Source organism: Cavia porcellus, unplaced genomic scaffold (assembly GCF_034190915.1).
Source record: "Cavia porcellus strain 051 isolate PalLab524CR breed Dunkin Hartley unplaced genomic scaffold, mCavPor4.1 scaffold_4, whole genome shotgun sequence".
NCBI classification, from domain to species: Eukaryota; Metazoa; Chordata; class Mammalia; order Rodentia; family Caviidae; genus Cavia; species Cavia porcellus.
Window position 1 is genome coordinate 26,997,744 of NW_026947487.1, and position 144,179 is coordinate 27,141,922.

The 144,179-nt window shown below is 34.5% G+C and overlaps 1 protein-coding gene across 13 annotated transcripts; it reads right to left on the reverse strand.

Annotated features, from left to right (window-relative positions):
* Positions 1–32,503: 32,503 nt before the first annotated feature.
* On the reverse strand, positions 32,504–108,488 carry Rbm26 (RNA binding motif protein 26). Of its 13 annotated transcripts, none has more exons than XM_063246911.1 (24): positions 107,938–108,487; positions 88,729–88,847; positions 87,791–87,927; positions 86,065–86,153; positions 85,116–85,333; positions 83,288–83,548; positions 81,780–82,019; positions 81,193–81,333; positions 80,685–80,840; positions 75,913–76,024; positions 74,645–74,804; positions 72,073–72,237; positions 71,180–71,311; positions 70,063–70,134; positions 62,055–62,180; positions 61,674–61,748; positions 60,048–60,215; positions 57,893–57,997; positions 56,075–56,275; positions 53,378–53,464; positions 42,802–42,915; positions 40,047–41,228; positions 39,372–39,430; positions 32,504–35,690 (listed from the first exon to the last, which is right to left on the reverse strand). In XM_063246911.1, the coding sequence occupies exons 1-22, from the start codon at positions 108,006–108,008 to the stop codon at positions 41,139–41,141; spliced, it is 3,039 nt and encodes a 1,012-aa protein (XP_063102981.1). In that variant the 5' UTR covers positions 108,009–108,487; the 3' UTR covers positions 32,504–35,690; positions 39,372–39,430; positions 40,047–41,138. The 13 variants fall into 13 exon arrangements, with proteins under 13 accessions (XP_063102981.1, XP_063102979.1, XP_063102977.1 ...); XM_063246909.1 differs by having other exon boundaries at positions 80,685–80,825; positions 81,193–81,363; XM_063246907.1 differs by having other exon boundaries at positions 32,504–35,687; positions 39,372–39,427; positions 81,193–81,363.
* Between the last annotated feature and the right edge of the window lie 35,691 nt (positions 108,489–144,179).

The window sequence follows — 144,179 nt, forward strand, 5'->3', positions numbered from 1 at the left end:
TAAATGGAAAATCCGCATCATTTACAGTAGGTAGAAATAACTATAAAAACTAACTTTCAACATAAAGTGTTTATTTACATACCCCATTCAAATCTTTCATCTAAAAGAAAGGTATGGGTCCAAATGTCCAATAAAATTTACTTTGAGTCCTAGTGCCATGCCCTACTATATGTCTCCAGATAAATTACTTGAGCTCTCAGAATCTCAGATATTTTATCTCTTTAAATGCAGCAAAAAAACTATTATATACAATTAATTTGAAGATTAAATGAGAAATGACTGTGACATCTGTGGTACACTTTTTAAGTGCATGATTCAGTGGTTTGCAGACTACTGGCACATTTTTGATACTCAGAAATTTTAGATGTTGTTATTATAGACATTATAATATCACTAGATTGTGAGATCCCTGAGGTATTATGTATAATCATGTTTGGGTCCTCATAACTCCCACTGCTGCTTTGTGTACACTTGCTAAACAATGATTGTTTAAATGGTCGGCAATCAAAGATTTCTCATGTTGTCTGTGGAGTTTGTTTCCATTCCCACAGGTACAGAGTCAACCAACCAGTCCACTGACTGTCAAGGTTCCACTATAATCCAATGTGCCAAGGCTTTGTCTGCTCCCCATTTGAAGGTTAATCAAGATTTCTCATCTGCTGTTTTATATGAGGTACAATTGGGAGTTATGGGGCCAGGGCTGCTCTCCTCCCTGATCCAGGCAAAGCTCTAGGCCCAAGCCTCCCCACCTTATAAAGCTTATTACACAGTGGCAGAGAAAAGGAAAGCAGACCCCCAAGCCTTCCCCAGAAAATTTCAAAATTCAAGATATATGTACACATCAGACCTACCTGTGTGACCTGCAGTAACCTCTCTTCACCTGGCACTCATTGAAGGATCATGCAGACAGATTGCATCTCATCCATACAGTTATCACTGGATGAATTATGGGAAAGACCAAGTGTGAGAGACACAGCTGAATGACTCAACACCCCATCAGTCATGTTGTCAGTCATCCCCCGGGGGAAGATTCCAGTGGGAAGTACCCCACCTTAGGCCTTCAGCTTTCGCATCATTTTATTTTCACAGGTGTGAGCCTGTTCACTCTGAGCACTTCACCTTAATAAACTTTGCTACTTTTTTTCTTACTGTGGCTTGTCTTTTCCCATTCCTTGTTAGTCATGCCTAAGAACCTAGCCCCCTGTCTTGGACCTCCACACCCACACTAGCATTATCAGTCTTCAAAAAAAAGTCTGTATCTCATCTTTTTTTTTTTTTTTTTTTGGCTTTTTCCTTTTTATGGGTATCGAGGATTGAACTCACGACCGCCTGCTTGCAAGGCAGGTGCTTATGCCGCTGAGCTAAATCCCCAGCCCCTGTATCTCATCTTTTAGTTTGAAAATTAATTTATTATTAATCAGTAGCACAAAGTATCTAAAGTTTGGAGGATTTATGAATGTAGTTATAGCAGAAAAAAAAGCCATGTATTTTTCTCAGAAATACCACGACCCATGCTATACGTAATGCCAAGTACCTCTTACCTTTCATAGATGTGTTGGGAAGACACTGAAGAATCTACAGTAACAACAGTATGGGTTTGAATCTTGAATTCACTGTAGACAAGTTACTTTCTCTTCCTTAGTTTCCCAGTCTGTAACATAACATGAAATCCATCGTGGACAAGCTACTACACCTCTTTTGTCCTCAGTTTCCCTGGCCCTATCATGGCCTTATTAACAGCAATGTCTTCTTAGGATAATCATAGGAATAACTGAATGAGCAGAGATTGGATGATTTTAAAACAGGACCTGGCACACAGCAAGAGCTTCACAAATATCAGCTATTATCACTATTCTGTTTAAACCTGCTAATTATGATTATAAAAATATATATTATAAAGGATTGATACTTTCACATTTCAACTAAAGAGAGGGCCTTGACAATCCTATAATTGCCTTTTGAAAAATTTTATTGTCTCAATTCAGTCATTTTGTTAACCAGAATAGTCTATATCATGTTGTACTTAAAAAAAAAAAAAAAAAAAAAAAAAAGACAGGTCCAACAAAGGTTTGTCTTTCCGCTCCCAGGTCTACTGTGGACCCTGATGACAAGTCACTCTGGGGCAGCTGATCTCCAGGTTCTGACTTCTCTTTTTCCGATCCTCCACTCTTAGGGCACCTACACAGCATGTGTGCCAACAATCAACCCCTGGGGAAGGAAGAACAGGCTGGCACAGATTCAAAACTAACACACAACACTTCCGCTCACGCACTGTGCCCAAAGCATGCTGTACAGCATACCTATGCATAGGGTCAACAGGTCAGAGAAGCAGCCCATTCATCTGCCTGAACGGGAAGGAATCAGACACCAAGGAGAAGCAGCAGTGCCCGGCAGGATTGGAAATGAGCATTAAAATCATTTGTCTGGTGAATGGGTCTTGGCTGTTATAATTTATCAAAACTCTTAATAACAAGTTATTTTTTTCAATGTCGATCAAGTCCCCTTACAAAATATTTCTTTTGTATATTCTTCTTTTCAATTTTCATCACCATTAAGCTTTGCATAATGTTTAGCACCTCACACTGCACCACTGAACTCATTTTTTAACTGGTTTCCCTTTCTTCAGACTTTTCTGTCTCCGTTTCAGCATGCCACCTGCACTATCATCCTAAAACATTACCTTTATTGTGTTAGTATTTTTTAGCTTGCCCTGATTGCATTGACCAGCTCCTTTTCACCATTGGAGCTTTTGTCTTAAATATGAATTTCCTGCTAAATAAAATCAAATCTCTCACTGATTTTCACTTTCTCAATTTTTCCCATCCATTTTTCTACCTAGCGTGCCGTCTTCTCTCATCAGCTAGACAAAGCCCCTTGTCACAGCACGTTTGCCGGACACTGCTCTGTAAATATAATTTGTGCCCAAGCATTCACAAAGAAGCGTCCCACAAAAGTGCTATTCAAATGCAGTTAACGTGATGATAGTGGTTTTGCTATTTTTTAAGCTAAATGTTAATACTTTTAGGGAGCACTAGTGGTCCTCTTCCCTTAGCACTTGAATTTGAAAAAGTTGCGTCTATGACATGTCTTGCTGGTAACATTCTTTATCTCATAATTTAGTACATATGGTTTTTTTTTTACAAATGCATTGTTTATTTTTCCAAATAATTTATAAGTTTCCTAAGGTCAGGGAAATGTTTTGTATAATTAAAAATTTAAGTGGGGAAAAAGGAGTGGAAAGTACTTTGTTAACATAATTAGCCAAGGAGTTGTTGGAAGCTATGTTTCTCTTTTCTCAAGTCTTGCTAACACTGAGTCAGAAAGATATCTTAGAGCCTTTCTGATACAGATTTTATTTGGCATAAAAATTAGTTCATAAGCATTCTTTCCCTCCTTTCTTTTCTCTCTACCAAACTGAAACTCTTATTTTCATATTAAATGATTTCTTCAGCTTTCTTACCAAATTTCAGTATAGTGCTCAAAAAAAGTCTACATGTGAAAATATTCATTTCAAAAACTTTCCGATTCATATAAAAGAAGCAATTGTCGATGCAAGTAGGTCCATTGTGGAAGTGAGGGAAGATGACTTCAAAGAAAAAAATCAAATTCAACAGAGGCAGTGAATAAATAAATACATAAGAATCTCAGTTGCTTTACAATGGTTTGGAAATGAGAAAAATATTTGCAAGAAATATTTTGAGAAAAGAATAGGAGTAGGAATATAGTGGTGATGGAATAAATAAACTATTACTTATTGAATGCCTAATGCCAATGTGTTTTCAACACCTCCATCATAGTAACCATGAAGTTATTATAGTTGTTCTGATCCAGAAGACAAGGAACTGAAGTTCCGTAGAATCTACTTGAGTTATGCAATTCAACTTGGTAAATAATACATCAGGACTTAAATTTCTATCTCTCTGAGTGGAAAGCTTGCATTTTTGGAACTAGGTGGCAGAGTATTTTAATAGTATAAAATAGAAACAGTAAGGTTGGTAGATAATAAATGGTATAATGCTTTATTTTAATGAATTAAAAATTTGTAACACTATCCAACAAGAAATAAAAGCCACAGAAGAATAATTCTGACAATGACCTGAGATAAACAACGAGGCAGTATAGTTGTTCTAAAGTGCAGTGAATCAGTAGAGGGATGTCAGGCAGGCATGAAGTTACAACCTCATGGAACAAATTTAGACTCCTTGGACTGGGCCTGTGACTTGAAATGATGAAGATTCAAAGTCAAGGAATGCTCAAAAATCAACACTGGTGAGGGCAGAGACTGCAAGTGACGTTGTAGAGTGATTTGGTCTTTTTGGATGGTGGTTGCGCAATATACTGTAAAATTCATAAAGTATTTGTATCACATTACTCTGAAAACTCACCTTTAGACACTTAACCTAGAAGAATACAAAAAGTAGGCTAAGAGAGAAGGGAGTCTGAATGAACAAAGACAAAAGAAATGCACTTATAAAATAAAAAGAAAGGACTGAGGGGAATATGTCTTAATCATAGTGTGTTTGACTGCCATGAAAGAGGCCCTGGGTTCCATTCACAACAACTACAACAACAACAACAAAACACACACACACACGCATGCACAAAGACAAAATAATCCTGGGAAAGATAAAAGAAAACTTGTAATAACGTGAATATGTGGGAAAATATTATGCAAACTATGGAATATTATTAGTAACACTTATCCCCATCTTGTCCCTTCTCTCTCAGGGTCCTGGCTACCCTGCCATGAGATGCTTTCGTCTGTCATTATCTTTCAACATGAAACTAAAGGTTTGCCCTGAGTCTCAAAGAGGACTTTGTTTGGACTTGGGCTTTTCAGCAATGCTGGAACGGTTAAGACTGGTTACCTTTAGAGATGGACTAAATTCATTTTACATAACAGAAAAATAGACATGAGTCCTATGTAAGTGAAGGGCAGAATGTTAGAATTTAGTTCTAAAATGTCCCTAAATATTCTCTTGGGTTTTAAGAGGGAGCTGAATGGAAGAGGAAGGTCACTAGAAGCATGACCTGGAAGAATGTGTGATTATCCCCAGCTCTTCCCTTCTCCCTGCTTCCTGACCACCATGGAATGAGTACCTTTCCCATACCGTGTCCTTTCACCATGCTGCTTCTGCCTCCAAGCCTGCTTACCATAGACTAAATGCACTGCAAGATAAAATAAACCTCTCCTCCTTTAAGTTGTAGATGTCAGGTACTTCAATCCAGCAACAGCAATATGAAAAATGTGATTGTTTGGAAGACTTTAAAAATTAGTCAAAGACAAAAATAATGCATTTGATAAATGTTCATAGAGATACATGCTTATGAGATGATCTGAACATTTCATAATACAAATATGTATCAAAACAACACTTAGTACCCCAAAGAAATATGTGTAATTTTTGTCTCAATTAAAAATGAAAAATTAACAAAAACAAAAAATTTTAAACTAATACACTAACTTTAAAACACTATAATAATAGTTACTACTTTTGAGCAAAATCTGATCTAAAGTATCATATATATTAACTCATTTAGAACTAATAACTAGTGTAAGAGAAAGGTTATTATCTCCATTATGTAGAAGATAAATCTAAGGGACATCACAGAATGTATGCCAAAGGTCATTACAGATACTGTAAGAATGAAACAGAATTTGAAACCCTATGAGCTGATTACAAAACCCAAACTAAAAGCCATAGTGTTAATGCTAACACCATATTATAAAGCTCATAATTAAACTCATATAAAAATTAAACGCACATAAATAAGGAATAATTTTATTGAAGAGAAATTGGCATGACTTGGAAATAGAATAAAAATAGAATAATATATGACTGTATTTTGCTCCTACTCTATATAAGGGTTTGTACTTAAGTGTTTAAAGAGTGGTTTTTTTTGTTTGATTGTTTGTTTTTCATTTTTATCGGTACCAGGGATCGAACTCACGACTGCCTGCTTGCAAGTCAGGCGCTTATGCTGCTGAGCTAAACCTCCAGCCCCAAGAGTGGTTTTTCTAGTAAGGTAGTATTCAATCATTCTTGGAGTGTTAAATGAATTTTTATGGGCTTCTCCACCCACATTTTTGGTTTAGAGACACAAAAATATAAGAAATATTTACCACTATCGTTCAAATGTAACCAGTTGATACTTACCTATAGTCTCACAGAGACTATCATTCATAAAATAAATTTTCATGATATAAACATAATGAAGTATGAACAAAACATAGTAGGAGAAAAATGATCCCTTAGCTCCATCAAAAAAGAAAAAAACAGTTCTTAAATCTATCATATATGCTTTAAAATACTAAGCATTTTATTACCTTATCTAACTTCTTTGAACTAAAATGAGATGGACCTTTTTTGTTATTGTTGTTAGAATCAAACTCATTACCATGCACTTACCAAGGAGATAGAACTTTTAAGAGATTTATGTGTACTCCAATTTGCAGTTAGATATAATTCCCCAGCATCTTAAGGAGTTGTGACAAAGGTAAAGATGTATGATTTTATTTAGGATATGACTGTATAAAATAAAATCACTGCATATGTGTATATACTACATATACATGTGTATCTACATTCAAATACTTTGCATTAGTCCACTTCATATGACTCACTGAAAAGTAAATCTCAAAGAAATATTGCAATAAATGATGCCACAAACAACTTTGGTAAACCACAAACTGTAACTGTAATGTCACATTTCATTTCAACCCAATGTCAAGATGATCATCCTCCAATTCTCATAGGTGACTTAAGACATATTTGATCTTAAGAGGTTTCAAATTTAGTTACTGCTATTTCATTGTTGCTTGAACATCACGTACTTAAAATACTAAGAGCAAATTAGTGCAGCAAAGCAATCCAAGTTATTAAACAAAAGAGATATTTTCTTGTGTGACTTGAATAAGTTTGAACTACAGATGCACTATATGTATTGTTTTAATAGGCTTCAAGAAATTACCAACCTAAAAGCTGCTAAAAGAATATAGTTAAGGTGTCTTTATAACAAATACTGAACTGAGTTGAGCATATTATACATTCACGGTTTCAAAAACACCAACATTACATACCAGTTAAACACAGCTCCTGTGACTGAGTGTTGTACGCAAAGGAATTTTATCCATTGTTTCTAATACTACTTCAAATGGAATCATTTGAAACCTTGATTAAAAATGTATACCAATGTGTCAGGTCAGTTATTAAGGAATAGGAATACGCTTTTCAAGATCCATTATACAATTTTTGTTATTTAAGGAGCAAAAAATAAGGAACAAAGTAGCATAGAGGTTTTTAAACAGCAGACAGCTTGCTACAACACCCATACTTAAATATCCCCTACCGAAAGGTTATATATAACAATAAAAATATGAGATGGAAGCGCACATGTAGGCATACAAGAGCATTATGAAAATCAAGTTAACAAGTGCAAATGCAGTTGTCTTTCCTGGGTTTTTAATTATGTGTTTGTTTGCCATGGTGGCCTAATTTAGTCCAGAAGATGAGCCCGCATTAAAAGCTGGTAGGAAATGTAAGTAATCCCCAGGGTGGACTCCTTGTGCTCAAGAGTTTAAAAGCTACATCGACAGAGGCAGCAGCCAAGGCGCACTGGAGAAGGGGTCCACATGACAAACAGTGAAAGGTGGGCAAATCAAATTTTTCACAATTAGTTGAACAACAACTGTGACAGGTTTAGCGCTTAGCATTTTCATTTGTGTGCTCAAATTTGGTTATCTGTCCTCTTTTATGCAAATGCAATGTGACAGGAGAAGCTGGGAGCACTGGAGCAGGCCAATCACTCACAACAGGGGCTAGGGCTGCTCGACTGAAAGGCCCGGAGTAAATGGACTGAATGCTGATGGATAAATGACAGGAGCCATGCTGAAAGCCTCATGAACTGATTTAAAACTTCTAAGGGAGGATGTTAAGAATATAATTATGCTTTATGTCACAGCCTAAACTGTCAAAAATAAAGGGATAAAAGAATAATATAAATCGTACCAAATGAATATTATCAGCATTCATAATTTAACTAAGCCCAACATGTTTATCCTACATTGGAAAATAGGTAAGATTGCAGAACTGTGACCTTATGCCATAGGCCTTCAGACTTAAGAGAAGTTTGAAAATATACAAAGAAAGCATGGTGGAAAAGCATTCGAGCTATTTCAGCTTTCATCTCAAAGAAGTCTTATCTCCAACAGGACAAAGTTTCCTCTATGAAGTTGCCACAGCCAGTTCAGCTTTTGGAATGCATTTACTCTGTTGTACCTAGGTGTCTTAGGGTCCTAGAACATAATCACCCACTCAAACCTATGAGACTGGAAGGACCATTTCCACAGATTCCTCTGTGCCCTCTGTCACTACCTCCAACCTCCTGTGATACTATCGAGTGAAAAAGCTGAAACATGCTAGGGGCTTGTCTGGCCTAGGCCTTAAAGTATTAGCCCTACAAGTTCTTAAAAGAATGTTTTGCAACACTAGATTTCTTATAAAATTTTCTGTCTACGGAGCTGAGGATTTAGCTCAGTGGCATAAGCGCCTGCCTTATAAGCGGGCAGTCGTGAGTTTGATCCCCAGTACCGATAAAAAGGAAAAAGACAAAAAAAAATTTCTGTGTACAGAGATCGGCCAACTATTGTCTTCTGTTCTTTCAACAAGACTTTGTTATCACTCTATACAGATATGCACATGAGTTGCTGGGGAAACATGATGAAATTAGACAATAGAACTGAAAAAGCTCCCATTCATGTATTTTAAGGACAAATTCATACAGGTAAAGAGAGAATGCCACCTTAAATTACTTTTAGAAAGAGAAAGAGCTAAATAATACAATATAATAGGAAGACAGGTAGAAAATAAAGATGGTGGTGAAAAAAGTAATGCTTAAATAAATGTGTAATGTTCACATTCAATAAAGCCCAACACAAATGTTAAAATATGCTTTCTCAGTGATTAATATTATTAGCTAATGGAAATTGTTCCAATCTATCAAAATCTTTTATGTAATCTGCTACCATAATCTGCCTCTTAAAATTTATCTTTGTTTACCACAGGATTAACCACTCTAAAGAATTTCAGACAATCCTAACTGGTACACATAAGTAGATAGAGAAAAATAAAAAGACAAATTCCTATACAAGAGACTTGACCTTAATGTACTAATATAGAAGAAGTAATTAAATTCACTCTTTCAAGATTCTTAAAATTTTTTGTTTGTTTGTTTTCTGAAACAGAGACTCACTATGTACTCACTAGAGCCCAGGCTTGCCTCGAACTTGCAGTAATCTTTATGCTTCAGCCTCTCAAGTGCTAGGATTACAGAATGCACCACCACACCTGGCCTTTTAAAGTTTTTGTAGAATTTATAAAAGTTTAAATACATAAAAGAGCACAAAGCATAAATTTGAATGCTTTGGTAAAAGTTTATAAAGTAAACATGCCTGTGTAACCTCCATCCAAATTAAGAAGTTCTCTGTCACCAGCATCACAGAAGCCTCCAACGGCTCCCTCTCAAGCACCAAGCCCTGCAAAGATAAGCACTTTTTTGAGTTCTATCAGCACAATGTCAATTTGCCTAATATTGAAATTCATGCAAATTAAATCATACAAAACCTATACTTTGTGCTCTGTTTCTTGTGTATGTGTGTGTGGGGAGGGGTATCTGACTTCTTTATTCAGTATTCTGTTTGTGGTATTTATCAATGTCATTGTATAAGCCTATTCTTTTCCATTACATAATAGTTCTCTGTATGTACAGAATATTCTGTCATTGATGAACATTTGGTTTGATTTCAGTCTGGGGATTTTGCCAGTATCACTATGAATATTCTTGTTTCATTTCTTTTGGGGGACATATATTTCCATTTCTATGAAGGATGTTTATACCTGGAATAAGAGTCTTGGCATGTATATTTTAATATTAATTCATATATTTTAATATGAACATATAGCTTCAGTAGATACTCCCTAACAGTTATGTAAAGTGAAACAAAGCACCTTTTACATTGTAAAGGAATTTTGCTGTGCCCTGTAGAATTTTCATGTAGATTACATAAAAGAAGAAAATTACCACACATGAAACTCTGTCAGAAATTAATATGCTTAAATTGAAAGCTAAATGTTGATTTCTCCCAGCTCTGCTCAATTGTGTACACCTCACTGTTAAAGAAACAGGAATCTTGGCTATCAATTCTGATGCAATCCACTTATAAAATTCATTAATAGTAATGAAACATGGTTGCTTCATTGAGTGGCTTCCCAAAAACCATGCTGTCAGACTAAAACTAGATTCATCTGCCCACAGATCCTAATGTTTTATGGCAGACACTGTACCCATGTGTGGGGAGTGGCTGAGCGGCTGAGCCAGAATCAACCACACACCGGGGCTAGAGCAAGGTCAACCCTGAAAACACAGATGCCAGAGGTGAGCCATGTGAACAAGTTGGTGGGATGAGAGCAAAGCCATTCCAGCAGGTGTCCAGCCTTGTTTTTCCTGCCTGTTGACTACAGCCCAGATCTAAGAATGTTGCGCTTTTAGTGTTCTCAGCAAAACACTGAGACCTCGCACTTTTTGCCCTATTGCACACTTTCTCCCTTTATACTGTGTATAAATACAGATGTAAACCATGTGGGCTTTGCTGCCTCCCCATTACAGAGGTCTGATCTAACCCAGGCCCAGCTTTTTTCTATGTGCCTTGTTTTTTTTTAAATCTCCCATCATCCCATGTCTTCAGTCACTGATCACATGGATTGTGACAACCATGTTGTGTCATTCAGAATAGGAACCAAGTTTTTATTTCTCTAACATATCTAGTTTTATCCACTTAGAACAAAAGGCTGGTTATACTTTTAGTTCATAACTGTGGTTTCTTTCTTTCCTCATCTTCTCCTTTCTTCTCTCTTGCCTTCCCTCAATTGCTTCCTTCCTTATCTTTTTGTGGAAGTCTTTCAAGTTTGGTTAGTCTTAATTTGAGAAAGGCAAAAATAAAAACCATTAATGAAAACAAAATCTATCACATTTCAAAAAGTACTGAGAGTGAGTGAGCCACAGGTGCACCAGGGAGAGAACAAGTCAGCATCTCCCGAGAACCAGCCATGCTGGAACTTGGGGGACTAACCAAGGTGGCAACAAGCCATCCTTCTGGTAAGCAGTGTGAGCCAGCCACAGGCATGCCAGAGAAAGAACAAGTCAGTGTCTCTCAACCAAGAAAGTACTGAGCTATCCTTTCCGATAAGTGCTGCAAGCTGTGAGCGTGACAGGGAGAGAATAAGTCAGTCTCCCATGAACCTACCAGGGCTGAGAATCAAACATTCTGTGCCTCCACCTCATTAGCAACTAGATGGTTCTGAGGTCAGTCGGAGTTGATAGCAACTAAAGTACATAAAGCAACTAAATGCTTGTATTGTTTGGTTGATTATGCTGACCTGGGGTCAGAGGTCTGAGCATTTCTTGGGAGGGTGACCTTATGCAATATAGCAAATATGGGGGATTTCCTTTTATCTTGTCTTTGAAGGCCAATATTGTTTTCACTGTTTTGCTTTATTCTGATTGTTTTGCTCTATTCAATATTCTATTTTGATTGGTTGTATACTGTTCTATTCTTGGTTTGATTTTGCTGTACCGGAATGTAAAACTATTGTGAAGACAAGAAGATATACTACGGTAACAATATGCTATTATTGTTATTCTGGTATTCTGTTCTGAAGTTCTATACCAATTTCATTGCATTGTCTTGATTGGCTTTGTCCTGTACTGTTTTGTTATATTTTACTATCTTTAACATTTTAAAAAATACCCCACAAAGCACTGAGAGTTAATAGATCATTTGTGTGACTAAGGAAAATATCTAATCTAGGAAGATGATAATTAGGTATTCATAGACAAACAACCTAAATTTGAATTTTACATCTTATACACATTATTTATATAATAGTCTGGAGAAGAGAATTTAATATAGCTTTATTGTATATGTATTTATTGAGTCATCTGTGAAAATATAAATGTACAGATAAGAAATGACTATCAAATTTGAGGTTATTTTGAAGTACAATTAATATGTCAAAGTATGCATTAGTTATAATATTACTTTCTCGCTAAGATATGGTGACTTTTTGATAAGCAAATAACAATTATACCCATTAGAATTTGTAATATTCACATTGGTAAATATACTTATCTTAACTATATTTGTAATTAAGCCATTATATTAGCTAGACTTTTTCTTTTCTTTTTAGCTGTATGAGTCCATTTATATGAAATTCTAAAACAGACAAAATACATGATAATAAAATCATAGCAGTGATTGCTTCTCATTGCCAACAGGTTTCAGTAGCTCACAGGGACAAGTTTTATCTGGATTTTTTTCCCTCCAAGAAGGCACCAAGTCTGACAATTTTCCTACTTCTCAGAAATCAATCCAGTGGTAAGGACTGTTTTCCTTTTCTTTCTCTTTATTTTTTCACACATGGTGTGGAAACGGTGCTTTGCCAGGTAACACATGGTAAGCTTGTCCCCCAGTGACTTTCACATAGCATTTCTTCCACTGAAGGGCTCCTCCTGTTTGCCTCACTCTCCCTGCTCTCTCATATAACTTCACAGGTTACTGTCATTCCCCAGCCTCAGGTGCCAGTTCCATGTATCTGTCCCAGAAGTTAGGAGCTCTCTGGGAAGCTCTTTTTTTCTAGGCTTTCTAAATTCTCACATGAATTCCTTGATAAGTCCCTTGATGCCCTCTTCCTAGCCCGTGCACCCTCACTTCTCCCTGTGAGCCTCCGGGTTGGGTCAGTATAGATCTGTCATCTCTCCTCTAAATTCTCCCCTGAGGGCATCATCCAGGGACCCAAGAGCTTCCATCTGAAATGTCTCAGCCTTCCTTTCCCAGCTAGTCAATTCATTCTCAGGCACATCATCTGGCCCCAATTTCTTAAATAAATATTGACAGTTGATACTTCAATTTTCTAGATTGTAACTTAACCAAAATTACCTTCCAAAATACAAATGATTCATAGGGAAAAATTCTAGTTTCTGTAGTGTAGTATCAAAATGCTTAAACTATCCTCTCAAGGACATATTTTTATTCATTCTGAATCCATGGCTCAGATGTCACCTCCTATGAGGAATCTGCGGCAAACTCCCTGAGACAACTTAGTCATTTTATTTTCTGGGCTTCATGAATCACTATAACGTTTAGCACAATGTAGTATAATTACCTGCCAGGACGCTTGCCTTCCCCACTGGGCCCTGAACTCCACAAGAGCAAGGACTGTGTCATACTCACCTTTCAATCCCCCATTTCAATTCAGTTCAACAAATATTCAACACCCACTACTGTGTCAATTTCAGAGTTAACACTTAATAAATATTTCATGAGAGAGTGAAAGAAAGTGTGAAGTAAGATAAATTTATATTGTCTTAAAATATTTCTAAAAAAGTTTTGGCAGAAAATCTTTTTTTTTTTTCCTTCCTGCTTTCCAGCAAAGTGTGTTTTTCCAAAACCCACACTCAGGGAACTTCGAGATTTGTTTTTAAAGTTCTGTCTTTATAAATTCAAATTTAATTACTAAATATCTTGAATTATATGGCATAGTACAAGAGACTCTGGAGACAATCTATTTTGGAGAGTCAACAAATATATGGCACAGGTTTAAGACAGGCCAGGTCTCCACCTCCTGCACTTACAATGGACAACATTAATTGATCCTGATGTTCTTTTTCATAAAGCCCTGACTTAGTCTTAGAATTTTAACTCATCAGTGAGATGCTTGCAGCAGTTGGTAATCAACATGATTCTTGTTTGCCATCTTTGATCTAATTTATCTCTTTTTGCAGAGAGATAAATTGCAAAGTGAATTTCTTAAGGTTAAATGATTTTACTTAGATCACAGAGTTAATTAGTATTATAGCCTCAGCTAAGAACCTGAAAATAACATTTTTATGAAATATTTGTTCCTGTTTACCAACTATAGGATAAATATCTCTGTGTATATGCATATGTGTTATATATTTTAATTTTAACTTTGTCAAATTAAGTGAAGTACCTCTTAAAGCATACCATAAAAATAGTAAATATAAAAGAAAGTAGTGAAAACCAAGTGCTGATTAGTATAACCACTTGGTATTGTTTTTATAGTTTTTAGCACATATCTGAAAAAAATAGTTGTGGAAAGACTATTACTTTTGACAATTAGCTATCAAGTTGTTCGTTTTTTCTGTGTAAATCCAAGTTATCCTCCTCCACTGAGATGGTACTACCAGCTATACAAAAGAATCAGGGAAGATTCTAGGACTCTTAAATGGCATTTTCTAGATTTTTCAAATGCCATAGATGTCTATCACATACATTCTTTGTGTGTAAAAAACTGCATGTAAAAGAAAACAAGAGATACATTAAAAAGTAAGTGTACACTACTGCTCTCTTTTTCAGAGCATGAGCTTAAAATTCTCCAAAGATATAGGCTTGTTTCTTCCAACTGGGCCAGCAGCAGTATGAGAAAGAAACAGAGAAAGTTGAAATAAAATCGCAGATTCTTTAGTCCATTTTTCTTTGAGGAGAGAAACTGAAAGATACTCTCAAAGAATCAACACCCAGGATACCTCATTATCAGAAATAGAGAGGCAAATGAGAAAAAGAGTAAAGAAAAAGCAACCCCAGAGCCTGAAAATAGATAAAAGAAGACAAGTAAAGGTCTTGGACATGGAATCACTCAAAGGTTAGCCATTTGAGGATGAGAAATGAAATAAACTATTAGCAAGTAACAATGACAGGCTTTGGGGGGAAATGTCTGATTTTTGTGGACCAAGAAAAAGTAGTTGTTACTGCCCTCTAGTTGATATTTCTCAGTTTGCATCTTTGCATGATGTACAGTTGTAGTAGGTTTAAGACAGTGACCCTATCAGCTTGCCCTTTAGAGACCATTAGCAGTTCCAATTTGCCAATAATCCCTGGGAGAAATGATGATAGTAGCTATGACAGTTACATATCTCATATCAACTCACTCTTTTTTCCTTTGGTTTTATGATGGCTGTCTACAAATTACATTTCCCACACTAATTTGACAATTGGCTTCCAGTTAAGTTCTACCAATGGAAAGTGCAATCAGGACACTGTAAGTGTTTTATTTTCACTTTGAATAATTTTTGGAATTCCCAGCTGTTATGGCTTGTGTCTAGATGTCCCCCACAGAAAAAGAAATAATATGCTGCTACTTTCTGTGCCTGTTTGCAGCCCACCTTTAAAGCTAGCTGTGTGTGGTCCTCTCAGAAGTAAAAAACCAGCTGTGAGTTGCTTTCATGACAGCTATATTCCAATTTTAGCTTTTCAGATAGCAGCAGTTCCCCTCCATCACTTCTAAGCTCTTATAACTAGCAATTATCCATTTTGTTAAAAAATGTTGTATGAATTTATATTGGGGTACAAAAAGTAACATTCTACAAGTTTTTCTGTATGTATATAGATTACATAAAAGATGGACAGTAACCAATCATTAGAAATGTGATTGTTCAGAGATCCTGAGATCATCGCTTTTTTGCACAGTAGTTGCTTTACCAAAAAACTAGCAGAGAAGTGTGTACTTTATATAGTTGTGTTGTATACTTTATATGAGCTGACATAATGTGGTAACTAGTTTTTTAATTATGTTGGGGAACTTCACATTTTTTCATTGTTAGTACATTTTTAGTACATGTTTGCAGTAAATAATTATTACATTTATCATGGGGAGTTGGTATATATACATAACACAACATAATTCTTTTTTTCATCCTCTACCCTTCCATTCCCTCTGCTCCTTTTGACTCTTGGAACTTTTGCCATTTGGAAAAGCTCTAGATCCACTTTTCTTTCAATTATTTTCTCCATTCCTTGAGATGCTATAGAAAAAGGGGTACAGAGTGTTTTATTTTCACTTTGAATAATTTTTGGAATTCCCAGCTGTTTTGGCTTGTGTCTAGATGTCCCCCACAATGCTTTATATTGTCATAGATGGAGTTTTGGAGTGGTGGCTGAATCTAAGGTATTGAGTTGTTGTTTCTGGGGCAAAATACCCAACACCCAAAATGAAGAAAAGAAAGGTTTATTTAGCTCACTGTTTGTGGAGGTTTCATAATCAGCTAGATCCAAGACAGGGTGGCACCGCACAGGGGCAACATTTCAAGGTAGCAGCCAGCAAAAGCAGCCAGAATAAAAGAGGAGGAAAAAAAAAGCCTTTTCTTCTGCCTTATAAGCAGGTTACCTCCTCCCCAAGGCAGGTGTAGCACTCACCTGACCTCTGTTCCCTCCTCTTGCTCAGGCTGAGGCTATCTACAAAGTAAAGATCCTGGTCCCCTGCTGAATCACTTAGTTAAATTTCTGACCCTCTCAAATTGACATGATGAACAACATCCTAGAGTGGTAATGGCTTTACCCCTAAATGCCAAGGTGTAAAGCTGCTGAGTCACTTACTTAAGCTTTTAGACTTCTCAAGTGGACACAATGTATCAACCATAACAGGTGTACAATTCTGGGATCAAGGACATGATGTTGCACTAGGATTAAGGCTGTGAGTGCTGCCTGTCCTAGCCTGGATGATAAAATGTAAGAAACAGAAAGAGAGCTATAGTTGTTATCACTTGCTACTTGCTACTTGACGCCTTCTGCCTGCCATAAACTTTCTTTTCTGTGATGCCCCTCTGCCACGCTATGCTCCTTGGAACCAGTGATTATGGATTGAAACCTCTACAAATAGAGGCAAAATTTTGAAGTTCTGTAATGCTTTCATTCTTTTTGACTGGTTTTATACTATTTTGTTACATTTGATATTGTTATGTGTGAAGGCATGGACAACCATTTCAGAGAAAACAAGAGACATTATGGTAGCCACTGTTGATTTCCTGTTGTCATTTTGAAGTCCTGTCCTGACTGCATTGTTCTGTTCTGATTTGCTTTGTTATTTTGTTTTGCTGTTTTGTTCTCTTTAAAATAAGGCAAAATAAACCTTTCCTCCTTTAAGTGTCCAGTATTTTGTCTCAGCAATGAGAAAAGCAATTTAAGACATCAGTCATATATACTCTCTTGAGTCTGTTTTCATTGATGCAGCTTAAATGCTTTGCAGCACAGCACTCAACAGTCACTTATCCCATGGCCTTCATGACTTCTAATGGTAAGTCTCCTGAAGACAGAATAGAGAAGCAAGTGGTGAGACTCTCCACAGGAGTGCTTGCAAGACCACACCAGTTCTGAGAGGCCCACAGGATCTTCCTGAATGAAGCACTGGGAGTGGTGGTAGGACTGCCCCAACGGCCACTTTCACTTGAACTGTCCAGGCCTCTCCTTCTCCCCAAAACATGGAGCTCTTTTAAAGTGCTTTCCAGTCCGTGATCTATTCTATTCAATCTCATCTGATTTTCTCAACAGCTCAGTGAGAATGGTGCTTGTTTTTAGCTTCATTTTATAAATGAGATTGAAATTTATACTCTTAAGTTATTTGGTGAAGTCACAAATACTCTACTCAGCCACCTTACGCTATTTGCTTGTTGGAAGCAGAGGCAGAAACCGACTCTTGCCTTGGGAAAATTTTCATTCACCCAGGCAGTAAGAAAAAGTCCTTAATGAAAATGAAAAGCTCAGAGTTAGAAAAATGTCGTGTGTGTGTGTGTGTGTGTGTGTGTGTGTGTGTGTGTGTCCTTTACTCATAGCAAACATGGATAAAACACATTTTCTTTTCTTCCTCACCACAGGTGTTTTCCTTTTTGTACTAGGCTTCTCTCCCCAGTACTTCTACCAACCCCTTATTTCTCTTCTTCCAATCCTCATAAAAACCCAAAGCATATTAATCTGTTTATTTTTAAATATTGTGTTTATTATGAGCAAAGCACTTATACTTGGAGGAGATAATTACAACATTTCAGTTGTGTTACAATTTTGGATATCAGTTATAAATGGCATTTAGCACAACTCAGTATCTAACACATAGCCCAGGTCCAATAAAAAGAACTTCCTGGAAAACTGATTTAAACCACTGAATACTGTTGATTCCAATCTGAATCTCTTCCCTCACACTGTCTCTTCTCTTTTATTCTGTAAAATATGCATCTGAAATTTCTTCAGTTTACAAAACGTATCAGGCAACCATAAACTTCGTTGGAATTTTCATCAATGCTCTCCCTGCTTCCTTCCAATCCATACTCATCGTGACCATGTTTTTAAAACCCGCAAATATAATTCAGTACCTCACCTTTATCTCAGTCCTCCTTCCATCCCATCTCCTTTTCTTCCAAACTTTGAAAACTTTCAGTGGCGCCCTAGTATATAATAATGAAGTTCAAATTTCTTACGATGCTCTGAAACTTCTTTCTAGTCTCCTGTTCTAGCTTCTTCCATTTTCTTTAAAATTCTTTATACACTAATCACTTCACGTTCTTTTCTTCTTCTGAGTTATATTACTTCATGTTCATACAGAATGTTTACGGTATAAATAAGATGTTAGAGAACAGAGTAAGTAGAACAGAAAAGGATGATAATGGGAAAAACAGGACGCTTGAAAAGTTTAGGCAGGAAATAGAAAAGATAGTCTCTGAACAGACACTGTGCAGTGGGTCCTTGGGACAAAGACTGAGCTGTGATAATAGCTCATTGACTTTCGCAGGTCTTGAAGCAGCATTAGCTGAATCAGCAGCAATAAGCCTTCCTCTCCCTTTTATCACATCCAGGCTATATGCTTTTTCATTGGCACCACTCATACACAAGCTAGGGCATCCTTAATATCAGCATCATACAACCTAGATTCAGTCACCTCAGAAAAGCATGCAACTTTGGGAGGACATCTAGATACAAGGCATAATAAGCTTCCAGATTCAGACTTCTATGGGCCACTACACTAAGGCCTTTCACTGGATCCTTTGGATCTCTAGTTCACAGACAGAACCTCTGCACTCTTTCACATCTAACTCTGTGGGAGACCACAGTAAGACAATTTTGTAAATTTTTGTATATTTGTATACCTTGCATTAAATGTTTCTCTAGTAAGCACTGATGACCCAATAACCCTGCTTTCCTTTGGCTCATACGTAACGTTAAAATAAATAAATAAATAAATAAATAAATAAATAAATAAATAAAACAACGAAAGTACCTCCAGGTTTATCAGTGACTTTGTTAAGCTAAAATCCAATGGGTTGGTCCCTCCTCTCTACCTAAAAGCCTCAGTAGCCAGTGAGAGTATCAGCTACCCCTCTCCTGCACCTGGAAGACCTCAGCAGAAAAGAGGAGCCTTGTGCACCCCTAATCCTCACCCAAAAGACCTCAGTAGCTGATGGGAACATTAGCTTCCCCTCACCTTCCATTTGAGCATTACTGACCCCTTCCACCACAGCAGTACCTCTGTGGGCTATCAGGAGCCTCAGCAAATGCTTTTCCCACTAAGGCAACTTTGGTAGGCTAGCAAAGAACGCAGTGAGTCCTCTCCCAAGCAGAAGACCTCAGTGAGTTGACAAGAGTCTTGGTAAACCCTCTCCCCACCTGGAGGACCTTGGCAGGCTGGCAAGAGCCATTCTTCTATATACAGAACCCTGGCTGGGCTGGCAAGAGTGCCAGTGAGGCCTCTCCCCATCTGGAAGATCATGACTAGACCTGTGAGATTCCCAGTGACACAGCAGGGTCCTGGCTGGGTGGACCCCACAGGCAGGTAGATCTGATAGCCCAGAATAACTTGAAGTCACAGCAACAATATGAGCTAAGGGTTGGTTCATATCAATACTCTTAGGCTAGTGAGCCAGGAAAAATATAGAACTCACCCAACTGGCCCTGCAGGAAGAATTCAGGTGACTGAACCCTCTGTGACACTGTAGAACCCAGTAAGTGGGTGAACACCAGCCACACAGTAGCACCTTAAGACACAATGGACAGTCAAGACTTTGGGAATTGAAATGACTTAAATATTAACCAAGAGATAAAAATGACAAAAAAGCAAAATCCAATCTCACACCCCAGATTATCTGGAACAAGTACAGAAGACATTGAAATACAGGACATTGGAAGTGACAGTAATAACACTGTGATAAGTGACATTGTGACACTGGAAGCAAAGATAGCAAGTGCAGTAAAGAAACAAACCCATAAGGCTACAGAGGCAATCAGATCAGAAATAATCTCTCAGATAAAGAAAGAAATGACAATCTTAATGAAGAAGTTGCTGAGCATAGCTAAAGAAGACAGATTTTTTAAAAAGTACACAACCATGGGAAAATGATGGAAATCTTGAATGACAGGGAAGACTGGAACACGACAGTCTCTTTAATAAATGGTGTTAGAAAAACTGGCTCTCAATATGCAGAAAACTAAGACTAGACCCATGCCTATCACCATGTACTAAATTAAAATTTAAATGGATCAAAGATCTGAATATTAAAACAGAAACACTAAATCTATTGGAAGACAATTTGGGTAAAAACCTTGAAGACATAGGAGTAGGTAGAAAATTCATGAACAGGAATCAAACTGCACGGGAAATACTTCCCATAATCAACAACGGGGATCATGTCTTATTAAAAAGTTTCTGCATGTCAAAAGAAATCTCTAGCATAGTGAAAAGAAAATCTACAAACAGGGAAACAATCTTAGTGAACCATCCGTCAGACAAAGGACTTCTGTCTAAAACATATATAGAATTTTTAAAAAACCAGACCCCCAAAATTCAAGGATCCAGTCCAAAAATGGGCATCTGAGATGAATACACAATTCTCAGATGAAGAAATACAAATGGCAAATAGATACATGAAAAAAAGTTCATCATCATTACTCATTAGAGAAATGCAAATTAAAACCACACTGAGATTCCATCTCACTCCTGAAAGAATGCCCAGGATCAAGAAAACCACCACCAACAAATGCTGGAGAGGCTGTGGGGAAAAAGGAACTCTCCTGCGCTGTTGGTGGGAGTGAAGACTGGTGCAACCATTGTGAAAATCAGTCTGGAGATTTCTCAGAAAGCTGGGATTGGAAGTCCCATTTGTTCCAGCTATTCCACCTCTAGGCGTATTCCCAGAACTAAAAACATCATACCACAGTGATATATGTGCCCCCATGTATATAGCAGCACAATTTGTAATAGCGAGATCTTGGAAACAACCTAAGTGTCCAACAACTGAGGAATGGATGAAAAAGTTGTGGTATTTTTATACAATGGAGTACTACTCAGCCATAAAAATGATTATACTGAGATATTTATAAATAAATGGAGCTTGAGACCATACTCGTGAGTGAAATAAATCAAACTCACATGTATAAATAATGAAGTTTCCCTAGTGTAAGAAATGGTAAAAAGACATAAAAGTATGTGGTAATCATGATTCCCCATTATATTGCTTTGAAGCCTTATATCATTAATTGGAATGGTTTTATTCTGGGCTGTTTGATTTTATTGTCTATGATGGTATAAACAGCTATTTTGAAGAAAACAGGACATTATAATAGCTAGTGATGATTTAATATCATCTTGTTTTGAAATCCCAACAAGCTTTTGTTCTTCTGTCTCCATTGGTTTTATCATGTTGTATCTTACTGGATTTTATTATATGTGATAGTATAAAAAATTTTTATAGACAAGGAGATAATATAGAAACCATTGTTCATTTTCTGTTAGTTGGTTCTGAATACCCTATAATACTTTCACTCTTTTGAATGGTTTTACACTGTCTTTTTATGTTTGAAACTATAGTATAACAAGGTATACTGAAATATTTCAAAGAAAGAGACACTATGGTAGCTACTGTTATGTCGGATTGTCTTGAGGTGAAACACTATGTTGCTTAAATTGCTCTGTTCTGACCTGTGTTGTTATGTCCTCTTTTATCTTAATCTTTTTTTTAAATAAAAAAAGGGAAGAAATAGAATGCATGAAACAGATACAAAGAGATATCAAAGAAATTAAAAATTCTATTGAAAGCTGACAAAACCACGTGAGTGAAACTGAAGGTAGACATTCAGATCTTAAAAACAGGATCATGGGTAGCAATTACAAAAGGAAAGAACCCTTAAAAAGACCATGAAATAACAATCCATTAGCTCCAAGATGATGCAAAGAAAAACAATTTAAGTCTGCTATATAGGTGTCAACAAAAATGAAGAGCCAATGCGAATGACAAATTTTTTTTTTTTTCAAAAATAACAGCAAGCCCCATCGGAATCAGCACTATGCATGGGCTGCTGCCAGACTGAACAGCCAGATTCCAGTTTCTCCCTGCGAGTCAGCACCGGCGGGTAGAGAGAAAAAGGCCGTATCAGGAAGCAAGCCCAGTCTGGGACCAGCACCATGAGCAGGCCCCCACCAGACTGGAACAGCCAGATCCCAGGCTTTTCCAGTGCTCCATACCACCTCCATAACCTTCCATACCACCTCCATAAGAGACTGGCTTATCCAGTGAAACACAGACTGTGATGATAGTTATGGAGGTGAAATGCAACTGGATGACTGTGGTGCTTTGGTGTTTCACCAACAATGTAGCTCTAGAACCAGTGATCTGATCATAGGTTGAGAGGATAGGAGTATGCAGTATGACATGTAGGGGGGTTATCTCCTGAGTGTTGCACCCATTGTTGATTTCCTATGGTCTTGTTTTGGAAGTCTTATATCATTTCCATTGTTTTGCTGGGTTGGCTTTTATTTTATTTTGCTTTGATTATGTCAAATCTCATGGCAGAAGCACCTATATCCAAACAGCAAGATATATTATGGTAGCAATTTTTTAATTTATTATTGGCTTGTTTTGAATTTCTTTGTTCCATTCATTGTTTTGTTTTATTGCTGCTATTCTATTCTGTCCTGTTTGATTTTTACTATGTCTGAGGTTTTCTACAACTATTTTGAAAACATTAAAGGCATTATGGAAAATGCTGTTGATTTTGCAATGCCTTGAAGTGCTGTATCTCTTACACTGCTTTGTTTGAATTGCTTTTGTTTTATCCTCTTTAAAATAAAATTTAAAAACCAATAACAGAACATTTCTCAAGCATGGAAAAAGAATCTGAAACATAGATAAGTATATAGAGGCATATAGAACTGCAAATGGTCACAACCAAAATAAATCAACACGTAGACCATATAATAATCAAGATCCCAGAAACTCAACATAAAAACAGAAACAGATCCCCTATCAAAGAAAGCCCACTAGAATCATGGCCAACTTGTCAACACAAATGCTCAAGTCAAGACCAGTGTGAAGTATTTTAAGTCCTGAAAGAAAACAACTTACAACCAAGATTGATATACCCTGCAAAGCTATCTCTCAAAATTAATGGAGAAATAAGATACTTCATGATAAGTAACAACTGAAGAAACTCAAATCCACCAAACCAACCCTAGAAAGAGTACTGAAAAATATTCTACATAGAGATTAAAAATAACCAGTTGCTCCTGGACCTTAGAGGGCACAAAGATCTTGGCTGCATGTCCTGCCTTGACCTTAGATCTTGGAGGACATGTAAATCTTTGGCTGCTCACCCCACCTTGCCCCCCAGATCTTGGCGGGTGGCAGATCTTCAGCTGTCCCTCCTCCTTGACCTTCTGAACCTAGTACTGCTGTGGAGGTTTGGCTACCCCTTCTCCTCCCAGGACCTTATACTGCAGTGGATTAACCTTGCTGGACTGATGGAAGGCTCAATAACTCCTCGCCCTTCCTCCATACAGAGACCACCAGGTGTGTTGAGGAGAATGCCAATAAGGCTTCTGCAATTTAGAGGGCTTGTAAGACATAGCTACAGTGTTTGCCTCAGCTGAGACCCTTGACACAGTAGGGTCACAGCTGAGGCAAACACTATAGCTATGTCAATTTGGTGTCCTGGAACAACATGAAGGCACAGTAACAGCAGGAATTAAGGGTAGACTTACATTAATACTCCTAGGCTAGTCAGCCTAGAAATAACTTAGGACTCGCCCAACAGGCTCTGCAGGAAGAATTCAAGTGACTTGCTCCTCCTCTTCATTGTGGGACCTAGCAATTGGACAAACATCAACCACACAGTAGGACTCAAGTTACACACTATTGACAGTTCAGACTAGCAAGACTGAAAGACCACTTATTAGTCCGAAAGGTGAAAATGATAAAGCAAAAAAGCAAAATGAAACCCAAACATCTAGCCCATCAGAAACAAGTACAAGAGACACTGAAATAGAGGACATAAAAGTCACACCAGAAATGTCTGAAAAGATAGCAAGTGAAATAAAGAAACAAATCTATGAGGGCATAGAGGAAATTGGATTAGAAATAATCTCTAAAAGAAAGACGGGAATGACAACCTTAATAAAGGAGTTGCTCAGCATAGCTATAGAAGACATACATAAAAAGTATAGGAACATGGTAAAATGATGGAAAGCTTGAATGAACAATATAGAAAAGAAGTAGAATGCATGGAACAAATTCAAAGAGATATCCAAGAAATAAAACAATTCTATTGAAAGCTGGTAAAACCATTCAATGAAGCTGAGGATAGAATTTTGGGCCTCAAGGACAGGATCACAGCTAGTGATCATGAAAAGATAGAACTTTTTAAAACAACAAGAAAGCATGAAATGACAATTCAACAGCTTCAAGATGATGCCAAGAGACAAAATATAAGGCTAATAGGCATCAATGAAGATGCAGGAGTCAACACAAATGACTATTCACAGAACAGCAGAAAATTTCCTAAACATGGGGAAATAATCTGATACACAGATAAGTGAGTCATATAGAACACCAAGCAGTCAGAGCCAAAATAAATCTACAACCAGTCATATAATAATTAAGAACCCAGACATACTGCATAAAAACAGAATAATAAAAGCTGTTAGAGGGAAAACACAACTCATCTTTCAAGGAAAGCCAATGAGAATCATGGCAGCAGGAAAACAACATGACAAAGTTGAATCAGTACATATCAGTTATATCAATGTAAATGGCCGCAAATCACCTATTATAAGAAATAGGTTGACAGAATGGATCAAGAAACAGAAGCCAAAAATATGCTGCATACAAGAAACATATCTAACTCAAAAGGAAACTCATAGACTAAAAGTCAAAGGATAGAAAACAATATTCCATATGACAGGAACCCAGAAAAAAGCAGGGGTAGCTATTCTATTTGCAATGTTAACTTCTAACTAAAAATGATCAAAAGAGATAAAGAAGTTCACTATGTACTTCTCAAGGGAATAATTCAAGAAGAAGCACTAAAATCATAAACATATATGCACCGAATATAGGAACATCCAACTCCTATATAAGACAATACTAATAGACATGAAAAACCAAACAAGCAACAACACAATATCCCATTGTCACAAAGAGATCAACTAGACAAAAAGTCAGCAAAGAAGTAACAGAACTGAATCAAACCTGTGAACAAATGGACATACATGTTTACAGTGTTCCACCTAACCACATCAGAATACATTCTTCTCAGCTGAAAATGGGATATTCTCCAAAATAGACCATATATTAGCCCACAGAACATTCTTAAGCAAATGTAAAGAGACTGAAATTATCCCATGAATATTATCTAACCATAGTGCACTAAAATTAGAAATTAATAGCAAAAGAAATTGCAAAACCTGCAAAAATACATGGAAGTTATATAACAACCTCTTGAACAATCAATGGGTTACAGGTGACAATAAAGAAGTAATTAAGGGGCTGGGGATTTAGCTCAGTGGCATAAGCACCTGCCTTGCAAGCAGGCAGTCGTGAGTTCGATCCCCGTACCGATAAAAACGAAAAAGACAAAAATAAATAAATAAATAAAAGAAGTAATTAAGTGGGCTGGGGATTTAGCTCAGTGGCATAAGCACCTGCCCTGCAAGCAGGCGATCGTGAGTTTGACCCCCAGTACCGATAAAAAGAAAAGAAAAAAAAAAAAAGTAGTAATTAAACAGTATCTACAACTCAATGAAAATACAGCTAAACCAAAACCTGTGAGATGCAATGAAAGTAGTCTTAAGAGGAAACTATATAGTAATATATTGCCACAGCAAGAAAATATAATGAGCACAAATAACAACCTATTGCTACACCCCAAGTTTCTAAAAAAAAAAAAAGAGCAAGTAAAACCCAAAGCTCATAAAAGAGAGGAAATTATAAAAATCAGAGCAGAATATCATGCAAATGAGACTAATAAATAACACAAAGAATTAATGAATCAAAGAGCTGGGTTTTTTGAGAGAATAAACAAAATTGACAAACCTCTAGCCAACCTTATCAAGAAAAAGAAAAACTCAAATTAATGCAATAAGGACTGAAAAGAGGGAAATTACTACAGATCCCATGGAAATTCAGAAGATCTTGCATACCTACATTGAAAATCTTTACTCACATAGGGGGGAAAACACAAAGAAAATGGACAGATTTCTAGAAACGTATGAACTCCCAAAGCTCAGTCAAGAAGATATAACAATTTTGAATAACCCAGTATCAGCTACTGAAATTGAAAACGTGATTAAAAACTTACCAGCAAAGAAAAGCCCAAGTCCTGATGGATTCACTGCTGAATTCTATAAGAAATTTAGAGAAGATTTAACACCAATACTCCTCAAACTCTTCAATGAAATTGAAAGGGAAGAAATCCTCCCTAACCCATTCCTGGAGGCAAGTCTTACACTGATACCAAAACCAAAGAAAGACCCAACCAAAAAGAACTATAGGCCAACCTCAATAATGAACATTAATGCAAAAATTCTCAATAAAATACTGGCAAATAGAATGCAGCAAATCATCAAGAAGATTATACACCACAGCCAAGTGGTACTTATTCCAGGACTGCAGGGATGGTTTAACATACAGAAAATAATAAATGTAATATACCACATCAACAGAGCCAAAGACAAAAATCACATGATCATCTCAATAGACATAGAAAAAGCTTTAGATAAAGTCCAACACTTGTTAATGAAAAAAACTCAGAATAGCTGGTATTTACCTCAACCTGATAAAGGCCATCTATGACAAACCAACAGTCAGTATTACACTAAATAGAAAAAGACGGAAGACTTTTACTCTAAAATCATGAATAACACAAGGATATCCACTATCACTACTCCTACTCAATACAATTTTTGAGAATGCCAGAGGAATCAGACAAGAAAGAGAAATAAAAGGTATCAGGATAGGAAAGGAAGAAGTTAAATTATCAATATTTGCAGATGACATGATACTCGACATAGAAGACCCTAAAAACTTCATGAAAAGACCACTGGGGTTAATAAATAAATTCAGCAGTGTAGCTGAATACAAAATCAACACTCAAAAATCAATAGCTTCCTTGAACACAAACAAACTCACTAAGAGAGAAATTATGGAAATAATGTGCTTCACAACAGGATCCAAAAAATGAAATACTTAGGAATCATCCTAACCAGGAATGTAAAAGATCTATATGCTGAAAATTACACTACTCTAAAAAAGGAAATTGAAAAAGATATTAGGAAATGGAAAGATACTCCTTGAATAGGAAAAACCAACCCTGTGAAAATGGCCATACTACCAAAACTGTTGTTCAGTTTAATGCAATCCGAATCAAAATACCATTAACATACCTTACAGATCTAGAGAAAACATTCATAAAATTCATTTGGAAACAGAACAAACCTAGAATAGCAAAGGCAATTCTGGGCAACAAGGGCAAGGCAGGAGGCACCTGAATTCCTGACTTGAAACTATACTACAAAGCTACAGTGATAAAATCAGCAAGGTACTGGTAAAGAAATAGACTTGAGGATTAATGGAACAGATCAGAAGATACAAACACAACTACAATGACACTCAGCCACTTTATATTTGACAAAGGGACTAAACATGTTGACTGGAAGGATGGCCTCTTTTAATAAATGGTGTTGGAAAAATGGGCTTTCCACATGCCAAAGACTGAAACTAGACCCATGTGTATTACTATACACTAAAATCAAAATGGGTCTAGAATCTAAATATTAAAACAGAAACACTAAATCTACTGGAAGACAAGGTAGGTAAAAACCTTGAAGACACAGGGGTAGGCAGTATTCATGAACAAAATGCAAACTACACAGGAAGTACTTCAAGTAATCAAAGACTGGGGTCTCATCTTATTAAAAAGTTTTTGCACTTAAAGAAAAATCACCAACAGTGAAAATTCAACGAATGGGAAAGAATTTTAGCCAGCAGTCCCTCAAAGGACTTATATCTAGAACATACAAAGAACTGAAAAACTGTAAGCCCTCCAAATTCAAAGACCCACTCCAAAAATGGGCATCTGAAATGAATATGCATTTCTCAGATGAAGATATACAAATGGCAAATAAATACATGAAGAAATGTTCACCATCACTGGTCCTTCAAGAAATGCAAATTAAAACGCACTGAGAGTCCATCTCACTCCAGAAAGAATGGCTACCATCAAGAAATTAACCGATAACATGTTGGTAAGGCTGTGGGGAAAAAGGAACACTTCTCCACTGTTCATGGGAGTGTAGGCAGGTGCAGCCGTATAGAGATCCCTCCAAACACTAGGATTGGAAGTTCATTCAATCCAGCTATTTCCCTTCTGGGTATTTTCCCAGAAAAATTGAAGACGTCATGTCACAGCGATATATGTGCACCCAAGTTTACAGCAGCACAATTTGTAATACCTAAATCTTAGAAACAACTAAAATGCCATCAACTGCAGAATTGATGAAAAAAAAAATGCCATTTTTCTACAATGGAATATTACTCAACTATAAAAAGGATAATCTTGAGGCTTTTATAGTAAATGGAGGCAACCTGAGACTATCCTCAAAAGTGAAATAAATCACTCACATTTAATATCATAGTCTCTCTAGTGTAATAATTAAATAAAACTGAAAGAATAATAAGATTCAAAATGTACAATAGATATTGTAATAATGAAAGGGAAAGTACTCAAAAGGAAAGAACAACTTGTAGGTATGCATATACAACTGTATGCATGTTTAAGTGTGCAAGACAGATAACCATACTAATCGGGATTTAGCTCAGCGACATAAGCGCCTGCCTTGCAAGCAGGCAGTCGTGAGTTCGATCCCTGGTACCGATAAAAACGAAAAAGACAAAAAAAAGAATAGTTTGTGCTACCATTGTTTATTCATTATTTATGCTTTGATTTTGTAACCTGAGTAACTACTTCTAAAATAACAATGTGTAATATATTAACAAGTGTTGACTACTTACTGTTACTTTTTTGAAATTCTGTATTATTTCTACCCTTGTTTTGCTTTTTAAAACTAAATTTTTAAAATACATGCAAATCAATACATGTGATACACCACATAAAAAGCAGCACAAATACATGATCATCTCAGATACAGAAAAACCTGACACATTCTACCATTTATTCGTTTAAAAAAACCTTTTAAAAGCAAGTATAAGGACCTTATCTCAATCTGATAAGACAAACTAGTGACAACATCCACTGAAAGTTTTCCTATAAAAGCCAGCAAAGCAAAGATGTTTGCTATTCCCCAGTGTAGTAGTTGAAACTTAACCCAGATCAAGCAAACAAGAAAAAGGGGTATGGAAAAGAACTCAAGTGACTTTATTCCCACACAACATGATTCTTTACATAGCAGACACACACACACACACACACACACACACACACACACACACACACACACCAGGGGGGGAAAAGCCACAGAAAAACTTCTAGGATACCCAAATTCAGTAATATACCAAGATACAAAATCAACACACAAAAATCAACTGTGCTCCTGTACACCAATAACGAACTCAGTAAGAAATCAGGAAAACAATACCATTCACAATAGCTTCAAAAAAATGAAACACTTAGGGATTAACTTACCCAAGGAAATGCAACACTACCATAACAAAACTCACACTACTCTTGAAAAAGAAGATTCAAGTATTAGGAAATGGAAAGATGCCCCTTATTCCTCAATATGAAGAACCAATATTGTCAAAATGGCCATCCTTCCAAAACTGACCCTATATAGTTTAATACCAGTCAAATTTCCAATATTCCTCACACAACTAGAGAAAACAATCCTAAGCTTTATATGGAATTAGAAGAGACCCAGAAAAGCAAAAGCAATTATGGATAAGAGCAAAAAATATCCCACATTTCAAGTTATATTATAAAGCTGCAGTGATAAAATAGCATGATACTGGCACAATGACATGTGGACCAATGGAACACAAGACAACACAGAAATCACTCCAGGCACATTAACCATCTGATCTTAAGACAAAAGGGACAAAAACACCCTATATAAAAAGGCCTCTTTAACAAACTGTGCCAAGAAAACTGGCCATACACATGCAGAAGACTGAATCTAGACCCCTCTCACCATGTATTAAACTGAAATCAACATGAATTAAAAATCTCAATTTTAAAACAATTTGCTGAAAGATAACACAGATAAAACTCATGAAGACACAGGTACAGGCAAAGATTTTTTGAATAAAACCCCAATAGCACAAGAAATACTGAAACTCAACAAATAAGGTCATGTCAAATAAAAAGCTTCTGTAGGGCAAAGAAATAACCAAAAGTGAAGAGAGTACCTAAGTAATTGCAAAGGGTACTACCTGCTACCCCTTGGAGAAAATTAACATCTAGAATAAAGAACCAAAAAAAAAAAATCAAGACACCACCCCAAAAATAAAACTCAGTCAAAAAATTGGCAAGTGAAGTGAGTAGACACTCAAAACATAAGCACAAAAAGCCAATATATATTTAAAAAAAAGGTTGAACATCTTTGATAACTAGTGAATTTCAAATCAAAACAACACTGTCATTCCATCTTACTCCAGCATGAATGACTATTTAAGCACTCAAACAATGCTTGCAAAGATTAGCGGATAAAGAACCCTTCTACATTTTTGTTGGGAATGTATTACCACTATGGAAGTTAGTATGGAGTTTCCTCAAAATACTAAAAAAAGAAATTCCACTCAACCCAACTATTCCCTTCATTATCTTCCAAAAATTTACCGACAGCTTATTACCATGAAATATGCATGGCCATGATTACAGTGGCCCAAAAAAGTAGCTAAATCACAGAACCATCCATAATGATCACCAATAGATGAATAAAGAAAACATGTTGATACACAATGGAGAACTATTCTACCATAAAGGATAAATTTATCTGTAGGAAAGAGGATGCACCTTGAAAACATAATGTTCAATAAAATAAATGACACACAAGCTTAAGTACCACATGATTTCTCCTATAAGAAACTCACAGTATAAATAAAAGATAATAGGAATCAGGGAGATCTTTTACAAATGGAAAAAGGACCAAGCAATGAAGAGGAATGCACTAGCAGGAAAGGGGATGTAAACAGAATTTAGATGTGCTAAGTACATGTACCAATTTGTCACAAGTACAATTCAATGATGACTATAATCACTGTACTGCAAATGTGTATTAATAAAGCAACGCTGAAAACATTTTACAAAGGATAATAAGAATTATGGAGTAACTTACAAATAATGCAGGGCTTCTTAAAAACATTACCGAACTATATGCTATTTTAAAATGGTCATTTACAGATAATTGGCTATTACACCATCTCTATACTTCTCTAAAATTCTAGTTCCCCAAAATGAAACAGTATCACACACCTTTGTGTTTGACAAAGACAAATTCATTCTTTCTGAATACTTTTTAAGTGAAGGCTGACAAAACTCAAATCTGCAACATTCCACAGGGCTCAGCTACATACTTGTGTGCGTAAAATAATTTTCCTGTATCATTTAACAAAAATTTTTTTCTCAGCCAGATGTCTTTGATCTTTTTGTTTTGTTCATAAGTGTCAAGGGCCAAATACAAGACACATTATCACCAACTTTGTTATACACAGAAGGTATATTTGTAATGAAACACAAAAGAATATGTAGTACTTATCATTCAATACAATTAAATGACACAATCATGCTGAATCCCAGAAAACCAGGCCAAATCAAGAGATGACTGGGACGAAAACCGAGTTAGATACTTTCTGAAAATTTTCTGTTTTTGGAGGCTGACATTACACATATTTTATATCCAATTTCACTTTTTTTTGTCTTTTTCCTTTATATCGGTACCAGGGATCGAACTCACCACTGCCTGCTTGCAAGGCAGGCGCTTATGCCGCTGAGCTAAATCCCCAGCCCCCCATTTCACTTTTAATAACTATCACATTCCTTTGATATCAATAGTATTTTCATATTTATCATTCATGTTAAGAATCTTTGACTAACAAATGGAATAAACAAAAAGTTTCCAGCAGTGAAGAGGCAAGAACCAAGGGGTGGAAAGATGATAAAATATTTGTGTATATGAGAGAGAAGTCATTAAATTCAGTAATATACTGGAAACAAAGAAGACAATGTAAGAATGGAGGGTAAAGAGTAGGAAATTGTGCCATAATTTTATTGTATAAACAATTTTTAGAATTCTCAACTAGAATACCTCATGGATGCAAATCTTTTTAATTCCTATTAAAATAACTGATGTAAGATGCAGGACAACTCTGAAAACATTAACAGTTTTTTTTATTAAGATTGTTTTATTTTAAATTTTTCAAAATATAAAAATAATAAACATTATGGATATTTAACAAACAAAGCAACATAATTCAACTATAAATAATAAAAATGTTGACAAACATAAACATGTAAGCATACAAGAGTAGTTTTCTAGTTCAAGTTTTACCTTTTTCAGTTCAAGTTTTATTATCACTTTTAAAAATAAACAAAAAGCTGCTACAGCTTAACCAATTACTTTTGCTCCACGCATAGAGCAGGGAATTTTTTCCCCATACCAACACACATTCATGAAATGGGATACATATGGGCACAGGCGCTAAACACTGGAATAATCCAATCTCCAGACAAGATACCTTTGGTGTCTTTAGGTTCAACAGTTTACAGAAAAGTAATTAAAACAATGACAGAAAATTTTGTGCCACACAATATGCTCTGTGTCAGTCAAAAACAAGTTTGGGATTGTGAGAATCAAAAGCAGTTATCTACGAATGCTTTGCTGACACTTAACTGTATTCAGTAAGGTACTGGAAAAGAATTCTTAAGAGACAAAATAAAAACTCTACACATCAGTGAAAAACTTGTACACTGTAATAATATGTATTTTGTAAGTCATCAAATATTCTGTAAATATTTAAAGAATTACTCTGCCTCCTATTGGGATTGTTGATACTTAAGGTAGAGTAATATTGTATAATATTTTAAGACTAGAAAATCTTCTATTTAAAATATCAGAAAACAGCCATGCTGAACATATCACTTTTTAGATTCTGGTCAAATTACAACCCACTCATCAAAATAAGCTATTCTCTTTTGGGGGGAAGTTGAGCACAAATAAATGTACAGTCATTTTGTATCAGTTCCTTAAATTAAGAGGTGTTTCTAATGAGCTGGGCATTTTGCTTGACTCAGCACAGATCACTTTTATAATTATGCTACTAGATTAGAATAGATCACAAGCAATCATAGATTAAAGCCTAGCAAAGTCTAAACAACAGGTTCAAAAATGATAAGGAAAGGTTTTGTAGCACCATTGACTTTTTTCCTAAGACACTTAAGGGGTATGTTTCACTTTAAAGTATTATTTATCTTGTAAAACAAGACCAAAAATATTCCATTAATCTGTATTTTGAGCATAAATTTTTATAAACTCTATTAAAAAAACAAATATAGCATGACTACAGCAGCTAAAAGTGTAAAATGTAAGTATATTGAAAAATATAAAGATATATAAAAGGCTTCCATAATGCATTCATGCAGAGGTAAATCCCTTCATTTAATTACACAAGTGATTCTGTACAGTTACCTATGTACACAAAGCTCCATGAGAATATTATTCAGGGAATAAGAGTGCAAACCTTATCTTAATTTACCAATATATGAGAATTTAAATAAATTAATTGGCTCTTGTAGCAATCTTCAACACATAATTATATTAGGAAGAATGAAATTCTGACTTTTGCTTCGCAGCGCCATGTTCAATTTTGTTTCGCTTTGCTTGTAAAAGTATAAGAAACAAGATGACAAAATAAAGTTAAAGGTGATCACACATGGTCCACGTCTATTAACAATCAAAATGGTTTATGGCAAATATGGTATCTTCAGAAAGTATTTTTTTGGGTTCTAATATGTCATCTAAACCACTACTGTAGGAGCAGAGACTCTTTCTCTGAATATAAAAACTACCCAACTATTCCGGGGAAAATTTTATGAACTCCCTGTAGCTATCTGCTGGTGGATGAATGTGAACCTACAGAAAATCTTAAAAAAAAAAAAAAAAAAAAAAAAAAAAAAAAGCCTTATAGCCAACTAGGAAATATTACTTTTCAAACTACATAATTTTCTTTTAAACATGCAAAGTATAACCAATAGAGCTCAAAACAAATAATTTACATTATGAATGATATATTCATTACATTGTTATATTGTTCAATAAGGACACTCACAATGCAAACTCTGCACAAGAGAAGAGAAGAGAAGAGAAGAGAAGAGAAGAGAAGAGAAGAGAAGAGAAGAGAAAAGAAAAGAAAAGAAAAGAAAAGAAAAGAAAAGAAAAGAAAAGAAGAGAAAAAGAAAAAGAAAAAGAAAAAAGGGGGAAGGGGAAGGGGGAAGGGAAAGGGAAAACCAAAAAAAGTATGGCTGGATAAAATGAATTTTTTTTTTAAATCTAAGTAAACAGAAGCAGTGTAACTTGGATATTCCTAATATACTGAATATAACATATAACTTATCAAATGCCACCTAAAAATCTGGGAAGAAATACTCTACATCTATGAAAACATTTTTCAATGATGTTCTTTACAAAAAAGATAGTGAATGGATATTTAAAATGAGACTCAGTTGTACTTTTTAGAATTCTAAGCTATACTGCTTATAATTTGTGCATACACTTTTTTACAAGTTGAAAACCATAGTCTTTAACAATGTTTGAATTATAACACTCTCTCCTTGCTTTTAAGATTGTCTTTGATGTCTTGATTACAGCATGAAAAACTATATAAATTAAAGTATTCAGCATTTATAATCAAACCACAATTTATTGAAGTAAAAAAAATTATTCTCCTTGGCATGAAAAGCTAAAGACCAAAAAAATTGTGTAAGTAGCCTTGGCAATGAATTTAAATTAAGTATATTCATAAGAAAAAAGCAAGCTGTAATAGTGTGTAAAACATTTTTCTCATCATCTGTTAAAAATTATTTTAAGTGGCTACTCTGGTTCTAGAACCAGTGGCTACTCTTGGTCCTAAAACCAAAAAAAAATTAAAACAAAAACTTAGGTTTAACTTTTTAATTAGTTTTCTTCATTCTAAATTGTTCATGTTAATAAACACATTATCATGGCTTTACAGATTTTCCAGACACAATTATCAATTTGGCTGAGACGGCATGTATCTCTTATTAGGAAAAAGAGACATTATCTGTTTCTTAAGATGCTTTTAAAAAACAAATGGCTACAAAGGGGAGAAAACATTTATAGTAGGTCACGCAGGGGACATATTTGGAGTGGGTTATATGCTTAGTGAAGTGTAAATATAAAATGCTAATTATAGCACATGTAAACATCTACTCAAATGGATAAAGAGCAAATAAAATGATAAAATGATATCATCATTAACAGTTGTCTCCAGACAGGAACAGGTCTTGCTCTTGTAGTCACAAAGCTAATTCAGGCAATGATGGTCTCTCTCTGCTGGAAAAAGAGAAAGCTATTAAAAAAACTTTGAAAATAGCAAATAAATCTATAACTTGAATCACGTCCTCTCCAACTTTTCTAAACATTAAAACAAAATCTATTTGAGAAAGGAGTCACAGTTGCAGACAAATTACACATAGGATCAAATTTGGGCTAAATGATTTTAACAAAATCTCTCTCCAGCAGGCTTCATTCGCAAAAATCATAGTACCACAACATGGCTATGACTGAACATTTTCAGCTATGAAATCTAGTAACTGGTAAGACAGTATAAATTTTTGTGAAGGTATGGGCAGGCAAGGAATTTTTCAGAAATCATAAATAAATTCCAAGCTATTCTAAATAAAATAAAAGCAAAAATACTTGTCTTAAAGTTTCCCAAAAGATTTCAAAACAGTTGAAAAGTGTACCTAATTAAGCTCCATATAATGTTTCAAACTTTATTCTATACTAAACACCAAAATCAACAAAACAATTTTAAAAGGGAAGATTCACTTGTCTGTGAAAGAAGGCTTACTCTAGATAAATAGATGAGTAAACCAATGAAATAAATAGAAAGGGAACAATTTGGGAAGAAATAAATAGAAAAAGTTGACACACACAAAAAGAGTAACTAAAAAAAGAAAGGTTTTTTTTCTTACACTGAATGATGCAAATACTGACAAAACTGCAAGAAAGCTGCTACCAAATTAGGTACCACACTTTCATGAGTAATAACTGACTGTGGCAATCATGTTGACCAGGATTTCTTTCTTTCCTACGACTTCTAGGCAGCTATTTCAAAATATTATATTTCAGCTGGTAAGTGTACAATTCTGAAAGAAGAAAAATGCAACTAATCTTTCCTAAAAGCCTATACACATGCCTTCCAGCAACTAGCCAGTCTAAGAAGTTAACAAAAGTTCCTCCTGTCTGGGAAAAGGAATTTTCTGTCTTACAAATATTTCACAATAGTGATTTAATTTTACATTAAATTTCCATTTTTAATCTATAGGATTTTTAGACGAAGCCCTGAGAGAAAGATCAGTAAGTGAACTAACTTAGTAATCCAGATTTCCTGCAGAACATTTTTGTTTGAAAGGCTAACAGACTTCTATAAAAGCTAACAAAAACTTACAAAAATTTACATAAATTCTAAGACTACTATATTATCTGAAATGGGGGAAAAAAACTATTTTCCCCAACTTCATATCTGTATAAACTCTAAAACAGTCATTGTTACTTCAACATCGAAACAAGCAATTGTTTGCTTTCTTTTTGAACCCTTATATCCAACGATTGGTGCTTCAATTAAATACAGACTCTCAATAACCCCTAATAACAAGATATTTCCTTCAATTAAGCTTGGCCATACTTGCTACATGTAATCAGTTTAAAACAGTTGTCTTTACAGTACACTACTGATAAGGTTACATTTGATCATATTACAATAAAACAGAATCTACAGAATATTCTCCCATTCCTACAATATGTTTTCATTAAATGGTTTGGCATCAATTAAATACTTAATTTTTAAAATGTTACAATTATCCAATAACATTGAAAGCAACACTACTCAAATCCTAAAGTATTGAGTATAATCCGTAAAATGACAAGTTAACCATCCCAAGGTAATCCTAATCAATTTTTCAATCAGTAGTATATAATTTCCCTCAAGTTTTCCTGTGAAGTAATACCTATGTTGTCCTCAATCCTTTTTCCACTCCCAATTCAGGCTACACAGTCTGGATGTATACAATAAATCAAAAACCTTGTTTGGAGAACTACAGAATTACAGTGATATCTCAGTTCACGAACACTTCTGTTGTGAACAATTTAGTTTGCAAATAGAAGCATTTGTGAAAAACGTTTGTTTGCAAACACCACACTGAGTGACAAACAGTACTGTCACCATCTTTCATGTGTGAATTTTAACATGGCCATCCCTTCCAGAAATATGGAATGAATTTTTATGAACTAAGATACCACTCTAAGAGTTTCTTGTAGCTACCACAATGTAAAAGAAAAGAAAAAACATAGGATTTAAATTCCTATTTGGGGGAAAATTCATAGAAACAAGAGGAAAAGTAATAATTGGTGAGAGGGAATGCAAGTGAACACCACAGTTAATCTATAAAAGTTCAACAGAATCTGTGCCAGCAAATGCAAGCATTTGGGAACACTATATATAAAACCAAAAGACGTAAGAATTATCACAACCAAATATAAATTGTTTCCAATGATAAGATTACGGAAACAGCAACAACAAATAGAGAACTGATTTAGATATGTTAAATTATTTTAGATCAAACACTATTGTAGCACCAGAAAAACTACAGAGATGAAAGGGGATCTTAAAGGTCATCTAGTTCAATCCCTTTCATTTTACAGAGAAGGAAATAACACTAGATAAGGTAAGAGATCTGTTCAAGGCCACAGAATTAAAGAGCCACAATCAAATGGTCAATCTCTTAACCCTTGTCTGGTTCTCCATATTAGATCACCTTTAGACTTTACTCCAAAATATAGTGTCTTATCAAATATGGTGGAAATTCCAGTTTCTAAGACTACCTCTAACAGTACCTGTAATCCATCAAATGGAAAGCTCAGTTGAATCAAATGGTTAGCAAAAAGTTCTCAAAGGACTGAGGAGATTCTCAAGATTGATTCTTCTGGGAAACTGATAAGAATTAACAAGGGAGGTAACTGTCACCTCATTATTGGAGATTTAACTATACATTCATTCATTATTTCATTCAACAGACACCTGAGTGTCAACGTAAGCCAGGCTTTACGATAAGCACTATACAGGTAAGATGAATAAGACATGGTCCCTTTCCTAGAGGAGCTTGGAATGTAGTGGGGAACACACATAAAAACCAGATAAATTAGTATACAACATAAGTATTTTAACAGAGATATGAACAAACTGCTGTATTAAGAGGGAGTTGAAAATATGAAGTGCCTCGTGACCAAGAAGCCTACTAATCTTGTGTAGTATCTTTGAGGCAATAACTAGCATGTCTATAAACACATGTTATGCTCAATCAAAATGAGGAAGGAGGCAGCAATGCAGTTAAGAGAATAAAAAGTTGGCACTGAAATCAGAATGCCTCTGTTCAAATCTAGTCTTTCCACTCACTAGTTATGACTTTGGGTAAGCCACTCTTATTTTTGCCAGCCTAAGTTTCCTTATCTGAGGGCCAGGGGTCTAGCTCAGTGGCAAAAGCATCTGCCTGGCAAGTGCAAGGTCATGAGTTCAATCCCCATTATAAAAACAAAAACAAATAAGGTTTATCTGCAAAATGGTAGTTAACAATTAAAGAGCTACCTTAAATTTTGAAAAAAATATGAAACTACATGTACATTACTAATATTTATTTGAAAAACAATAGCAACATAATACTGAAATTTATAATTAAAATGTAGTAATCTTATAAAAGTGTAAATCGGAACCTAATGGTGGTCTGGAACCAAACTGAAACACAATGAGTCTTTTGATTCATTCAAAGCAACATGGCTTACAACACTTTAAATTCTAGGTTATTAAAGAGAATTCTAGCCTAGAGAAAGTGATTAGCTATTTATGGATGGTAATTCCAGTTACAGTATAAGGCTAGAATTATTAATCAAATTACAGAGCCAAAACCATCATGGAGATTTAACTGGCCTTTGAAAGATTTACTTTCTTTATAATACCTGTTTGGTGTAAAGAGAAGAAACGTGAGCCTCTGCCAATTTGGCACCTTTCACGACTACTAAAAAGAAAAGAAAACAAACTTACCTAATGAATCAGAACAGCACATAGTCAATATACAAGAGACTACATAAAAATATAGCATGGATCTACAATTTTGAGTAAAGTTAGGATTCTGACAACTGAAATCTAACTTTGAGATTTTAAATATAAATGTGTACCAACTAGAAGTCAAACACTCCTATGAAATAGTACAACCCTGAAGAACATACAATTTTAATCCCAACTGTAGGCAAAAATAAGAAAAAAAAATTATATACACGCTACTCCATTGCCCAAAGTCTATGATGGTGGTGGGAGAATAAAGATTTTGATTTTGAAGACCCCAATATGAAAGGAAGTGATATTTTAATGTGCCTTATAAAAATATTATCACTATAATCTCAAAAGAGGAAGAAATACTTGCAACACTTGCAATGATGGATTTTGAGAAATATAATAATCCCCCCTCATTCTACAAAGAATATATTTATTTCCTGAAAACTGCTATATCAATTTTCAATGATCATGTTCACTTGCAAGAGAAATCCACTTAAAAATCACAATATTGTTGCAAATGTCAAAGACTTTTATACAATAGGAAATGCACACTTAACGTATCAGACTGGAACACTTACCAAACAGTGTTTTCCTAAAGTAGTATCTATAGTACATGTCTTTATTCATACATCTTCAAATGGTCAAGTTTTCTCTCATACATCCAAAATGTAATATGATGTTTTCTTATTCACCAAATGTTAGCTCTACTTGAAGTCTGGTTCCAAACTAATCAGCCTGCTTTTAAATTTTAAGACATCTGTTGAAAATTTATAGGATCAAACCAAACTGAAGTGGTATAAATTTTAAACATTGGACTGTACATTATTATTATAAAGTTACCAGTAACCATTATTAAGAGTAAGTTAGTGATTATAGCTCCTTTTGTGATCATTGGGGGAAAGGGTACCGATCACCATCTGGAATGGTCTATTTAGTATTTATTTTTTTTTCTTTTTTTCCTTTTTTTTTTTTTTTTTTTTTCAATCAAGGAACATTGTCTTGGTCTTTTTTTTTTTTTTTCCACTGCTTTTTCTTTTTTTCTTTTCTTTTCTTTTCAAGAGACCATTCCACTTTATTTTTAACATCCAGATGCATAAGGGCTCATATGTAAAGCAGTCATACACCATTATCATTAAAACCCATGTAGTAAAATACATACACAAGTCCAACAAAAAGGCTAATACATAGTAAAGCCTAAGCATACTACTATGTAATATTATGAATACATAACTTGGAAACTTCAGTTAGGTACTATGTTAGCTATTCATTTTTGAAAACATTCATCAAGATTTTAAATGCAAATTCATTCCTTATTTGGACTAAAACAAAATCTAAATTATAACAAGTGTTGGGTCATAAGTTTTCAGACCTATTCATTAAATTACAAAGAACCCAAAGAATTCTGTAATGTTCAGTAGAAGTACGTAATAAAAACATTGCATATGTTCTAGTGTGATGTCTTTAGCAATTGTTTACTGAAATAAAATGCAAACATCAATCTTTTCAAAATACAGGATCAGAAGGTATTTTTCTTCTCTTTTGTCTATTTGAGAAATCCATCTTCATCACATTTTACCAAAAATTGTTTTACAAATATGTAAAAGTACATTAGATAATACTAATGAAACACAGGTAGAGTTCTAGCATATGTAGATCAATGATCAGTCAAATCATCTTCTCCAAGAACGAGATTCATTGTCCTCTTCTTCTTCATCATCATCTTGAAGTAATGAATCATCCACCAAAGACTCTTCCTGAAACTTTAGGTTAAAATGTATTTAGGAATTTACCCAAAAAAAAAAAAAAAAAAAAAAAAAAGAAAAGAAAAAAGAAAAACAGGTGACACTTTTAAACACTGATTTCTGAGTTGAATATAAAAGGTCTTAATACTCTAGCTAGAATATTAAAGAAACAAAAAGCAACCTTTATTCAAGGACTTCTCTATAGTATCTACACTACTGCTTGCATGAAACTCAAAGAAATGTCAAATTAAGACTTTGCACATGCCATATTTTCTGACACTAACAAATTATGCCATCTTTTATCCTTCGAAATATTTCAACACTTGTTTAGAAAAAGAAAACCAATTTTCTCTGACCTTAACTCTGAACACTGAGTTAATGAATGATTTTGTATAAAATTCTACCATGATTTGTTTCTTTTCTGCTATATGCACATTTTCTTTTACAGCATTCCTTTCTTTTCCCCATTTCTTTCATAAACATTTCTCAGACTGCTTGTCCAAACTTTTCAAAATACCTAATACCAGGAGCTCGCCTGCTTTTCTCCCCATTTTCAATTCAAACTCCTGGAAGGACAAAGGTATAATCTAAAATATAAAATGACAAATCATGTATATGAGTTTCAAAATACACATTTTATTCTTGCATTTAACTATGGATATGTATAACAGCCTTCAAGCACTCTTCAGACAAAATGAAGTGCTATTAAGAAAATCTAACAAAGGGAAAACAGAATCATTTGGTTTCTTCACCTTACCTTTATTCAACTTTTCTTTTTTTTTTTGTTTTTTAATAATCAAGCAAAATAGAGTTGCTGACTTTTAACTTTTTGGTTTGAAAGGACTCTTTTTTTAGTTTACTGTGCTATATATGCTCACACCTTTCAGTCATCTACCTAACAGCGGTTATGAAGAAAAAAAAAATTCTACTATACTTATCTCCTAAAGTTTATGGTCTGCCTAAAATACCTGGCCCAGCACTTGGAGATAGAAAGCTATTCTATCCTTTAGGGCCCTGTTCCACTGTCAATACCTCCCTTCAAGAAATAATCATTTCTTACACAGCGCATTGTTCAAATCTTTATTCAGCACATTAGTCTGCCTATTAGTTTCTGAAGTATCTGTCATCATCCGCCTTTTCAGATTATAAGCTCCTTGATAACAGGGACCGTGTCTTATTCATTTTTGTGCCTTTGACAGAATTTACTATGTAGCAGGCATTCATTTTAATGAACTAAAACAAGATGAATTAAAAGAAAGCTAGTATGTTAAAACAGCAATTGAGTAGAACAGATACCTTAAAACTCAAAATATTGCAAAATTTCCTATGAATAAAAATCTAATGAATATTATCTTCTAAGAGAAAATGAAAACTGTGCATGTGTATATGTATGTGTGATTTTCATATTTTCTTTTTGATTAGTAATCAATAGTTCTTCACATTAATCCAGAAAACTTAAAAGTTTATCTGTCTGAAATAAGGTTCTGGAATAAAAGTGTTATGTCAAAAATCACAGCCTTTAAAAAAAAACCCATTTTATGTGTACACTATGAACAATTAAAGGCAAGAAAAAGTGGAAAACAAAACATACTTCTTCTTCATCAGGCTCAATTTCTTCTGTTTCCACAGTTGAAATATTAGTTATTGGTTTATTCCATGCCAGTTTTAGATCCTGCCCTTTGAAACGAGCTCCATGAAGTGCAGCCTAAAACAATTAAGAACATCAGTGTATAGAAAATTAGTAATTTCTGAAGGAAACACTTTAATAGCTAACCTCAAATGAAGATAACTAATTTCCTTTTAGGTTGTTATTATCATAACTTATTTTTTATGACCTTACTTCTAAAATCAGACTAGAGATTCCAAATACTTTTTTTTTAAAAAGCACAATTTCTCATAATGGAGCAAAATTATTTTATTAATGATGAACATTTGACTAAGCAAAATATATTTAAAGGTTTACAATACAATGATAAATATTGATTCTAATCCCAAAGCACTTCAAGATCTTGATAGCAGCTTCTAAAGCAATGTTCCAAATTAGGATCAATAGGCTAAATAAATTGTATTCCTTTTTAACTGTTAATTTACAAATGATATAGTAACTATTAACTAGAAACCTTTAACAGAGTAACTTTGTATGTAAAGTATCACATTATTTTTAAGTAATGTCAGTAATCATGTCTTTAATAAAATATTTGCTAGGTCACTAATACAAAATATAAATCTCTCAATGAACTGGGGAGGGAACTAAAATATCCTACTGAGTGTAGAGTAATTTCTACTACATTCTTGTAACTGAGTATGCTGATCTTCGGAACATTCAAGTCAAGTAAATGCTATATCAAGTGGCTGATTTAACAACAGTGCATTCAATTCAAAGTAATGTGAATGAACATACATCATCTTAGCAGCATACCTAAATAACTAAGTCAAAAGATTTATAGTACAATCTCAAAGTACAGTATAATGTGAAATGTAGAAACAATTACATGTTCAATGACATCTAAACAGGTGTTGTGATATTAAAATCTCCAGATATAAATTTTCAATAAGCACATATAAATTTATGATAAATTTAAAATATTTCATACCCATTAAAATGCAACTAGGTTTTTAAGTTCATGGCCTCATCTCCATGTCACACAACAAAAGTTTGTAAGCTATAATCACTACACAACAATTTATATTACTATAAAGAATTCCATTTCTCACACACAAAATGTCTACTCAAAACCTTTTTCTAAAAATTTCTTTCATTAAGTGTATGTTTGTAATACATAATATATTCATCGTGGGGCATTGGTACACATATATCAAACTTGATCTTTTTTACTTTCCCTTCTGTTCCTCTCCCTTCTGTCCCCTTTTCAGTCAGCTAAAAAAAAAAAAAAAAATCTAAAAAGCAAAAGATGTCACTAGCATTTTCTACAAAAGGTTTTTCTTTTTCTTTTTAGTATTGGGGACTAGTGTCTTCACACTGAAATACATTACATCCGCAGCCCTTTTATAATGTTTATTTATGTTAAATATTGTTTATTGGTGTGTATATACATATACGTATATATGTGTGCAATACCTGAAATTTATGTTTATTCTGGGTGACTGATGTGTATATATAACATATCTTACTCATGTTTTATCCTGTTTCTTTTTCCTGATTTACTCAAACACTTGAAAAGTCTATCATTATTTTAGTATTTATTGATAATTCTGTTTTGAGACCATAATGTTAGCTGAAGTAGTTAGACACAGAAAGATAAATATAGCATGGTTTCTCTCATATGAGAAAATTATTTTTTATCTTTGAGGCAGGATTTCCCTAAGTTGCTGAAAGCTAGACTTGAACTTACAGTCCTCTTAGGGTGCTAAGATTACAGGCATGCATCACTGAAAAAAATCTATTTCTGAAAAAAAAATCTCCACAGCTTTTAATGCACAGATATATTTTATAAATACCTTAACACAAAAAAGTCAGCATCATACATAATATTAAAAATACTACACACATACGTATCCATTTCATGAGTAAAACATTGTTATTATTAATGTTCTTGACATTTATCGGAGGATACTAACAAAAAAAAAGTAGTAGGTATCAAAATGTAAGCAACAACAGTAAAACTATTTACTAATGACATGATCAAACTCACAACTGAAAAATCTAAGAGAACAAAATTAAAATCATCAGGAGATAAAATGGCAGTTGCATGTTTAATAAAAATAGAGTAGTTTTTTAATATTCAAAAGGTACTGAGAGTAAGTATTTAAAATAGCATTAGATGCATTACCTTGGGAAAAACTTATAAACTATCCACGTAAAAGTAAACCTTAAAGTAGCAATATACACTGTATACACAGATATCTTAAAATGATCTTAAGGAGATTAAAACTGAAAATTTCAAAGATGATGACATAAATGAGGACAATTCGGAATTAAGATGCTAATTTTCCCATTGTTTTAGAAACAAGCAGACTCTAAAATTGATATAAAAGTCAAGCAGAAAACAAAACAAAAAAAAGGATTCTGAAAAATCAGTAATTGGGCACAATGGAAACTCCAAACAAGAGCCCTGACAGATTTAACATAGAAAGTTAGATAAAACAAGAGGCATATGAAAAGAAAAATCAAAGAACTCAAAAATAAACAGAAATGTATGTATGTTATTTTATATAAGCTTGAAAAAAATGAATTCACTGAATGAAACTGGCAGTTTCCCTACTTTTACTCCTTACACAAAACACATAAAAGTTTTAAAAAGTGAATGTAAAATCTAAAACACAACAAGAAGTATAAATGTAATATACAAAAGAAGAGAAAATGTTTATCATCTTAGATTGGTAAAAAGAAAACCACACAAAAAGATTAACTGGACAGGTAATTATTAGTACTAACATAATACAAATTATAGTACAAGTAAGATTTTCTAAAAATGTAACTTATGGGCAGGAAGTATATAGCTCAATGTACAGCAGTTGCCTACAATGGCTATGGACATTAGGCTGTGGGTTTGATCGCTAGCACCATAAAAATGAACAAAACTAAATGTAAAGGAACTTACAAACTAATTTCCTAATATGTAGTAGATTCCCTTTACCTGTGGTTTCACTTTCCATGGTTTCAATTAACTTTGATCCAAATATATTAATGAAAATTTTCAGAAATAAACATTTTTTAAGTTTTAAATATTGATGAGGCACAATATAGTCTCACATTACTACTCAATTAATGGTGAACTTTTAAAAGCTTTCAATGAAAAGCAGACAACTGGATTGAGAAAAGATGGCAGATAGGTAACAGCAGCTACAGAGGCTCTCTGAGATAGCCAGCTTAGATTCCAGGAATGGTGTGGTGTGGGGAGTCCTAAGCAGAGGGAGATATACCCTGCTGGCCCAGGAACAAACTAAGCTGAGAGAAACCAATTGAAAATGCCCTTCTGGTGCTACGACTGACACCAGCTAAAGTCTTAGTGCCACTGCCAGAACTCACGGATTGAACTCGCTGCCATACCTGAATTGGTTTCAACTCACTGGAGACGCGAATGCACTGAGAGAGGGAATCAGAGAACCGAATTGAGAAAGAACTGGCAGGGAACCCTGCATCGACCTGCGGTGAGTGAGAGGAACAGGGACCTTTCTATAGACACAGAGGCTCCACCAGAGGACATCCTGGGATGGGCAAACTGGCCGGAACAGGGCCCTGCAGTGATTTCAGTCGCATATTCTCCTCTCAAGCGGGATTGGTGGGGAGCACTTGACCTGGGTGATGCCACGGACTAAGGCCCAATAGACTAGCCCAAATCAAGTCCCTGTGACTGGCAGTGCATTCTAACACAGTGAAGCTTTCAATAGGTTGACCTGGAGGGGTAGGCCCAGCATAGGCTACACGGATCTGTACCTCCTAGTACACTGCAGTGGGCGGGACCACTTAGTCAGCACGCTTCAGACAAACTGAAACCGACAAAGAAACTGGGCCTCCGATATATGCCTGTATGGAAGGAACAAAAAAATCTGAGAAGAGGAGGCAACAAGAAAGGGCCCTCTGGTGGCTGGGGATTTAGCTCAGTGGCATAAGCACCTGCCTTGCAAACAGGTGGGCGTGAGTTTGATCCCCGGTACCGACAAAAATGAAAAAGACAAAAAAAAAAAAAAAAAAAAAAAAAAAAAGAAAGAAAGGGCCCTCAGTCCCCCAATCCTGACACCATTAATCCAAGAAAGGTAAATGCAAAGGAGAATGAGGACAGAAAACATGCAATATCAGGCATGGCACCAACAGACATAAAGCGGTATCTTTGGGATCTCATAGATGAGTTCAAAAGTGAAGTATTTAACCAAGTAAAGCAAGATATAAGTAGAATAGTTAAAGGAATGCTAAGCACCTCCCAAGAAAAAACAGACAGTAGAATGGAAGAACAAAAACAAAGGGGAGAATTGTTTGATGGAGGAAATAGAGAAAACATAGAATACATGAAGCAGGTTCAAAGAGATTACCAGGAAACTAAAAACTCTACTGAAAGCTGGCATAACAGCTTGAAAGAAACTAAGAATAGATTATCTGAACTGGAGGACAGGTTTGTAATGTGGCAGCATGAAAGGAAAAACTTCTTAAAAATAACAAGGAAATAAGCAGTAACAATACAAAGACTAGAAGATGACAAGAGAATCTATAACTTAAGAATAAAGAATGTAAATGAAGAAGTAGGGGTACAAACAAAGGAACTGCAAAGGCTATTCACAGAAATAATCAAGGAAAACTTCCCAAACATAGGAAAAGGTAAGGATGCTCAGATGTATGAGGCATACAGAGAACTCCAGCCACCTACATTCAAAACAGAACTACACCCAGGCATATATTAATCAAGATTCCAGAGATCCCATATAAGAACAGAATATTAAAAGCTGTCAGAGACAAGAAACAGATCTCTTACTAGGGAACACTCATCAGAATTACAGCAGACTTCTCGGCACAAACCATCAAATCTCGAAGAGCGTGAGGAGAAATAATCCAAGCTTTGAAAGACAATAACCTCCAGCCAAGATTGATATATCCTGCACAACTGTCCCTAGAAATTAATGGAGAAACAAGGTGCTTCCAAGATAAAGAAGAAGTGGGGGAATTCGCAACCACCAATCCAACTCTACAGAGAATACTGCAGAACATTCTAAAGAGAGAGGACTCCAGAAACAGTGGCAAAGAGGCCACAATGAATGGAGCAGAGAGTGAAATGAAGTAGACAAACAGACTACTAATGACAGAAAAAGATCTCAAGAGAAATCAGGCAAAGAAGGTTGGATATAATTTCTAATACAGATGGCCTAGATACAGTAACTTAAGGGAAAAAAGAATCGTAGGCAGAGTGGATCAAGAGGTAGGGTCCCTGGAGAGGCTCTTGACAGGAAATATAATTAGCCTGAATCAAACAAGAGAAAACAGAACTCGAAGTGATAGGGAACCAGAGAGTATTAGGGGTAACTCGACCAGTATTTATGGATAGGTTGAACAGACAGGCTTTACTAAATGAAGAAATATAACTAGAAATCCAGCCTGGGAGTGAGAAAGTTCAGAAACACTTAGGTAAAATAGCAGGTTGCCCCCTCAAGTGTTGGGGAGACCCAAAAATACAGTTCATTCTGGGGGACTAAAGGGAAGAAATAGTCTTCAAAAAACAGCAGAAGATACAGCTAATAGTATATCAGGATTTAAACCCCAATTACTCGCACCAATCTGCTTGGTTGGAACTTGTTCCATCTTAGTTTGTATTCAAGCACTGGATCTGAGGGCACAGAGAGCTGTCCCAAAGATATCAGAACATAGCACAATAATCATCTTTAATTTCCTATTAGCTCAATCAAGATCTCTGTATGACTTACACTGTTGTATCATGACTGATCTTAGTTAAATCTGACTTGTTTGATTGCTGCTTATTATTGACACATTTTATTCAAAACTGTTAGGTTGCTGGTATCAAGTTGAGTACAGACAGCTATACTGAAAATGACAATGATTCACGACGATATCCATTCTAATTTGATTACCACCTGTTTTTTTAGCTCTACACTATCTACAAAGCTGTATTTCTGCTAATGCTGTTATGTACTGATACGTTCAATTATACTTTATCTGATGATATAGCCAATTCTGTTGATAACAAGAAACAGCACAGTGACCATGGTAGAACTCCTTCTACAGCAGATTTACATCTTTTTAGTTTTATGTGTCTACAGGAAAAAGTTTAGTACTGTTCTGCTTTGTTCTTTTTCTCCCTCTAATATAGAAAGGATAGAAATACATGTTAAGACTCATGCTTGCTTAAAACCTATAAATAGTTTATGAGAACTGATCTTGACACATGATGAAATGAACAAATACTTTGAAGGAAAGAAAGGGGCACTGCAGTACCCAGTGCTGATTCTGGAGTGTTATGATATGAAATCCAGCAATATTATTAATCTTTGTTCAGAAGGATTTTAATCTAATAAGTTGTGTTAGGTCTCAACATAAATGAAGATATGGACAAATGCATACATGTCTAAGTGTACAGGAATGACAGCCATAATACTTAGTTTTCGTTGGATAGTTGAACAGAACTGTTTGTAGTCTCCTTGGTTGAATTCTCATTTATGTTCCACTTGTGTATCTTGAACAACTATTTGTGGGGCACAATATATATACATCAACTAGTGATTTGTTACTGTTTATTTCTTTTCTTTGAAAGTATGTACTATTTTTAGGGGTTGGGGATTTAGCTCAGTGGCATAAGCGCCTGCCTTGCAAGCAGGCAGTCGTGAGTTTGATCCCTGGTAACGATAAAAAGGAAAAAGACAAAAAAAAAAAAGAAAGTATGTACTATTTTTGCCCATTTTCTATTTTGTTTCATCATTCTTTAAAAAAAAAAAGCAGACAACTGTGCACATGCCATTTCTCTACCACGCCATGCTATCCCACCTGGGATAGGAATCATTTATCAGTCCAAAGTATCCATGATGGATATACTACCTACCCAAGGAAACAGATGAAACTTTTATTGTAGTATGTTATACTTTTCTATTTTATTTATTGTACTGTTAATTGCTTACTATGCCTAATTTACAAATTAAACTTTATCATAGGCATATATGTACAGAAAAGCAAATATCTGTAGTTCTAGACAAATAGTAGGTGATGGAAAATCTATGGGTAGATATCCCTCTCCAGAATATGACAGAACTACTATATAAAGAGCATAAGAAAAATTTTCAATTCATTTACAAAGAGAAACAGAAACTCACTAGAATAGAAAACTCAGCAAAATATCAGGTAAACAGCATTAAAAGCTTACAGAAATAGAAATACGTAATACTTAAACATGAAACCAGCTCAATAATAAGAAAAAGATGTCCAGGTATGATGGCACATACCTATCTCAGCATTCAGAGAGCTGAGGCAGGATTGCTACAAATTACAGGCCAGACTAATAGACAGTTCAAGAGTGGCCTAAACTGCACAGTGAGACCTGTCTCAAGAACCCCTTCCCCTCAAAAAAGTGAATTAGAACTGAAATGAGAGTCGGCATGGTAGCATACCCCTGTACTCTCTGATTCTCAAGAGACTGAGGCAGGAGTCACAAGATCAGATGGGACAATGCTGAAGAGTCAGTCTCTTATTAAAAGAAAAGAAGTTGAAACCAGCATCTTACAAAACAATGAAATGAATTTCCATTTTACAAAGATAACACTGTTTAATACTTCACTGTACCAACAATTAGGATAAACTACATACCTTTAGGTCTGTTAGGTCAAGGAGTAGGCAATAAAACCACTATATTGAGTACACATTATGGCAACAAGTAGACAAAAGGCACTTTCACACATCTTTGTGGGATACTCAAATGATTATAACCTATACAGATTGCAATTTTAGATTATTCATCAAAAATTTAAATGTATATATCACCCAGCATGTTGCTGCCATGAGAAAGGTAAGTTTTTAGCATGGAAAAAAGAGGTAAGAAAATATAAAACCCATGAGATTAAGTAAAAACAATATAGTCCACAACTAACTTACAAGTATTAGGATAATTTCTGGATGTATCTTTATCTAAGGGATTACCACCCACTTACCAATTTGTACATGTGTATATGTGAATGTATTAAAAAACATGTAACTAAGAATTAAAAGTACAATGTTTCTATGAGCTCTCAATTCTTTATTCATATGTATACATGTACTCATACATAAGTGTATTTTTACCACCCCCCAGCTCCAACCACTGAATAAAATTAGTAAAAACAACACACTTTTGACATTGAAAATAAAGACCCCTCAGAGAAACTGCACCAAGAATACCGTTTCGTATTACAAAATAAGATAATCCTCAAAAACCAATAGGATCTTACCAAAAGGATTCAAGAACCAACTAATTTATAGTCTCCTATTGGCCAAAGACGGGACAATTTGAACATCAGTGACAGAAAACGAAGGATCAATAACCATGAAATGATTAAACTGATGAGTTCATGACCACACACAAAATACCTATCAAGCTACATTAACATCTGAACTTATCTGAATCTTTAAATAAAGTAAAAAATGTATGAGAAAAATCAGAAATCTAAGCTATCACTGGATATTTACTACTTAGGAAGTATATTTAGGCATGATAGTAGATTGAGTCACATACATGGAAAACACACACTGAAATGTTTATGAAGAGACATGATTACTGGCAATAGCTCCAAGATGAGAAGATTCTAGTGCATAAGACATAACAATGTAAGATTGGTCCTAAGTAAAACACTGATAAAGTTTAATAATGAATATATGAGATTCTAATTCTAATTTTTGTACTATGAAGTACTAAAAAAAAGCCTGTCTTATAGCTGAACCATTTTAGTCATAGGATTGCCTTCAGTCTTACCTATTTTATATAGATTAATTTGAAGCTTACAGTAAAAAAGATTTTATGAAAACTTGATGAAGAAAAAAAACAACTACGCAAAGTAGTTACAAGTGGGGTTCTGTATCTTACATAGAAAATGGTTCCAGAAAGAATGAAGTTTGAAAAATAGGCTGTGTTTATGCAAAATTAAATTTATCTCCTGGATTCTCAGGTCATTTAAATAGGGATTTCAAATGGACAACACACTTTCTTTCACAAATGTGTCATACAAGAAAATCGTGTATTACACAGGTTGTCACACAACAAACGCTCTCTAAAGTCATGTTAAAATAACTAACATACAGATGCCTGGGTAAGTTACTGTAAATGACCAATACTGTAAAAAAAAAAAAACAAAATCTAAATTGTAGAGCTTATAGAGAAAGACTATTTCTTTAACTTTTGAATTGCAGATATTTGGTCACTTGTTCATGAACTTCAAATTTAGACCTCACTAATTTTAGTAGCACAGTGCCCATCATGTAGCAGCACCTAGCAACACACATTCAGTTTCACTATTTTACCAATCACTCCTTGTTGTGAAAAATATGCACAACAATAACCAACAGTAGGAAGGTTTATTTCAGATAGGGTTTTGCTATGCAATTCATGCCAGCCTTGAACACAAATGTAGCCCAGGCTGGCCTTGGGACTTACAGCAATCCTCCTGATTCAGCCTTCCAAATTCTGGGATTACAAGTGTGTGCTACTATGCCCAGCAATTTTGGTTGTTCAAACCTAACTTAGATCCCCATCAATTTAAAATTCTGAAAATCAACTTATTACTCTCATTTCACATAAAGTCCAGAAAATTAGTCCTTTGAATAATGGAAAGAACAAAATATTTATACTGTATTATCTTCTCTACTATTGCAAGGCTTTAAAAAAAAGTCAGAGGACTCCTATGAATCCCCATATTCACTTTTTTTTTTTTTTTTTTTTTTTTTCTTAAATCAACCTTTTAAACTCAAAAGACAAGATGTAGGTGTTAGCCTTTGGAAAGACAATTCAAGATACACAATTTAAGGGGCTTGGGATTGAGCTCAGTGGCATAAGCACCTGCCCGACAAACGTGAGGTCATAAGTTCGATCCCCGGTACAAAAAAAAAAAAGCTACACAATTTAAAAAACTATAGTAAAGAATATTCTAAAAGATAAAGCTATTACTTTATATTTTGGGCAAACTGTAATGGTCTATTTGAATGTATGCTGAGCTAGTGATACTTCAGAATTCAGTCTCTTGGGGCTCAGAAACAGCACATGAGGAATAAGAAAGAAGGGTAGACTTCAAGATTTTATTCTCCCTGCATCTAACTTAACCCTTACCACTTGAGTACTCTGCCAAGTAGAATTTTTTCTGGGGCAGTTGGAAAAAAAAAAGAGTAATGGAAAGGAGGATAGTCCTAATTCCTGTAAAGGAAGGAAGGAAGGAAGGAAGGAAGGAAGGAAGGAAGGAAGGAAGGAAGGAAGGAAGGAAGGAAAGAAGGAAGGAAGGAAGGAAGAAAGGAAGGAAGGACAGACAGATTTCTTAAATGTCTCCAGACGATAAAATTTGACATTCAAATCGGTGATTAACTATATATATGTATGTTCCAATGATATCATGTTAAGATATTCTTTGTGGGCATGAATTTAAATATTCCACTTCTTGTGAAGATGCAGTTTATTCAGTATATTTTAAAATTCCTTTAAATTAAAACTTAAAGGCAATATCAATCCTTTGAATTTTTGATAAATTATTTTACTTACTGCTTCTGCTTCTGCTCTTGTCTTGAATGTAATTACCGCATGAAGTGACGAATCATCAATCTGATAATCTTCAATTTCACCATATTGCTTTAAATATAAAAGAGTATTTATTTCAAACAAATTATTTTGAAACATCCAAAAATCTCAAAGGCATTAAAATACTTGTAAGTATAACCTAGAATATGTAACAATTCATATAAGTTCCCAGAAAAGAATGATGAATAACTCATTTTAGTATTTAATATTGTTAGACAAAGGGTGGCCCTATCTTTTAATCATTTCTAATTATACACTTTCCTGAATTAGTGGAACATTTTCAGTTAAAGTATACTTTAAACAAAGCCAGTGGTCAAATCCGAGCTTCTTTACTGACTTTTCATTTATACTTATTACTCCACTCTCAAAAAGTTAAATTGTTTCATAAGCAGTATACTGAATCCTCAGAAATTTTCTGATTTTTTTCAAATCATTTCTAATAAATGCGGGGGGAGGAAAGGTTTAAAGAGAATTTCAGTCATTTTCTCAAAGTAATAAATTACCAAGATGAGAGTCCAGGCCTCCTGAATCAAAAGCTTAACATTCTATGCTTTCACTTGCTATATACTCTGCTGTAACATATACTCTTTTTGGACACTTAAAAGCTAAACATACTATATTATGCCTGTTTCTGGATTATTACATTTTGGATTTTTCCCCTTCCTATACAAAGAGTTTTCTACAACTTTTATCACATAAACTTTATATCACTGTCCTTTATTAATGCATTCCTCTGTATTGAAAAATAAAATTAAGATTTCATTAAATACATATGTATCTCCCACAGAGGAAAATTCTGTACAGCACAGTAAAAAGAATGGACCTAGAGCCATTATCCCAGCTCTAGTAGTTAGCTGTGTAAACTGTCACAAGTTACGTAGTCTCTTCATTTTTCATTTCATCACATCTAAACTGAGCATAATAAAGATACCTATGTCATAGGGTGGTTCAAACAAAACCTAATAACATTGAGTTATTTTTAAGCCTTAAGCTACTCAGAATAACATCTGCTATAAAATGGACTTTATAAATTTTAGTTTTAAGTTTTATTACTACTATTACTGGCCCCAATGTATAAAACTAGCATTATATTAATTATAATTTGTAACAGTCAATGGTCCTTTAATGTTAATTTTTTTCCTCTAATCCCTCTTGGGTTCAAACTATAGACTGAACTAGAGAAGTTAAACTTTAAACTTCAACTCTTATTTAAGACTAATAATTTTCAAATGTGAAATGCCACTGCTAACTTCTGAGTAGAGCTGAAATCTCAAACATGGATGGAAAAATTTCCATTGAGAGACTGAATTTTTTCTCAAATCAAAGTCATCTTAGTCTCGCCAAAACACAATCATAACAAACTCATCTTATTATTTGGATATTTCAATATAGTCCCTGCTAGTTTCCTCATTTGCTTTATAACTATATGCAAGACACGTTATCTAGATCTCCTTTCCTTTGTGGAAGGTGTTGAGAGGGGTTCATAGGAGGGAAGAACTAGGTTAGATTATCTGCAAGCTCTTTTCTAGTTCTCTGATTTCTCTCTTTATCCATTTGATTCCATCAAGCACAGGGCACTCCAGACTCCTCATCTTTAAATATTAATCATTTTAGTTACTTCTTAAATATTAACCATTTCTTTTTAATATCTCCCTATGTTCTGACAGAGTATCTGTTAATTGCTGCAAGCCTGGACTAAGATTGTCAAACACTGAAATCTAAATTTTCAAAAGGTTAAACATGTATATACTTATTTAGGAACTTACTTTTCTTTCATAATCTAATGTCCAGTTTACTACCTGCTTAAAACTTTCCTCTACTGTTTTTATCCATCATATGTCAGGGTCAAAGATGCTTCTCGAAGTTACTAAAACATTCGTATTATTTAATAAATTGAAATTCATTATAAATTGTTTATGGTTTACTTTAATGGGTCTATGTTAAATCAATACATATAAAAGCCTTCAGAGTAGAAAAATCATTTGCTTCATATCTCCAGAGTAATTACTATAATGCTGAGGATAAAACTGATGCTTAGTTACTAACCCTTAGGGTATCACTAGAAACACAACATTTAAGATGAAAGAGCAATCCTTTCTATTCTGTACATGAAACCTAATGAATCTAAGTTCAAGTTAAACTATGCATTAGACTCCATTCAGTCAATCTATTACCTTTAGATAGATTCTCTTGACTACAAACTTCAACTGACCAAGACAATTTTGAGATGATAAATCAAAATGTTGTCTTGTTTCAATTCTGGTGAAATGGACCATGACCACAAAACTAACAAATAAAAATCCATTTTAATTTTTTAAAATATTCTGGATAGCTCATATAACCTGTAAAAGTAAACATCATCAAACAAAATTAAACTACTGGCAGGCCTTTTCTGAAACAATGAGTATTAAATCATTCACTTCATAATATTTGAAGACCTACTCAGTATAAGATATTCAGTATAGAATACTCAGTATTTCTAGATAATTAAAAAAATTGTACTGTTTCAAATTTATAGTTTTTGAAAAGATTAATATGGATAATCAAACCCTATGTTTATGTCAGAGTTTAAATCACTCATGTTTTCATAATTTTCTCTTTATACCAATTATCTCCAGTAATGATTATCAGTATTGGTTTTGGTGGGTAGTAAAAAAGTACCGCAAAATGAGGAAGAAGATCTTCTCTATCACTCTCTGTAAACGCAGAAATCTCCAATGCTCTAGGACGGTGATCCACCACAACATGACCAGGCACACTTCGCCCTCGGCCTCGCCCTCTCCCTCGACCATGAGCAGCACCTCGACCTCTTGAATGAATTCCTCTACCCCGTCCAGATGAAAGAATCCCCCTCTTAGCAGCCTAGAAGAGATCAGACACACAGTTTAAACAATTTTATAACTAGAATTATCATTTATGTGAAATGTCTAGGTTCATAATTGCTTTAGATTTTGGAGTTCTCTAGATTTAGTAATATTTGCATAGATTGTAGTGGTAGAGTATCCCTAATCCAAAAACCCAAAATTTAAGGTTTTAGATTCTAGAGTATTTCGATTTCACTAATTTCTTCTAAAAATGAATAGAATTACTGTGGTAAGCTGGCACCCACTGGAAAACTGTAAGATTGCAACCACCAACGGTAAGATAAACTCAAACTATCAAAAGAAAAACAGAAACTCTTATTTAGTATTTAGCTATATAATAGTAGGAAGAAAAACATCAACTAATAACAAATTTAAATAATGCCATTAGGGGCCAGAGATATAGTTCAGAGGCACAGCACCTGCCTGGCAAGCACAGGGTTGTGAATTTGATTCCTACTACCAAAAAGCAAAAAAAGCCATCACTTACTTTAACAATAGGCCAGAATTTTTACATGATGTTTTGTTTTTTATGCCATGTGACATGAAATCTCCAGAATGGGAAAGCACAATTTCTACATTAACATCAAAAAATCTGAAACCCTGTATCATATATAGGACACACACATAACTTAAAAGTTTCCAGAGAATACAAACAAATGCAAGTTTAGAACAATAGCCTAAGCTGCTTCTGACTCTCAGACAAGATAGGGCTTTAAGACAAGTTGAAAGGCTGCTTAAAGTTAAGTTTTTTAATACCTGTATTATAGTACTCAATGGATTTCTACTATGTTGGAAAAACAAAAACAATCTGAAAAAAGTATTACCGTCAAGTTAAATGATAATACCCAAAAACTTTAAATTATTTTGACAAATAATAAAGACGTATCCTTAATGTATAAATGCCATTAGGGTCTCTGTACTTCAAAATGTAACTCTAACTTTAAATCTTCCTGCTAATATTAAAAATTCTCATTTCATATTACACAAACCTTTTCCCTTCCTTTCTTCCCCCTTACCCCTACTCCTTTTGTTCCCTTTCCTATTTGAACCTTTTCTTCCTGTTTCACAGTAACTGTTACACATTTTGGTCTTTACCCTTTTAGGGGTACCCTTTTGTGTAGATAAGTGGGGGGAACTCTTTTGCTAAGATTTCTCATATAAATAATCATGCAACTAAATTATAGGAAAGTACTTTTATTTTCTCTTTTAAAACACCTGCAGCACCATCTATAGGTAAAACTTAAGTAAGCACACTTTTCAATATAGTTCTATCCCTAAATATATCAGCTCCTTCACAGCAATTCAATATAAGTCTGTATATGCAAAGATATCACCATAATAGTACCTAAAAGCCTTTAATGGGTTTTAGTTGAAGAGAGACCAAGAAAAGGAAGACAAACTTCATTAAAAATGAAAAGACTTGAACATATAGGTAGAATCACTACCTCTCCTCATTAAGATTTTTCTATTGTAGTTCTGAAAATAAAAACTGTTAACCTCTATCTTCTCTATGTCAATAATCTTTGACTCAAACAAAAGACACACATTTTTAAGTTAGCCACTACAACTACATCTACTTTTTATCAGGTTATGGTTTAGCTGTGATTAAACATACTTCCAGCTGTAATTCTGTATACTTTCTCCTAAGTTCAGTGACTTCTTCTCCAGCCTGCATTTTCTTATATAAATCCAGTTCTGTGTCAAGTAATTCTTTCTGCATCTAAAAAATAGGAATTAACATTTTAGGAAACAATCAGTATCTGACATTAAACTTTATTCCTGGAAAATAATCTGAATTTATCGTTTTATATATTCCATAGTCCATGTTATGGTTTGTGCCTCGATCTCCCCGCAAAGTCTCATTTAGTCATAGGGCTTTTTTGGAGGTGGCTGAATCTAGTTTGTGACTGATACATAGTGCAACGCTAGGATTAAGGGTACTGGGATTAAGGATAATTGCTAGTTCAGTTCACTGACTGGACTGGCACCACCCTAATCACAGCAGTCTATGTAAAATAAAAGGGGCAAAAAGAGGATTGTCTGGCTCTTATTTTTTTGCTTTTGTCTTCCGCCATGAACTGTTGCCCTCTGCTATTTGCCAAACCATCTACAAACTGTGAGCTAAATAAACCTGTCCTCCTTTAACTTTGGATGTTGGGGTATTCTGTCTCAGCAACAATAAGACCATACATTTTAATTCTATTGATAGTACTATTACTCTAACCCAAAGTATCAACCACTCCTGGTCAATAACACTGCAAGAGCATTCTAACTGATTTCTATTCATACTGTCTGCCGTATGACTAATATTCTGTACAGCAGCCAGAGTGAGCTTTCTATAGACTGAAATGGAGTAATTTCAGGATGTAACTGTGAAAACAAAAATCAAGGTGCTAAAAAGCAATATAAAACATGTTTTTATGTAGGTAAGAATATACACAAATGCATGTTTATATTATGCATATACACACAAATAACACACACACCCCTACTAGACAAATCAAAAACTAATGACACCAATTATCAAGAGGCAATAAATAGGAGTATCAGGAATCAAAAGGGACTTCTACATACACCTATTTATACAGTTTGGCTTTTAAAGCATGCTAATGTTTTATTTATTCAAATAGTAAAATTAAGTCAATAAGAATTGTAGCATGGGGACGAGCAATCAGAACTGAATAGAAACAGAAGCAGATCTAATTTTATCATACTGATAATATACCATTATCATGGCAACAAAAGTAATCCTAGACCAGTTTTGACCCTATAACTTAAGTGGAATACATTGAGTGTGTAAAGATTGGAAAGAAATGAAGAATTTAAATTTAGTTATTGGAAGTTATTTCACAACTATTTTGAATTTGATAGAGGTGATGTCAATGAACAATACACTGATGCCAGTAGTGCCACATATAATATGGGATAAAAAGTGAAATCATATGATGCTGGATTAAAGTCAGAAATATCAATATTGATTTTACATATACCAAAACAGCAAGTATACATATACTAAGTGTAGTGTATAATCTTGTATTAGTCTTAACCACTTTTTACTATCTGAAATTATCTTGCTTACTTGTTTGTACCTAACAGATTAATCTCAAATTTTCTTCTTTCTAATCAATCCATTTGTATAGTGCTATTAGAAAGTTACTTCTCATAAAATAAATCAGACATAATGTTTAAATACCACAATGTTTCTCTGGAGTGAGAAACTGAAAGGGTAAAGACCAAAATGTGTAACAGTTATTGTGAAACAGGAAGAAAAGGTTCAAATAGGAAGAGGAACAAGGGAGGAGGAAGGGGGAAAGGGGAAGGAAGGCAAGCAGGAAGGAAGGGAAAAAAGATTGACGAGATGAGAGGATATTTGGTGAAAAGAATCAAGATATATCAAGTGCAGTTACAAATTCTCTATGATGAATGTCATCATTATGTGTATCTAAAATGTACCAATAATTTTTTTTAAATGTTACTTCTGTCATTAATCTTCTGTATCACCAACTACTTGTACAGATCAAACTCCCTTGTAAAACAATTAAGTATCCTATCATTCAATCCTTAAACTATCTTTTCAAAATTACCCATAATTATTTTTTCTTATTCCTGATTTTCCAACAGTAGCTTCACAAGAACCCAAAAAGTTAGTAAAGTTCACAATGGTCAGATTTTATACAAAGGTTATTACCTAAAACTGAATCTTAGAAAAACAATGCTTTAAAATAATAAAAACAATGTTTTAAAATAAGCAATAATATGAATAACCATACCTGAGTCTTGGTTTTTATACTTTTTGGGAGACAGCGTCCAGGAGAAGTAGATTTAACCTCATCTTTCAACTTGGTAATATTTTTTGTCAAAACTTCTAAAGTTTTCATTATTTCTGCTTTATCTTCAGACTTCATTGTTTTATTTTTTTCTAGTTTTGAAATTAACATCTTCCAATGTTTAAAGAGAAAAGTCAGAAGATACTATTATTAACAAGGCAAAATAATAAAATAAATACTACTACTTTTAGTTCATGTATTCATGACAAAGCTAACTACTACTCAGTATAAAAAGACAGCAGAAGAGCAGATTTGGTGAAGTTAACAGTATCTCAATTCAAGTCTTACTACTTGTTTGCTTTTACTTTTTTTTTTTTGTCTTTTTCGTTTTTATCGGTACCAGGGATCGAACTCACGACTGCCTGCTTGTAAGGAAGGCGCTTATGCTGCTGAGCTAAATCCCCAGCCCCATTTGCTTTTACTTTTAAAAAACTTACTATTTAGTTCCCTCAGTACCTAAGTTCAAAGCACATAACAGGAAGAATTCAGTTCAATCCCTGAAAAGTTATAGGAATATCAATTTTACTTTCTAATTCATTTGTTATGATGCCTCTTCACTCCAAATGTAGTGTGCAAGCCAGAAAAAAAGAGAAGGAAATATGTAGTGCTTCTTTAATGTAACAAGAAATTACAAATATTGAATTTATGATTATTTTCTTTGTCATAAGGAATAATGGTTGGTTAGCCTGAGAAGGATATCCTCAACACAAAGACAGGAAATAAGATAAGCAAGATAATATGTGTATGTGGAAGAAAGCACACAGTGTTATACATTTTTTAAATTAAGATGTCTTTAATTTTTGGTGCAAAGCATCATTTCTCTTTATACAACACATCCAAATTTAAATTAGAAAAGACATACATTTCTAATTGAAATGTATTTTCTATGTTTTCAAATGTTCTAACCATTATTAGACATAATGAAGTGACACTAATGTCATAAATTATAGCAAAACTGCTCAAATAGTATCAACCACATAATATTTAATTGTCAAGTATTTACATTAAAAAGATAAGTAAAATTAGAGTGACAATATTTTTACTTAATCTCAAATATTCAAAACACTACATTCAAGCAAAAATTACTGAGATATTTTACTTTTTTTCCTCTATTATACCTTTAAAGGTTCGTGTGTATTTTCTACCTGCATCTCAGCTTGGACTAGATACACTCTGAATACTCAATAGGCAGATGTAGCTTTGCCTACTGTATTAGCACAGGGCTAGAGGATCTCAAGCCAATATAGAAATGCACAACAGCATTAAGAAAGTTCTCTTTCATTATGTGTTGATTAAACTACTGTGCACCAATATATTTTTTATGTTGCTAGCCACAGTTCCATTAACCTTCACTATGTTCATTATTTAATGTATGTTCTTCATCTCCAATATGTAATGTTAATACATAACACTGATGATGCAATGTCACTGATAAGCATTTCACTTTTATCATTACCAATTAACTAAATCTGTTTCTCCAAACTAGCTATATAGTGTTAAGATTAAATTCACTAAAAATCGTAACATTTGTAGAGTACATTTTGCCAGATCTTAGCTTTAATATTTTACCTTCTGTGTTTCAATGTGCTTTTCTAAAATTTCTTGTTTCCTTTTCCTTACATCCTGCTGAAGTTTCAGTGCCTCCTAGAGTCAGGAATCAAAATATCATTAGTGAAAATACAACTCCAGAGGAGAAAAGTAGTTGTAACTATAGCAGCTGAGTAAAAAAAATACATGCAAAATTATATGTAAAACTTAAACATGTATACAAGTTTCAAAGAGTAACCAGGAATATTCTATTAAAGGAAAAAAAATACTGCCACACAAAGGGGACAAATTTTCAGTAGCAGCCAAAACAAAATCTTCAGTTTTACTGTGATAAGTACTTAAACACACAAAAAGTTTACCCATATGCAATTTCTATCTGTGCATTATAGTTGCTGAACTTACCTGTTTTTTCTTCTGTGCTTCATTATTATCAACTGCAGGGGAGGAAACAAGCAAGGTTTTTTGTGCAGCCTTCAAAGCAGCTGGATTATACACCGTCTTTGTTAGGCCAGTAGATGTAGACAACACCTACCAATACAAATTTTATTTCTTAAAACATTTATTAACTATTCATAATTTCCTAAGCCCGATTTTCTACGGAAAACTCAACTTCAAAATTCACACAATAAAGAAAATGTATTATGTGCTTATAATAATTTAACTACACTTGGTAATATAAAGTAATATACAAGAGCCCAAAATGAAAAAAATTTCCAATTAGTGAACCTTTATGGAAATATAATCACTACCATTAACTAAAGCAAAAAAACCTTGGCACTAAAGCTGCTCTTCAATTTAACATGATCATTCACAACAGCTATGAAATAAATGCACTAACTCTCCATTCCTTTGCTAACTACATTCCATACTTGAAGTGATCTTACTCTCTTAAACTTACTCAGGTTTCAGCCTTAACACAATCAAGACTGCAAAACCATAATAATTTCACTTCTCTAAACAGATCCTTTACATGAAATTGTATTAGGTAAAAAGTCTTCTTAGCTATTTTTAGCTACTATTAGCTATTTAGTAAAAATGATTTAATGGTATATTAACTGATGTGTCCTTCTCCCTGTCACACTCTAAGAGTCTTGAAACAAAGACCATTTCAGGACCAGGGCTTTAGCTCACTGGCGTAAGCACCTGACTGGCAAGCACAAGGTCATGAGTTTGATTCCCAGTACCAAAAAAAAAGATCACTTCTTTTTGTGCCTCCAGTACCTAACTCTTGCTAACTAAGGAACTTGGAGATCTAAGACCAGGTACCATGTTAGGCTACAGGATGTCTATCAGTAAAATGAGGTTCAATTTGATGGTGTCTAACATCTTTATAAACTCCAAATTTCTCTCTTTGAGAACAGGGATTATTTTTTCCTTGGATCCTTGCTCTATCTTCAGTACCTAGAACAGTGTCAGGGTTCATAATAAATATATAAACAATGTGTCAGTAAATTAAAATGAAATGATTGTAGGTTAGATTAGACCACCATTCCTACAAAAAAGTTAACTTTTTAGTAAGTATTTATAGGCTGCTTTTCTATTCTCTTCAAAAGCAAAATGAGCCAGAAGTGGTGGCGTACACCTGTAATCCCAGCACTCAGGATGCTGGAGATAGGAGAATCTCTTCTAGTTCAAGGACAGCCTGAGCTACATCGTGAACTCAAGGCCAGCCTGAACCACTCAACAAGACTCTGCATGACACTAAACTACACTACACTACATAAAATAAAATAAAATAAACCAGCTTTATATTCCATGGCGGTAGTGGCGAGGGAATCCCTGGTTCTTAGAAAAAAGCTTAGGGATCTCTTCAGGAAGATCTATGAATGCTGTAAAATCTAATCATAAACCCATGTGTATGAAAACTGTACTTTCCAGAAGAAAATGATGTTTGTAAAATCTTTAAGGAGTCCATGATCTGAAAATGGTAATGAACTATATAAATGAAAGATTATCAATGAAAAAAACAGCCTTATTTTTAACTATATAAAAGCTTTGCTGGGCGGTGCAGGCCTGTAATCCCAACACTCTGGAGCCTGAGCCAGGAGGGTCACTTCAAATTCCAGACCAGCCTTTGCTGGTCAAGTGAGCTCAAGGCCAGCCTCAACTACACAGTGAGACCCTGTGCAAAAAAGACAATCAATCAATCAATCAATCAATCAATCAATTCCTTTAAAACATTTGCCATCACTGTAACTCAGTCTCCAGAAGAAATAAAAGCTTAAAAAACTGTAATCATAGTTGTTCCATACATTGCAACTAATGTTTAAAAACAAAAGCTCTTAACAATAGTTGATATGTACCAAAATCTAATTTTCTTCAATGATAAAAATTAATATATATCAACAGGAATTATGAAATGGTTGCATTAAGATACCAGCAGATTTAGTTTACAGTCTAACTTTAGTGACCACTGTCTATAATTCTGAAGAAAAATGTCTGTCATGCTGTTACAATACAAAATGCCAAACTGTATTACATAGAGGAGAAACAGGAGAAACAGTAACTCTATCAAGGGAAAAACACAATATTGGATGCTGAAAAAGAGTCTGAGTATAGTTTTCTTCATGAGGATTCCACAACAGGTTAAAAAGTGACCAAAAACAGTTTTTTATACTCAAATAAGTTGGAAACAGTAAATGTCATAACCTTCTTTTCCAATGTCAAACACATATTAAAATAATGAAAGTAGTGAGAAACTCAGAAACAAAGAAAGTCATATAGTATTTAACCTAGCATTTCTAGTCACTACATAAGGAACATGCCTTTACAAAGCATCCTTATGAGACTAAGAAGTGCACCATTAAAGGAAATAAAATTATCTGACAAGGATGAAACTCCTTTATTCCTGGAAGAAGCCCCATCCAATAACTTCCTTCTGTATAAATGGGATATCTATCCAATAACATATTTCACTGAGCCTAAACTTCAAGGACTCTTTAAAATATATTCTTTTATATGCCCAAACAATTAAAAAAAAAGCCTACCATTAGGATACAATCATAAACACCAACAACTGTAAAATGCAGCCCAAATTCAAAGGTGTTAAATTATGATTTGAAATAACATGCTCTATGATTACAAACACTGTTCAGGATTTAAATTTTTCTTCGACTTCAGATAATATACCATTCCCCACAATGAATTTCATTTATTGCAAACATCTAGCAATAAAAAAAGTTCAGATGGCTAAGAGTTTGGACAATAACAAATGTGTCCTTTTAAATGACAAAACTTTATTAAAAATGAAATTAATGGAGAAATGAAACACCAACAAAAAAGACACTAAAATTCTTAATAGTCAAAGCTTAAGCAATGGTTATTTCCAAATAATCACACCTTCTGTATTTTGAGAATGGTTTTCTGCATGTTACAGCTTATGTCTAGATGTCCCCTCAAAGCCTCATGTGGTCATAGGTGGAGCTTTTTCCTAAGTGGCTGGATCCAGTGTATGATGCTGGGATTAAGACTGTGTGATTACTAAATTAGTCCACTATTGATTTGGCACAGTTCTAGACAGGATTAAGGGTGCACCACCCTGGTTGTGAGTACTACCTGCCCCAAGGACAAAGATGTAATACATGAGACAAAAAGAGAATTGTTGCTTGCTGCTTGCTTGCTGCTTCAGCTATCTTCTGTCTGCCATGAACTATTTCTCCTCTGTGATGTCCCCCCTGCCATGGAGTCAGCTGATTATGGACTGAAACTGCTACAAACTGAGTCTAAATAAACTTTTGCTCCTTTAACTTTGGGTGTTGGGTATTTTGTCTCAGCAACAAAAGTAACTAAGACTGCAAGTACTGTAATTCTTACATAAGCAGTTTATTTCCAATGATCTACATTATTAAACCCAACTATCTGTGAATTATGTTGGATAGTCATATCATCTGTAAGTGAACTGTATTGTTTCTTCCTTTCTATTCTATACTGCTTATTTCATTTTTGCATTTTATTGAACTGTTTAAACCTTCCAGTACAATACTGAAAACATGTGATGACAGTGGACATCCTTGGAGGAAAAGACGTTCATTCAGTACTGCACCACTAAATACAATGTTTGCTGAGAGGCATGTGTTGCTTGTACAAATTTTTAGGCATCAAAATAAAAGTTAACTCTCATTTTACACCATTTAACAAAGCAATGAATTTTCTCAAATGCTTTTTCTATGTAGAAAATCGTAAGTCTCCTTATTATGTTAATAAATAATAAGTTAATTAAACTGATTTCTAATGTTTCATTAGCCATAAATCTGGGGAATAAGCCTTGCTTGGCCATGATATAGTATGTATTTTATGTACCACTGGACATTTGGCAATAATTTATTTAAGATATTTGTGCCTGTGTTTATGAGAGATATTGTGCTGTAATTTTCCTTTCTTATTCATCTTTGTCAGCCAGGCACCAAATTATTCTAAACTCAGAAGTTGAACATCATCATGTGTATCACTTATGCTCTAATATTCCAAGACAACAATCAATACCTTAATGATAGAAAGTATAATCCATTAATATCTTTGTAATTTCTTATTTAAAATATTATCAGCCATAACTACTAAAAGCACTTGTAATCAAAGAGAAAAGCAACTTTTCTCTTAAGAATTTGTAAAAAATTACAAAATTATTGCAAATTATGTCATTCAAGTGTCATTTTTTAATAACTAATGCCCGCACTGCAATTTATTGCAAAAGAAATGCAGTTATGATGCTTAAAAGCCATGCGGTAAGCAGCCATAATAGGTAAATAAAGCAAAAAAAATTTCATTTTAAGGCAATAAAAAGAAATCTGAGGAGTGAAGTATAAAAGTTTATTAATGTAATTATTGTATGATAAATTTTATATTAGATTATCATCTGTTCAATAAATGTTCCTTTATAATATTCTATTTCAGCAGCATACAGATATACATTCTATACCAAGTGTGCCTAACTGGGAATTTTTCTTTCAAGAAGTCATACTCTACGTCAACTTAACTCCATTATATTGTTTAAAAAGATTTTTAATTGACAAAAATTGTGTATAATTATCCTGTATAATATACTTTCTTCGAGTATATGTCTTTTTAAATAGCTAACAGGTAATATTTGCATTGGCTCATAGATTTTGTGTTAAGAATTCGGTAATCTACTGGACAATTTTTAAGAATACAATATATTGTTATTAACTGTAGCAATGGAGCTATATTTATCTCTTAAACTTACTATTCCTTTTACCTAATTAATTTTATCTTTTGACTAACATATCTTCAGTTCCTAGACCTCTAGCCTCAGTATCTACACTCTGTTCTGCTTTCATTTATTCAACATTTTTAGATTCCATGTATCAACTAGATTAAAACAACAAAGGGATTAATGTTCCTAGAAATATTGTAACACAGGAAAAACTATGTACAGTCAGTAATAAATTTTTGCTACAACACCTTACAGTCCCCAAAAAGTTCTGCATACTTTTACATGTTAATAAAAAAAAATCTAAATAATAATACTGACAGAGGACAATGCTTACAAAAAAAAAAAAACTAGTAACAATTATGAGAGATAAGAAAAAAAAATCACAAAATGTCCTTAATCTTTACATTTTAAATAGTAAAATTATATTAAAAAATCCAAATTGAAAAATTAAAGGGGTATCAGAACATCTCCATTTTACAACTAAAGAAACTCACTGTAAGACATTCAGCATCATATACAATGGCAGCTATGAAACCACAAAATATTTCTATAATGGTGACATGCAATATTTCTCCAATTATATCACATAATTTTCTTTCAAAAGTTTTGTGGTACAAAATTTATTCACAAATCACAATGAGACCAAGATGCATTTTTACACTGTAAAAATCCACTAAAAACAGTATTATCCTGCATTATGACCATCTAAAACTGATAATTTAAGGATTTAAATATGTAACTGATGATTCAGTTTACCTTCATAAACTGTAGAAAGGCTTTAGTGCAAGATAATTTGAACAATCTAACGTCTTTTTCTAAAAAGTAACCAGATGGTTTATATATCCACTATCTTTATGTTTCATAAATTCTGCAGCCTAAATTACAAATATTTCAACAATTATATTTACTTAAGTAAGCTTTAAGTAAGCCAGTATCAACTACAATCTCTTAACAGCATGTAATCTTAAAGAATAATCACAAGAGGGTTTCATGGATATTATTTAAAGGAGGGAGTATAAAAGGTTTCATTTATATGATTATTTGACTTAACAGTAACAGAGGACATTGTACAGATACTAGCTTTGAGTCTACCCTTTTCAATTTTGAAAAAAAAAATGTTTAAATAATACTTGATAGGGAACAGTTTTCTAGGATTCTCTGGATGTTTGCCTCTAAGGAGTCTGCATTAAAACCCTCTACAAACAACTAAGAATAAACAAAAATAAAATGCTACAAAAACTCACCAAAATGACCAAGGCACATTCTACATAAATATTTTCTTTAAGAGATCTTTACCAAGTAATTTTTTCCATCATTATCCTGTTGTTACTACTGACTTTCATAGATTCAGTTAGTGGCTATTATATTAGTGTAATATATATTAGAATATATTATAAATTCTGTCATTTTATTTTAAAGCTTAATAAAAGACCCTAACAATGAAAGCAGTATCTAAACATGCTAAGAAAATTGTGTAAAAGCTGTAAGTAGCACAGAAGTCAATATGAAATCTTGATGTAAACAAACCCTAAATACAAATAGGTAGTATTCATATGTCTCCAAAACTGCTCAGTAGTACACTCAGTGTAACAGATCTTAGTACTTAAAATTTCCAATTTACATATAATCAAGGAAGATAAACCTAACCAAAGTAAGTATCTGATGCTGCTAAATTTAGTAGCATAAACTAACTAATGCAAAAATTCTGAAAAGGATATTACATGGAAAAGTATAGTGGCATCATGGCAAACATTAATGAGATCTTCAGTCTTTTTTAAAGAATGACTAAAATTTAGGCAGGAGAAAATGCACTTGAAGAAAATCATCACCAAAAAAAGAAAAAGACAAGAAAGGACAAGGGAGAATAAACAGAAAATGATCCCCAGAGCAGAAAAGAAAACCACAGCAAAAGTAAAAGAAACACAATCAATAATTGAAGTACATCAATACACTATAAATTATGCAAAATAATTTACTTGAGAAATTCAAAGTTTCTCTAATGAGCTATTTAAAATATGTCCAGCTATAAGACAGTAACAATGTAAATAAAAGTAGGGAATTCTAAGATGCCAGATAAAACACTGCACCCAATGGCCAGAGAATTAAAGGGAGCAGAGAAAAAGAAATGGATTACAGATTTTGAGACTTGTAGATTATTTATCTTAGAAAACGATGGTATCACTTCCGAAGCTGGAAACTAGAAGTTAATTTACATGGGAAATACTCATTTTAGACATGTTTACCTGAAAAAACACTGAAATGCCCAAGAAAAAGATCTGATGTACGGAATGAAACTCAAGATTCAAATTACTAGAACCACCAAAGTTTAACAAACTAAGTGAAATGGTATACTTAAGAACAAAGAGATGACAGCATATCATCCTATCTCAAGACAGTATTTTGTTTACATTCATTGTCAATTTCCTCTGTAATGTTCAGAATAGCAAGAGTTATGGGCTAGAAATAAGAGACTTAAATTCTAGTCTGGCTGAGTATGAACAAATCACTAATAAAACTATTTGAGCCATAGGTTATCTAATTGTAAGATTCTGTGATATCACATACCTCAAATGAAACTAAACATCAGAACATTCACACATAATGAAACAAAGACACACAAAAAACCCCACATCTACACAGATCCACAATGGTCTTAACAAAATTTGTATTTATCCCTTCAACGTAAAAAAAATGATGAAACATACTGTCAGGGTCCATTCGACAGCTCTAATAAGTGGTAATAATTAAAATCTTACATTTATGTCATCCCTTTCCATTTATAAAATATTTTCACAAAACCACATTAGCAAGACAAGTATTACCATCACCATTTTACGGATGAGGAAAAGACTGAAAGGTTAAAAGCACTGCCCAACATCATGCAGTTAGTAAGTGAAGAGTCAGGGCTCAAAGTCAGGTCAGATTCCTAGTTTATGGCCCTTGCTATTAAACTGCCAACTTTAAATTCAAATACACAGTGTATCTCTAAAAGAAAATAAATAGGAAAACCCAAAAGAATGAAGCACATGGAAATAGGCAAATATTAAAATGCTGATGCAAAAAGTAAATAACAGTAGGCTAGTATTTTTCTTTTTCGGCAAAAGGAAAGCAAAAAGGTAGGTACAAGAAATACACATACTATTAAGAAGCAGGAGTTTGGAACTATGAAAAAAATTAAAAATTAAGATGCCACCTGAAAACATTTATGAAGCCAAGACAAACACATCATGCTATTCTTACCTTTTCAGTTGCTGAAACAGATGGCTTTGATACAAAACCCAACCTGTCCTTCACAGATAACTTAGTTACATTCTAAAAAAATTAAAATGGACATATTCAGTGTTTCCCCAAACATATATAAATCTGTTGGGATTTTGAACATTCTGATTTTACTAATAAATATCAATTCTACAAGTATACTGATGCTAGTCACAAAAATGTGGGCATTTTTAAAGGAGGGGAAGGAGAGGAGGGAGGGAATGTGTATGTAAGAACAAAAATGAACAGTATGCAATAAACAGTATGCAACATTATTCAATCACGAAAAATTGCAATGTAAAACAAGAGGTCTCAACCAGGTAATTGCTGAAGTTCCTTCTACTGATACTGAAATCATAAATTTTTGGAATCCAATGTTAACAAGTAAAAAAATTTGTACATTTTAAATTATATTTTGAGTAATTAAGATGTCAATTTCTCAAGCTTAAAAATGTGTCCCATACAGTACTTAGCTAGTAAGTGGCATCTACTAGCTAAGTAGGAAGCTATACCCTATTTTATACAGCAAATCCCGAAACACCTGGAATAAAGAGAAAGCTAACTTTTGAAGACTGAAGGAACAGAAACAAGAAACTGCTGCTCGAGAGTGGGACAAAGTGGGAAGGAAATGATATATGGAGGAGAGAATCCCAGAATTAGATGTAAGTGATACAAGGCAAGCTGCCTAAGTACCTGAAGCAGTCATATTCAGCATGCTTAATTTTGTATTTTAAGCCCTCTCTTCCCAAAAACTTTCAGTCTACTGCACAAAAGAATTTTAATTAAGTAAAAAGATCATGGGAAAAATAAAGATTTAATGTACTAAATTTCACTCTTCCAGCAGTTTTACAGAAATGTATCTTTCCACAGAGAAAAAAAAAATCTTTCTTATACGTTAAATATTAACTGAATGGAAGAACTTAAGTACTATAAGAAAAGTTTCAACAGTGAAAATGTTACGGTAAATAACTTACAGGTGGGGATCAATTACATAAAGATCATATTCCTGTGAAAAACATATACAATGAACTGTAATTCAAATCACCAAGTGACAGTAATTATATGAGGACCTAGTATGTGGTAAGGATCTTCCATTTACCTGAGGAAGGTCTGAACTAGCACCCTGGGCTTCTGCCGGTTCAACAGTATTTGAAGGTACTGGACCCAATCGCTCTTTGACAGACTGCTTCACAACAGGCAAAATGGGCTGCTGGACTAAAGGTTGCATTACCTCAGAATAAGAAAAGAATTTTAAACAATCTGATTAGGGGGACACAAAAGTAATTTTTGTTATTTTATACTCAACTGTTCAAACACAGAAAATTTTTAAACACAGCTTATAATCAAAACCCAAATATTTTTCAATTCCCTTCACACCTATATATAGGTGTTTTCTTTGCAAGAAATGTTACAAAGTACAGGACGAAATGCAATTTATCCTTCATTGTTGTCTAATAACAAAAATTGCTATTAATACACTTCTCTATGCAATCAATCTAACATTATACAGTATAACTCTGATGTGCCTACTAATAAGGGAGGGTGGAGAAAAGAAACAGAGAGGTGAATGAAGAATAATTTCTAAGATGAACCCACAGTTTAAATATTTTGTTTGTTTTTTAATAATTGGGATCGAACTCACAACCTTGCACTTGCCAGGCAGGCACTTGTGCCACTGAACTAAATCGTCAGCAATAATCTGAATTTATAGAGTATACACAGCTATATTTACTGAGTGTTTCTTATCTGCAGTAACTGTTCTGTACATTTTACATATACCATCTTTTAATTCCCTGAATTAGGGATTAACATCAAACTTAAAGGAGAGAATAGGCTGCAGAAGTAAAGTAACTTTCTCAAGTCTATGGAGCTAACAGTAGGAAAGTTGGAATATGAATTCATTATCTCCCTAATTCCAATGCCTCTGCTCTTAAACAGTATGCTAAGAGTTCTCCAAAAAAGTATTTAATTGCACAAAAATTTCTCTCTTACCTTTGGGGAAGTAGTCTGTAACTGTTGAGTGCTCCCTTCTCTGTGCCAATAAACCTTAATAAAGCGATTGTTTAATACTGCTTCTGTACTTGATATTGCTTTCTTTGCTTCTTCATATGTTGCAAATTGGATAAGGGCACCTTCAGGATCACCATTATAGGCAACCTAATATTTAAAATATCAGAACAGTAATTTCTAAAGGAATTTGATACTTTATGCATTAAAATTCCTCAAGTTATAAAATCCTGGTCCTTTCAAGGAAGAGACTACTTTCATGTTTCTTTGTATCTAGAGTATCACCAGTACTTTTCTTCTAGGAGAAACAGTAACCAAAGATCTTTACAATGTGGAAAAAGCCTCTTCCATTTACCCGGATATAACATTTTATAACTGCAATCAGAGCATCTAAATGTTTCTTTTTATACCCCTGATTTTAATACTGGATACAACAAATAATTCCTGTAGTCAAAGAGTAATATGGCCAAAATCAATAGTTAAGAGTCAAAACAAAAAGAGTACACTCCTTTGGAAGAGGTGATCTTGAGATCAAAATTACATTAAAAATCATCTATACAACATCCCCGATTTATAACTTTGAAACAGCACAAGCAAACTCTGAGAGAGGAAAAAAGAACAACCCTAAACAACATCAACTGTATCTAACACCTAAGGAACTGAGATTCAGGGAATAAATGATTCTGATAATTAAGAAGTTGAGATTATCACTCCAAATTTTCAACAGTCTCAATAATATCACTGTTTACCAAAGTGTGATATATAAACCAGTGTACAGCAACACAAAAAATCAAATTGCTTGGCTCAAACCTTGACTGACTTCCACATAAACAAGCCATTTAACCTGTCTGTGGCTCATGTCCTCTGCTATATGTGGGAACAGAACAGTACCTATTTCTTAGTGGTGTTTTAACAAATAATTCACTTATAATAGAAAAGAGTATTCAATAAATAGCAGTTATAATTTAAGAATGATTTTAGACAGCATATTCATAATTATATATTTTTAGAATATAAAAGCTTAAGTTTCACCAATGTTTAATTCATGTGATGCTTAATGAATTTTAAATGATGCAATAACATGTAGATACAGCAAAAGAAGCAATGAAGAGAAGATGCATAAATGAACAAAGAGAATTAAAGGGAGATACTATGTTCTGTCTCAGTTTGAAATTTTTTTCATATTTGTACCTTTTTATTATCAGTATAGTTAATTTTATCAGAAACTGGGAACTTTTTTATATCTAGATACAAATGCAGTAAGCTGAATTGCCTCAAAGATATTAAAAGATAGACAAAATTAAGTAACCACAGGATAATATGAATACTACCGATACTTCTAAGTTTATACATAAAAAAATCTAGAGCAAAACATGGTAAATTGCAATAACGCAATTTTATACACACAAGGGATGGTAAAAAATATAGAAAGTTGAAAAAGAAACATCTTTTTAAAATTTCCCTACCTCAAACATGCCTTTCCCAATATATGTTAGAAGTGTTGAAATAATAGTTTTATCCTCCAGTTTCTACTTTTAACTCATGATATAAATTACATAATATGAAAAAAATCTCACAATTCTATTTGCTAATCGAATGTCTTATTTTAAGAGACATCAAATACAAACTATTGTCATTTACTACGAGAAATGCTTTTCTAAAAAACAAATTTTAAAATGATTACTGATTACATAGTATCTGGACTCCATTAGTAGTGGGGCCCCACAGAAATTCAACCACAGAAATGGCAAAAATAAACAATCTTGAGAAATTAATGAACTAAAAATTACTATAATATTAGGTATTGCCAGCATGATTATTTAACTTTCCTATAATTTTATGGCTACCTCAGTTAGGTAAAAATTGTATCCTACTATGATCAATTAAAAGTCTTGCCTTTGAAATTAAAAAAAGAGAATCACACATTTTTCTAAAGGATAAAGCCTCATTTCATGCCTGCTATGGTTTGGACACAGCTGGAGTGTTTTCCCCAAAGTGGTATGTGTTTGAGGCTTAGTGATTACTGTGGTGATGTTTTTGGTGATAGGGTAAACCTCTCGGGGTAAGGCCCAGTAGGGAAGCTCTTAAGTCACTGGGGAAGCAGCACTTAGAAGTAATTAAGGGACATAGGTAGTTTTCATGGACACCTCAACTTGAACCAGTGAACTCAACCACTCAACTGCTTTTTTGGCTGTTTTGAGAGGCACGTAACCTCTCTCTGTAACAGGCATTCCCACTGTTGAGGCAACACCCAGTCTTAGACTTTCATCACAAGTCAAATGAATAGTATCACCTGATCTTGAACTTTCAGCCCACACAATGTAAGCTAAAGTATACTTCCTTTTCTTTATTAAATTACCAGTCTCTAGTATGTGACAGGTAAGGACTTTCTATCTACCTCAGGAAGGTCTGAACTGTTCATTACAGTAACAGACACAATGCTCAATTTCTTAACTTTAGAATACTAACAAATTTTCTAAAATATTTCTTTATATAAAGCAATTTCAATATTACATTAAATTAAGCAAGGACAATGGAACCATTTCATGGTGCATACCTGTAAATTAACCAATGTTCCAAATCGACTAAAATGTTCATTAAGTTTGCTAATATTATTTAATTCTGGAGGAACTTTTCTCAATTCAAGTTTAGTATTTTCATTTCCAAATTGAACCTTCTTCTGGAAGCCGGGGCTGTTTGTCCTATTAAAATTTGGTCTGTAAACAAAAATCAACTTGATCAGCACATTTCTAAATCCTGAATCCCAAATCCAAGTACAAAGGGAATAAAGTTTTACATGTAAGGTAAATACTCAATTAAGTCCAATTTTTGCCCTCAAATTAAAAAGTACTAGTTGATAAAGGAAATTTACATTTTCTTCCAAATAAATTCCCAAATTAGTAGTGTTAACATCTTTCATGGAAATCACTTGATAAAGACTCTGCATATGCTTTGGTACTTTCCACACTTGGGCTCTCATTTAACATTTTTTGCTGGAAAGGTCTTAGTATACTCTATCAGTCAATTTGCACATTAAATCTTTCTGTGTGTCAGAATAAGCTAATTTTCTGAAACGTATCCTCTCTTAAATTTTGATAAAATTTTGAATTTAATGTTTTTGATACAAAGAATAACCACCTTAATCTTTTTCCAGCTTAGTAAAAAAAGCAAAAAAAGATGTGTTAGAAGTACACAACATACAATTAATACCTGAAAAAGTGTGCCTAATGACTTCCCTCAAATCACAGAATCACAAAGCAGAACTATGATCTATAATTAAAGCTCAAGAGGTGTGGTAGTAGTTTTTTTCAATACATACAAATTTATAAATGAATCATCATACCCTCCAACTCAACATTCTGCTTCCACACACTGTTCTTGGAGGTTCTTGACAACTGAATGCCTAATTGTTTCCAACCCTGCAGAAAGCATTTTACTCCTAATAGGAACTTTCTACATGCTGAATTCTCTTCCAAACCTGATCTATATGCCATTTTCCCCTAACTGGGGAGTGGGGGTGTCCTCCTACATACTATAAGTACTTAATGTCATATTTAAGTAAGGGATAGTTTCTCTCAGGAAAGTGCAATGAGGAAATATCATGTCCTCAAAAATTCTATCAGCTGCATAAGAAAATGCTTTTCTAGTTCCAAACAACTAAGCTACAAATACCTAGAAAATAACATGCATTTTATTTGGAGATTGCCTATATGATAGAATAATCCAACATTTTCAAAAAAAGAATATACTATATGGTCATAATCATAGTTACAATCTGAAAAACCAGTATAAAATAAAATTCTTTAGTTTTCCCTGCCAGCTTACTTATCAAACCAAGTCTTCTTTGTAGGACCTCCAGGCTCCCCAGAACCTATTGTTCTTTTCCTCGATTCTGAATCCACTACTATCCTCATACTGCTTTTATTAGGAGGCTTTTCTGTGTTTAAAAAAAGAAAGAGAGCATAGATTAATATTTTATCACAGCTACTTTCTTAACTCATATTGAAAAGTTTCTGGCTTTTTGACCAAATACATGTATTTTAGAAGAAATAGAAATAAAAGTACACTCAAACGTAGTAAATCAATGGATTTTTAACCTACTTCAAATATATCCTATTTCACACCTATGAAATGTAAAAACAATCAGTAATTCTCACATGCCAAATTAAAATGTGATTTTTTGGGGGGCCATTTAAAGGGTAAAAACCCATGTAACAATTCCCATGTACCAACACTCTTACCATAAATCAATACTGTACAAATATATAAATACATTACTTGAGTCTTTAAGACCACTATTTTGAAATCAAATGCACAACCTAATATATTCAAATTTAACACTAATTGGATGACCTTTGAGAATCTGTAAGAGTTGTGAGTGAAGCTGTTTATTTCAACAGCAACATATTAACATACTGAAAGCATTCTTGATTTAAAAAGAAAATTAATGAAACACACTATGCAAAACCTATAAATATCTGCTTCTAGTACTTTACATATTTACCACACCACAACAGCCTTGACACAAACTTGGCTTTTTTTTTCCTCTAGTCTACAGTTCTAACTGGACTTTTGCTTCCAGATTTCTCTAGTCATCAATTATCTGTAGAGAGACAGAGGTCCCAAAATCAATTCCCCCGAGCCCTGCTACTTTCTTTCATTGTCAACCTTTTCCATGACATTTCCCATGAACACAGAACATTTTATTCCATGTTTTACAAAGAAAACCTTAAAAAAACCATTTCCCTTTTAGCTACTCCATCTACTCTCTACATTTGTATAGCTACTTCCTAAAAAATGTGTACAATGATCTAACTTTGCTTCCTTATCACTTATCCTCTATCACAGCTACTCCTATTATTTAAAATATACTATAATCATTGATATCCTAACTTACTGCTTAAACCAATGTATACTTTTCAGTTGATCTCTAAGAAATATTTGCTCCTGCTGCTAACCTTCCTGTCCTCAAATAAGTTCTTCTCTAGATTTTCAGGAATCCTAACCTCCTGCTTTAGTATTTTTTCATTTCACCTTTTCAGTCCTCTATATAACCTATATAAGTTCCCCTATTTACTTGGACTTTCTCATCTCTACACAATCTATTACCATGGCTTCATTTATCTTTTTTGATGACTACTGGGAACTGAATATTAAAAAAAAAAACAAAAACAAAAACAAGAAACATGAAGAGGTGGGCATGGCAATGCACACCTGTAATCCTGGCACTCAGGAAGCTGAGGCAGGAGGATTATCACAAATTCAAGGCCAGTTTGGCTACATGGTGAATTTAAGGCCCGATCTTAAGAAAAAGAAGCATACAAGAAAGGCTTTCCTAGACCATATTAATTCAAACTTGCAAATTTTAGTATGATCTTCCCATCTTCCCTTACCTCCACAATTACTAAAGTAACAGAAAAAAAGGTTAAGAATCATTATTCTACATATTCATGATTCCAAAATTTTCTAGTCAGCTGTCTCTCACAGACCTCAGACTTTCAAATGCAGTCTCCTCCTGAACATTTCTATTTAAACGACTCATGCACAATTAAGAACTCCCAAAACTAAATTTACCTTTCTATCAAAATTGGCCTTCTTCCACAACAAATCATATTACCATTTGCCTAATTATCAGGGAAAAAAATCTGGTGTCTAATTTCTCCCTTCTATTAATCGTAGTCAAAGTCCCATAATTTAGTGAAAGTACTATCAATTCTTTCTACTAAACTTCAATTTTGTTTACTTCTTATTATTAGCCTAGTGCAGATTACTATCATCTCTGTTCTAGAATTTCTCAAAGGCCTTAATGGACCTCTTAAATCCTACTACATCCACTCCAAAAAAATAAGTTTTTTTTCAATTTCTCAAAACCATATGGTACATGTGTGTTTGATCCACCCTCTTCCCCTGGCTGTGATTTATTCTTCATTGCACATTAAGCAAAAACACCTTGTATCATCTAGCATTAAGGACATCCACAGTGCAAAGTAGCATCAGTGCCCAGTGATACCTTCCCATCTTCTACAACAAGCTATTTAGTCTTACTCTTGTATGTTAACCTGGTTCACTAATCATTTCTGAGAATCTTTGAACTATCTAGTCTTTTACTTTAATAGGCACTGCATTTGAAGGCTAAGAGAGACAGTGATGTATTTTTTTCCAGTAATTGAGATAGATTTGCTCCAATTAATATTTACTGTCTCAGTTAAAGATTCCTTTTCATTAGTATTCAAAAAGAGTGCTAAAAGTAAAAAAGCCAGATTACTTTTGGTATACAATCAGAAGATGTGCCCAATCATTACTGTTTTTCCCACAATATTCATTTAATAAATTTTTTTCTGCTAAAAATTGTCAGAATTTACTTTATTGACTGAAATGGGAAACTATTTAACCCTTCCCCCACCTATATCCAAGCATGGGAGTATCTATCACATTCTCCAACTTTAGAAATATGGAAAGAATAATAATCAGGACCTGTAGGAAACTTACATTAGTAATTCTAAGACATCAAAGGGCCTAATTCTTTTTTCACTTCTTTAATAATAACTTCATCAAGATTTAAAGTTATTAAGCATAGAAATAAAATTATCATATATAACTATTATAATCTTTGATAAACTTAGTCATCGATAGGCTGTTAGAAATGTATAGTGATTACATAATCAACAATAATATAAGCTTTTTATATATCTGTCACAATCCGGGACAATAAACTTGCAACCTAAATCAGGAATAAACAAGAATGCATGGCAGAGTGAAAGAGGGGCACTGAAAAAAACCTGAAAACAGAAATAACGCAGTCTTATTTCTGTTCTGGGTTGCTAAAGTAGTAGTCTGATACATTAAAAAACAGTATTATATAGACTGCACCCTAATTTAGCTCACAAAGTAGTACATAGTGCTATCTAAAGATCAGTACTAAAATAACTACCAGGTACTACAATTTTATTTACAAGTCATTCAAATCTCTATTTAGAAGTATAAGACACTTATTTCTCAACAGTAGGACTCATAACTTATAACCATATGCATGAAAAGCTAACATACCATAACTCCAACTTATATAGCGTAAGATTTATATGCAAAGGATTTGATCTATCTTCTCTCAATAACAACTAGAAATTGATCAATGCCATGGAAATATATCTAGTAAATATATTTATGCCACTCCAACACAGGTAAGAAAGAAATTAAGTATAAATATCCAGTCAGAGCAGGAATACTGGTATGAGAAGAAAGTCTTAAGCAGAAAAAGGAAATAGAGCATCAATAAACTAGTTAGGAAGTAGAAACATTCAAAGGATGGGAAATATTACAAAGAGTTATAATCTTAAGAGACTACTTCTTAATTACAAGCTGTACTGTTTACACAGAAACTATTTAAAAATTTTTTTGTTACTCCTGTTAATAGTGGTTACTGGAATCCTTAAGGAAAATTTAAATAATGTACGGGGAGTGGGAAGGTTATACATAAAGACTGATTTCAAAGGGGATATAAAATTAAAATGTTCTTCACACCTTCATCACAAAAAGATCTTCAAATACTCAAGGAAGATGCTCAAAATCTTATCACTCCCAACTAACAGATTAAAAACACAGGCATAAACTATCATAAATCTACTAATTCATATTATGCACTATTACTTAACTTTGACTTTCATTAACAATGATAAATCTTGATTTTCTTTTTATTCTGGCTAGGAAAAACAGCAAGAAAACATCAGAATATAAATGGGTTTTAACACTTAATTGAGATAATTAAGTAAAGACATTTTTACTAGTCCAGAGATTATTTTCTGTTATATCTGATATCCTTTCACCCTATGAAATGTTATCTGTCACAAATGCTACCTCTTTCAAGTGAATGTGAGTGCTCTTGCTCTTTTAATCCTTCTCATCAATTTATATCTCTAGTATAGCACTTCTGCTATCCTGGTGAGACTGTCATTAGTCCTAACTCTCAGAAAATGTATTGAAAAGTCTGTTTTCTCTAAGAAATTTTTTAAATGAATCACTTTTGATACACAACTCATTTTGTTTAGAAAACATAACCACATCAATATCAAATATTAACATGTCAAAAGTGACTAAAAAATAAAATATGCATCCAGTGCTAATTTACACAGGTAATTTCATTATCCAAAAAATGACAGAGTTTAGCAATTAAAACATTACTCTTTAAAGGAGTTTTCTTTTTCAAAAAAGGTAAGGTTTCGCTATGTAGTGTAGGTTGGCCTTTAACTCATGGGCCTCAGTCTCCCAAATGCTGGGATTATAGGCATGCACCACCACATGCAGTTTAAACTATTCTCATGAGTTTAAATGAACAAATTCAGAACATAGATGAGATGAAAGAAACAAAAGCAAAACAACTTGAGAAATTCAAACTTGTGGAAAATTCTCTGTGGAGCAGTATAATAAAGTGTGGCTTCAAATATGGAACCACACGTTACCTGTATCTCTTGAGAGATCACAAGACTCAGGTAACTAAAAACTCATCCCCTATCAACCTATATAACACAGGAAGAATTGTTCTTTAAAAATGGTTCCCCACTCTAGATACCATGAAAATGATAAGAAAAGATTAATCATAGTACCTCTGGGTGGCAAGTCCATATCCCCTGATGTTAGTCCTATCAAGTTAGGTCTTTGTGCATGTACTCTATGTCTATACATAGGTCTAGAAGTGTTTGTTATGCTTGGTGCTTCAGGATTGTAGCCATCTGTGTCATATGCATCTGGTAATACAAAAACTGCAATTAAAAAACAATTATAAAACTCCATTTGGTAATTTTTAATACTGATAGTAGAAATAGTAAGCCACCTAACAAATTACTAGTACAATACTAACACAAAACTATCATGTTTTATACATATTACAAAGAAAAGTTCCATAAAAGTAAAAAATATTAAAAATGTAAGTGTTAAAAATGATCACAACTGAGGGATTATTGAATGTATATTCATCAAGCCTAAAAAAGCAACTGATAAAATTTAGTGAGAAAAACATGGTTCTAAGAAAGCAATTAACTCTATGGACATTATTAAGTTCCTTATCTAAAATTCTGCTTTAAAATTACTTTACAGGGTGGGCCAAAACTGCACCTGCAGTAAAAAGAGAGGGTGGAGCAGGAGGAGGCTGGTGATGAATGCCAGTTGTTACAACAGTAGGAACAGAACTGGTTGCAGAGTTCGGGGGAGCATCCATGCCAGATGGCTGCAAAGGAGGAAGGGGAGGTGGTGGTCCTGTCAAAACCAAAGAATAAGAAATATCATCTGAAAGCAAACAAATAAAACAAATTACTGTATATCCAAATATATTTTCTTTTACCAAACTGTAATACCTTCCTCAAACACAAATCTCTTACAATTTAACACATTTTCTTGGTACAAAAGTCTTTTAATGTTTTCTAAAACAAGTCTGTCCATAAGTAATACAGAATTGCAGGCAACTGGGGTGTATCTGTAGTGTATATAATTCACAGGGCCATTTCAAGCCACAGTAACTGCTTTGGTAAAGGTTGCAATGTTAAGCGTATTCCAAATGATAGAGTATTTCACTTAGTTTCTATCAGACATCTACATGACAGCTATGGATACTTTTAACAAAATCAAGCTGAACCTATTAACTTTACAGGAAAACTATTAATGGAAAGACAATAAACACACAGCAACAAATGTTATCTACTGACCTGTGACAGGTGGGAGACTGGGTGGTAATGGACCTGGAGGTGGCACTGGGGGTCTAAGATTCACAGGTGGAGGTGTAAGAATTGGCGGAGGTGGGGGGAGTCCAGGAGGAGGTGGTCCTTCAACAACAGGAGGCTGAGCTGGGAAAGGCAGCATACCGGGAAGATTGACATCTTCTACAACTACTGGGTCACTTCCATGATCAAAAGGGCACATGTCACCTCTCATACAAAAACCCTTTTCTGTGAGTAAAAGACAGAAATGTGAAAAGTACTGATAGTTTCTAAGTTAACAAAACATAAATCTTTTGAATAGAGCAGAAGTATAATTTTTAATCTGATTTTTCACAGAAATTTGTCCTTCTTTATAATAGAGTAGTATTCCACTATATACAGATACCATACTTTGTTTATTCAATCATTTGCTAATAAGTATACAGGTCACTTCACAGGATTTAGCTACTATAAATTTTGCTTTATAAATATTGGTATGCATGTAATGCTGTAGCAAACACTCAAGCGTATATACCATATAGTACCTCTCATTTAACTAAGGCAAACTACAAATAATTTCAACTATAAAGGATGGATAGAAAGGAACAAGGAGTGAGGAGGAGGAGGGAAAAGGGAAATAACAGGGATAAAAATGTGCCATGTTCAGGACCCTAATAACTCCAATCAATGCAATCATTATATGCCATAACATGAGTTAAAACAAACAATATCAACAAGAATATAAAAGATGACAGAGAAACTAGAGGAGTAGAATGAAAGAGAGGGAAGGGGGTAGGACAAAAGCTGTAATATGTACATGTAACCACAGCTCAAGATGATTGCAAACTGTGACAATTGCAAACATACACTAATAAAAAAAAATGAAAGAAGTTAAAAAAATTTATCAAGTGTTAATATGTCTAACATGCACATGCATATTATCTACCATAACTACTCTACCTAAAAAAAGTACCACCAAATGAAAGTTTACTAAGCTAGCTAACAAGATGACATAAAACTTACATTTTGTCACATTTTTGTCATTAAAAACAAATCACTTAAATTTCTCATTTGAGATTACAAGAATATTGCAACTCTAGCTTTAGTAAGTTATAAAATTTTGCCTATTAATACTTGAAAGTCTTCCGTTCTCTTATAAAAATCTTAGTAACGCATTTCTAGGTCTTAGCTACATTCTAATATTCACTCATTTCTAAAGTGAGTTTTGTCATAATATTAGAAGCAGCTTCCTTGAAAAATGAATTCAGTAGATACAAATCTAGGGATGGAATGGGAGTTGGTTTAAAAATTTCAACATCTCAGCCTTTGAATTGATATTAAATAGGCAGAGGTAACCAATGAAATGTACAATAATATTCTGGAATTTAGGAAATGACAAAAACTAATTTCTCAATATTTTAATACCAGAGGTAAGTCTGTGAATAACTGTACTTCCTAAACTTACAGAATTTAGGAGGTTGCAAATGTTAATTTAATACTTTAATTGAAAGACTTACCGTCATAGTCTCTACACCGTTTCTTTGGCATTGGTGGTCTTACATAAGAGTTATGGTCCACTTGGTCTTCATGAAATTCAGACCAACTTTCAGTAGTGTTATTACCATGATGTGTAGGTGCAATTACAGTAATAGTACTGCTCAAAGTAGGTACAGGATAATGACCAGATGAGATATTAGGTACTGAAGAGACTGGAGTATAATTATTTTCTAATGGATCTGCTCTATCCAAGTCATATTTAGGTTTTACCAGATCCCTTTCTGCAACAAAACACAAACAATTTACAAAGAGCACTCTACTAAAAAACAAAACAAAAAATCAGCATCTCAGTTTTAAAGTGGTATTTTTTGTTAAAATAAGGAATTTTTAAAAAATTGTTTCTTTTTTTTACAAACTACTTAATTACTATAGACAACTTCCAAGTAAGCTATTTCTATTCAATAACACCTAAAGTGTAAAACTACACATAAAGTTATGCTACTGTTTAATGAATTTTTCCTTGAAATTTTGTTTGTAGAGAAATTTTATTATTGTCATTATAATCTTAGTACAGCCCACAAAACAGAACATGTAATAAAAACATTGTATTTTTCCTCTGATAAATATTTCATCATCATCCATCTAAAGACATGAAGTTGAGAATAGATAAGAAAAGGAACAATGGGAGTTCATATTAAACATAAACTAGGCAGTACATAGTTTCAAGAAACAAAAATATCATGGAGATAAGTAAAGTAATATGCAAAGAGAGCTACTATCTACACCTACATTATAGCCCGGAAAACTGTCAGAAAAACAGCAGAATACAAGGATTATACTAAGAAAAAAAAAAGTATTAACAAAAATCTAAGATTGAATAAGTGTTTTACTCAAAGGTGCTTTAGTTATATTTTTTTCAGAATCTTTCAATATGTACTAGAAGAAAAATTACACATGTTGAAATGATATACTCTTGCAAATACATCTTGAAATACAATGTTTTAACTTTTATAGTTTTGAGGCACAATATAAACATCTAAATAAAAGTACCCAATGCAATAAGCTATTATCTATGTATATATATACCTTAACAACATATATAAAAATCTGAAAGTTATAATGTAAGTTGTGATCTATATATGTAACTGTGAAACCAACACTACAATCTGGTGACGAACTGACTCTTCACCTTGAAATGTATCCTCAGACCCTTTTGTTAATGACCTTGTAATCCATTCTGTCTTTACTGTAGCAACCACTCACTGGTTGGCTTTGTACTGTTATAGATTAGTACACGTTTTCTAAAATCTTATATACACATTACCTTCATCTGCCTTCTTTGCTCAACGTAACACAGAGTACATGTATCAACAATTCCTTTTTATTTATGCTAAAGTATATACCACAATATGTGGAAACCATATCAATATCCATCTAATGATAAACATCTGGGTTGCTTTTAGTTTAAGGTTATTACACATAAAGCTGGCACAAATATCTGAATACAAATCTTTATATGAACAGTTTTCATTTCTTTTTAGGTAAGTAGGAGTGGAATTCATGGGTCATTTTCTAGGAACAGGTTAACATTTTAAGATACTTTCAGAAAGTAATTTTATCTCCATTCTCACCAACACTAAATGTAATCTTTTTCCATTGTAAATGTCCTGTTAAACGTAGGAGGTATCATTCTAACCTACAATTACAAACAAACATTTACTTACACCACAGGAAAATCGTAACATTAAAAAATGAAGAAAACACTGGCGAAACAAACAATTTTAAAAACCCTTAAATATAGAATTTTTTGCAGTAAAACAATGCCAACCAAAATTACGTTTTATTTACCCCTGCTTCGTGTTCTGCTTCTGCTTCTAGTCCTGCTTCTATCTCTATCCCTGTCACGAAGTCTCTCTTTACTCCAACTTCGGCTTCGACTCCTGCTGTAACTGCGACTTCGCCCTCGTCTTCTATTGTAACGGTCTCTGTACGAATCTCTTCGGGGAGGGTTTCGATCATAATCTCTTTTGCGAGAACGATCGTCTTTTTTCCTTTCATCACGACTTCTAAAGAAACATATGATTATTCTTAGGCAAATAATAACTATGTAGGGAACAAACTGCATTCACGCAGAAGCTGTGTTCACTTACTTGTATTTGTCTTATCATCAGAATACAAATATGGGAAAGTCAATCTGAAAAATCTTAGTTTAAGTAGTCGAAAACATTTTTCAAAAGCAAAAATTATTTCAATGTCTTAACCCTTAATGTTATACATATCAACATCTATACAGTAAAGCATATGTACATAAAGGTGTATTATTTCTGTCTTACACATCCAACAGTCTTGTACCTATATTCTAGAGGTATTTATTGTATCAGCATATTTTAAACATTTTGAAATTTTAATGGAAAAAGTAAATCACCCTAAATGGAAACTTCAGACAAAAAGGTCTCATGTTACAATTCCACTATAATCTCAAGTTAAGAATAAAAGTAATAACTAATACCTGTCAAGCACAATTCTGAATCTTGCTGCCAAAATACAAGTTTGAAACACTTTTTTTTTTTTTTTATTATTGGTACCGGGGATTGAACTCACAACCATGAGCTTGCAAGGCAGGTGCTTATGCCGCTAAGCTAAATCCCCAGCCCCTTGAAACACATTTTCTTGGTAGAAAAGTAACAAGGACCAATAAAAAAAAAGTAGATATTTTTTGCTCCTATGTAAAAGACAATCAGACTCATATAAAAGGTTATCAAAATCTACATTAAGCATAGCTCAGGGAGCCACTCACCTATTTTCTCTGTATCGGGAGCTTGACTGAGGAGGACTATGATTTAGTCTTCTAGAGAATTTCTTCTCTCGCTCTTCTTCCTTAGTGATCTGATATTAAAAAAAGTGTACAAGTTTAGTTATTCCTTACCATGTTCTATTTCAATGACTCAAAATTAATTTATATAATACGGGAGCCAAATTGTCATTTTCTGTAAGTAAATTTCCCTACTAACATAATCATTTAATTTACCCATAATGGGCAGTTGGCTGAAAGACTGAACATAAATATAAAAAGTTACAAGAAAATATTTTAGTAAATCTCATTTTAATATAATTAATAGACACAATTTTATTCCTCCTTCAAAAGTCTAACATATATTCATGTTTTGGTTTCATGGAGTTAAATCTCACATAAAACTCATCAAAGAATATAGCAGGATGCATTTGAAATAACCAAGGTATTAAAATGGCACTTGAGGGCAGGGGACATAACTCAGGAATAGAGTGTTTACCTATATACATGAGGCCATGCCTTGATTCTTAGTATCACCCCCAAAAAACCCCAAAAGATTCAGGGTATTTGAAAAGTCAGTACAGTATATATAGTTTTTTATGGCATCATATCAACTACACATTCCTGTTTCCCAAGGTGGCTTCCATTTCTATTATGTAACTGCTAAAAAGCAGGCATAAGAAACAGTTCCTTGATCAGTGTTACTTTTTTCCAGGCTTTCCTGCTTAGAACATGGGCCATTACTTTGTCAGTTTTAAAAATGGATTTATAAGTTAAACAAATTCAGGAAACATTGAAAAAAAAAAAGTTTCTGTGAATATACCAAGGCTTAAAGTTGTCATTTCTAGTAAGAATTCTAAGGTATTCTGATGTAACCTACAGATAGGGAATACATGTCCTGGTTTACAGTCAGCTTTACCATCTCTCTTTGGGTTACAGCCAACCCAGGACAAACTAACACAGTTCTGCTGATATACTTCTTCCCCTCTCATAACTCATTACCAGGAGAATTAAGCTCATCCTTTGTGACTCCAAAAACTTTGGAAGCCTATGCTGTTTTCCAGCAGATTTCACCTCATACACCTCTGCTGACTTTACTCTGCAACCTGCATTTAAAAATTGTTATGATTTATCTATTATGCAATCATAGGCAGGGCTTTTGAGGGTGACTGGTGATTTGGAGGGTGACAGTGGGGCTGACAGCTGACTCAATGTTAGGTGAGGGTGTGGCATGAAATGGTTAACTCTTTACCCAGCATTGCCCCTGACTTTCTCTGCTTCTCCACCACAGCACCATAAGTAGCTTCTTTTCTTTTTTGGTCTTTTTTATCGGTACCAGGGATCGAACTCACGACTGCCTGCTTGCAAGGCAGGCACTTAGGCCGCTGAGCTAAATCCCCAGCCCCGGTAGCTTCTTTTCTACTATATCCCTCTACTACACTGTCCTACCTTGGAGCCATATGATTATAAAGTGAACCCCTCTACAAAATAAACCTTTCCTCCCTTATTTATTGGTATCAGATATTTTGTCCAAGTGACGAAAAAAGTGACAAAGGCACAGACATAGCCATTAATATAAATACATGCTAAGTCCCATTAATGTATCTAGTGAAATCATCAAACCTTTCAGGATGTCTTAAAAATACAAAGATACAGAAAACTCAGTTTAATTATTCTTTGTACATTTACAGAAACTATAACATAAGCTATAAGGAATAACACAAATTTTTACCTCTTCTTTTTTTATATCTTTTTCTTGGTGCTGAAAAAATTCTACCTTCAGGCTTCCTGATGATGGCTGCTCTGGAGGAGGTAGATAACTCTTTGTATTCACAGCATCAAAAAGTTTTTCCACAAATATCTGTGTCTCTAAAAATTAAACAAAGAAGAACAACAGATTAAAAACACTTTAGAAGATATTAATTCCCTACTTCTACACATTAGTCTTCTAATACATTAGACCTCTAATAAGATAAAAACCATGGCTTTTACAAATGCAGAAATTTTACTAAGACCAACAGCTTCTTAACTAGCGAAAATGGTGTAAGTTCCATGGTAACAACTCATTCATTTCAATGTTAAAGGTGGCACAGATTGGAATGGTCAGATCCTCTGAGTAACTTCTGAGTATGATTTGTCTTTTCCATGAAGTCCACCCAGTATTTAACAGCAAATATTGTCTAGATGTAGGTAAAGTGCAAAAAAGTTGAAAACAATATGCTAGACAAAATTCAAAGTAGTTTCCCAAACAGTACTATCTTTAAATAAACATTCAGTCTTTTCTGAACTTTTTAACCTATGTAAGAAAAAATAGCTGGGTGCGGTGGCATATGCCCGATATCCCAGTGCTCAAAAGGCTGAGGCAGCAAGACTGCTGGGAGTTCAAGGACAACCTGGGATACATGTGGGTTCAAAGACAACCTGAACTACATAGCAAGACCACATCCCAAAAAAAAAGAAAAGCATCTTTTAAAAATTATCAAAAAGATATTAAATGAGAGGAAGCTTCTATTTTAAATAAGCTCTAGATATGACCAATATTACTGATTTTTGAACTTTTGTTATAATTATAGCCTTTTACTGAGTTCCTTTAATACTGTATGGATAATCTGTTTTAACTTTTTAACTAACTATTAAAGTAAAATAGTATATTAAAACCAAAGATCTTACCTTTCTGAAGAAATACATCCAGCTGATCAATACATAATGCCTTTAACTCTTTTTCACTTTTGTCTTTCTTTACCAAAGCCAGAACATATTTTGCTAGGGCTGATGGATCTGCATCACAACTAAAAAAAACAAAACAATGTTGAAGAACATTTAACCATAAATACCTACATTTTTTTTTATTTTAAAGAGAGATTAAGACAAAACAGGACATAATAGAGCAGATCAGAACAGAACAATGTAAACAACACAGTATTTCACCAGAAGACAACCTGTAAGTAACAGTAACTACCACGATGTCTCTTTCTTTGAAATAGTTGAGTATAACTTCATATACTATAGTATCAAACATAACAAAATAGAATGAGACTATTACAGGGCTTTCAGAACCAAATAACAGAAAACAAACAATGCCTACTATATTATCTCATTTTTCCATAGAAAATGTGTTTATACTTTCACACGTAATACAATCTAACATGATAGAGCCAATGGAAACAATACCTGCACATTCTATAAATCACATTTACAAACTTACTTAGAAGGAATGAAAAATAGTTACATGACTTAATATATGTAAAAAAAACTGGTCTCATGGAAGGCACTGAATATGCTTTTTCTCTTCAATATATCCTGCAACCATTCATCCACTCATCCATTCTTCTCCCTCCTTTTCCTTTACAGTATTGAAAACTGAACACAGGATCTTCACACTGAGCTATATCCCCAATCCTTTTTATTTTTATTTTTAGCAGTGTCTAAGTCATGAACTTATCCAACTCAAACTTTTGATTTTCCTGCCTCACTCTTTCAAAGAACTGAGATTACAGTCATAAGCCATCACACCCAGCTTCACTTCTTACACACACAATATATTAAATTAACCAGCAGAAAAGAAATCCTAGAAATAGACCCAAACATATTAGAAATTTGTGTTAAGATGGCATCCACATCAATAACAAAGAAATGAACCATGTAGTAAATGGTTTTCAGACAATTTGGCAATTGCCTTTTTAGAAAACAAACCTGGATTCATAATTTAACCCATATATTAGAGCAAGTACAAAACTGCAAAAGTATATGAAACCATTAATTTTTAGAGAAAAATGAGTTATTATGTGCCTCTGGAGTAATAACCTTTTCAGTTATGATGCAAATTCACATATCCCTAGAGTAATGTGACTATATTAAAAGAAAATTTCAGAATAAAGTCAAAAGAAAAACAAGAAAAAAAGTTCCAATAGTTAACCAATTACAAAAAGGAAAACTTCCTTAATATGTAGTTTGTATCAGGCAAAACCAACTTTCTTTCTTTTCTTTTTTTTCATTCTTCTTTTTTTCTTTTATCGAGACAAGTTCTCAACTATGTATGTAGCCTAGGCTAGCCTTGAACTCACTATGTACCCCAAGCTGGCTTCAAGGACAATTAATAGTCTTACAAAGAATATAACAGTACTATGTCACAGAATCAAAAGGTATATCCCATACATAGTGTAGAATTTTGGTTGTACATTAGAATCATCTATAGAAAAACCTAATTCTGAGTGAGCAGACAGGCCTAATTCAACCCTCTTTATTTTACTTTGCTGTTTGTTTGTTGCACAAATCTGACAAGAGGGTCAAGAGTTGAGAACTCCCAATACATGGAAAACAAACACAATACTCATCATATATGCTATAAGACACTCTGCCTTACATCACTGAAGTGATTTTATAGTACATCATCAAATTCTTCACTTCTCCATTCAAATCCCCAAGATTTTAGAATGGGATTAATTTAGTGAGTTGCTACTAACACAGACTATGGCTATGGCTGAGGCAAAGGTATGGTCTTACTTCAGGAGTAGGACACAAAAGGTATTGTTTTCCTCTACGCTCTCTCTTCAACTCTTGTTCTGGAGAAATCAACTGCTATGCTCCAAGCACACTCAAAGAGCCTTAATGGAGAACATTAGGTATTCACAATGAAAAGAAGTCTCCAGCTAACAGCTCCAAGGGAATAAGCTGGGAAGCAAATTCTACATTCCCACAGAACCTTGGGAAGACTGCAGGCCTGAAAAACAGATGTCCTTCAGAGGAACCAAGTAAGATAAACCCAGCTAACCTGCTCCCAAATTCCTAACCCATGGAAAACTATGAAAATGATAACTGTGATCAAATAAGTCTAAAGATACTTCTATCTGGCAATCTAGTAATACTATATAACAATATTGCAACATGAATAAGCACAAGCAACTAAAAATTCATCTAACTAAACATCAAGCCGAATGTTCTTTAGTTTACTGAAAATTATTTTGATACCTAATAATTACTATTAGATACCAGATTACTCAAAGTCTCAGAGTCATTGGGTCCAAACGCTACACTGGTTTTACACTGGTTTCTTGTGTTGAATTCTCACTTTTACAGTGATCTAATGATTTGTCATTTTCCATTTGTCTTAAATACTGAATCTATTCTATTCTTACATTATTTTTAATTAGGACACTAAAAGTGAATTAAAATTTTAGCAAGAAAACTGGTTATTTTTATAATAACTACTATCTATAAACTATAGTTTGAGAAAACAGCAAGATAAAACTAGTGAACAATCTGCTTTACACTTGCAAGAAGCAATCTGAATTCATTCAAAAACCAGTAAAAGACACAAGAAGAAACAAACTATCAGCTTTGTGTGGCAGGCTAAGTCAGGAAGATAGCAAGTTTGAGTCTAGCCTAAGTAACTTAGTGACTTACTAGGACCCTATCTCAAAATTTAAAATTAAAAAAAAGGCTCAGGATGAAACTCAGTGCAAAGGCTCTAGGCTCAATCTCCAGTACCCAAGAAGGAAGAAAACAAAACTACCACATACTAAAATTCTAAATGCCTGAGATAGTCTAAAAGGTGGATTATTTTTAAAAATTTGTCTGAGTTCAAAATATATAGTAGAAACAATATTTACAATTTCATATTTACTATCAAAACTAGTAATTTGTACCTGAGAGGTACTTTTCTTAAGTTCTGTAAGTCATTTCACTGCAACTGGTATGTTTTGAAAACAAGTTACATACTTTCAAACTCTCGTTGAATAGAAAATAATCTGAGCCACATAACCTCAATAATATATCAAACTGTTAGGTATCGGGAGAAGACAAAATATGTCCTCTTTTTCACTTGTTTTAATTAAAAGTACTGATGCAACATCTAGCTACATCTAGAAAGAACTTGCTATGCAAAGTTAATGAAATAAAATCCTTTAAATTACCTAACAAAATAAAACTATACTTAAATAGTGAAGGGCTACTTTTAGAAAGCTGTCTCCATGGTCACCAACCTTGTTCATAAGGTATTTTACTAGCTGCCACTACTTCAGACATGTTCATGATCTGAATGACACATAACTTGTCTGAGGAGTGTAAAACCCCTTTATAGATCACAAAGAAAAGAGTGTAATAACAAAGCTTTGAAAATGAACTAGTCATATGTATTCTCTGGATCTAAAAGACAGAGTAGTATAAGAGGAAATACATGTGCAAATCTATTTCACTAGATCAATATCACACTTCTATCAGGGTCAATTTTTTATCTTCATAAACTCTGACGAACAAAATAAAATAACATTTGATGACTATCTTCCAAATATCACAATCATTATTTAATAATATTTAATATGCACTCACTGTGTCAGACACTGTTAAGTTTGAGGATACAACTCAAAAAAAACATAGTACTTATGTACCCAGAATTTGCATTAGAGGTGGTGGGAGACAGGTTACACACATACATACATAAGATATACTGTCAAGCAGACAAGTGTTTTGAAAAAACTAAGTGGGTAAAAGTGTAAGTATAGAGGAAGAGGAAGGACTAGAAGGAAAAAAGGGAAGGAGGAAAGGAGGGAAAAAGTAAACTAATACAGGATCTTGGATAAGTATATCTGGGAAGGACTTTGATGATGAGACATTTAAACAGAAATGTGAATTTAAACAGAGATTTGAATACAATACAAGCATGCTTCACTGCTACCCTGGGAAAAGGACAACTCAAACCAAGGAACTCCAACAGTAAGACCTGAGGTAAAAACCTCATTGACACACAGGAAAAAAAGATTCCAGTGAAATGACATAATATCCACAAGCATTTGGATTTCTAATCTCTCCTCTTCAAGGATTTCAAATTAACTACTTTAGTGACCTTTGTCAGATTAAATATCTAGGACACTATAAAGTCATTTGCACAGTGATTAAAAGGTATAAAAACTTACCTTTGAATATACCGTTACAGATGCAACCAGTAAGATTAATTTTATTTTTAAAAATAGTATAGTTGAAGAGGCCCAGCTTCATGCCTAACTTTTAAAAGCAGAGGTGACTATGTAAAAGGATTACTCGCTTTCAGCTATACTTCCAAGAGGGAAGCGTAACTTAGTAAAATTACAGAAGCCAAAGGAAAGCAAAAAGTCAAATATATTAATATCCCTCAAAGAACTGAATTTTCTTAATAACATAAACCAAATTGTCCAAGAAAAAAAGTTGCAATTAGCCTATTAGTCATATTAATGTATGTTTATAATTTAAAATTTTCAAAATAGTAATGAGACAAAAAAAAAATAATAATAAAGCTACACTACTCCAGTACAATATTTCAAAAAGAAGTTTGTTTTGCCCAAGCCTTTTGAAGGCTTTAGAAATTCAGTGTAAGATAACTGATAGAATTTAACCTAAGCCTCCATTTTTGGTAATCTTGAAAAGGCGGAGCTGGAGGTGGTAGTAGAATTTAAAAATTAGATTTAAATATGTTAACTCAGTAACTTTAGAACACGGATATACACCCACGTCTGTTCCTAACCAAATTTCACTTTATATTCAGGAAAAATATCTAATTTGCATCAAAGCCATGATTCTATACTCTGTATTTAGGACTATTCTTTTTAAAAAAACATAAATTTCCTGCAAAAAATACACTGAAAATTTTAAATGCTAGTTTAGTGTGCTGCTTTATTCTACTAAAGGCAAAAACAGATCATTTGTATACAGTAATTACAAAGTCATTATTACTACATACCCAGTTTATTCTACAAAATAACCATCAAAACATTTAAACCTCAAGATCACAATTACTTCAAATGTTTATAATTTAACTGCAGGCTGAAAATATCCTTAATGATTTTAAATCTAGGGTTTAATACAGACCACTCCTTACATGTGTTTTTACATTCAACCTGATGTGACATGTTATATTGCAGTATATGGTCTTACAGACAGCGGGGGAAAAAACACGCTACAAAAGTTTTAGGAACCCCCACAAATCCTCACATGACAGTTAAGAACCACTGCTTTAGAAATTATTAAATTACCTATTACATGTCTAATTCAAACATTCTTACCCTTTCCAAGACCCAATAAGAATACAAAATCAAAGTAAAAGTATATACAACTAAGTGCAAAGAGCAGTCGGCCACATGGCAAGCTAAGCACAAATAGTTGTAGTTGTAATATACCACAGAAATATAAATAAATAAATAAAACACTAGAATAGCAATATGGCAACCCACAACAAAACACATCTAGGTGTGTGGTGATTCATACTGAAGAAGAGTTAAGTTTTCTGAGAAAAGGCTTATTTCCAAAGGTTATGGTTTTAGTTACATCCTACCTAATTTGAAATAATCATTACCGTCAGTTACTAAAAGGTAAGGAGTATTTCCTTTCCAAGAAATAGAAGTTATCCAGGAGAAATACTATTACAGACTACAAATACGAAAGACCTATTCGTATCATTCCATTGTATACTTTGTTGAGTCTACTTAAATCCTTCAGACTTGTTTTTCATATATTTAAAAATTAAAAAATAGCCACCATGGTTAATGCAGGATGGTAGGCTACACACATTCACTTTCTAACTCTTTTTCTAATATTGTCACTAAAATTTTCTAATACAGCCACTATGGGTTTTTTTTGTTTGTTTGTTTGTCTGTTTGTTTGTTTTGTCTTTTTCGTTTTTATCAGTACCAGGGATCGAACTCACGACTGCCAGCTTGCAAGGCAGGCGCTTATGCCGCTGAGCTAAATCCCCAGCCCCTACTACAGCCACTATGATTAGGCTGAAAATATTTTTACTAGAAAGAAGTCATCATACACAGTTTTTAGTTCACAAAGCTCAGGATTAATAAAATTAATGTTCTTCATAATAGAAAATCACTATTCTGGGCCACTGCATTCTCATTTCCATGGTGGCCTGCTCTCACTTGATACAGTGTACTTTTTTTTTCTTACTTTTCTTGGCCCAACTTTCTCTGCAGTGTTCATTCCCATTCCTTTAATAAAACTTTACAACTGTTAAAAAACAAACAACAAGAAAATTGTTGTTCTGCCAAATTAGACATTATTATAAATACTATAAATAAGATTGCAAATAAGGCAGCGTTTATTAGCCTGTCAAACATCATAACAAATGTTAACTACTAAAGAATGAACTACGACAGAACTGTGGATAAGATGCCTACATTCACTCCTTAAATTCTGCTGATATATTTTAAGTACTATATTTCCCTTTCAAGTCCTCTCAGTCCTAAATCATACTGTTAGCCTTTTCTTTCCTTGAAGCAGTCTGTTATCATTTTAAAAAAATCTTAACTCCAAAAAACCTGAGGCTTTGAAGTTTCTACTTCTGTATTATTTTCACTTTATTCACTAGTTATATAATGCTGGGTTAGCATTTTATTTCTCTAAACTTTACTCATTTATAAAACAAACATCAAACCATACTGTATGAAAAAGTGCATCATTTGGAGTAAAAGGCTCACACAAAAGAACCCAGTGATTTTATTTATATGAAGTTCTTAAGTCTGGCAATACTACCATAGTATATAGAGAAAAAAGTCAGACTAGCACTTCTAGATGTAGGAGGGAGCACGGGAAGCAGACAAATGAAAATTTCAAGGATAATGGTAATGTTTTTCAACTTCATTCTGAATCACAAAAATGGATACATCAGTCAAAATATAATGTACTTATTTGTACATTTGACTGTAGGTAAATTTTAAATTAAAAGAAAAACCTAAACCAATATTCAACTCCTAGTGATACATATATTTTACCAGTAAGTGCACTGATGGCTAACACTTATTTTGAAATGAAATAAAGGAGAACACAGATTGACAAGTACACTAAAAGGCACTGATACACTCTGGTAGTGATATACCCACCGCTAGAATCTAAGCAGTACTGCAAAGACTTGTCTGTATTATGATTACTAATAAAATGCTTTAGTGCCTGCCTGGCAAGCACGAGGTTGTGTTTGATCCCCAGAACCAAAAATTAAGCAACAAAAAAAGAATAAAATGTCAGGAGAGAGTCAAGCAATCATAGGAAAATTCTGATGCTTACTAACAGTAAGTGACAGACCCTAACAGTAACAGTGACTGACCCTTACGAGGAATTTTAAATAAAAATCAAAGTGGAAAGACATACAAAAATCCATACAACATATTAAAAGTCTAGAATAAATCCAAATACCCATAGGAATTTAGTATATAAACAAGGTGGCACCTTGAAACATTAAGAAAACACAGATTAGGCAGTCATCTGTGTAGAGTTAACTCTGAACACATCTCAATACAATAAATCAATAAAGTTTGACCCATATTTCATATTCAACTACCAAATATACTTTAGATGGTTATAAGATTCAAGGGTTAAAAATATCATACAGGACATGGATGACACTGTTAGAAAACTCTGAAACAGAACCCCTGACTGCCTTTAATTTCTGGTTCATTACAGCCTGACATGATTTACAGCATGCAGTCATTTATTCAACTTCATTAACTGTGGTAAATCAATTAGTATACTGGCAAACCAGTTAGGAAGACTAGATAACACTGTTGTATTATCATCATCATCAATATCTTCATTTTATTTATTTAATTTTTTGGGGGGGTCTTTTTCGTTTTTATCGGTACCAGGGATCGAACTCACAACTGCCTGCTTGCAAGGCAGGTGCTTATGCCGCTGAACTAAATCCCCAGCCCCAATATCTTCATTTTAGAACTGAAAAAAATTTTGTGTTGTCTATGACACAAAGTCCAGACTTCAGGACCTAAGACACTAAATCCAACTACATAAAATGAAACTGTTCTACATCAAAAAATTGCCAAACTAGGCATGGTGTTACATGCCTGCAATCTCAAAAACTCAAGAGCATGGATCAAGTAGGGTCATTTGAACACAGAAGTTTGAGGCCTGTCAGAACACACAGTAAGAAAAACATAATTTACCATAAACAGAACAAATATAAATGTCAGTATGGAGCTACGTGTAGTGGTGCATGCCTGGAATCCCAGCTCTGTGAGGCTGAGGCAGGAGGATCGCCAGTTTAAGGCCAGTCTGGACAACACAGTGAGTTCAAGGCCAGCCCAAACTACATAGCAAGACCTTGTCTAAAAGAAACAAATGTCAGTACAGAGAAGATAAAGTTGCACCCCTTATCGCAATCTCTGACATGGGAAAGCGTTTCTACAGGTCAACTTAAAAAAAAAAAGTAACAAAAAAATTAGAGTATGAACTGACAGAAAAGTGTGTGCATGTGCACGTGCATGTACATATTTGTGTCTATGTTCTCTATATGGCTGGTTCTTAAAATGTAAGAAGTTTCTCAACCTAATTCATATGTGAAGTAAACTTTAAACCAACAGCAGTTTCTCTTCCAGAGCGTTGTAAAAAAAAAAAAATCTCAAGAAACCATTGTTCTCATCCTAACACCAAAAAACAAACCACTGAAAATACAAAGTTAGGCTGGGTATGGTAGCACACAGGACTATAATCCCAGCACTTAGGAGGCTAAGGCAGTAGGATCCCTGCAAGTTTAAGGCCAGCCTCTGCTACAATGTGAGTTTATGGCCAGTTTGAACTGCACAGTGAAACCTTGTCTCAAAATAATAATAATAATAATAACTGAAGTTTTTTTTTTTTTTGTCTTTTTCATTTTTATCGGTACCAGGGATCGAACTCACGACCACCTGCTTATAAGGCAGGTGCTTATGCCGCTGAGCTAAATCCCCAGCCCCTATTTTTTTTTAAGATATGATGACACACACACAAATTAACGAAACATCAGAAAATGACAAGCCCTGCATAAGAAAGAAGCCCATGGTTACTCTCATCCCTGGTGAAAAATGAAGAACAAAAATCTGCCACAGAAGGGAGGTATCAGCAAAACGTTAAACTATTTTTAAGTCACATATGGTCTATAAAGACAGACTAGAATCTCAATTTTCTAAAGCCACAAAATGAGATAACACCCACTCCCATCACTACTTAGTAACTAAAAATTCCAAAGTAGTTCTGGAAGAGTGCAGAGAACTAGAAAAGATCATCCTTCTATGTAACTGTAAAAACAGTATCTGAGCTCAGTAAGACAGCATCATACAATTTAATATACAAGGAAATGAAGTCTCACAAAAGGGAAAAGTGAGGCAGAAAAATGTCTGAAGACATTAATGACCAAGAACTTTCTAAAAATGATGGAAAACATCAAACTGTTCACTCATCCCTATGCACATCAAATTACTGACCAAATAAAAAGAACTAAATCTGAGAGGTAGTAAAAGGGAAAATTATACACACTCATTACAAACAGGCAAACAGAAGCTCAAATAATATATGATTTCTTATCAAAGACAAGAAGACAGAGGCAATGGAACAATGTCATAAAAAAGAACTGAAAAGCTGGGTGTGATGGCGCATGCCTGTAATTCCAGCACTTAGGAAGCTGAGGTAGCAGGATCCTTGCCAAGTTCGAGACCAGCCTGGCTACAAAGTGAGCTCAAGGTCAGCCTGAACTGCACAGTGAGACTCTGTCTCAAAAAGACAAAAAAAAAACCTAAAAGAAAACAATAAAACTAGTAAACTAGTTCACTATGATAAGGAGATTCCTAAAAAAAACCAAAACTAGAAATTCTGTTATTCCCCTTCTTGACAAGTGCTAAAGACACACATTACAGTGATATGTGCATGTCCATATTTACAGCAGTACAATTCATAATAGCTAAACCATAGAATAGCCTATATGTCCATCAACAGATAACTGATAAAGGAAATGTAGTATTTATACCAAAGGAATGCTACTCTGCCATAAGGTCAATTTGAGTCATTTATAGGAAAATGGATGAATTTTGAGACCATGTGGTAAGTGAAATACATCAGACATGGCCTTTAAAAATAACATGGTTGAGCCATGGGCTGGAAACAGAACCAAGAAATCAGTCTCCCCTTTCTGTCAGACAGAAGCAGCCATGACGGCTGAGAAAAGAACCAGGAAGTCCACTTGTCATTACCGGGAGCCAACAACAGTGCTGGGCTGGAAATGAGACCAAGAAGTAAGCCTGCCCTTCCTGTGAGCCAGTGGCAGCCATGCAGGCCAGGAAGAGAACCAAGAAATCAGCCTGCCCTTCTCAAGAGCCAGCAGCAGCCATGGGCCAGTGACAGCCATGGGGCAGAAAGAGAACCCAGAAGTCAGCCTGCCTTTGCTGTGAGCCACAAGCAGCCAGCCATGCAGGCTAGGAAGAGAACCCTACCTGCCTTCCCTATAAGCCAGCTGGTACACGCTGGGAGACAAGGAGAAACATCCCCACACATACTCTCTGTGTAGAAAACCAGCTCATTTGGAGGAACACAGACTGGGATAATAGCAACTGAGGTATAAAAACAACTTAATGCTTGAACTAATTAACTTTTGCAGGCTTGGGGCCAGTAGTCTGAGCATTTGTTTAGAGAACAACAATATGCAATATAGCAACTATGAGGGATTTCTTTATGCCTATTTTTGAATATCAACACTGTTCTTGCTGTTTTGTTTGGTTCCGTTTTATTGTTGTTTTATTCCCTTCAAAATTAAAAAAAAAAATCACATGGCTTCTTATATGAAAAACCCGAATTATAAATAAAAAGCAAAATAACAGATAAGCAACAGGAAGAGAGACAGGACCTTCTCAAATGAGAAGAGTTTCAAGAGACAGCGGGAAGACAAGGGAAAAGAGAAAAAGGGGATAAAAAAAGGAATTACTGTACTTTTATGTACTCATAAAAATAAAAAATATTTAAAGAGAAAAAGATAGCAAGTTAAACTTAATGTAAGTATTTTTAAAGGAATAATAAAAACAAAAATTTGAAATAGAACACAGGAAAAAAAGTCAGACATGGAAGTACACATGTGTGATCTCAGTTGCTCTGGGGCAAAGGCAGAGGTTTGTAAATTCAAGGGCAGTTACTTTTTTTTAAAAACCCTTAGTATCAGTTATAGTAAACTCTTAAATCTCTTTTCCTTAAGGAGGAACAAGAGAGATGTCTACTCAATACTGTACTGCAGGTGCTAGCCAATGTAAGAAATGAAAACATAAAATCAGAAAAGTAAAATCACCATTATTCACAGATGACATGACTGTAAAAATCCTACATGGGTTAGCTTTCTGCTACAATAATAAATACCTGCGACAATCAACATAAAAACAGAAAAGGTTTATTTGTAGCTCACAGTTTGAAGGTTCTAGAACATGTTCCATTGGCCCCATTGCTTCTGGGTCTATACCAAAGTAATACATAAAGGGGAGATCACATGGCAATACATAAGACCTTAATTTGTGGCTGGGGAACAAGAAAGAGAAGGGCAGGAGCCTAACCCTCAATGATAAAAGACCTCCTACTAAGTTCCATCTCTTAAAAGTTTCTGCTACCTTCCAATAGGACCACAATGAGGATCCAAAGGTTACCTCACGGACATTCATGGAACACTTAAGATCTAAGCTTACAGAATCTACAAAATAGTTACTGAAACTAATAACTATATTAGAAACTTATAAAACAACAAAGTCATTATACAAATATCAATTACAACTTTATAATAAAAATTCGAATATTAAATTTTAAAATGCTGCTTACCAAACATCAGGGGAAAAGAAAACAAGATTTTTAATGCCTTAGCAAAAACTACAAAATGTTGCTTATCTGTGGGTAAAACAAGTAACAGATCTCAACTATTCAAGCAATGAATTTCATCAATCTGAACTAGTGCTCAGAAAGAATACTGTGGGAAGAGTCACTATTTTTAAAAGTATAAATCACGTTTTTCTTAACATTACACTTGAACTTTACTTCTACATTTATACGTAATACATATATACATACATACATACATGTATGCGTATATATATGCAATAAAAACAAATGATGAAAGGCCATAATCATAATGCACAACGAAGTCCAGAAATCAAATGTCTTATTTTGGATGCTATCACCATAATTTACTATAAACAGAGTATGCTTCTTTAATCTTTCAGAGATTCAATTTCATCATCGTTAAGAGAATATAGCTCACATTCAATGAATGACAGAATAAGTACTCCTTCAGTAGACTGGGGAAACACAATCAGTATAAACAACATGAAGAATCACAACGAAAGTTCAGCTTTGTAGAAATTGACACATTATAAAAAGAAGATACAAGTAGAAAGATAATCTGAAGATCACTGGCATTCTGAAAGCCAAACTAGAAAGTTATCAGATTAATTACCCAGGAATGCTGCAAATTTTGATCAAGCAGTAGGATATAAAAGGTTGGACATTCATGTTAAAAGAACTCGAAGGAGCCAGTGTAAGTGCCTGCTTGGCAAACACAAAGTTGTGAGTTCGATCCCTGGTACAAAAAAAAAAAAAAAAAAAAAAACTGGAAGAAGCGAGGGACTTGGCTCAGCAGCATGCCTGGCAAGAGTGAGGCTATGAGTGCGATCTCCAGTATCTGCCCCCCCCCCAAAAAGAACTGAAAGGATGAATAGATTGAGGATAGAGAAATTTGTTAGGAAACAAACTCTAGTGATTTAGATAAGGAGTATGAGCTGCTTACTAAGCAGTGTTGGTAAAAGTGAATACAGGATAAGCAGAGGAAGAGAAGTCAAAATGTAAAATTTGAAGCATGGGTGATTTGAAGAAATGCAAATAAGTGAACCTCCAGAGAATGTTTCTTTGCAGACATATCATGTTCTGATGAAAGACCCAGGCAAATATACAACTGGCAATTGCAAGTAAGCACTCCAACCTTTGAAGAATGATAATTTATTCATGTAAAAAATAAAGTTTGTAAAGTCCACTAACAAGCTCTAAAATTCAACGCAAATGTGCAAGCACACCTTATATCCTAGGGAAGAGATTCTTTAACCATATTTTAAACAGATTTGGAACACATACTCAAAAAAAGTTTTAAAAACCCAACAGCATGGATTACAGAAGAAACTATCCATGAGATTTCTTAGTCCATTTCATTTGTACTGTTGTAACAGTACTGACTAGGTAATTTATAATGAACCTACAGACTTATTCAGGTTACTGTTCTGGATGATAAGGAAGTTCAGGGCACCAAGAGATTTGGCAATTTCAATCCCAAAATGTAGCCCCAAAAGGCTGCATCCTACAAAGAACATTCCAAATGACTAAACTGACTAAACGCAGGAAAACAAAGAGGCAAAAGGTAGCCCAATTTGTCCTTTAATAAAGGAAGACACCTCATGTCCTAATCACTTCTCAAAGATCCCATTTGTATCATTACAATAGCAACTAAATTTCATAATGAGCTTTGAAGGGCATAAAATATTCAAACCACAGGAAAAATGGATAAAATGTACAGAAGAAAATCTTGGAAAGGCTGGCCTGATGGGGCAACAGTAGCATGTCTGACTCCAAGAAAATTGTGGAAAGAAAATAAAATAATCATAACAAATTTTTGAAAAAAATTTCAACTCAAGAAAAGTAATTTTGGGGCTGGGATTTAGCTCAGTGGCCTAAGCACCTGCCTTGCAAACACGAAATTCTAAGTTCAATCGCCCGTATGATTAAAAAAAAGAAAGAAAGAAAGAAAGAAAAGCAACTAAGAAGAGACTGATTTGAAAAAAAAAAGAGAACCAAAGTATTATGGATTCAAGGCAATTATGTAGTTGAAAAACATACTATTAATACTATTATACACATAGGTCAAGAAGATAATAAACCTTATAGAAAGCTTTTAAATGTAATAAGAATGAATTCATTGGTGTAAGACAAGCAGTTCAGGTTGAATATACATAGTGAGAAACTACAGTGTATTTAAAGGCATTAACAAATAAAAGCAAATGAATTAAAAAGGCTATTCCTAGATCTCAAGATTTCAAGATTAAGGGACAATTGTTGCCAACTTGCCTTAAGGAAGGGAAATTTCTCAGGAGATCAAAGATAGGGAAAATCAAAACAAGTGAAAACTTCGGATGTAAAAAGATCATTCTGCAAACACTGAAGAACTCTTCCTGCGAGTCAGTAACAAATATACATTTTAATGTGGTAAGAAAGGTGACTTGTTAGCAACAAGTGTGGGTTAAGGAGAAACTATTACAAAAACTTCCAAGTTTTCATAAAGTCTAAACTATCAATAAATGACACTTCAAAACTTTATTCTAAACCCTAGTGCTCAGGAGACTGCAGTAAGATGGCTATGAGTTAAGAGGCTGGCATGGGCCATATAGTGAGTTCAAGAGTAGCCTGAACCACAAGAGCAGGATACTCTCTCCAAAAACCAAAAAAAAAAAAAAAAAAAAAACCCAACTTTGTTCCTTCTTAACAAAGTGATGAAATGTAATAGCAAAAACATATACAGAAATAGAAAACATTATCTTTTAGTAGTAAATTAAGAACATATGGGGTTTCTAAAGTCGAAAAGTTTGCACTTAAATCACAGACAAATCTTAACCTCATGCTTCAGTGTGTCCTTGACACAGCAATGCTTATCTAACAATAAAACTTAGAAGTAATTCAAAACATTTAACAACAATGCATGTAAATGTTAAGTGGTAGTGGTAGCAGTAGTTCAGATAACTATAGTAACACTAGCAACAGTAATATGACCTGTCTATTTTTAATCAACCAGAATTTAAGGAAAGTGATGAGGTAGGCTTTTAAACACACACAGCAGTCAATCCTTTCAACTGTAGGCAGAAACATGTAAAACTCTTGACATCCTAACAAAGAAAAGTGACCTTGAGCTAGGTGGTAGAAAAGCTTGTTTTCACTACAAGATACTATGTACCTGCACAGCACTACATAGTTTCAGAATTAAAAAAAAACTAGGCATTCTACACTTCACAGTTAAAACTTCAAATACAGTATGGGCACATCATTAATTAAATCCTACCATTAGCTCAATTTTATTTTCTGAAAAATTAAAGACTAATTATCTCTTAAGGTGTCCCTTCAGGTAAAAAAAATTCCTATTAAATGACCATGTTTGTGATGTGCAAACCTACAAAGATGTTTTTAAATACAGTGTAGGAGAGTATTTTTCATTCAAAGAAAAAAAGACCTACAAGAGCTTGTTTTCAAGATTATAAAATTATCCAAAGAAAGGTGAATGTTACAGAAAAAAACATGTAATTTATTATTATTAGCAAGTATGACTAAGCAAATACTTATAAAGATATCAACTATTTTAAGATGACAATACTAATACCTACATTTTCAATAATTTATGAAAAAGAAAACTCAAGACACTGATACAATTACAGAACTTACAATCAAGTAAAATACAAATTGACAGACTTTTATTTCATGCTGAAAACTGCAACAAGGCTTTCCCACTTAACTTCCCTATAAACTGAAAACTCACCTCTCCTAAAACTAGGTCCATTCTCTCCTTCAATACCATCGCAAATTCTCAACATGACTCAACAAAGTTCTGTGTGATCTGGTTCCTCTTTGGAGTTATCCGCTGCTGTTTTTCCTTTGATCTTTTTACAATTTCTTTCAATTACTCTAAAACACCTTTATCTCTTATTTTTAGGGCCTTCAAACAATCTGTTCTCCCAAACTCACAAATCTTTAACAATTTCACAGATCTCCATTCCCATCCCTTGCCCCAGCAAACTACTATTCATCCTTCCAAACTGAGGTTAAATATTACCACACCAGAAAAACCTTTCCTGACTTTCCCACACATGTATTTTGACATTCTGGACTTCACAACAGTCTTGTAATTACTTGTTCACATCATTTTCCCTTCCAAATAGTTAATGGTGTTAAGACAGTACTTTCACATCTTGTTTTCTACTACTTTCTCAATATCTAGCACACTAACTAGCACATTTGTAGGTAAAGTAGTCACAATTCAGTTAAGTCCAAAACCATGAGATGTGTTACTAACATTAGTAGCTAACAGTTCTATATAAATTTTAAATTTTATCTTATCCTTGATCCTCCATATGTTCCTCCTCTGAACAGATAACAGTTTGTCAATAACAGGGCTGAAGTATTTAAAGAAAAATAAATCCTTTTAGATAACAAACCAAGTCTTGAAACCACTGATCTTAATAATTGGGATCAGGTTTTTTTTTTTTTTTTTTTTTTTTTTTAAGCCATTAACTAAAAAAATACACCTGAGATGCAATGCAACTGAGGAGTCAGGAACACAAGACTTCTGTTTGTGTTTTTGTTTTTTGCAGTACTGGAAACTGAACCCAGGGCTTTTAGACTGAGCCTCATCCTGACCCATTTTTTATTTTGAGACAAAGTCTCACTAAATTGTCCAAGCTGAGCTGAACTTGAGATTTTTAGCCTCCAAGTGTACTGGAATTACAGGCGTGCACCCCCTTGCCTTGCTAAGGGGTTCAACAAAACAGCAACACACATTAGAAAACAACCAATCAAAATTCTAACTATCATCTACAATTCTACTAGCAATGCCTCATTTATTTACTGCAGTGCTATACCAATCTGAATAGGCTGAATGCTACATAGAATGTCTTTTTAAGCTAAAGAAAAATTAGAAACATTCACATTAGGTAGCTATAAATAGTGTTTTAGGTTAGTGAAAAGCGGAAGTGGCAGTAAAACTGATTTGAAACTGATTTTTTTAATCTAAAACCAAATGGTTAAAAAAGCTATCTCAACCCAACACATTTTCCAAAGCTTTCTGTTTAAGTCTTATCAAGTGCTAATTACACATCAGGCTGTTTCAATATTTTCTTAATATTTATTCATTATTTTCCCCATTTTACAGATGAGGAAACAAAGGTTCTAAGTTATAATGACAGCTGCTAAGTGGCAAGGGCACATTAACCTTTAAGCTCTGGAGTCTTTCCTATCAACTTTATGCTATTTTCCCAGTTGTTCCAAATCCATAAAAAATGGACTTCCTGTGTATGATGATGCATGGGATTGAACCCATGGCCTTGCACATGCTGAGCACACCTCTGCTAGGCTGTACCTTTCAGTCCTCTTGAATAAAACTTATATAGAGTCAAACTACTAAGATTACCAACTACCTCCACCTTGGCAAATTTAAGAGCCACTACTTATGTGCTCCAACTTTTTTATCTATTCTACAGCTAACTCCAAGCTAACTCTCCTTTGTCACACTTTTGTTCTTTTATTAATTAACATATAGCCCAGTTTTCCTCCTTAGTCCCGGGTGTTTTCTCTTCCCTACACATTCTACCTACGAAATCTCCCACCTTTCTCTTGCCCCCTTCCATTTGTTCTCTCTTAGCCCACCTCCACCATCATCAATCTAGTTGTGTAAACTAAATTTGCAACCATCATCCTTGATTTCTTTCCCTCATCTCCTTATCTTTCAGAATTACATGTGAAATATATTTGGTTTTGTTGCCATTATTGCAATGATAATTAGCCATCTCGGCCTACAAATGCCCTTTAGAATAACTGTTGTCTCCTTCATTTCATTTTGGCCCTTTAGTCTTCACAAAACAGGCACAGCTAAAATCAGTTCAGCCCTTGACTACTTTAAATCATTATCTCCCCATTATATTTGAAATAAAATCCTAATTCCTGACCATGACATAAAAAGATCCTATAGGGTCTAGCCCGTGCCTACTTCCACTACGTCATGTGTTTGCACTCTCGTTCCCCATCCATCACAATGCTTCTCGCAGCCACAGTGGCTTCCTTTCTCTTCCTAGGAATACATTAGGATCATGCCTGCTGGTGGTCCTTTGCATTTCTCTTCATACTGAAAAGAACATCTTTTCCGTTATTTTTACAGATGGTTCTTTCTCCTTAGGTGTTGCAAAAATGTCATCTGTTCAGAAGCCTTCCCTGACCATCAGATGTGAATTAGTTCCTGTTCTAAAAATTTATATGATCCTCTATTAAACAGTCACAGCTATATGCATCTCCAAAATGGTCTTATTTTACTTGTTGATTATTTCTTGTCAACCTTGGAATTTAAAAGCTCTATTCCCAATGCCTCCTACACAATACACAGTAAGACCTTTTAATAAACATCACAAGTGGTTTTTCCCGTTGCATTTTAAGTTGTTTACTGTACATCAATCATTTCATAAAGCACTTGGTGCATTTTATATTAGCAGGTAAATCATTACATTTTCCAATCTAAGACATTTCAGAACTCTAATTCCACCTTCTATCCCCAGTCGATCTTCAGCATCCCACTTAAGGCGGATAAGAATTCCATATGGATGAAGACTGAATTTTTTTTTTTTTTTTTGTCGGTTTCCTTTTTATCGGTACCAGGGATCGAACTCACGACTGCCTGCTTGCAAGGCAGGTGCTTATGCCGCTGAGCTAAATCCCCAGCCCCGAAGACTGAATCTTCTTCCTCCTCTTAAAGTGAACCAGCGTGTAGGTGGGAAAAGCGAATTTTACTAGGTACTATGGCACCTGTTACATCTTTAGTCAGTTAAGAGAGGTGCAGAGGCGACTGCCAGATGGCACATGGAAGACGCGGCCTTTCTTTTTGTATTTAAGTGGAACATGAGATTTAAATATCCTGCCCTAATCGTTATAAAGGCCATTCACTTCAAGAAACAAGGTAAGAGTCTATATACAAGGCCTGTGTTCAAATTCACTAAAACAAACAAAAAAACCCTCACTTTTAGGCCCTCGGAAAATATAGTTGCACGGTGGGAGTTTGTGTTGGTCTATATATAACGGGAAAACCAGAGCACACAACTCAAAGATCAGATCAGAGATAAATAGCTCTGTGATAAAATACAGCTCAGCTCAAGCTCTCTGGGTTATCCAAAACCTGGACGCGAGCAAGTAGGACCAGGAGAAACTAGAGCCCCGGAACCTCCATTCAGCGCTCCGGCCTCCACCGCAGCACTTTGGGGAAACTGCACACATCTGTGTGTCCGCCGCTCCACCACAGCCATCCCTGCAAGGAGATATCCCTGAGATACTCACATGGGCTCGAGAGTCTTGCTGAGCCAGGACTTGAGTGCCTCGAAGTTTTCAATGATCATTTTAGACACCATGCACCGCGGCCCTGAGGCCCGTCACACTCCGACCGCCCAGGTCGCGGCCGCTACGGCCGCCGCTGCCCCCGCCCCCTCTCCGCGCGCCGCCCGCGTGGGCCGCGGTGGGAGGCACCGGTGGCAGGTTCCCGCGGGCTCCGGCACACGAAAAGCTCCGCGGGGTCCACCGCAGGCCACGAGTCCACGGGATGCCAGCAGCTTCCCCCTCCCCAGACCCCGGCCCAGGCTCTGGCAGCAACGGTTAGCCTGGGCCCTCCCCCTTCCCGACTCCCCAGCGAATCTTCCCGAACCAGGAGCGCGAAACACGTTTAGACCCCAGATTTCTCTCAGCTTCAGATCTAGGTGCTTGTTGGCAACGCAGAGGAAGCAAAAGTGAAGAAAATGAACACGAAGGGCAGCTCAATGGGAACGATTCAGGGGGTCTCCCGGCTCCCAGCACCCCCAAGAAGATGGCTGCCGACAAACCTCGCGAGACTTAAAGTCTCGCGGTGACTCCTGGAGCCTGCTGGGAAGACACGTACATTTGAGGGCGGCATACTGGGCTAGTGTTATGGTTGGTGGCGTACGTATTTGGGATCCTTACAGCCCGGCTCCTTTCTTTCGTTCTTTAGTAACTAAAGGCAGACTTTATTACGAGAACCGAAAGACGACTGACTTCAGAATCTGCTAGAGCTGCAGCTCAAGATCCATGCGAGCGTCTCGGACTTTCGTCCCGAACTAACCTACGGAAACGGAGAGCCTCTAGTGGGCGGCTGGGCGTTCTGCGCTGCGCCGCTTCCGCAGTTTACCACGCTGCTCGAAGCGGTGGCTGTGCCCCGTCTCTGTGTGCTGTGATGTGGACGGGATTGTAAACACAGGCTAAGCAGAGCTAGCCCACTGAGACCTCTGCAGGGTTAGTGTCTAGTCCAGACACCATTTGTTGGCAGAGCCCTAATGACCTATGGGTGCTGCAAGACGAAGGTGAAGTAACTTGCACAGCTTTCAATTTCCAACCCTCTGAGACTTTCAAATTTTTCCCCAATTAAAAGAGTTTTGTTAGGCTTTTAATTTTCTTAGTGTAGAGCGGATTAACCTATATGTCAGAGAAGTTACCTTGTATCAAAAGAGAAAGCTGCCATATCAGCATCTCAAATTAACTTTCCTTCTCCTGGATGGTCCAGTAACTTTGATTCCTGCTTGAGTTCTATTTATTAGTGTATACTGTCGTTAAGAGACTCCGTGGAATTTTGCAAAGGATCTAAAATCCATGAATACCGCAATGAAAATAATTCACAATCTAAAGACACAGAAGCCCTTTATAGGAGACACGGAAAACTAAATTGTCTGCCACTGGACTGAATTTGTAATTTGTTAGTGAAGTACCCTTAAGCATTAAGTGGAAGGCTCAAGTATAAAGCTAGGTATTTATTCTGAAATATAGCATTTAGAATGTCATGCAAATTGGAATCCAGCTATTGAATTATCAGGGTATTAATTAAAGTGATCTAGCTAAGTGAAATAATACTGATAGAAAAGGACAAATGTTTATGATTCAATTAAGGTTTCTAGAGTAGTTGTAGACAGTAGAATGGTGATTGCTAAGAGTGAAGGTTGTAGAAGGAGGCAGGGAAAAGGAAAATGAATTGTTTTTCAGTGAGAATAGAGTTTCAGTTTGCAGTGATAAAAATTCTTTTGGAAATGGATGGTTTTGGTTGTGCAAAAATTTGAATATATTTAATGCCATTGGAGTGTATACTTAAAATAATTAAAGTGGCTTTATAGTACATAAAGTACAATAAAATTATAAGTTTAACATTACTGAGAGAATGTTTAAATCATATTTTGTTATATAGCCATGCCACAGATCAACTCCACTAAACCTCATCACCACTGTTTCATAATTCTGATCCTCTACTGAGCTTTCCAACACTTCTGTGAAGTGCTACAGTCTCCAAGTAAATTGATTTGTGCATGTTACGTCCTTGAGAGCTTTTACTTCTTTCTCTGACTCCTCAAATCTTGCCCAGCCTTCTGCTGCTGTTATGTTTAAAGTCTTCTCTTATTCACCTTGAACAACAGCAACAGTTTTTTAATCTCCGTGCATTTTAGGCCACCCTCATACCAGTTCATCTTCAATTGCCATCAACAATTGCCTTAATAATAGTAATTCTAATCTCACCTCTTAAAATCTTCATCAGCTCCCACATTGTCTTCAAAATAATCAAATTCTTTAATATATGATGCCTTTTATAAATCAAACAGCTTTCTATTTGCCTAGAAACTGCTTTCAATAGCTTTCAGTCTTTGCTTCAGGCATCTTGAACAACTTTGAGTTCCATGAAAGTAATGTGTTCTCTCACCAAACTGAGCTATTGCAAAATGTTTCCCACCTTTTCATTTGATGGATTCAACTTATACATCAGAATTCAGTATTTAGCGCAAATTAGCTCACCTTTAGAAATCCATCTCCAATCTGATTGTTGTAAAACAGGGAGTCTTCTGAGCTTTTCTCACATAAGTCTATTCTTGCTTTTATTATAGTATGCATTGCTTTATTTTGCAATTATCTGAGTTTTAGGAGCTGGGGATTTAGCTCAGCGGCATTAGAGCCTGCCTTGCGAGCACGAAGTCATGAGTTCAATCCCTGGTACCAAAAAAAAGAAAAAAATATCTGATTATGTTTTGATACAGTGTCTTTCTGTGTAATTTAGGCTGCCCTTGAATTCATTTTGTAGCCCAGATTGGCCTTGAACTCATGGTGAGCCTTCTGTCTCAGCCTCCTGAATGCTAGAATTATGAAGTGCACCAGCACACCTGGCTCCTGAGTATCTGCTTAGTCCCCTGCCTCCTGAATACCCCTAATAAATAGTTAATTCTCCTTATTCATGATAGTTACGTTCTATAAAATAACCACAAGGATTGAGACCCAAACTTTTACTTCATGAACTTAGAACAGTATCTTAAAAAAATGTTTATTGAAGGGTACACACTTTTTTTTTTAGATAGGAAGCAGAGAAAATACTGAAGATGGGTAAGATAATGATATACCCATAAACCACTGTCTCATGACTTTTTTTTTTTTAGTTGTCCTGATCACAATACTCTTTGAATCCTTCTTTCTAACCTGGGTAAATGGGAATTAGTGCTGTTCTAAATATTTAGGACAAGATTTTCAACTTGTTAAACAATCCTTCCACCCTAGAAAGCTAGAGCAAGAATACCATAAATTCAAGCCTAGTCTGGTTAAGTTAGCAACTTACCAAGACACCTAATGTTATGTCTAGATGTCCCCCTAAAGCCCCATGCAGGCATAGGTGGAGCTTTTCAGAGGTGGCTACATCTAGATATGATGCTGGAATCAAGGATATGATGCTAGGATTGATTCATGGTAATGCTAAAATTAAGGATGTGTGCGCTACTTGCCTTAAGGGCAGGTACCCTGGATAAAATGTAAGGAGCAGAAAGAGGACTAGTGGGCTTGCTTACTGCCTTCTACCTGGGTACCTTTGCCATGGACTGTATAACCTCTGCAATGCTCCTATACCATGCTACCCTGCCTTAGCCAACTAGGAACTGAAACTTTTGTAAGCTGTGAGCCAAAATAAACCTTTCCTTATCCTTGGGTGTTCAGTGTTTTGTCTCAGCAACAAGAAAAGTAACTAAGACACTTTTCTTAAAATTAAAACTAACAAAGGGAGGGCTGGGGATTTAGCTCAGCGGCATAAGCACCTGCCTTGCAAGCAGGCAGTCCATGAGTTCAATCCCTGGTACCGATAAAAAACGAAAAAGACCAAAAATAAATAAATAATAATAACAAAGGGGCTCAGGGATGTAGCTCAGTGTTAAAGCCCTAAATTCAATCCTCAGCCCTGCAGTATTGAAAAAAAATGCTTCATTTTATTTATGGATTAATTTGGATTTAATTGACATCCTATAGTATGTAGCAGTCACACTGGTCAGATCTCTCTTCAAGAAAGGACTCATTGTCCAACTGCAAGATGTACAGCTAATCAACCATTGTTAAATTTAAGTTCATTTCAGCTTTCAAGCTCAGGTCACATTCTATTCATTTCCTCTCCACCGTTCCTATCCCCAGCAAAAGACTGAGCAACATACAGTAAAACAACCCACTCAATTGTGGGATGGCAGGAGCTTTGTCAGACTTGCACTGGCGGTGATCTGATTGATGGCTCCTCTCCTTGGTCCTGCTTCATTTCTTTCCCTTTTACAGGTCTTTCCCTTTTACAGGTCTCTCAAGTAAACCTTTGCCCACTTCTAACACCATCCCAACTTTTGCTCATTAAATATAAACTTAAAATACAAATCAGCTGATTCATTCTATTTTTATAAATTAAAACAAATATTTTTTTAAAAAATCTATGAATCCCTCCAGCCCAATTAATTCTATAAAATCATCTTTGATCACCTCAAATAAATTCTATGTCTCCCAAGACAGTTATTCTAAGTCAGCCTTTTACTTTCTAAGGCTATCATGAATTTAGCACTTAACATTTTATTTTTCTAATACATATACACATTATCTTCCATCTAATGTTCTAAACAATGCCATTGACCTCTTTGGATACTTTGTTTCATTGTTTAGTTTCTTTACCTCCTATTTTCAAATCTTTCTGCTAAATCTTGCAAAGTCAGTTATTCAACAAACATTTATGGGATGTGTACTCTGTTTCAGACATCGCATAGTAGTAGACAAAAAGACATAATTGCCCAGATGGAGCACATAGCCCAGGAGAGACAGGACATTTTGCAAATAATGATATACAAACTATGTGTAACTATAAATTGTGCTAGATATTATGAAAGATGATAGAGGGAAATATGAACTGTTCATAGCTGTTTAAATTAGAAAAGCTCAGGCTCTATTCAATTGATACTTAAATGGTTAAGAAATTTGAAAAATGAATAGAAATTAGCCTTGTGAAGTAGAGACAAAAACATTTCAGGCACACATAACTACTTGTGGGAGTTCCCAAGGTCAAGAAGAGCTAGGATCTTCAAGAAAGCCAGAGTGGTGGAGAGTATCAAATTGGGAATAAGGGGAGAATGATTATAGGTATTTAGAGGTAAAAGAAGACCCTGTCAAGATATTTAGACTGAATTTTATTTAAAACATGGCAAGAAGTCATTGGAGGGGTTTCAGTGTGACCTAATGAATTAAAAATATGAACATGCCCACACTTATTTCTAAGAGTTTAATTTAAATTTCAAAACTTTGAAAAGAAATGAAGTAAATCATCCTGTGCTGCCATACCATGTTTCTTTAAATTTCCCTAAAAGTAATGTCCAGGCTGTGTTAATAAAGGAAATATATTTTATAATCAAAGTTTTCTAACTAGCAAAGAAAATAGTGCTTGCTGTGGTATGTCATAAGCAATTCAAGAGGAAATATTTAGCAATTGTTGATGATATAAACTGATATCAAGAGACATACTCTAATTTCTCTGTCAGAGAAAAAGAACACTTCTGGTATAAAAGGGCTTAAGGGACAATCAGTAACTCCTCAGTAAGCACCCTTTTTACCCATAATTAATTGTAGTGATTCCATCTCCAGCTCAGAGCTGTTATGGAACTTCTATTTATGGGTATGGTTACAGTGGCTAGTAATCATGACATGAAAAAGATATAAATGCAGAAAATATACATATTGCATATTCATTATGTATGTGCACACACAGAGCCATACTGACTTTTGTACAAACTTTCATGCATGATGGTAGTTCAAAGTACAAATCTCAGTGTCTAGAAGGGAAAATGTAATATTAAAAAGTAGAATATGGGAAAAGATTAGAATTATCAGTGGAATAAAATTGGTTGTGAGTTCATTGTTGCTGAAACTGAATGGTAGGGGGAGACTGTACTACTTTCAGCCTGATATGTGTTTGAAATTTTCGATAATAAAAATAAATTTTAATATTAAGGCAGGGAAACTCAGAAAACAAACAAAAAACTCTAGGAAGTCCTAAGAGACTGGCTAGAATTTATCTGTGCTATTTACAACTATGACGCTAGTACCTAAAGAAATTCATAGCACATAGTAGGTTTTCCATATATATTGAGTGAATGAACACTGGAAAATAAAACTCAATTTTGTGATAAGATTCTGACAGCCCAGAACGAGGGTCAAGAATCCATGTCTAAGAGAAAGCAGATTCATCAAATTTTACCTTGTAATTCCATAACAAGTAGGTGTTTTAAAAGCTTATATACATCTGATCCCTAGAGATCAGTTTGTAGGGTCCTCCTGATATTTCTTTTTCAACAGATATTTATTTTTTTTAAATGCCTCCATTTTTTAAGACAAGAAAAAGTAAACGTGACATATACCCTATTCTTTCCTTCTCTCTCTTAGATTGGGGGAACAAATAAATATTCTTTAGATATGACTCACCTGTACATGGAATTCTTGGTTCTTTAGTAGCATTAGGACAAAGGTAATGTCCATTACCTGTTGCAAAGGTAATGATGTAGAACCTGAATTAGGGCTTTTGAGATTCAAATCTGTTATTTTGGGAGCCAGAAACTGAAAAAAGGAAAACTAACCAATGACATTGGAATAACAGATACCAGAAATAAATAAATGCCTTCTCAAGACACTAATGTTTTAAATGTACAATGTCCAATACCATGGCCCACAAGCAATGAATGGCCATTAAGTATTTGTAATGTGGCTAGATGGAATTATATGTTTTACTTTAAAAAATATATGGTTTTACGCCCTCTTGGTAAGTGTCTGCAATGCGTGCCAGGAGGAGAACAGAGCTCCAGAGATCTGGCCATGGGGGAACTCAGGCAGCTTATTCACCCACCCTCTTGGTAAGCACCTGCAGCTTGGGCCTGGAGAAGAACCATTACCTGTGAGCCTACTGCCAGGCAAGCTGAAAATCAAGCACCCTTCTCCCACCTGCCCCTTTCCCCCTTAGCTACTGGGGATAGATGTTTCAACATCTCTTGGGAGGATGACCATATGCAGTAAAGCAATATGGGGGATTTCCTTCTATCTTCTGTTTGAAGGCATAGGTTGTTTTCACTGTTTTGTTATGTTTCTCTTGCTCTATCCAGTATTCTCAATTGGTTTTACAATGTTCTATTTTTGGTTTGATTTTACAATACGTAATTGACTGGACAGCTATTGTTAAGTTAAAGAGATATACGATAGTACTTATTACTCCTATCCCAGTATTCTACAGTGAAATCCTGTACCAATTTCACTGCATTGTCTTGATTGGCTTTGTTCTGTCTTGTGCTGTTGCATTTTTACTAATTTCAAAATTTAAAAAAAAATACGTTAAGACTCATGCATGTGTAAAGTCTATAAATGGTTTATGAGATCTGATCTTATGACAATTGATGAAATGAACAGATATTTTGAAGAAAAGGAGACACTAAAATAGCCAGTGCTGATCCTGGAGTGTCGTAATGTGAAACCCAGCAATAGTGTTATTCTTTGTTCAGAGTGATATTAACCTGCTTGGGTTTATTCAAAGTCAACATAGTTGAAGATATGGGTAACTGCATATATGTTTAAGTGTATAGGATTGATAACCATATTTCTAAGTTTTTGTTGGATAGTTGAACAGAACTGGTTGCAATCTCGCTGTTTGAATCCCCACTTTATATGCTCCACTTTAGTATCTTGAATAACTATTTGTAAGAAGACAATCTGTAATCATCAACTAGTGATTTCTTACCGTTTATTTTTTTCTTTGAAATTATGTATTATTTCTACCCATTTTCTGTTTTTTTAGTCTTTCTTTAAATTCAGTTTTAAAAAGAAGACACTACAGTACTGATCATGGAATGTCATGATGTAAAATCGAGCAATACTGTTATACTTTGTTCAGAATAATTTTAACCTGCTTTAGTTTGTTTAAACATAAATGAAGATATGGATAACTGCATGTATGTTTAAGTGTATAGGATTGACAACAATGTTACTAAATTTTTGTTGGACAGTTGATCAGAACTTTTTGCAGTCTCTCTGTTTGAATTCCCATTTTACATGTTCCATCTTTGTACCTTGAACAACTATTTGTAAAACGACATCAACTAGTGATTTCTTACTGGTTTTTTCCTCTGAATGTATGTAGTATTTCTACCTATTTTCTGTTTTGTTTAATCTTTCTTTAAATAAAAATTTTTAAAAAGTATGGGTTTACAACAGCACAATTTCTAACAGCAAAATCTTGAAAACAGAATGTATGTCCATCAATAGATGAATGGATAAGGAAAACGAGATACTTACTTATTTTTAAGGTACATTTGAGATATACATAATGATCACATTATTCATATGGAATTTGTACCTGTAGATGATATGTATTGATTCTTCTTTCTTCTTTCCTCCCCCTTCCTCCAACACTTCTACTCCTTATATACAACAGCTCGTTTCCTTTTCTCTTCTATTCTCTTTTTTCCTTTTTCCTCTTCCTTCCCTTCCTCTTCTCCTTCCCTGTTCCCCTTCCTCTTTGAACATTTTCTTCCTACTTTGCAATATGTATAATCTATTTTAGTCCTTAGTTATGCTTTCAGTTTTTCATACAAGAAAAATAATGTGATATTTAAAGACATGTGTGTGAGAAAATTAGTATACACAATGGAGTACTACTCTGCCATAAATATAACCATGAGGCATTTGTAGACAAATGGATGTAACCTGGAACATCATGTTAAGTGAAATTAATCAAATACAAACTTGAATATTTCATGGTTTCTCTTACATGAGAAATTCAGTATACAGAGTCTGCCAAAAAATGTGTTCACACTTCAGGAAAGAAAATCTTGTATAAATATTTTAATACTAAATGTATTGAGACATTATGAAATTAATATGTTACCTTAGCCTCTAAAGTTACAAGACATGCACAAAGTGGTGTTCATTAGCTTCCAGACATGTATTAGTATGGCAACTGCTACTTGGGTAACTTCGGCCTTAGAGATTGCTACACATGCATTTTTAATTTTTTCTCTAATATCCAACAATATAGTGGGTTTTCTGTGACATAGATGACATTCTCTAGGGTCCCCATATGATGGTGACACCATTTTTTGAAAAAACATACTATTTTCTTTTCCTGAAGTATGTATGCATTTTAATCTCTTTCTCTCTCTCTCTCTCTCTCTCTCTCTCTCTGTCTCTCTCTCTCTCTTTCTCTTTCTCTTCCTCTCTCTCAGAAGACAGATAAGTAGAAAGTAGAAATAAGTTTGACTTACTCCTCGAATTATCTGTTTTGTTCTTCAAAATATTTTAAGGTAAGTACTTCGTTTCATTCATCCTACTAATTTCCTTGTTTGTTGAAATGAAAGTTTTGTCCTTTTATTTTTGTGTTGCTTCTTTGTAAGAGACAATCCTTTTTGTTTGTGACTTGTACTGTGCATAACATTTGGCCATTTTCATAATACACACAGGCTGGGGATTTAGCTCAGTGGTGTAAGTGCCTGCCTGGCAAGTACAAGGTTGTGAGTTTGATCCCCAGAACCAAAAAAAAAGATCATGATACACAGTACACTAACCATTATTATTCTTTTTATTATTTTGTTACAGAATTTTGTGTTTTTCATGGGAGAGTTTTTATATTTTCTTTTAAATATCTACTCATATTACATTGAAATTTTTGTATAAGACGAAATAGGGGCCAGAGTTCAGACACTTAGTAACAATAAAAGTAAAATATCTCAATAATTTTTATATTAATTGCATATTGAAATAATAACATTTTGGATATATTGGGCCAAGTAGACAACATTAATGAAATTAATTTTACCTGAGCTTTGTGGCTATACTTTTTCCAATTTTTTTTATTTTAAAGGTAGTAAAATGCAATACAAAACAAAGCAGAAGAAAGCCAGTCAGAAAAATGCAGCAAAAGTGGTACAGAACTTCAAAGCAGGATACTAGGAAAACAACAATAGCTAACAATATATCCTGATATCTTCACAATAATTGTCCATTCCATCAAGTATAGCAAAATCAAACCAAAACAGAATAAAACCAATCAAGACAGAGCATTAAATAAAGTAAAAAATCAGAACAAAGCGACACAGTAAGAACAATATTGGGTTTCAAAGACAAGAGAGAAGGAAATTCCCCGTATGTGCTGTATTACATACTGTCATCCTCCCAAGAGATGCTCAGATCACTGGCCCAAGGCCTGCAAAGTCAACCAAACAATACAAGCAATCAGTTGCTTTATGTACCTTAGTTGTTATCAACTCAGTCTGTCCTCCAAATTAGTGGGTTGCTTACAAAGAGGGGGTGGTGTTTATTCTTAGCCCACTTGCCAGTAGGCTTATGGGAGGCACTCACTTTTTTCTTCCTGGAAGCTGTGCAGCTTGCATGGCTTAGCAGAAGGCCTGGCTGGTTGGCTTCTTGTTGGATCCTCCCAATCTCAGCATGGGGGCTTCTCAGGAGGTGCTGACTTTTCTCTTTGGTGTGCTTTTTTTTTTTTTTTTTTTTGTAAGTAACTGTTAGAAAACTTATAATTACATATGCAGCTCACATATATTTATTATACAATGCTTTTTCTAGAATGTATTTTTCTCTTTTTTATGGAATAAAATAAAGAGCTCAGTGTATTAAAAATGTTATGACTAGTCCTAGTTGTATTGATTTGGCATGTTTTGGAACTCTTTAAAAATACTGTAGAAAACATCATTGATATTCAGTTTGGAAAGTTCATTGTGGTTCATAGATTCAGGGTGTGACGAATACCTGCAAGAGAACCAGCTAATGTGAGTAAGCAAAGTGGGGGCCACCACTCTTCTTTTAGTGAGTTAGTAAGTAAAGAAGGATACTCATCAGTAGATAAAAATGTTGCATGGAGATGAACACCTACCAACAGTGTGAGATTCCGTAATTTCACTGATATCTCCTGCCAGTGGATATTAAAAGTTCCATTCTATAAATTCAAACCACAACTAGTTTGCATGAATAATACATAACCATAATTGTATGTATATGCAGAATGTATGCAACATGGGTGGGGTGGCAATGAAATATATAGGGCTGGGGAGGGCAGAGAGAGGTAGAAGGTGGGGAAAGTAGTGTTAAGCCTGGGAGGGAATCCAATGAAGTGGTAGAAAAGGAAAAGACAGGAGAGTATTGTAAATTATTTTCTCTCATTGCTGGAATAAGAACCTGACATCCAAAATTAAAGAAGAAAAGCTTTATTTAGCTCACAGTTTGTGGAAGTTTCAGTCCATAATCAGCTGACTCCAAAAAGGTTGGGATGGCTCAGGGCAAACACTTCAGCAAAAGCAACAAGAGCAAGAAGAAAGAGTAAGCCTCTTTTCCTCCCTTATATTCTACACAGGCCATCCCCCACTCTCAGAGAGGTGTGCATTCACAAAACTCCTTGCCCTCTTCTTGCATAGGATGAGGATGTTTACAAAGTAAGGACCCCAGCTCCCTTTTGAGTGGCTTAGATAAACTTTTAAATTTCTTAAGTTGATGAGGAGGACAGGGGAAAGGTAGAAGGTGAGGAATCAATTGGAGAGGTAGAAAAGGGAAAGACAGAAGAATATTGTAAATGAGTCATATGAAATTTTGCAAGTGGACTACAGTGTTTATGTCATCAAGACCCTAGTATCAAATCACAGCACATGCATGCACATAAAGTCAAAATTAGTGCAAACTATCATTGTAAGATGTACTGGGAGCCAGTGATGCTATGCATCTGTCATCCTAGCTACTCTACAGATCAAGGCAAGAAAATTGCAAAGTTCCACAGTCAACCTGGCAATTTAACAAGACTTTGTTTCAAAACAAAATTTTAAAAATGGTTGAGGATGTAATGCAATGGTATAACACTTGCCTAGCATGAGTCAAAGCTCTGGGTTCAATCCATAAGACTGAACAAAAAAAACCAGAAACACTTACTTATCCTAAGAATCCAATAACAATATTATGATGTTTTAGCTAAGGGAGTCCCTCAAATCCAGATTCTTTAGTATCACTCTGCATTTCTTTGCATTTTTCTAACCTCTGCAACCTCTCCTCACTTCTTCTTCTGAGTAAAACTTAACTAGTCATCTGCTTCTGATTGTATGAATTTAATTTTGTCAAACAAATTTTAATCTCTTTCAAGATAATAGCTGAGGTTAGGTTTTCTTTGTATTCTGGCATATAATTAATACTCTGCTCAATAAATGTTTGCAGTTATAGAGCCTGCCAGGCATGGTGGCACATGCCTGTTTTCTAGCACTTAAGAGGCTGAGGCAGGATGGTTATGAGTTTGAGGCCAGCCTGGGCTATGTAGTGAGTTCAAGGACAGTCTAAACTACATAGCAAGACCCTGTCTCAACATCCCACTCTGAGATTACAGAAACTTATTGTGAGGGATAAACTAGTTTAATGTCTTCATATTTAAAGATAACAAACTTGGAGGTCTAAAGATAAAACTAGTTTAATGTCTTTATATTTAAAGATAACAAACTTGGAGGTCTAAACATATGGAATGAATTTTCAAAGGCCACTTTGAAAGGTAATAGAAAAAGCAAGTTACCTTCTATAAGATCTGAGGCTAGCCTCAATTGATAAAATGCAATTGCTATCTAATTAAAAAGAAGGTGAAATAAGATACTAAAGAAACACTAGTCTCACAGAATAGTGGTATGAAAGCACGATTATTTATGCCTAAATTAGTATTTTAACTTGTATCTAGATACCCCCCTACAGCTTCCTGTTGCTGTAGGTAAGGAGTTTCAAAGGTGACTGAGTGTAAGAGTGTGGATAGAGTGTTCACTGGGGTTAATCATATGATGCTGGCATTAAGGATACGGTACTGGAATTAAGGGTCCGCTACTCTGGGTGGTGTGGTACTACCCAAAAGGTTTACACCCTGGATGGAATTCAAAAGCAAAGATGTAAGACAGGTTCCTCCTGCTTCTTCTTCTTCTTCTTCTTCTGCTGCTGCTGCTTGCTGTTTCACTGTCTCCTGCCTGCTTGCCATGCACTGTTTATCCTCTAAAATGCCCCTGTGCCACATAACCCTCCTTTGAAGCCAGACAACTGTGGACTGTGCGGTGAAGTGACAACTGCTGGTCACCTTGTAACACCCAACTAAACGGACTCATCGTGGTGCTGGGTGTGGAAGGCCCACCTGAGGACTACTGCCAACAAAATTAAAAGGAAAACTATGGAGGACAAGGTAGTGCTGTTCATTCTACAGAGGAGCTTGTTACACTGGTTTTCCTGATATGAACTCAGCTGTTCTCCTCATAGCAGGAGCTCAGTATCTTCTTGTCACTGAGAATGGCTGTGGTTCACTTTGGGGGAGCTCTGGTATTTACTTGGAGCTCCACAGGACAAGATGGTTCACTGCTGAATCTCCTGGAGAAGCTTGTTGTGATGGTTTTCCTGATAATGAAGTTGGCTGTTCTCATCACTGGAGGAGCTCAGGACCTCATTGTCACTGAGGATGGTTGTGGTACTTTGAGGGAGCTGTGATCCTTTAAGTGTCACTTCCCAGCTCCAGTACAGACCTCTCAGCCTGCTAACACATATCCTTCATCTCATTGGCACAGAATTTCTAGCTTCCACCCCTGACCATTGGTCCTTCTCAGTGCATGCTGAGCTACAGAAAGAGATAGCACCCTGGGGTTTCTTATTCACCAGCGCAGACTGGTGAAAAAGACTTGCATGAAACACTGTCATGGGCTCTGGGCATCCAATGGGTCTTGTAGAGGGCACTGTCATGGGTTCTAAGTCTTTAGCTAGACTCATGCAGGATATTGCTGTGATATCCAGGCCTTTAGTTGAATTCTTTGGGTTTTGAGTATGTGGACAGATTTCCTGCACTCTTTTGTATTTGCAAAGCAGGCGCTTATGCCACTGAGCTAAATCCCTAGCCCCTACATGGCATTTCTTGTTTTTTCATTTTCTCATATACTGTGTGCCTTTAGAATCTTTTCAATTAATTGTATTGATTTTTGGAGTCTTCTGGGAGCAATTATAAAAGTTTAAGATCTTTTTAAAAATAGATATGCTAAGTAAGAGATTCTCTAAACTAGACAGTTTATGCATAACTCCTTTCTTATCTCATTCAGCTCCAAGCCAGTATTCTTTGAGCCATATCCTTTCCAAGGCTGATAGGAAGTGAGGAGAAAAACTTCTAGCTGTTGTTGGAAACCCTGATTCGAGGAACAGATTCAGCACTGCCCCCTCATGGATTAAGCAAGCAAGTGAAGAATGTGATGTTAGTTTCTAAACATCCTGAATCTATTCATTGGCATTGTTAGTTACAGTCCACATTTAGGGGGAGGAAAATTAAGGCTTGTGTTCGGATAGTAAGTATATCAAAGAATTTGTGGAGATATTTTAAATTTACAGTACTTCCCTTGAGGGTGAGCCAAGTCAATGATTTCTGTAGGAACCTCCAAGAATTGACTGTTTATGAGGAATTAATGGCTTCTACCATCTTCCTAGGTTCATTGTTAACATGAGACAGATTAAGGAGAGAAAATATACCTAATTATATATGTTTGCACATGAGTCCTACAAAATATGAGACCTGAAGAAGGATCAGATGATAAAAGCATTAAAATGCTGAGCTACAGAAAGAGATAGGACCCTGGGTTTTCTAGAGGTGGTGGTGACAGTTTATTAGAGTGTGAGGATAAGAAATGTATGGTAAGGAAAGATTGTGTTGTTACACTGGCCAAACATCATTCCAATAATAAAAGTCATCTCTGAGCAGCCCTTGGAAGAAAAATGATTGTCTGGGCATAGGTTCAACCTTCAGTCTCTTCTTGTGATCCAAGTTGGTCTTTCCTATTGATAACATTCCTGGAGAGGGGATTCATAATCCTTTAGTTCTTCTTGGAGCATCCATCTTTAAGGTGGATAAACAGCTCTCAAAGGGAGCCTCTGCTGCGTCTATTCCAAAGTGACCTCAACTCAAAGTGTTATATTTTGGAATGTCATTTCCTGATTTCCTGTAACTGCTTGTCTGCCTATACTACCTCTAGGGATAAAACAATTCACTCTCTAGAAAGCAAATGGTATGTTCATTGATTTTACTGATGTAAAATTTTGTGACTTATAATTCTTTTGAATTTTTTTTATTTTATTAAAAATAAAAGAATGAAACAAAAACTGAGTAGAAGAAAATACTAAGGATCAGAAAGCACAATCCCTTATCAAAATGTCAACATCATTTTTCATATAGATTAACATTTTGATTCTTACATTTCTGTGAAAATAGAAAAAGACTCAATAGTCTAAACAACTTTGATAAAGGAACAAAATTAGAGCTGCAATCCCCCCCAATCCCATAACTTATCACAAAGTTATACTAATCGTGACAAAATGGCATTGACATTGAGATAGATAAACCACCAATATAAAACAGATAATCACAAGACAGACATTCGATTTCTGGCAAAAATGCAAAAGCAATTAAGTGGAAAAGGGATTTTACCCTCAATAAATATACTGGAACAACTGGATATCCATACGCAAAAGACCCAAACCTTATAGCATATCAAAAATTTCCTAAAATATCAAAAATTCAACTCAAAATGACTCACAGTGGGTTAAAGTGAAGGCAGGTGTGGCCTGAGTTGTTGCTTGGCTGAAGTCATTCTCTCTGTGTGACATATAATTTACAAAATAAAATAGACAATATTGCAAATTCCTTATAGCCAATTGGTTCTCAAAAATGTTCCAGTTGGTTTTTCCTCAAATACTTGTGTCTATAAAATTTTCTAATCACTTTCTAACGTCTGGACAATCCATGAAACAATCAATCAAATCTAGCTTCGTAGGATTTGCCAATTTTCATGGTATAAAAATTCCCATTACAGAAGGCTTTCAAGTTATGACACTATTGAGTGCAAAGGTGGAACAAGATTCACAGTAGCATATTAGTATACTGTATTTCCACTATTCAGATAACAAAGCTGTAAATAATGAAATAATTATAAATATATAATTATAAGTTATAATAAACAAAGTAAAATCATTAGGCAATGATGAGTTTTGAGTATTTGTTGCCTCCCCTGATACCACATGTGAGATTAACTAAATTTATTAATCAGTATTGAGCTTCTGAAGCAACCAAGAAAAGAAACCAATTTCTTGGGTTTTATTTTTTGTTGTTTTTACAGTACCAGAGATTGACCCTAGGGCCTCATAGATGCTGGGCAAGAATCTCATTTCAGTATGAGTCCTAAGATTTTTACTCAGTATTTTTTTTTAATTTTAAAGAGAACAAAACCACAGAAAATAGAATAAAGCCAATCAAAACAAAACAGTAGAAGTGTTACAGAACTTCAAAACAGGATATAAGTAAATCAACCATTGCTACCATAATGCCTCATGTTATCTTTAAAATAGCTGTCCATACCATTAGACACAATAAAATCAAACAAAACAGAACAAAATAAAACCAATCAAAACAGAACTTTGAATAAAACAAAACAGTAAAATGGAACAAAACAAAACAATAAGAACATTATTGGATTTCAAAAACAAAACAGAAGAAAATTTCCCATAGTTGTTATATTATATATTATTATCCTCTAAATAGAGGCTCAGACTACTGGTTTTAGGCCTGCAAAATTAGTACAACAATAAAAGTGTTAAATTGTTTTTGTACTTCAGTTTTGTCATCTTAGTCTGTGTTCCGCTGAGTTGGTTGGTTGCTGGGGGCAGGGTTTGGCTCTTCTTGTCTCGCAGCCTGCACTGGCTGGCTCATGGGCAGGCACTTCCTGTTTCTCCTCCAGGCCCACAGTCACTGCTGGCTCTTGGGAAGGGCACTTTCTAACTTGTTTTATAAATTTTATTTTGATACAGCATCTCATTAAGTTGCCCTCAAACTTGTAATCTTCCTAGTTCAGCCTCCTGAGGAAAATTAACAGCTTATGTAAGAGACATCAGCAGTTTGAAAGAAGAGTCTCTGTCTAAACAAAAAGAACAAATAAGGAGAAAATAAAACTTATGAGACATAAAAATGTGAACTGATTTTTTTCAGACCTCCTTAAGGAAGTTTAAGTATAGTACAAATATGTTAAAGAATTTAGTAGATAAATAGAAGAATTGAATGTTTACCACTGAGACACAAATCAATAATCTGAATCATAAAAATAGAAGTCATATAAAACCTAAAATTAGCCTGTATATGTTGGGATACATTTAGAAAATTTTCTTGTTTGAAGCAATTTCATGATACCACAGGATTCTATCAAATGGTTCAAGCACATACTGAATAAAACTTTAGGAGTTCTGATAAAGATGGTGGATAGATAACAGCAGGCTTCAGAGACGCTGAGGCTTCTGAGATAGTCAACTTGGATTCCAAAATAATATAGCATGAAAAGTCCTGAAAAGAGGGAGATGACTTGTCTCCCAGGAAGAAACTAAGGTGAAAAGAACCAATCAAACATACAATCCTGGTGTTACTATTGGCACAGCTAAAGATTCGGCGTTCCTGATGCAGTGCATGAACTCATGCGGCCACAACTTACCGAACCGCCAGAATTCCCACCACTTTGACTCACTGGAAACACAGTCACACTGAGGTTAGGGGTCAGTGGCAAGCCAGACTGAGAGCTGAGCTGGCAAGGAACCTGCATCAACCTGTGGTAATGGGAATAAAACCAATCCATAGAAAGAAAGGGGCTCCAACGAACAACATTCTGGGGTCAGGCAGACTGGCAAGAACAAGGAGCAATGGTGACATCAGTCAGTTGCTCCGTGCCCAGACAGCATTGGTGGGGTGTTCTTGCCTGGGTCATGCCCCTAGCTGAGACTCAATAAACTATCCCAAACCAATTCCCCACCTCCAATGGTGCACACTAACGCAGTGAAGACCTCAGCTGGTTGATCAACCCGGAGGGGAGGGGCCAGCATATGCCGACCCTGTTTGCATATCATTAGCACAACTGCAGTTGGCAGGATCACCTAGACAACGTGCTTCAGAAGAACTGTAACCAACAAAGAAAGAAACTGGGGCCTCCTATATATGCTTGTATAGAAGAAACAAACAAAAAAAAAAAAAAAAAAGAAAAGAGGAAGCAACAAGAAAAAGTTCCCAGCCCCCAACCCTGAGAACATTGATCCAAGAAAGGAAAATACAAAGGAGATTGAGGATAGCAAACATGCACTATCAGACCCAGCACCAGTGGACATAAAGATATACCTTTGGGGCCTCATAGATGAGTTCAAAAGTGAAATATTGAGAACAGAGGGCAGAGCAAAAATGGCAGATAGATAACAGCTGGCTACAGAGGCTCCCTGAGATAGTCAACTTAGAATTCAACATAATACAGCATGGGAGCCCCAAACAGAGGGAGATGAATTCTCTCATCCCAAGAAAAAAACTAAGGTGAGAAGAACCAATCAAACTGACAGTCCCGGTGCTATTATTGGAACAGCTAAAGGTTCAGTGTTCCTGCCGCAGTGGGTGACTTGCCGAGCTGTCGCTCACTGGAGTCAAGTGATGGGACCTCAGTCACACTGAGGTTGGGGGTCGGCCAGCGGAACAGAGAGCTGAGCTAGTAGGGAGCCTGCATCCTCCTGTGGTGAGTGATGGGAGTGAAGCCATTCCACAGAAAGGGGGGCTTCAGCAGATGACATTCTGGGACTGGGCAAGACTGGCAAGTACAAGGGGCAGCAGTGACTTCAGTCAGTTGTTCCCTGCCTGAATGGGATTGGTGGAGTGAGCTAGGTCTGGGTCATGTGACCTGGCTGAGACCCAATAGGTTATCTGAAATTAATTCCCAATGGCAGCGGCGTACACTAACCACACTAACACAGTGAAGCCTCAGGAGTTGGACTGATCCAAGTGGAGGCGGTGCATAGTAATACAGTTCAGGCCTCAGCAGCTTGACTGATCCAAAGGGGAGGGGCCAGCATACGCTGCCCCCCTGTCTGCAACTCACTAGCACACTGCAGTGGGAAGGGTCACCTAGCCAGTGTGCTTCAGAAGAATTGTAACCAACAAAGAAAGAAACTGGGGCTGCCCAGAAGAAACAAAAAAGATGGGAAGAGGAAACAACAACAAAAAACTCCTAGATCCCAACCCTGAGAACATTGACCCAGGACAGGTAAATACAAAGGAGAATGAAAACAGCAAACATGCAATATCAAACATGGCACCAATGGACATAAAGAGATATCTTTGGTACTTCATAGATGAGTTCAAGAGGGAAATATTTAGCCAAGTAAAGCAAGATATAAGAAGCTTAATAAAAGAGATGCTAAGCACCCCTCAAGCAGACACAGAAAAAGGGAGGAACTCAAACAAAGGAGAGAACCTTTTGATGAAGAATATAAAGAAAATATAGAATACACGAAGCTGATTCAAAGTGATTACCAGGAAATTAAAAACTCTATGGAAAGATGGCAAATCTGCTTAAAAGAAACTAAGGATAGATTATCCAAACTGGAGAACAGTTTTGCAAAGTGGGATTATTAAAGGAAAAACTTTTTAAAAATAACAAGAAAACAAGCAGTAACAATACAAAGGCTAGAAGATGACAAGAGGATCTATAACTTGAGAATAAAGAATGTGAATGAAGAAGCAGGGATACAAACAGAAATAATTAAGGAAAACTTCCCAAACACAGGAAAAGGAAATGATATTCTGATGTATGAGGCATACAGAACACCAGCCACCTACAACCAAAACAGAGCTACACCCAGGCATATAATAATCAAGATCCCAGAAATTCAATATAAGAACAGAATATTAAAAGCTGTTAGAGACAAGAAACAGATAACCTATAAACGAAGGCCCATCAGAATAATGGCAGACTTCTCAACACAAACCATCAAGTCAAGAAGAGCCTGGAGTGAAATATTCCAAGCCCTGAAAGAAAATAACCTCCAGCCCGGATTAATGTATCCTGAAAAATTGGCTCTAGAAATTAACGGAGAAACAAGATGCTTTCAAGACAAAGAGGAACTTGGGAAATTCATGACCACCAATCAAACTCTACAGAGAATACTCCAGGGCATTCTAGAGAGAGAGAAAAGTACTGGGATTCCAGGAATAGTGGCAGAGAAGCCTCAATAAATGGAGCAGAAAACAGAATGAAGAAGATAAGCTGACAACTGATGGCAAAAAAAGAACATAACAGAAATGAGGCAGAGAAAGTTGGTTATAATCTCTAATATAGATGGCTTTGATACATTAAATTTAAAAAAAAGAACCACAAGTGGAGTAGATGGGGAGGCAGGGTCCATCGAGATGCTATTTATAGAAAATATAATTAACATAAAAAAGAGTATGTGGATTGAAAATCAAATATGAGAAAACAATGCTCTATGTGACAGAGAACCAGAGTGTAATAGGGGCAACTGGACCAGTATTTGTGGATAGGTTGGAAAGACAGGCTTTAGTAGGTAAAGGAATACAAGTAGAGATCAAGTCCAGGAGAGAGAAGGTTCAGAACCACTTAGGTAAATAGCAGGTTGCCCCTCCCCAATTTAAAACAGAGGGTGTTGGTGAGACCCAAAGATGCAGAGTACACCCTGGGGGAGTGAAAGGGGAGAAATAGTTTTTAAAGACAGCAGAAGATATTGTTAATAGTGTATCAGGAATTAAACCCAGGATCTACAAACACTAGATCTGAGGGCACAGACAGCTATCCCAAAAATATCAGGATATAGCACAGTAATCATCTTTAACTTCCTATTAACTTAATCTGGAGCCCTATATAACATATACTGTTTTATCATGACTGATCTTAATTAAATCTGGTTCATTTGATTGCTGTTTGGTATTGACAGATTTTATTCAAAACTGCTATGATTAATAGTATGAAGTCTGAGAGTATAGACAACTACACTGAAAATGACAAGATTCACAATGACACCCATTCTGGTTTTTGTAGTTTTACACTATCTACATGATGTGTTTCTATTAATACTGGTATGTACTGATATATTCAATTATATTATATCTGATGATATAGCCAATTCTATCGAAGATAACAAGAGACAACACAGGAAACATGGTAGAACTCTCTGTACAGTGGTTTTATATGTTTTCCATTTTATATGTCTATAGGAATATATTTTGTTCTGTCCTGCTTTGTTTTGTTTTTCTCTCTAATACAGAAAGGATAGAAATGCATGTTAACACTCATGCATGCGTAGAACCTATAAACAGTTTATGAGAACTGATCTTATGACACATGACGAAATGAACAAATACTTTGAAGAAAAAAGAGACACTGCAGTACCCATTACTGACCCCAGAGTGTCATGATGTGAAATCCAGCAATACTAGTATTCTTTGTGCAGAGTGATTTTAGCTGGTTTTGGTTTGTTCAATCTCAGCATAAATGAAGATATAGATAACTGCATGTATGTTTAAATGTATAGGATTGATAACCATGTTGCTAAGTTTTTGTTGGATAGTTGAACAGAACTATTTGCAGTCTTGCTGTTTGAATTCCCACTTATATGTTCCACTTTTGTGTCTTGAACAATTATTTGTAAGAGGACAGTATGTAAATATCAACTAGTGATTTACTACTGTTTATTTTTTCTCTGAAAGTATGTATTATTTCTACCCATTTTCTGTTTTGTTTAGTCTTTCTTTAAATAAAATTATTTAAAAATAAATTAAATAAAATTTTAAAAAAAGAAAGTGAAAGGGGAGCAATCGTCTAAAAAGGGAAGGCAGTGGCCATTGTTTATCTTTTATCATGATTTGAAACCCATATTGTTTTCATCGTTCTGTTTAGTTTGGTTTTATTCTGTTCCAGTTTGTCTTCTTGTATTAGATTTGATGTTGTAGACAGCTATTCCAAAAATAGCTGGATATATTGTGGTAACCATTTTTTAATTCCTATTAACTTGATTTTGAAGCCCTGTATTGCTTTCACTGTCTTGTTTTGACTGATTTTACTCTATTCTGTTTTGTTTGCTAGTATCAAGTCTGAGGGTATAGATAACTACTTTGAATACAATAAGACTCACTATGATACCCATTCTGCTTTAATTATTATCTTCTTTTGAAGTCCTGTAATGTCTCCAATGTTTCATTTTTATTTGTTTTGTTCTGTACTGTTTTGTTCAATTTTATGTTACTTGATGAAATGGGCAATTTTTTGAAGATAGCAAGAGGCATTTTGATAACCATTGTTGACCACATTGTATTTTGTTTTTACATCATGTACTATGTCCATCCTTTTGTTTTGACTGACATCCTTTTGTTTTGTCACATTTGGTTTTATTCTCCTCAAAAGAAAGTAATAAGAAGTGAATGAGTAATAAAACCCAAAATGTGTAATTGTTATTATAAAAAAGAGAGGAAAAGAAAGTACTCTAAAGGATATAACTGCATGTATGTTTAAGTGTGTAGATAGATAACCATGTTACTAAGTTTTTGTTGGATTGTTGAACAGAACTGTTTGCAGTTTCACTATCTGAATGTCTACTTTGTATGCTTTAATTTTGTAACTTGAACAATTATTTCTAAGATGACAATATGTAATCTATCAACTAGTGGTTTCTTACTTTTTTTTTTTTGAAATTCTGTATGATTTCTACCCTTTATTCTGTTTTCTTTTTTTTTTTCTCTTTAAATAAAAATTTTTAAAAAATAAAACTTTAATATTTATAGTGAAATGCTAATATCACTTGTCAATATTAGTGGCATATTAGCATAATTTGACATTTCTAATATTATGGAAAACAAGTTAAAACTGTTCTAATATTGGCAAATTGAATTAATGGCACGAATGGTTTTTTAAATAACAAAATTTAGTTTGATATTCTACTATGCAGCCAGTAGAGGGACCTCACACGTTTTGTTGTTGTTTTTTTTTAATTTACTAAAGAAAAAATTCTTTTAAAAGCTGCAAGACTCTGAAAACTATTGCTTATTATCTTAAAAATAGAATACATTAGTAAAAAAATGCTACTTATTTTATTCAGAAGTAGCACTAAAATGAAAGCCTTTCAATTTATTTTTCCAATGATTTTTAGTTCAAAAAATATTTTAGGGGCTGGGGATTTAGCTCAGCAGCACAAGTGCCTGCCTGGCAAATACAAGGTCATGAGTTTGATCCCTGGTACCACAAGAAAAAAAATATTTTACTGAAATTACTAGTTCTACAAAGGTGAACCAAACTAAAATAGAAACTTTCTAACTAGAAGTATAAGATATAATAAAATATAACAAAATGACATTTTAAATTAATTTACACAAGAAATTAAACATATAATTTAAGCATGATCTTTTTACTATCTACAGAATTTTGCCTTTTCGTTAATGTCATATTGTGAGAATCACACAGTATGTAGGTTTTTCATATTGGTTTCTCTGTCTTTTAGAAATATACTTTGGGGGGCTGGAGATTTAGGTCAGCGGCATAAGCGCCTGCCTTGTAAGCAGGCAGTTGTGAGTTTGATCCCTGGTATCGATAAAAAGGAAAAAGACAAAAAAAAAAAAAAAAGAAAAGAAAAGAAAAAAGAAATATACTTTGACAAGCAGGGAATGTAGCCTGGCAGCAAAGCATTTGCCTAGCATTCTCAACCACTTTCTAATAAATATCACCTCATAATTTCTGCTTATAACTCATTGGCCAACACACCTAACCACATAGTAGGCTTACAAGCTTGGTTTTTAAGCTGGCACTCCTGGATTTTGGGTAAATTTGAGGTTATGTTACTAACAATGAGGGCAGATATCGATACAGAATATGCAACTAGCTGTCTCTGCCACATATACTAAGTGATTTTAGTTAGAGCTCTCTCACGGATTTAGGAGAAGGGAAAGGGGCCTAAGTTGCCCCACATTCAGTGTCTCTAAAGGCATAGTTAATTTAAGTGACTAAATGATCATTTTGGCAATTGTTTTCTTTTATCTCAGCTCTGCTTTACATTAGGATGGAAGAAGTTTGAAAATACTTCCCTCAAAATAGCAAGATAACAATGAGAAAGGCCAAGTTTTCTTTCTTGTAGTTTAGCAGTTAGAAAAACATCACTGGTTTCTCAACAATTTTTTTTTTTTTTTTTGGTACGGGGGATTGAACTCAAGACCTTGTGCTTTACAAGCAGGCACTTACACCACTGAGCTACATCCCTGACCCTCTCAGCAATTTTTTATATGAATTTATCTAAATTTATATGAATTTATATAAATCCCTCATAAGAGGGATTTATTGTCCTTGGTGTTACAAGTTCATTCCTTAGCAAATCACTGTAGATGAGACACATGCTGCTTGATTGGTTAGATCTGCTTTATGAACACTATCTTCCTGTATCAGGCCCAGCTACATTTCATGAACTCAGTTGGGAGAGGCATGTTTTCCTAAAGGAAACTCAGCTTGATAGCAAAAAAGTATTGGGTAGATCTAGGAAGGCAAAGATAATACACCTGTATAAAAGGTTAAAAATATACCTAGAAAAATAAAGGCTTAAAACTTGGGAAGACGGTACTGATAAAAAGAAAAAAAGAAAAAAAAAAACTTGGGAAGAAAAAAAAATATAGTCTCTTCCAATCTAGAAATGAGAAGATAAAATAGGAAAAATGCTGAAGATTTCATAAATTCCTTGCATGACATCCTATTGGTTTCAATAGTATTCTAAAATACGATGTCCCCAGTGAGAAAGTATACCACAAAATCAATGCTGGTAATATCTGAGTTTCATCAAAAGCCAAAATATCTAAAACGAAAACTAAAATACCAAGAGAAGGATTCACATATGTGTACTGCTTATAGGGATATTTATTGTTGGTAACTTCTTAATATCTGAATCATGGAGATTCAAAGAGATACACAATCATAATTAATTCTTTCAACACTCTAGTGTAAGCTCAGTGAAAAAAAAGGATTATGAGGAGTACAGAGCACAAAGCAATAACACGTTCTTTCCCAAGGTCATGAATTGAATCAACAGCCAACCAAAGCTGCTGACTCCCAAAATATGACTCACTCTTTTCCATGCTTCCATGCTTTATTTTAGCTCACCACAACAATTGGCCTATTGGGCATTTTTCTAGGTGACTGGCAGAAAATGAAAATGCCCACATGTTTGAAACTCAGCATTTGTCTGCCCTAGAAAAATAACGAACAGAAGAAGAGAGCACAAATGAGATGAGGAAGCAAGTAGGGGACAACAACAACAACAACAAAAACTATGTAAAAAAAATTACCATTAGCAAAATATAATGATAGTAAGGTATAATTGAGATATGAAAATTTTCAAAATTCAGTATGACTGTGAGTACACAAGACTAAATACATTTTTTCTTTTAACACAATTTCATACTTAAAGAAAATTTTCAAGGATGGTATAAAGAATTTCAGAATAATCTCTGCCAATATTACTCAAGTGTTAACTTTTATTATACATACATTCTTAATTCTTTTTCTCCCACTCTTTCAATTTCTGTCTTTGTCTTTCTCTTTATCTCGCTTCCTATATACACTTTAATCTGAACCATTTAAGAATTTTCTTACTATATATTTTAGCATATATTTACTAAAATAAAAAACATGTTCTTACATAATCACAACATAATTATCAAAATGAGGAAATTGACATTGAGACAATAACATTTCTCAGTATAAAGCCCTTATTTAGATTTCATCCATTGTTCCGAAATAGCATATACAGCAAAAGCAATTTAAGATCATCTGTTGTGTTCAGTTTTCATATCTCCTTACTTTCCTGTATTAAGGAAGGCCTGAGACTTTCTTTCTATTTCATAGGCAAAAATCTGTTTTAAGCCCTTAGGACATTATAGGACATTCTTCAAAGTGGAATATTTCTGATGGTTTCTCTGTAGATGTACTTACACAGTTTTGGCAAGAATACCACAGAAACCGTGCTGTGTTTCCCTCAACACACCATGTTAGGAAGAAAATATTGTCACCATTGCTAGCGACATTAACCTTATTTGGCTGAAATGGTGTCTTGCTATATCTTTCCACCATAACTTCACTGTCTTACCCACTATAATAAGTAAATACCTTTTGAAAGCTATTTTGGGGGTATGTAACAAGCTTTTTACTCTTTGAACATTTACACACTAGTTTTAGTAGTGATTCTCATCTGAACCAATTTGAATAACAATCTTTTAAAATTAAACTTGATTCTAGAACATTTGCTCCAAGACACTATAAACAATTGGATAGAGAGGTACAATACAATTTCAACATGCCTAATACTTGGCTAAGAACTATAATAAACATAAAGAATATCAATGGGAGGATCAAAATAGACTCTAAATGACTTACAGTGATGGTTACAATCACTTCATGACAATACTAACAAATTGCACAGGGGAAGTAGTTGAAGTTTTATAGTATATAATATAGTGTATATCTTGTTAAATGTGTTAAAATAGTGATATAGTTGAGATACGTGGTGTCCTGCAAAAGTCTAATGTGTTTGAAAGGTAACTGGATCATGGGGAGACTACAGTCTATAAGCTGTTAGGGGCGGGTCCTGGGCAGAAAAGACAGGCCACTGAGGGAATGGCTTACCAGGATACATCTCCCTTCCTAACTCCCTCCCTCTGTTCTATGCTTCCTGGCTACCATGAGGTGAGCCATTTTGCTCCACCTGACCCGTCTACCATTTGGTTTCTTAGAGCCAGCTAACCACAGACTGAAACTTCTGAAACTGATAATCAAAATCCACCTCCCTTGTTTAAGTTGTGGGTATTGGGTATTGTATCCTAGTGATAAGAAAGTGACTAAGACAAATAGGAAAGATTGATTTAAGGAAATGGTAGAATAATTTGAGTGAAAACACAAAACCACAGGCAGGGAATGTTATGATTTACATAACAAATAATTCACATCAAAGTCAGAGTTTTTTACTCTTCTGTTATATCATGGCCTCTGACATTTGATAACAACCTTAGGTCTCCATTAAGAATAATATTTGGTATATATAAAAGATATAGGATTACAAAGAAAATCAATTATACTGACAATGTTAAATTTTTGTAGTATAATAATATATCACCTTTAAGATTGTGTTGAATAATGGTCAATGTAAAATATTGCAAGTCAAAGTTAAATTTTATTTTTATATGTGTCAACGTGAAGGATGTTGTTACTTAGCATAAATAACAACAGTATGCTTTGACAAGACAATATACATGTCAAGAAACATATCCAGTTAATATCCTTTTTTGTTTTGGTAACAAGTATTAACAATCTAGGACCTCAAACATAAATGATCATAAATGTGATTTAAATTTCCCTAGTTTGCTCAACATAAAATAGGCATGGTGCCACAAGGAATAATGTTTTAGTTAGTTTGGGCAACTATAATAAATTAATGTTGACTTGAACAATAAAGTTATTTCTCAAAATTCTGAAGGTTAAAGGTCCAGTATAGTCAAGTTCTAGTGATCATCCTCTTTGAACTTGGCAGACTGCTGACTTTTTCATATACCCTCTGATGATAGAAGTTGGGTGAGAAGACTATCATGTCTTTTTATAAAGGCACCAATACCATGTATGTGGACTCATCACTCATGATCTAATCACCTCAAAACAACTCATTTCCTAATATTATCACACTAGGGGTTAGACGTAAGATTCCAGGGGTAGGCGCACATTCAGCCCATTATAAATAGCAAAATTTTCCAAATCTACTTCAGTTTTTAATTGTAAGATTATGCAACATCATTGCAAGACCCAGAATTACAGTCTAGTTAACCAGAATCAGTGCATGAGTGTTTTAGTTACAGACTAAAGAGGCTGAGGTCTAACACCAAGCGTTCTTTGAGGAAATGATGAGTATAAATAATACTTTTAGATATTGGCAACTACTTCTGATATGAAAGTATCTGTGATTTCTATTAGTCAAAAAGTCATAGGGACTAAGATTTTGGCAACATTGATACCTGAAGGACTTCTAAGTTTAATGATGAATGTTGCTGAAAACAATGTTGAAGTATTTTCACTCAGTCAAGTTGAAGGACCTTCTAAATTCCATTTTTGGACTCTTTGAGCATCCAAAGACTTCAGGTTAAGAAGCCCTTCAATTACATATTACCTATGCAATTTGGCTAATAGAATCATAAAATAGCATAAATATATTTATAAAACCAGGATATTTTAAGAGAAAAAGGAAATTCCTGATTTTATCTACCTTAATTCTCATCTCAATTTCTTTCAAGATTCTTCCTCATAAATTGTGGTCCAAATATTTAGTGCTATTTTTGAAAAAGTGATGATAATACCTTCTTTTTCAGTTTTCTCATCTCTAGGCATTATTCCAGTCTTGGGTTTTTCTGCCTCATCACTTGTGGTAGGAAGAAATCAATCTCTCATTTTTTATTCTCATGTTTAGTTTGTTTTTTTTTTCTTTTTGCACTGTCATCTAAATTTTAATTTTGATTTTTTTCTTAATATCATTGCAAGAGTTATCTAGTTAGCTATTCTTGAGCAGTTAATCCTTTCCTATTGCTTTAGTTGCTTTCCTTCATTTAAAATATTTGACACCCACAATTTACAGGAGGTAAGTTATTTCAGGTCATGGTTTCAGTCCATTAAAGCCAGCTCCATGGTAAAACAGAACGGTATGGAGAGAGAAAGCATGGTGAAGGAATAGGTGCTCAACCCATGGAATCCAGGAAGCAGATGGGAGGAACCAGGTCAAAAATATACACTTCTGTGTCATGTCCTGATGACCTCCAATCAGACTTCGCCTCCAATCAGCACAGTTAGCTTCTAAACTCATCAGTAGTTAAATCCACTGATGAATATAGCAACCCCATGATCCAATTACTTTCCACACGATGAGACTGAGAAACTCTAAACTCATTTTTCCCTTGCTGGCTGGAGAGGGTATGAGTTGGCCAGCACCTGTCTCATCTCTCCCCATTGCTTCCTTTGTTCCCTCTTGCACTCCAATAGACTGGCACAGTTTGCTTCAGTGTTCTCCCTGGCCATCTAATGGAATCCTCCCTGGCTAGCAAACTGCCATTGTCCATGCCAATATGAGTGCAGCCAAGCAGCTTTTTTGTAGTGCCTGTTCAGGACTCCCACCAGAGATACTGTTGTATTTTTGAAGAACAGAGAGAGTACCCTACAGTGGCTGAGATTAGGAAAGAATCTAGGAAGGTCTATGCTGGGCAGTATAAACCCCAGAACCCCTCCTGTCCTTGTTCTGGTTAGTGTGAAGGTGCATTGCTGCCTGCCTGTCCATTAAAGAGTAGATTGACCTTAAAAATATAATACTAGGAAAGGAGAGATCTGTGTCCCTTACTTGTATACCCAGTTTTAATAGCTGTTAGAGTATTCTGGCTCAATAGAAGAGCAAAAGTACAAGATAAAAAGGTTTATTGAGTTAGGACATGGCAAGGAGCACACAACCCATGGCGGCTGGACAGTCTCCTTCAACCAGATACAGAGAGACAGAGGGTTACATGACCTCTGATTGAAGTGGCACATGGGGTGGAAATTGATGATGTGTGAGGAACTGATTGGAATTCTTTGCACATGCAAACAAGAAAAGGAGTTGCAATTAGTGCTGAAGAAGAAGCAGGAAGTGGTAAACATTCCCACTTTGGCCTTCAGCTATGTTAGACCACCACCATAACTATACAGTAATTTATTACTAGGGCAAGAACCTTTTAGTAGCAATCTTTCACTCTTACTGAAGTAGGCCTGCGAGCTACCATAAAAGTGGCTTTCCTCTAAGAGGGCTTCCCTCCACCCCTTGGCTGTAGCACCAACTCTGTTAGAATAGGGACTTGCTTTGGCATTCTTGTAACCTCCTCCTGAGTCTTGCAAATTTATTTAGGATTTTTATCCTGAGTAATGTGGACAGAACAGTTGTTTCTAAAGAAAGAAGAATAAAGAGCTCCAGAGACCAGCACCCAGTGAAGACCAGCAGCAGAGACTAGTATCTAGTAGAGTTGACTACAGTATCCTGCACGACCTGGCATTGGATGGTGATGCCCAGCAGTAGCCATAACTGCTGTGTCAGCTGTTGGTATCCAGCATTATTTGATGCCATCTGGACTGCTAACAGAGCTGCACTTTGCTGATTCATGATTTGCATTAAATAAAGCAAAAGAAACTCATGCTGATTGGCAACAATAACACCTACAATCTAAAATATGCTACGAAGTCCTTTACTTCTCAGAAAAACAAAACTCTAGAGATAATATTTCTGCTACCTACTTACTAATCAAGAGAATTTTGGATGTAAATAGAAACTCAAATACAATAAAAGTTTTTTACACCTGCTGGAAATCAGATTTATGTTTTATTTCAAATTACATCAAATTGAGGACTTCTGGGACAGCATATTTGAGCCTTATGTAGAAAATGAGTATTAATCTCTTATGTGATCTCCTAGATACTTTTATCTCCAACGATTGAATAAATCATGACTGTATCTAGTACAGAGGATGTTGTTGGAGCTCCATTCCACCTTGACCTTACTTGTTATATGCATTTTTAAAATTTTCAATTTGAAGCTGTCTCCATCTCAAAAGAACTCTCTTCTCCTTAACAGAAAAGGAGACAGAAGCAGCTGTACTTTTTAGGGTTACAGCTCACAACCAATAATTGATGAACATGAGGCATAAATGTTGATCCTTTTCCCTTAAGAAAATAAGAGTTTTCCATGAATTACACTGAAAGCTATGTCCTAGTGAGATGACAACCTTGCTAAATTTCCCTGGGACCTTTCTTATTAGAGAACTCCCTCAACTAATTTCAACAATCCCTATTTCAGCTCTGCTTCTAAGGTATTTAGTAGTTAACTATCAAAATACTTGATAGAATCTATTAAGTAATAATCTTACAGGAGACATTCAAAAAATCTTTGTGGATCAATTGAGTAAATAAGTGATGTTAGTCTGTTTAATGTTAATTAAACATATAGACATATACACGTAGCTTACGAGTGCTGCATATAGTTTTAAGCAATAACTATTGGAAATATTCCTTAGCAAGTACTATAAATATATCTATAAATCTACCTCTGTCCCTTTCTGATAAAATTAATTCATTTCCAGAAAAAGCTTCTTTCAAATGCTTCCTTAATGTCCTGTAGAAGATAAGCTAGCTCTAACCACTGGCCTAAATGATAAAAGTGATGAACTTAGTGTTCAGAAAAGAAAAGGAGACGGACAATTCATATTCCCATAATTCAGCACCTTTGATTAATTATTTATTTCTAATATAAGGTGGTACATTATCAATTTAATAGGCATACACTATTAAGAATGCATGAGAAGACAATGTAGTAAGTGCACAAATGTGAAACTAACTTTCAATTATTTATTGATAGAGATGAGTAATGTATATCAGTGGATTGGAATGGATTATACAGCCTGTACCAAACCACAAAGATCAGATGCCTCTCTCGTTTATTAGCGTTTCTTCCTTTAACTAATGGCCCAGAATTTTCTTTAAGTGGAAAAAGCAGTTGTATAAATTTTAAACTTTTTTAGTGGAGACATATTCTCTGTAATTATTTCTCAGAACAATCACAACCACAAGACCTGCTCTTGCTTTGCAAAATAGTAGAATTCTGGACATCACAAATTGTATGCTAGGCTTCACTGATGCTTGGACTCCTCTTTACTTAGCTCTGGTTATCAAGTTCCTAACCTTAAGCTATAATCTTTCAAAGGGTATGAGGAGTGCCTATTTGGATATCATAAGACATTAATTAAATGTACTATAAATATCACCACTTTTGCTTTTGTATCTCTTGTGGTTTTGGTACCATTGAATTTGAAAAAAAAAATTTTCCATTAATACTTTATGTGACATTAAACTACATGTTACTGAGGAATTTTATGTATTATAGTCAAAACAGATACTGTAAGATCTAGGTCAGCCATATAAAGTAAAAATTCAATTTTCTCTTTTGGTTATTAAAAATATAAAAATATGTAGTCATCATTTTGCTCAGCAGAGAATATTAAGATATACATAAGGGATCTTCAACCCAGTTAAATCTGAATAATATAAATGTGAGTGAAACAGATGCTTCTTTAAGTATTTGACTTCTTCACTGTGCCTAGCATACTGTTGACATTTTTTAACACATACTTTAAAATTTGTTGAAAACTATTATTAGTTTGCCATGGATTCCATAACAAACTGTCACAAACGTTTCTCTTCTTTAGCTTGTTCCTAAATTGAAAACTTGCATTGTTGGTTTGAGACTTTACTTCCTTTCTTGCTGTGACTTCATATGGGCTTTTTTCTCTGTGCCTGTGTATCTCTTAATCTCTTTTTTATAAGGACATCAAGTGTTTTGGATTAGGGTCTTCTCATAAGACCTTACTTTATTTTAAATATTTCTTTAAATATCCTATTTCTAGAACCACATTCTAATATAATACTAAGGATTAATCAAATACTAAGGATTAAGGCTTTAACATATAAATTTTGGGATCAGACACAATTCAGCAAATAATACTCCTCTGAATTTTGACACTTATTGAGTTTATATACTAAAAGAAAATAAAAATGAAATACATACTTAAAATTTTTAAATAAGATATAAATTATAGAATCACTTTTAGAGTGATTTTACACACTAGGAAAACATGTGTCCATTACAGATCATTAGGCAGAAGTGAATATGTATTAATGTGGATGATGAGATAAATTGAGCTTTTGTTTTACAATGCTTCCATATAAACAGAATACAGAATTCTCTGGATGTCTTCATTGGCATCCCTTTTACAATGGGAATATTTACCATCTGAAACAGGCATTTGGAATGAGAATACATAATGTGCTGTATTTCACAAAAAGTAAGATAACAGTACTACCTTTTGAGTATATGTATTAAATTATAAAATGACTTTGAGTGTGATTTCAAGGAAAATCCTGGGGATATTTTTCAAAGTCACTTTTCTTTAGCGTAACTATAATTAATGCCATTTTATTTCAGTAAGAAACCTTTGGTTTATAATTATTGAAAAGATAAAAGTAGAATGAACTATACTCTGGGACGTTTTTTTCTTTAACTAAAGAAAATTACCATATCAGAAGACAATGCTATAACATCTTGAGGAAATGGAAATCAAGGAAGGACTGTCATTATGTATTATGGATGCAATGCGTGATCCATCACATCTATTATAAAAAACCTTTATATCAGTATCATCCTATAACAAACATATACATTTGTGTGTTTACTTGCTGTTGCACTGGACTGTTCACATTGAAAGTTAGCGCATGGTTTTTGTAGAAGCGCTTTATCAAGTTGAAGAAGTTCCTGTTATTCTAGTTCCTTGAGAGTTTTTCAAAATTATTAATAGATGCTGGATGTTGAAAAATGCTTTTCTGCATCAATTAATAATTATGTGGTGCTTCTGCTTTAGACTGTTAATAAGTTGAATTACAATGATTGAATATTAAATACTGAACCAACTCCTCATTCTTAGAATTAGTGCCAATTGTCACATACTTTTAAAATGTATTGTTAGAAATTTGCTAAGATTTCATTGAGGATTTTTGTGTCTTCAGTGGATTGAATAGAATTACAGTTCTTTCTTCTTTAATATTTGGTAGAATTAGCAAATGAAATAACCTGCACTTGGATATTTTTGATAATTCCTTCACTGTTCTTGTTTTGAATTTACTTTTCTCTTCTTTAGCTTGTTCCTAAATTGGAAACTTGCATTATTGATCTGAGACTTTACTTCCTTTCTAATATGAATATTTAATGATATAATTGTCCCAATAAGTATTACGTTAGCCACTGTCCCTGAGTTTTGAGGGGAGGTTTGTATATTAAGTTTATTAGCCATCTGTCTTTGTGATGATATCAATATTTCTCCCAGTTTTCCAGTATATTTTGACTTTGTTAGTGGTGTATTTCTATATTCATGAAAAAAATTTTAGTTTTTATGGAGCCAAATTTATCATTTTATTATTGCCTTTGAATTTTGAGTGATTTTACTAAGGGTAAAGAGGAATTCACACATATTTCTTTCTAAAATTCTTTCTGATGTTGTTCAAGTCACACTGGATGCAAGACATTTTTGATTAGTGTTCCAATGACAAATATATAAGCCCTCTCTTATGGCAAGAATGTAGAAATATATGAATTTCAATGCCTAGAAACACCTGGCCTAGTTGAATAGTACACAGCTTACTGAAAGTTCAATTAAGGTGTCACTTTGATAGGGGTAAGATCTTGAAGGTCTTCTGCCTTACTGAATATGATTGTTAAGGTTTGAATCTAGATGCCTCCCCAAAGCCTCATGCAGTGTTAGATGAGGCCTTTTCAGAGGTAGATGAATCTAGAGCATATGACTGAATCATAGTACAATTCTGGGGTTAAGGGTGTCAGCGCTACACTCGCCCTAGGTAACCTGCATACAATATAAAGGACAGAAAGAGGCTTGTCTCTCAGGATTTCTTGTTTTTGCTTTTGCCACTATGCACTGTTATTCCTCTGCCATGTGCTATCTTGCCTTGGATACAGCTGATTATGGACTATAACCTATAAAAACTGTGAATAAACCTTTCCCCCTTTATATTTGGATGTTAGGTTTTTGTTTCAGCAATAAAAAAAGTCATGAAGACAGCAGTACATACTCTGAACAAGGGGCTATTATTATATGACACTCTTTCCAACATAACATCTGGTAGTTGGAATCATATAGTAGATGAGGAAGTAGCTTTTTATTTCTAATAATTGACTTACACAATTGCTTATTAACTCGCCTATGAAATTTCTGCTTCCCGTCTTAGAAATTTTGAGCTCTGCTGATTCAGACAGTAGGAAGGACTACTTCCAGCAGAAAAGGAGACAATGGTTCTATAAATTGAAAAGTAATTGTGACCAACTACAGAAACAAAGATTTTAATAGCTTTACATATTTTCTACCTACTTGCTATGTATATGTTTTTTAAAATTTTTATTTAAGGAGAAAAAGAAAAAAAAAACAGAAAAAGGTACGTTATACAGAATTTAAAAAAAATAAAAAGTAGGAAATCACTAGTTAATAGATTACATATTGTCATCTTAGAAATAGTTGTTCAAGTTACAAAATTAAAGCATATAAAGTGGACATTCAAACAGTGAGACTGCAAACAGTTCTGCTCAATGATCCAACAAAAACTCAGTAATATGGTTATCTATCTTATAAGCTTAAATACCCATGCAGTTATATCCTTTAGAGCACTTTTTTTTCTTCTCTTTTTTACTATGACAATTACACATTTTGGGTTTTATTACTCTCACAGTTCTTATTACTTTTTTTGAAGAGAATAAAACCAAATGTGACGTAACAAAACAGAGTCAGTCAAATCAAAAGGATGGACATAGTACATAATGTAAAAACACAATACAAGGTGATCAACAATGGTTACCATAATTTCTCTTGCTATCTTAAAAAGAATTGCCTATATCATCAGTTATAATAAAATTGAACAAAACAGTAAAGAACAAAAGCAATAAAACCAAAATATTGGAGACATTACAGGACTTCAAAAGAAGATAATAGTCAAACCAGAATGGGCATCATAGTGAATCTTATTGTCTTCAAGGTAGTTGCCTATACCCTCAAACTTGATACTATCAAGCAAAACAGAATAGAGTAAAATCAGTCAAAACAAGATGGTGAGAGCAATACAGGGTTTCAAATCAAGTTAATAGGAAATCAAAGTGGGTTACTGTAATATATTCTATTTTTTATTTATTTTTCCCTTTAAGTAAAAAGATAAAAATAAAAAATAAAAAAGGAGATTGAGATAAAAGAGGACATAACAACAAAACAGCACAGGTCAGAACATAACCATTTAAGCAAAATAGTGTTTCACCACAAGATATCCCGACATAAAAGTAGTTACCATAGTGTCTCTTTCCTTGAAATCTTTGAGTTTAACTTCGTATACTGTAGCATCAAGACAATGTAAAATATTCAAGAGAATAACAGTATTACAGGGTATTTAGAACCAACTATGAGAAAATGAACAATGGTTTCTGTATTATCTCCTTGTCTATAAAAGTCTTTGATTATATTTTCACATATAATAAAATCCAATAAGATACAGCATGTTAACACTGATGGAGACAGAAGAACAAAATCTTGATGGGACTTCAAAACAATATGATATTAAATCAGCACTAGCTATTATGATGTCTTGTTTTCTCCAAAATGGCTGTTCCTACCATCCAACCTTCTCTGCCTCATTTCTGTTTTGATCTTATTCTGTCATTAATTGTCAGTTTGTCTTCTTCATTTCACTTTCTGCTCC

What these genes read in the sequence shown, in the direction of transcription:
- Rbm26 (XM_063246908.1), bottom strand. Translation starts at nt 108,008, where the DNA reads ATGGTGTCTAAAATGATCATTGAAAACTTCGAGGCACTCAAGTCCTGG. An exon ending in AAGAAGACTTGGTTTGATAA is followed by an intron (nt 74,805 to 75,912) that starts GTAAGCTGGCAG and finishes TTTTGTTTACAG; the next exon opens with ACCAAATTTTAATAGGACAA. An exon ending in CTAGTTCAGACCTTCCTCAG is followed by an intron (nt 70,135 to 71,179) that starts GTAAATGGAAGA and finishes TAATTTTTTTAG; the next exon opens with AATGTAACTAAGTTATCTGT.